The following is a 144,179-nucleotide window of genomic DNA, read 5'->3' on the forward strand; positions in this document are numbered from 1 at the left end:
TTATTAACGTTTTCTGTTATTAACGTGTAAGTAATGTGTTATTAATCATAAATGGAGCCATGTCTATGCCACACCCATGCCACAACTTGCACCCATTTGTTTGTGCTACGTTTTTTCCCCTACGGTTATTAAAGGTATTAACATGTTAATATTCATAAGAAGCACCCCAACTTGTCAACACTTCCTCAAACCAGTCCCAATCGTTTGTGCTGCAAACATTTTTGCTCCAACTATTATATTTTTTTAGTAATGTGTTTTAATCATAACAAGTCAGAATCTCCCAAAAACTTGTTCAATTTGTTTGTGCTGCAAACATTTTGGTCCAACTATTAAAGTTTGGAAGTTATTATCGTTGTGTGGGCGCAGAGAAGGGAGACGGTGAGAGGGTGAAGGAGTGTTTGGTTCACGCACTCACGCAGTCAAAGGTGTGGTTTCCACTCAGATCCAAAAGCGAGCAGCTTCCGCCTAACCACAGCAGACCGAAGTGTGCGCACCGAGAGCCCGGAGCCGAGAGCCGAGAGCCGAGAGGGGCACAGAGGGGGAACTAACTGGCTGCTGCTTTCCTGTTCGAACCCGGGTTGAGATGAGCATGTTCGGCTCCACTTCCAGGCTGGCCTCCATGGGCCAGAGGAGTAATTCCCGGCCGGACTTGTCTGCGAGCCTGCGGAACGACAGCGTGTTCGTGGGAGGCAATGGCTTCCCGGCGGGGGAATACCAGACCGGGGACGGCGGCTACGCCTACACCTCCACCTTCTCCCGCTCCTCCATGCACGGCGGCGGCGGCGGGCAGAAAATGCAAGTTAGCATGGGAGGAGGAGGAGGAGGAGGTGTCGTTAAGTAAGTCTTTTTACCTTTTAATTCCACAACCACCTGTTGCTCCAGACCGCCATTTTAAACGCTATATTGTTGTTGTCGGGCAATAATGATAGAAAGTACGTAAAAAATGTCAATCTAAGTGCTAATCCAATTACTCAACTTGACCATAACAGAGGAAATGTTTGTTAACCGCCCCTCCCTAGTCCCTTAGTACGCTCTTATCACTATCTCTCTCCCACAAACCTTACTTTATTTCACTTTTAACATTAGCTTGGATTGCGTCCTAATTACAGAATTTGTTATATTTATTTTCTGTAACCCCCCCCCAAAGTGAGACGAATGAAATGATGACCTTTATACCACTGCATGAGTTGCATACCCGATTATCAAAACTGTTTAATCGAATGAGCTGAGATAACGTTTATTAAGTCCAGTTTAAAAGTGCAAATGTATGTATTTTTATGGCCTTGACACAGTATTTAGTAAGTACTGGTGTACGCTAAAACATGCACCATACTGTGTTACAGGTGGTATTGTATATTTATAAATAAAAATACTTATTAAAAAAAAACATGTAAGTAGGATTGACTTGAAAGTTCTCACACAGCTCAGTGCACATTACAAAGAGCCTGCATCGCTGAAAAACTGTGTACACACCCTAAGGCATGGGTGTCCAAAGTGCAGCCCGGGGGCCATTTTCAGCCCGCAAATTTTTTTTTTTTATTGGCCCTCGACACGTTCTGAAAATTAAATGAAATCATTAACAATAAGGTATAGTATTTATAACACTAACAACTATTTACTTTTTATAAACTTAAATAACAATGTTTGTTTTTTGAAATATATGTGTTACTTTGTGTGTCCAAATGTTTTTTTAAGGTAATTTAAATGATCCAAGTGAGTAATAACCTGTGATGAATCATAATTATTCCAATTTCAAAAGTGTAATTAATCTTGTTCTTTGTATATATGTGTTTTATAAATAAAAGGAGAAAAGATCAGTAAAAATACAATTAATTTCAAATAAACGTGTGTATGTATATATATATATATATATATATATATATATATATATATATATATATATATATATATATATATATATATTAGGGCTGCAACTAACGATTAATTTGATAATCGATTAATCTGTCGATTGTTACTTCGATTAATCGATTAATAATCGGATAAAAGAGACAAACTACATTTCTATCCTTTCCAGTATTTTATTGAAAAACAGCATACTGGCACCATACTTATTTTGATTATTGTTTCTCAGCTGTTTGTACATGTTGCAGTTTATAAATAAAGGTTTATTTAAAAAAAAAAAAAAAATATATATATATATATATATATTTTTTTTTTTAAAAGCTTCTGCGCATGCGCATAGCATAGATCCAACGAATCGATGACTAAATTAATCGGCAACTATTTTTATAATCGATTTTAATCGATTTAATCGATTAGTTGTTGCAGCCCTAATATATATATATATATATATATATATATATATATATATATATATATATATATATATATATATATATATATATATATATATATATATATGTGTGTGTATATGTATATATATATATATATATATGTATGTATATATATACATACATATATATGTATGTATATATATAAATATATATGTATGTATATATGTACATACAAATATATATATATATATATATATATATATATATATATATATATATATATATATATATATATATATAATTATGTATATATATATATATATTATATATAGTATATACATATTATATATATATATAATTATATATATATTATGATATATATATATATGTATATATATATATATATATATATATATATATATATATATATATATATATATATATATATATATATATATATATATATATATATATATATATATATATATATATATATATACGTGTGTGTGTATATAGTGTTACTGTTCAAACATTGTGTCACATGACACTGGCCGAAAATATTAAAAATGCTTGTTAAATAAAACCTTTGCCTTGTTTTTAATGAATATTTAGGCGTAGTACGCTACTGTATTTTAATGTTGGCCATTAAGGTGGTACTTGGAAAGCCAAGTGTTTTCTAATGTGGCTTAGCACATACTGACGTACGTTGAATTGCTTTTAGCGTCTTTAAAATGTACAAAATGTATCAAATCCCCCCCCCCCTTGCATTGTTTCATCTTTTAGTATGTGCCCCTTTGTGATAAAAAAAAAAAAAGTTTGGACAGCACAAACACTTCTCTGTTATATCAATCCTGACTGAAAAACATGGCCAAATCACGCATTTGTCTTATCACTGCCCGATTTACTGATGCGCATCAGCAACATGCATGCACAGTTCCAGTTTTAGAGAACATAAAATATATGTAACATAATAATACAAATATGACAAAAATAACAACATTTAGCTATGGCAATGTAACCACCAATAAGATGAAAAGGGCAGCTTCAAATATGATTAACGAGCGATGCAGACATTTTTTAAGTGTGGTTGTTGATCATTTGAGGTTATCGGTAGACACTTTCGTTAACAAATAGTCTATATTACATACATGTATGTGAGGGGGCGCAGCAAATGTCATGTACTGTACTTTTGTTTCTCAAGATAATTTCTTATCTGCTGTAGCCTGTTTTCCATGACATTACATAGTACAGTCTGCCAGGCAAACACAACCTGTCTCCAATACAAAAAAAAGCTGGCTCTTGCCTCCGGGCTATTTTAATGAACTGACAAGATGGAAATATTTATTGCTTTCTCACATAGTGTGCAGACCATTCAGCACAAAGTCATGCAGCTGACAGCCCAATGTCAAGAGTACCTCCACAGAGCCAAGATGATCATGCAAAGTGTAAGTTCACGCTCATCCGCACTGACTACCCAGTGATAGAAACAAACACATCTTTGCTTGATAAAAATGACTTGTTGACATACCAATATGATGATGGCGGCGGTACAAGTGCAAAACAATCCAAAGAGTTAAGGCGCGTTCAATGCTGCTATGGTCTCAGGGCGGTCAACCTATGGAGGCAGAAAAGCTGATGATGATGGCGGCCGACCACATCGAGCAGTTGAAGATGTACGGCATGGAACTGCAGCAGATGCGCATAAATAACGACGTCTTCAAAAGGTTAGCCAAAGAGCCTAACAGGACACATCCTCCTGAAAACCAGCGTCCTCTTCAGTGGACATCTATTTATGGTCTTTTATCAGAGTTTCAGGAGAAAAAAAAGTACAAAAAACAAATGTCCACTGCAGAAGACACTGGTTCTCAGAAGGATATACAGTACAGGTGAAAAGTTTGGACACACCCTCTCTTTCAATGAGTTTTCTTTATTTTCATGACTACCTGTATTTACATTGTACATTGTTACTAAAGGCATCAAAACTATGAATGAACACATGTGGAGTTATGTACTTAACAAAAAAAGGGGAAATAACTGAAAACATGTTTTATGTTCTAGTTTCTTCAAAACAGCCACCCTTTGCTCTGATTACTGCTTTGCACACTCTTGGCATTCTCTTGATGAGCTTCAAGAGGTAGTCACCTAAAATGGTTTTCTCTTCACATGTGTGCTTGAAGCTCATCGAGAGAATGCCAAGAGTGTGCAAAGCAGTATTCTAGTTTTGAAGACACTAGAATATAAAAACCTTTTTTTGTTAAGTACATAACTCCAGATTTGTACATTCATAGTTTTGATGCCTTCAGTGACAATCTACAATGTAAATAGTCATGAAAATAAAGAAAACGCATTGAATGAGAAGGTATGTCCAAACTTTTGGCCTGTACTGTATTTATATAGTAATTAGACATAGCATTGCTCACGTTTAATCCCGATACAGCGTGGACCAGCTGCAGCACATGCATGCCGGCCTCCAGCAGCGACTTATGGGGACCATGACCATTAGACGGACGACCCAAGGCAGTCTGAGCTCCATGGAGGGAGGGAAATTCTTCCACGACGCCGTGGCCTGGATTGCCCAGCAGAAGGTGAGACACTTTCGGAGGCATTACCAGCTTAAATGCACCATCTAGAAATATATTATTTTCCAGTACTACTGGAAATGTTATAACATTTCAGCAAATATAATGTTGATACATTAGTATTCATTCATTTATTTCACATTTATGTCTCTAATATGAACATATTTTCATTATATCTCGAGTACCACTAGATAGAGGCAGTGTTTAAACCATGGGTTTACACAACAGTGAGTAGGACAAGAGTTATTTCGGATGTTTGTTTACATCACATTGAAGTTTCGGAACATGAAAACATTTGAAAACGATTAAACGATAAAGTCTAGTAAGTATGAATTGTTTTAGTTGTATTGTAACATGCAAATTAAATGAGGCAAAACGGAGTGCAACCATCAGAGGCGCTGTTGAGTCAGTCTCACCTAGTTTGCTGTCTAAAGAAGCACAACAACATTAGCTAAGGTTAGTTCAAGTGTTATTTTGCCATATTCATACTCAATGTGACACTGGCATTCAGAGGTTGCCTGATACTGTCAAAAATAGGATTATTTAAAGACAATAAGCCCATCTCTAGTAGGCATGCATGAGTTGTGCACTGTTGTAGCGCGTATATGAAACTTGCAACAACTCACGATTCGATTCCGATTCGATCCGGAATTGATTCTCGATTTAAATCGATTCTTGTGTTATATTACCATAATTTCCGGGCTATAAAGTGCACTGGTATTTAAGTCGACCATGAGCCGCATACCAGTACGAAATATTTTGTTAATGTTTATTTGTTAGTTGTTTCCAAATGGTTCCTGTCACAAAGCAGTAAAACAGCTGGATTCACTAAATGCTGAAGCTAGCTGTACAATCAGTTAAAAAGACTCAATAACACCACAATTAACTTCCTGTGCATTTACGAAATTGAAACATTACAAAAATAATGCCATTGTAAGTTGATAATACTAACACAGAAAAATATGCATAAAACACTCTTACAGACATTACACTTGGGACAGTTGAGTAAGTATGAATTGTGTTAGTTATATTGTAACACTTACAAACCTTGCTTGGAGTGATGAATGAAGAATCCTTTGGAGCAGAAACGCTATGGACGTATAGTAGACGAAAGGGGATATACTTCCGGTTCAAGGCGCGAAACAGGAAGCAGGAAGTTCATTTTCAATCAGCAGCACCTGCGGTGAGCAAACTTGTCCAAACGTTGGCGCTATAGAACACACAATAGCACACATTTTCAGTGTCTCTGTCTGTATTTTATGAAAACTATTTGTTGAACACAAAAGATTATAGCCGTTAGCGAAGAAAAGTCTATGAATTAGCCGCACCGCTTTATAAGCCGCAGGGTTTAAAGCATCGGGAAAAGTAGCGGCTTATAGTCTGGAAAATACGATATTTGCTGTTCAGCATTAAAAAAAAAAATTATTTCAAAAAAGTTTGCATGTTACAAAAGCTTGTCTTGATTTTTGACGTACGACTTATACACACAGCCAGTAAGCACGCTTAATAAACGTCTTTAAAAAAAATGTATTCTTCAAAAACAAAACAAAAAAAAAAGTATTTTTTGAAATTGATTTTTTGAAAATGATAAATTTATTTAGAATCGGAATTAAAAGAAATCGCAATTTGGGTGTAAATCTATTTTTTTCAGCAGCCTTAGCAGCTACGTTTACGATGTTGCTACTCTGTCCAAGTGAGGAAACCCAAACAGAAAATGATTTCAAGAAAAGACCTGAGAGGACCAAAGCTTCTTTACAAAATGACATCGCCATCTACTGGCCTGGCATGCATATTGCATCTTTTAATGCCTTATGAAGTAAAGTATGCAGTAAATCACCACAGAATAATCAGGGCGTGTGTTATTTTTGCATGGCGCTGTTGCAACATGTTGATAGCGGTGTTTAACTTGCTCACGCTGTGAGAATAATTGTGCGGGTGTAGGAGGCGGAGGTAGAGGTGGAGGAGGGTGCACCCTCACCCTATCACTTCTTCTGACCTTCTGTTAACTGAAACCATCTTGGCTCACTGCCAAAATTTGATACGCCAGTGAGAAAGGCCGGCAAATGAAACAATGACAACGAAAGGAGAAAAAAAAGTAGATCGGTTGAGAGGGCAGAGTGTTGAGAGGGAAGAGAGGGAGGCCAAAGAACAGTGAAGGAGTGTGAAATGTGACACTGCACCACTTAGTAAGAAGATGTGGGAAGGGGGGTTCTGACATGCTTATGGGAAAACGCCCTTTTGGCCTCTTCCTCCCTACACTCGGTCATCAAAACCCTCAGCGCTTACGTGCTGGAGTTGAAATTCTATTTACTAATGCTAACATGGCACCTGATCCATCAGAATGAGTGCATTTTGCCACCGCCGCACATCAGTGAGACTGGTGAAAGGCGCCGTCATGTGTGGCCTCAGCCGAATAAGCATGGAAGAAGGGTGTGGCGTGCGAACAAAAGCTCCAAAGAGAAGAGAGAGTGAAGAAAAAAATGGGAGTAAAGTGCAGGGACAGGCAGAGGTTGTTCTTATCAAAAGAGCATGGCTGAACAAAGAGCGGCATAGTTGGAATAGTTTCCTGCTTGGCTTTAGAGTTTAGACGATGATAGGGTGACACCTACAGGACATAGAGGGGAATAGCATATCTTAGTCTGTGTAGGTTTAGTTTGGAATATAGTCCTCTATTAATAACACTTTATAAAGTAAATCCTACGTATCAAAGTCAAGGCCCGTGGGCCAGATCCGGCCCGCGAATGAATGATCTATGGCCCCCGGGGTGATATTTGATTAGTATTAGAACCGGCCCGCAGGCCACAGCTGCCTGCTGCTGTTTTGCACGCACCAATACTCCATCAGTGTTGGCGCTAGGAATTTTCAAAATGGGGTCCCACTTTTTTGTAAGTGTTTTGAAAACCAATGATAAATGTATGCATAGTCCTGTTATATCTCACATTCTATATTGTGTTTTGGAAAAAGGTTGTCATAAACATTACTTAATTCATTAAAAAAAATAACACAAAAGAAAACACATTTTTATGCATATGTAAATTTATTCAGTTATAAAGATTTATTCACTTTCTTCTTTCCTTCATGGATCTAAACTTTACCGCTGCCAGTATTTTTTTCTATATTTTTATTGTAATATTTTCAGAATGTGTTTGTTCTATTTTTTAAGACAAAGAAAACAATCTGAAGTTGTCTTTATTTTTTAGTTTTAATGCCATGATTTTAATAGACAGAAGCCATCCGAGTCACTGCCGCTGTGTCCTTGGGCAAGACACTTTACCCACCTGCTCCCAGTGCCACCCACACTGGTTTAAAAAAATGTAACTTAGATATTGGGTTTCACAATGTAAAGCGCTTTGAGTCACTTGAGAAAAAGCGCTATATAAATATAATACACTTCACTAATAGTCCGGCACAGATTTTCTTCCACGCGGCCCGTGAGCTAAAATGAGTTTGACACCCCTGAAGTAAATAAAGCTCACTCACTGTTGGAAAAATATTATTATGATCATTATTATTATTATTAATGAATATTGTTAGTATTATTATATTATTTTTAGCCTTCTATTAATTTTCTGTAAAGTGCTTTGAATTGCCTTGTATACGAATTCTGCTGTATAAATAAACTTGCCTAATAGTAGTGGTAGTGGAGGTTACGATGTTAAAAACAAAACAAAATAAAAAATTATTAAGAAAAAATAATAACAATACAGAGATAGAAATACTTCACAATGAAAACACATACAAAATTATTATAATGCAATTGTAATAGTTACAATTTATATGTATATTGTTGTGGTTGTAGTTTGCAGAAAATAATACAAACGCACTCACTGTGGTGCAGCTGCGATAACATTACGGTATTGACCTGAATATAAGATGACCTCATGTGTTCAACACTACTTCAAAGACAAAAAATGTCTAAATATGTCCATGTCAGTGAAATAACTGGTACGTTGAAATAGTTAAAAATATATCATAGAGATAAGCGTGTTTCTGTGACCCGGCCGCATCTCTCCATGTCCACTGCTGTGTGTGACTGAGAGGAAGCAACCTGGGGGGAAATCGTTTAGCGCCACCTGTTAGTTTGCATGTATAAATCTCAGCCAGGGGGGCCACTGGACAAATTGGGACCCTAAGCAACATTTTATTTGATTTTTTTTCCCCACTTTTTTGTTTATGTGAAACAATTATGTTTTTTTTAATCAAACTTTAATTAAATTTAAGGTTTTGTACTAAAACTAATTTGTGGTGAATAAATGATTAAAATATTTTAGTTTTTAGTGCAAAACTAAATTAATTGAGATAATTACAACATAAATTTGCAAACATTTCTAACACTACTACAACCGGGGATCAAACCTGGTATGACTGCCTTTCAAGTTGGGCATCATATTCTTGTCAGTGACAGAGCAGCAAGGGGCTGGAAATTTGTTTAAAGTAAAATTTCATATGAAGCGGCCTGTCATGATCTCAACTATAAATCTTATTCAGACTTTTTTCTACGGGAAAAATAGGGGTCAGTATTGTCTTTTCTGATTAATTAAATCATGACTGTCTTTGTAAAGACATTTTTAATTTAATTATCATATATAGTACAGTCCAAAACTTTGGACTCACCTCCTCATTCAATGGGTTTTCTTTATTTTCATGACTATTTAGATTGTAGATTGTCACTGAAGGCATCAAAACTATGAATGAACTCATGTTGAGTTACAGTATGTACTTAACAAAAAAAGGTGAAATAACTGAAAACATGTTTTATCTTCTAATTTCTTCAAAATAGCCACCCCTTGGTCTGATTACTTTTTTGCACACTCTTGGCATTCTCTCGATAAGCTTCAAAAGGTAGTCACCTGAAAGGGTTTTCACTTCACAGGTGTCATAGTTTTGATGCCTTCAGCGACAATCTACAATGTAAATAGTCATAAAGATAAAGAAAACACATTGAAATGAGAAGGTGTGTCCAAACTTTTGGCCTGTACTGTATATACATTTGTTATCATCTAGTGAGTGTTTCTTATTTTTTGAGGAACTTCTTACTAACACAACGGTATTCCTGCACTTGTAGCGCATGATCGAGACGGCTCCATGGGGGGATGACTCGGCCACCATCGAAAAACAAATCCTGACCCACAACAAATTCCACAGCTCGATTCAAAGAAGCCAGGAAGTAGACCGTGCCAGGGACGACCTGGTACGTATCCTCTAGCCTCGTCTCTGTAACATTTTTTTGTGAATGTTTTGAGGTTCATTGAGGTATTGATTCGAAGGCATTTTAAAAACCAATACAATATATCCTTTTCATCAGGGCATGAGGGGCGATAAGTCCAGCATGCACATCTTGGACCAAGAATGGGACAGCCTGCAGGTAGGACCGATGCCATTTTTTAAACTAAAAAGATTTCCTTTTTTTGTAACAAATACTCACCTGCTGTGTGCCCTTCTCAGAAAATGTCCCACAACCGCGTGAGTCAGCTGCGTGATCTGCAGAGCATCATCGAGGAGATCTCCCGCGCTATCATGTGGGTGAACGAGAGAGAGGAGGAGGAGCTGGTCTTTGACTGGGGAGACAAAAACATCGATCAGTATATCCCCAAGAAGCAAGAGAGCTACTCTGTACGACGGAACTCTTTTCATCCTTCTCAGTTTCCCATTTCATTTGGGTGCTTTACCTTCTTTTTCTTTTTGCACAGAGGCTGATGAAAGACCTGGAGGAGAAGGAGAAAGAGCTGAACAAGCTCAAGGTGAAATCCGACGGTCTCCTGAGTAACAACCATGCAGCCTCGGATAAGATTGAAGTAGGTTTTCCTATCAGTGGGGAAATACATGCCTGTCGAATCCAGCAGGTGGTGCTGTTTTGAAAAAAGATCATTTGTTTATTGCAGGGCGTGGTAATTGTATTACTTTACTTTCCAATACAACTTGTTCACTATGATACAATACCGATATTGGAGCCTCGAGTATTGGCTGATCTCTATATTATTTTTTATACGATATCAACACAAATCATAGTACATACTTTAAATATTTTGTAGTGTGGAAAGTTAGAAAATATATGATCAAGTGATATTAGCCAGAGAACAATGGTTGGTATTAGTGTATCCGGAATGTATTCACATTGCTTCACTCTTACCAAATTTAGTTATGTTACAGCCTTATTCCAAAATGGAATACATTAATTTTTGTCCTCAAAAGTCTACACACAATACCCCATAATGACTATGTGAAAAGTTTTTTTTTCAAAACATTTACAAAAAACAAAAAAAACTAAAAACCACATGTACATAAGTATTCACAGCCTTTGCTCAATACTTTGTTGACGCACCTTTGGCAGAAATTACAGCCTCAAGTCTTTTTGAATACGATGCAACAAGTTTGGCACACCTATCTTGGGCGGTTTCGCCCATTCCTCTTTGCAGCACCCCTCAGGCTTCATCAGATTGGATGGGAAGTGTTGGTTTTCATCCAGGGTGTCTCTGTACATTGCTGCATTTATCTTTCCCTCTATCCTGACAGCTTTTCCTGTTCTGCCACTGAAAAACATCCCCATAGCATGATGCTGCCACCACCATGCTTCACTGTAGGGATGGTATTGGCCTGGTGATGAGCGGTGCCTGGTTTCCTCCAAACATGACACCTGGCATTCACGCCAAAGAGTTCAATGATTGTCTCATCAGACCAGATCATTTAGTTTCTCATGGTCTGAGAGTGTTTCAGGTGCATTTTGGCAAACTTTTTACTAAGAAATGGCTTCCATCTGGCCTCTGTACTATATTGGCCTGATCGGTGGTTTGCTGCAGAGATGGTTGTCCTTCTGGAAGGTTCTCCTCTCTCCACAGAGGAATGTTGTAGATCTTACAGAGTGACCATCGGACAGAAACATTCTGGATGAAAAACAACACTTCCCATCCAACTTGATGGAGTTTCATAGGTTCTGTATAGGGTAATGGGTAAAAATGCGCAAAGATAGGTGTGTCAAGCTTGTGGCATCATATTCAAAAAGACCTGAGGCTGTAATTGCTGCCAAAGATGCATCAACAAAGTATTGCGCAAAGTGAATACCTAGGTACATGTAATATTTTTATTTTTTAAGATTTTTTGAAAAAAAAAAAAAAAAAAAGGTCACATAATCCTTAAGGGGTATTGTGTGTAGAATGTTGAGGGGATACAATTATTTATTCCATTTTGGAGTAAGGCTGTATTTGAACAAAATGTGGCAAAAGTGAAGCGATGTGTGTACTTTCCGGATGCACTGTATGTTCTTGAAGTGGATTAGTAATTTGTTTTTGGCCACACCTACTGATCACAATAGTTCATTAAATTAACTTCACGACTCAGAAAGTTGAATGATCCAAATTAATATGCAACTAAAAGTAGATAATTGTTTATATTGGCAAATGTCATGTTTTAAACTGCAATATTGTTCAAATAGGGACACTTATTACATACAGTATGTCTACCTTGTTTGCTATTATGTACTTGGTTATTGTGTAGCTGTTAGCTCCTAATAGTCAACAGTAAAAGCTTATCATGTTCACCTTTTGTAAATCACTTCACTAAGATACAAGAAAAGACCAACCTGGTGTGTTTATTGGAGGACATTTAAATGTTAAATGGCTGTCCAGCTTTACATAAGTAAACACGCTGCACGACTGCTTGGATCGGAGCTTAAATCGGACATTTTAAATGAAAGCAGATATCATCTGATATCTGTTTTTGCTGACAGATATCAATATCAGATCGTAACACCCCAAAGTTATAAGTCTGCTTTTGGAGTCATTTCTTGTCTGTCGGTTCTCCCTGTCTTTTCTCTGTTCTGTGTGGCAGTGCAACAATGTTTTATAACCGGGCTTTTACTTTGGCACCAATTCTGTATAGCAACAGTAGCCACTCAAATAGTACACCTGCTTTTTTTTTTCCAAATACATTTTTAGATGTGTACTTAAGTCAATATTTAACCATTTACATTATTCAAGTCCTATTTCCACCTTTGGTCTGAATCAGTCTATTTTTGTCATTGGGCTTAATAGTTTGCTGTTTAAAAAGTTTTAAAAGACAATTTTATTTGTTAGATTTGAAAAATACAGTATACTAAGAATATAATATAATAATAATAACAAGAACTTATAGTTATAATGCACTTTTCATTTGACAACAAATATTAAAGTGCAACATATTAAAAGACATACAAAACAAATAAAAGTGACAAAAATGTGTTAAAAATATTACACGATTTATAGATTGAAGTGATCTGTAAGCTTTTCTAAAAGTTATTATGTTTATTGTTTTTATTGTAATAGATTGTATTTTATCTGTGTTTTATTTATATTTCACAAGGGTATCGTATATTTGTTGTCTGTTTGGTTTAGTAGTTTGTAATACTAATGTATTAAGTATTATTATAAATAAAAAGTTAATACTTTTTTAAATTAAAGACAAATTTACTGTGAGTTTTTTTTTCAAATATACAATAATATATGGTATAGTATAATAATAATAATAAAAATAATAATAATACATTAATGTAATTATATTTGTTTCTTTTAATTGTAATATATTGTATTATATTTGTGGTTTCGTTTCAAAATAGTGTTGTCATTTTCTAAGCATTTAGCGCACATAACCACTATCCTGCTGGGACAATCTGCTGCTATATTCATGTGTATGTCTATGTCCTCAGGCCTACATGGACACCTTACAGACGCAGTGGAGCTGGCTTCTCCAGATCACCAAGTGTATTCACGTTCATTTGAAGGAGAATGCGGCCTACAGCCAAGTAAATTTCCTCTCCTGCTTTTGGAAAAGCAACCCATATGGTTTATAGTTTCATCAAATCTTCAATTTTCTGTGCAGTTTTTTAAGGAGGCCAACGAGACCAATGAAAAGCTGAAAAAGGACCACGAGAGCATCCGGACCAAGTTCACCTGCAACAAGAACACCCCGCTGGAAAATCTGCAAGAGCTCCTGAAACTCCTGGAGGTATTGTTACGCTAATATGGAATTATCTCGCGGATTTAGGACAAATTTGATGCTTGAAAGATTTTGGATACAGTTCGCATGTCTGCTTGTCTGGTTCGACCAGTTTTGCAAGGTGTGGTGTTTTTGCATTCAGGGAAAAAAACGATTAATTTGACTGTATTTGTGTTTTAGAAAGAGAAAGAACGAATCATGGAGAATAAAAGACAAGTCCAAAGTCTGGTTAACAAGTCCAAGACTATTGTTAGACTGAAGCCCCGCAACCCGGAGGAACCCACTGCAGTGAACAATCCTATCATGGTGGAGGCCTTGTGTGACTTCAAGCAGGACCAGGTGGGTTCTGTTGAGTGCTTTTCCCCACACAAGCACTTTAGTGTATAATATTTCAAGTGACTGCCTTCTAAGGGCTTCATGCTGTGTTACAGAAAGGGATTTTGAAAGGCAACGAGGGCATACTGAAGGACAACACGCAGCGCAGCAAGTGGCTTGTGACCGGGCCAGGAGGACTGGACATGATGATTCCCTCAGTGTGTTTGCTGATACCCCCACCGAACCCCCTCAGCATCGAGCTTGCCAACAAGTAAGAAGAATGTTTCAGTTATTGTTGCCTTACCATTCTACATATTGTGTCCAATACCGTCATTTAAATTGAACGTCATGTATAACAACTAGGGGAGAGGTACTAAATTTGGTACTTTTATAGGTACTGACCAAAGTTCGTCGGTACTAGCGGGTACTGTTGCGCGTGACCTCTCAGGGAATAAAACACATTGGTCAATCCAAAATTATTTTGGATGACATATATGTTGAGTAAAAAGGACCCCGGAGACAAAATGGTACAATACCAAGTTTTACTGAAGCTTCAGGAGACCTGCCCTTACAATGCAACCATAGCATCAGCAAGAAAGGTCTAAATCCAAACAAAAAGAGTCAGTTTATGTAGAGCGAAAACAGCCCCTCTCGCCCAGAAAGGAGCGCAGCTGCTTCTTCAAAACAGATAAGGAACTGGCCAAAACAGCTCTGTGAGCCGACAAACAGGAGCCTTTAAGACAAAACAAAGAGTTTACTAGCGGACATAAGATAAAAGCAAGGAGGTCACGAGAAGACACACTACATAGGAAAATACTAGCTGCTTTAAACATGAGTATGGATTAAAAATATCTAATTCTCACAGTACCGATTCACGTAAAATCAAACAATGCCATATTTCAAAATCTTTGTTGCACGTGACATCTTGTGCGGTTGCAAACCGGCACCGGCTCAAGCACTTAACACAAACACTCAGAGCGGACTGAGATGGATTGCCTTTAGGTAATGTTACAATTGTCTATGCCATCAAACCACAAAAGTACAGTAAGGCTCCACTTTTCAAAATGCGCTGGCTCGATGCTAATTTACATTGGATTTACAATGGATATGCTAAAGGTTAGCATTAGCGATTTTACACATCCAAATTTGGTAATCAAAACTCCAACTAAGATGCTCGTTACAATCAAACAGCTGGTGTGTAATACGTAGTGATGGGCAAGCCACTTGAAAAATGTAGAAAACTAAGGTACGAGTTCCTCTCGATTAAATGTAGCTCAGCTAACGAGGAAGCTATCTCCCGAGAACTGTAGCAGGCTACACTTCAAGCTACACGGCAAAAGTAGCTTGCTACATCAACACTACAAATAGAATTGTCAGAATTAGAATCAGAATCCGCTCTATTGTACTCAAATTAATGTACATCTTTCCAGAATTAGAATCAGAATCCGCTCTATTGATCTCAAATTAATGTACATCTTTCCACGAAACAAATAGGGAGATAAAAAATGCTCAGTTTGATTGTTTATAATAATAAACACAAACTGGCTTTTTAACATTTTAACATTCCTTTTAACTTTCGCTACCATGTACAAAATAAGGGGGGGAAAAACACTTAAATTAAGTTATAGGCAGTGAAACAATATTACTTATATTAGATAAACACTAAATTACATACTCTATTGTAATCAAAACTTTTCAGCACAGGCTACATTACGGTTTCAACAGAAACCACAAAGGAATAGTGCAAAAGATTTGTGTCACAAAACTCAATAAAAGTGAACATATTTTTGTGCCAGGACTGGAACCCTACGAAACTTTTCTACCTATCTTTCCCAAAGCTGTGCACTGACAAGTTAGCCAGAACAAAACACAACGTTTATAACATTTTAAAAACAATGTCAATTACCGTAATTTCCGGACTATAAGCCGCACCTGACTATAAGCCGCACCAGCTAAATTTAGGGGAAAATACAGATTGCTACATATATAAGCCGCACCCGACTATAAGCCGCAGGGTTTTGATGTGTAATTACCGTAGTATATAGGGGTTCCTGCTACCACGGAGGGGATTGTCGGGACAGAGATGACTGTTTGGGAACGCAAAGTGTCCCATTTATTAATAATAAATCTTTCAATCATTCAATCAAACTTTCACATCTTTGACATGGCGAACAGCATTCGTGCAGAGTACAAATAATACAACGTGCAAAGTAATACAAAGTGCTCGCTCGCCTGTACGTTATCAAAATAACCAGCCTACCGGTATATGAAAAGTCAGTCTTTAATCATTGTGTCATCGTCTTCCTCCTGCGTACTAAAACCACCGAAATCCTCTTTGTCGGTGTCGGAGAAGAACAGGCCGTAAATAAGCCGCACCCTTGTATAAGCCGCAGGGACCAGAACGAGGGGAAAAAGTAGCGGCTTATAGTCCGGAAATTACTGTAAATAAAAGTACTGATAAATTGATGCACCCTGGAAGAAACATGGTTATTCAAACAAACAAACAAACAAACAATCAGCAAACAATGTATCAAAATATTATGTTTATGAAGTGCAAGGTTTTATTTTGGAACCCCTCCTAAAATGGAAGACATCCTTTTACATTCTGGTTGATTTTACTCGCCTGGATTTGCAGTCCATTTTCTCTCTTTGTAGCGTGTAGCTGTGATGAACGCTACTTTGATGGTAATAAGTACAACATTTACAGTTTTAAAAATGTTTAGAGCTTGACAAAAGAAAAGACTGGCACATTGGAAGGGGCCGCAGATGTGGGGACACCCCACCTGGGTGACCGGCTGCAATGGATGCCGAGTGGGTACAGATATTTAAATATTACCTTCATGATAATGAAGTCCTGTCTATCAGGAAGCCAATAGAGAGTCTTCTTGTATGTGAAGTCGTGAGACGTCACCAACTGATGCATAGAAGAGTAGTCCCCACCGGTAATGACTTGGCACAGTGAGGGCCTCGTCCAGCCTGGTACCTCCCCAGAGATTATCCGTGTCCACTTGATATCCTTTTCATGCAGGAGCAGGGGGGGCAGAACAGAAAAGAAGAGCAGCAGGTCAACTGGTCTAAAAAGGGGTTTAATTAAAGTCTAGGGTATATAAAAGGGTTTTAAGACAGGACTTACAGTATTTTCCGTACTATAGAGCGCACCCACCAAATTTTAGAAAAAAAATAAATATTTTTCCATATATTAGCCGCACCGTAAGCTGCAGATATAGAAGTTGTGAAATGATTTAATTACACAGAAAGATTTTGTAAATGTTTATTTATACAGTATAACCTAATTGTTTCCAATCGGTGTATGTAACACGGCAGTAAAACGGATGATCAAACAAAACAGAAGTCATCGTCATGGACCCATCAGCTGTGGAAGCTAGCTCTCTGATCAGCTAAACAGACTAAATTTCGTTTTGGTGAATGTACAAAACTGAAACGTTGCAAACACAATACCATTGTAAGTTAATAATACTAACACAGACACTCGTAAACGTGTTAGCATAATAGATAATGCTAATGACCCTATCTTCATTACATTACCATAGCAAGTATCCATGAAAACACTTCTACAAACATCACACGTTGTGTTCATATATATTCACTGTTAAATGTGTGCCATGCGAGGACAGGCATAATTGTGATGTGGCCCTCAATAAAAACGCGTTTGACACCCCTAAAGTAGATTATCATGTCTGTCATATCCATATCATATCCTTTTTGTGAGGGTGTTTTAAATTGGTGGACCAGGCTGGACACCCCTTGTGTTTTGTCAGCAAAACTGTCAATGTACAAGTGAATGAATTATTCTTTTCTTATGCTTCAAGCTTATGAAGTGTCTCATCTATAGCGACTTGTGTTACTCTACAGGAATGAGAAGTATTATGAAGCTGTCATGGCGATCTGGAACCAGCTCTACATCAACATCAAGAGTCTCATCTCATGGCAGTACTGCCTGAAAGACATGAACTACATCAACTCTCTCACCTTGTCTATGGTAACGTATGACTTTAAAATATGCAACAGCGAGCAACAGTTTGCAGTTCACTCACCTCGTGTGTCTTTAATGTCGGGCAGCTGTCTAAGATGCGTCCTGAGGAGTACCGCAGTATCATCAAAACACTGGAGACCCACTACCAAGAGTTCTTGCGCAACAGTCAAGGTTCTGACCTTTTCGGGGAAGAAGATTTGATCACCATCCAGAGTTACTTTGATAGAGCCCAGAACCATTATGATACCATGGTTATCCAGATGACTACTCCCCGTGAGTGTCCAATCAAAGAACCATAATTTACCTAGTGCTTATTTCAACCATTGAGTGATTTTCTTCTTGTTTCATTAATAAAGCTGAAACCAAACAGGAGCCAAGTAAACCTGCACCTCCCAAATTGCCCACCCTCAACATCTCACTGCTTAGCAGCCTGCAGGAGGTCAGACGGAGGCTGGAGCTCGCTGAGTCGGGACTCACGAGCCATCTTCATCTTTGCCCGGGTGAAAACAGTCTGCAAGAATGCTTAGTGTACATCCAAAATCTGCAAGTATGTCACCTAGCATTGTACAACTTAAATAAAAAAGTGCAGACAAATAAAATCTGAAGGTTTTGGATTAAATTTGCTGTATAATATCGATGTCTAGGATGTGCACCAAGATCTGGATTCCATTCATGACGAGTACTTGCGCCTAAGAGAAAGGATTCTAAAGCAACTGGAAGGCATCCCTCCAGACTCTGAGCAAGCCAGGTTCCTCCGCTCCGAGCTGGATATCATCAGCCAGAAACTGGGAGGTCTGCAGGGTCTCTACACAGCCTACATTGAACGGTACTTTTATTATTTTGGCTACAACAAAAAAGCATCATACAAACTCACATCAGTTTCATTCAAACCGACGCTCAACAGATTGTCAGCGCTGAAGGCCTTGCTTCAGAGTCTGCTCCAAGCGGAGGACATCGTGAAAGTCCACGAGGCCCGGCTGATGGAGAAGGAGACCACTTCACTGGATCCACGAGAAGTGGAGAAATATCAGAGCACACTGAAGGTTTTTACGCACTCCGTACCAAACCTATTTCCAGTAAAACTTTACATAAGTGTAAAGATACAGTAGTACCTCAAGTTAGGTGACCGAGCTCATAACTCAAAACTTTTGTATCTCAAAACAGCCCCACCCACTGAAATGAATTAGAGTAAATTTAACCGGTGCTGGCTGGAAAACAAAGGGCCTGATTTATCAAAGGGTTACTAAAACAGGTGCAAAGCTGATCTGTTAAGCGTGTGTATAGTGGATTGCGTCTTCTAAGTGAGCAGAATAAGGCGTGCAATCCATTTTGCGTCTCTGTCTTCATTAACATGCAAAATATATGCTGATCATCAAAACGCCCACAACACTCGGAGGAGAAGATGCAAATATAAGTATTTAGCACACGCAATGTGATTTCTCAACACTAATCACTGTTTGGCAAGCACTATTTTGGGGTTTTATTCAGCACCAGACGAAAAGTCTCTGTCATACGTGAGTGTATCAACATTTTGGACTGTCAAAAATAAAAAATATTAGACATATCGTCTAATCAGCAACATCATTTCATAATTTTATAGCTGCTAGAGGACTCAAGGGGCTCATTAAAACAAATTAAATTGTTGCGTTTTGGTGTCATGTTGTATTTTTTACATATAATTTATATTATTAAGATATTTCCTATATAAAAAAAACGTATTTAAGTATGCATTTTTGGCATTTTGAGCAGAGTAAGTCCGGCTTCTCTCCAATGAACGCAATTTCAGCTGTAAAAAAAAAAAAAAGTGGTTTCGTTTTAGGTGCACCGCAGGACTGCTTCATACCTGCTGATTGTTTGAAAACATAATAAAACGCAGCAGGTATACAAGCATAGTAACACAAATGCACCACTTTTCAGTGTTAGTAGATCACACGCAACACACTCAATAATAGTATATGCTATTTATAGATTATAGATTTATAGATCTTAGTGAATCAGGCCCTAAGTTATTTTGATATCAAGCCATAAACTAATACTAGCGAGTAAGACAGGGTGTTTTTGGGGGGGATCTTACAGGGTTTATTGTGGCTTTCATGACGCCATCTAGCGACAGAAAAGCACATAACTCCAATTTTATGCTGGCAACTTAACATCACAAAAAGACGAGCTCGTATCTCAAAAGAGTCGTAATTTGAGGTAACGTTGTACAATATAATGTCTGAAAAATACAAACTGAACTATTTGAACATATCCTGTTTTTATTTTCTCCACTAAAGCAATCGAAGATCGAACTGGACCAAAAAAGAGACCTGCTGACTACTATGGAGTCCGAGCTGGCCAAAGCAATTCAATGGAACGGTCAGATCTCTGAGTCCTTCCACAAGTGCGATGTGAACTTGTCCAAATACGCAGAGCTAGTGTCTCAGCTCTCAGACCGCTGGCGCCGCATACAAACCCAAATTGACAACAGGTTGGATAGTCCTGCTACTTTTTTTGTTTTGCTTCTACTAATATGACTAAAAAAAACCCTTCTTCCTTCCTTCTCCCACTCTTTCCTCTTCAGATTGTTCGATCTGGAGAAGCATGACAAGCACCTGCAACATTACCAGCATAACAGCACTTCCTTGGAACAGTGGATACACAATGCCCGGAAGCGGCAGGACGGCCTGCAGAGTGTTAAGCTCAGTGACATCCAGACTGTCATTGACCACCTTAACCAACAGAAGGCATGTTTACATCCATTGTCAACCCTTCCTTTTCAATCAATGTGAGGACAAAAATGTACATGAAAAGAAAAACTAATCGCATGTTATTTATGACATAGATGCTTTACGGTGAAATTAAAGGAAAGAAGGAGAAAGTTGAGGATGTCCACAAAGATGCGGACACCTGTGCTGCCTGCATAAAGGTTGGTCGGCTTTCATATGTGTGTGTTGGTTTTTTTTAAATAAATGAACAAAATGATTGACTTCCTCCTCCTGACTGTGTCTTCAGGACTATGAGCTGCAGCTGGCTTCATACAGTTCCGGCCTGGAAACGCTCCTGAATATTCCTATTAAGAGAACCATGCTGCAGTCCCCTGCTTCTGTTGTCAGACAGGAGGTAGGAAAAATGACTCACTGGACACACCTGCACAATCAAATGAGATGCAATACAAGAAATGTACCGTATTTTTCAGACCATAGGGCGTACAGGATTAAAAAGCGCACTGCCAATGAGCGGGTCTATTCAGGTCTTTTTTCATACAAAAGGCGCACCAGATTATGATTTTTTATTTTTATTTAAAACACTATCTTGTGGTCTACATAACATGTGATGGTGGTTCTTTGGTGAAAGTGTTGCATAGATTATGTTTTACAGATTATCTTCAAGTAGCTTTCTGAGCGTCTCTTCCGGATGCGCCATTTTGTGGGCGGTCTTATTTACGTGGCTCACCTTCGACAGCGTCTTCTCCCGTCATCTTTGTTGTAGCGGTGTAGCGTGCAAGGACGGGAGTGGAAGAAGTGTCAAAAGATGGAGCAAACTGTTTTAATGACGTTCAGACTTTACTTAAATCAATAACGGAGCAGCATCTTCTCATCCGTGGCTCACTAGTGCAACATCAACGCCAGAAATATGTCACGTGAAAAAACGTCCGACCGGAACCCTTTAATAACTATAGTTCCTTGGGTGAATTATGTAAACTCACTACAGTTTTTAGCACTTTGATAGCTAGTCTACTGACGGATATAAGTGAGAACTTTACGTTACTTTATATTAGAAATGGCAACAGCGGAAGATGAATGCTACATAAGAAGGTCGTGAAAAAGAAGAAGCTTATAACTACGGCGTCGTCACGAACTACAATGGCGGATGCGACACATTTTCAGAATTTATGCAGATCACAAATACACATCAGGTAAGAAAAGTTGGTTTTCGATAATATTGCGAAACAAAATGCAAGGTAATATGTCTGCTAATAGATGCCATTTTGCGGTCCTTATACACGCACCATAATAATACTCGTATGTTCAATGCGCCGACAATCCATCAAGCGGTGCGGCTTCATAGCTTACCGAACTCATACTAAAAACATTTTGTCAGATTTTTGAGTGCCGTGTGTAATGTTCTAGATTCTCAATGGAACATTTAAGTTTTGGTGTTGTTTACTGCCATCATATTGCAGTCTACACGTATCTCTTATGTATGACTGCCATCTACTGGTCACACTTATCATTTCACCATGTACCAAATAAAATTGCTTCGAGGTCGGTAAGCACAACAAGAATTATTCCGTACATTAGGCGCACCGGGTTATAAGGCACACTGTCGATTTTTGAGAAAATTAAAGGATTTTAAGTGCGCCTTATAGTCCGAAAAATACGGTACAATATGGCTTTAGAAAAGATATCAAAGGTCATAAAAGTAGTATTTTAACACTATGGTTACGATTGTGGTTGAAGCTCTCACTGAAAGCCATTCTGTTAATTGTCATGCTATATTGGATTTTAGATTGTGCCAGTGTATCAGGGGTAGGTGATACTGGGTATTTTGATCGCGAACCAACACCAAGAAAATACAGACCAGGGTATTTTTTAAATAAAATGTCATGATCAGTAAATAATTTTGTTTTAGTTAGTCGATTATGATTATAATAACAGTATACATATTTTGCTTTTTTTTAAATGTTTATAATTAAATGCAACAATATAAAACAATGTACAGTAATTTATTTAAACAATTCCCTTATTACATTCAACTACTCCACACAATACACACAAGATAAAAGTATTGTTTGCAAAATACCATAAATATCAACAATGTAAAGTCAATAAAAATTACTTCCATTGTCGGCAGAAATTTGTGAAAAATAAAGGCAGTAGAGTGGAGAAAGGGAGGGGCAAAGTGTGTCGAGTGAGCAGCAGAGAGAAAGAGTGAGAGAGGTGCGCTGTTTGCACAGACAAACTAAGAAAGATGCTGCGGTCGCATAAACTCTGAGATTTTAGTAATTTGCTGGATGTATAAACATGATTAATGATCATTTTGTGCCTGGTAACGCTATATCCTATGTTTTGGTTAGTTGTAGTATATTATAATACTACAAAAGCAGCACTAATTAAGTTTTTTTTCATCAGTCTTCTGACCTCCAGTCCCAGTACATTGAGCTACTGACACGCTCAGGTGATTACTACAAGTTTCTTGGAGAGTTGTTGAAGAACATGGAAGAACTGAAGGTAACGTTAATCTACAGTACTATTGCATATACAAGGCATAGGGTTAAATAGATCTAAAATAGTTGTCTCTCCACAGATTCGGAACACCAGAATTGAGATGTTGGAGGAAGAACTGAGGCGCCTCAAGGGTGACCTTCAGGATCGCAACCAGAAAAACGGTGCTCTGGAAGATGCCATGGCCCGTCTCAAACTGGAGCTCGGCCAGTCAAAAAACCAACTCATTTCTATGGAGGAAGTGAAGAGAACCACTGCCATTCAAGTAACGACGACCAGGGACAGCTTGGACAGTTCCCAGTTGCAGATTCAAGAGCTTACTGAGCAACTCAACCGCATTAAGTATCAATTGGAAGAAGAAAAGAGAAAAAAAAGACTGGCTGAAGAGCGCTACACAAGCCAACAAGAAGAGTATGAGGCGGCTGTTCGGCGTAGACAGAAAGAACTGGAAGAGCTTAATTGGGCAAAGATTGACTTAGAAAAGACGGTGAAGGACAAAGAACGTGAGCTTGAGAGGCTGAAGATACTGCTGGAGGAGGAGGCGGCACGTCGCCGAAATGCAGAGTCAGATATTTCAAAGGTAAGAACACAGTGCAGCCAGGAGGTCAATCAACTTAAGCAGACGCACGAGACCAACATCCAAGTCACCAAGACCACTATCCTGAAAGCCTCGCAACAGAAAGAACAGGACTCGACAGAGCTAAGGCGGCAGTATGACAAGCTTATCGGCGAGAAGAGAGAGCTCGAAGATGAACTGCGAAGACTGAAATTGTCTATTTCTCACACTGAAGAGCAGAAAAACAGAGCAGAGATGGAATCAAACCAGCAGAAGACGTCACTGACTCAAGAGACAAGGATGCGGAATGAGCTGGAGTTGAAAATTAGGATGTTCACCGAGCAGAGAGAAGAGGATGAGCTGAAACTAAAGGAAGCCAACAAAAATATTCAGGAAAAAGGGAGGCAAATCAGCATGCTTACACATGATCTTGATGAAGAAGGGAAGAAGAGAAGGGCTCTGGAATTGCAAATTAATAACCTGAAGCAATCTGAAGCAGAGCTAAAGGCAAAGAACGCCTCCTTTATGGAGACTATTAAGACCCTTAAAATGTCAGAAAAGGAGATCCGCATCACCCGGGTGGAGCTGGAGAAACAGACCAGTGAGAAAATGAAGGTTGAGCAGAGTTCTGTGCGGCTTCAGAGCCGTATCCGTGACCTCCAGTGCTCTCTGGATGCAATGGAAGCTGAGCTGGAGAAGCAGAAAAAGGTGAACCAAGAGGAGTTCACACGCAGAAAGAGACTGGAGTCCGAGCTAGAGAGGATAACGCAAACCTGCAGAGAACACACCACCACTATTACCAGCCTGAAATCCATTCAGGTGGAAGCTTCAAACTCTTCAAGGAAGTATGAGAAAGAATTCAGAGGCTTTCAGGAGGCTCTAGACAAGAGCCTGAGGGATCACAAACACACCAAAGATGAGTTGTCGTCTGTGACAGCTGAGCTGAAATCATTGAAACAGAAACTCCAGCAAGATCAAGTCCAGATTCTGGAGCTCAACCAGCGCAATGAAAGTCTGTACAAAACAATTGAGGATAAAAGTCACAAGCTTAACGAATGCACCATTGAAATAGAACGTCTGAAATCGCTGACACAGAACATGACAAAGGAAAGGCTGAGGCTAGAAGAGGAGTTGAGGGCCCTTAGGCAGGAAAGAGATGCCCTGCTGCTTAACATAGATGCAGTTGATGGAGAAAATGCCTCTCAAATCGCAGCCTTGCATGTCCAGCTTCAGAATAGCAACAAGAGGACAGCGGAGCTCCAGGCTCTCATCAACGACCTGACCAGGGAGAGAGAAAAACTAAATGTGGAAATAGACAAATTCCAAAAGCAGTCCTATGAGGTATTTTTGATTGAACAGAAGGATCGCCCTCTGCTTAATTCCACTCATTTTTTATACTACATTTGGTCTACTTTTGCATGAATCGTTAAAAGGTTTAAGACTGAACTTTGTTTTGAAGCAGCCTATTTATGTAAAAAAAACTCACATTTTGTTCAAAATTCACTTTCTTGTCAAGGCTACTACTCAGATCTGCATGTGTTCTGAACTACATCTGTCATTTCGCAATCTGTGTTACTAATTTAAATTGTATACAATTTACTGTAATTACAGCGGACCTATGGAACTTTAGTAGGTTGTACAATGTGAATTTGTTCAGATTTTAAATGATTTTGACAGAGAATAATGAATTAATCAATTCTAGGAGTCAAACTTCTGCCAACATTTAAATACTATACTTAAACGGTGCCTGATATTTTTGAATGACCTCCGTTTTGTTATATGGTCAAGTTCCATGGGCCCACTGTAGATAGTTTTGTAAAAAGGAACTTTCATTTGCATACAGTATTTACATACTTTGTGTGCTTTCTCTATTCTCCACAGACATCCGTTATGGTGCATGAGTCCCAAAGCAAATACAGCGAGCTGCTGCTGCAGAGGGATGATTTGCTATCCAAGCTTAAACTGCTGGACCAAGACAAACACCGCCTAAAGCGCCTTGAGGATGAGCTTGCCCGTACCAAACACTCTCTGGAGACGGAGCTACGCAACAAACAGCGCTTGGTTGATGAGAAAAACAGCGTTCTCAAAGATTTCACCCTCCTAAAGAGCCAATATGAGATAAAGGAGACCCACCTCAGGCAGTGGGAGACAGACAGGTCCAAGACTGATCATGATAGGATGAGTTTAAAGAAAGAAATTGACAGGTTGATGATAGAGCTTCGAAGTGTGGAGGAACGCTACAAGAGCAAGCTGTTGATCTCTGAGAGGGAGGCAACAGAGCTAGCTCTTAAGAGAGATGCGCTGCAGAGAGAGGTAGAGAGGTTGCAGAAAAGGCCCAGCACGTTGAGTAGACAGACACAGACGGATATGAAGGTGGCAACAATCGACCCCTCTAAGCTTGTTTTTGATGGGGTGCGCCGCAAAGTCACAGCCCACCAACTTTGCGACTGCGGTATTATCAGCAAGGCAACTCTAGAGCTGCTGTTGCAGGGGAAAAAGACAGTGGACGAGGTAGCTGTTGACATCCAGGTTAACCTAAAGGGCACAGGCATTATTGCGGGCATGATGACAGGCTCTCAAGGGAAAATGTCAATCACTGAAGCCAAAAACAAGAACCTTCTCACCCCAGAGAGTTCACTCATGCTCCTGGAGGCTCAGGCAGCAACAGGCTACATAACAGACCCAGCTTTTAATGACAAGATGCCCGTGGACACCGCTTGCTCCAGGGGACTCGTAGACACAGAAGACAGGGATGCCTTGGTAAAAGCTGAAGCAGCAAGCGTTGGTTTCAAAGATCCTTACACGGGTAAAGTGTTATCTGTGGGCCAGGCTTGTAAACAAGGTCGTATTGACAAGGAAACAGCGCTCCGCTTGCTGCAGGCCCAGGAGTCTGTTGGCGGTATATTGGACCCTGTTCTGAGTGTGTTCCTGCCAAAAGATCTAGCTTTGGATCGTAATCTTATTGATGAGGACCTCTACAGGTCTTTGAACCGGAAACCCACCTGCTACCTGGATCCAGAAACAGATGAGAAGATAAGTTATGGTAACCTTAGGAGGAAGTGTACGGTGGAGCCTGTCTCTGGTTTACTTCTGCTCCATGGCCCAGAGAAACCAATGACAGTAAAGGGTATTCGTGGGCAAGTTTCTGTGACAGAGCTTATCAAATCTGAATTGCTTGATGAAACTGATTTGCAAAAGCTTAAACAGGGACAGCTGAGTAGCAGTGAAATTGAGGAAAAGCTGAAGTCTTACCTGTACGGATCCACCTGTATTGCAGGCATTTACGATGAGACCAATGACAGAATATGGCCCTTTTATCAGGCAATGCAGGAAGGTCTGTTGATGAGGGGAACCACATTGGAGCTCCTTGAAGCCCAAGCTGCATCAGGATTCATTGTGGACCCGGTCAACAATCTGTTCTTGACAGTAGAGGAGGCCACGAGGAGAGGCCTAGTAGGAAAAGAGTTTAAGAATAAGTTGCTATCTGCAGAAAAGGCAGTGACTGGATACAAAGACCCAAACACAGGAAATATAATCTCGCTTTTCCAAGCCATTGAGAAAGATCTCATTGAGAGAGGCCATGGAATCCGTCTCCTTGAGGCCCAAATTGCCAGTGGTGGCATTATTGACCCCAAGGAAAGTCACCGTATTGATGTTGATGTTGCTTATAAAAGGGGATATTTTGATCAGGAGATGAATGAGATCCTTAGCTATGAAGGCGATGACACGAAAGGCTTCTTTGACCCTAACACTAAGGATAACTTGACATATATTCAGCTAAAGGAAAGGTGCATAACTGATCCCAAGACCAGCCTTATACTTTTGCCTCTTAAAGACAAGAGCAAACTTCAAAAATCAGAAACCCGAAGCAATGTCCTCCGCAAGAGGCGGGTCGTAATCGTTGACCCAGACACCAATCTTGAGATGTCCGTGAGGGAGGCTTATCATAAGGAGCTAATCGACTATGACACTTTTCTAGACTTGTCAGAACAGGAGTGCGAGTGGGAGGAAATCACCATCAAGGGGTCGGATGGCTCTACACGCTTGGTGATAGTCGACAGGAAGACAGGAATCCAGTATGACATTCAAAACTGCCTGGAACGTGGTGTCATTGACCAAAGTTCCCTGGATCAGTATCGGTCTGGAAAGCTAACCTTGACGCAGTTTGCTGACCATATTAGTAGCAAAAGCAGCGGCAGCGAGATGACAATCGCAGCCAGCAATGTTGACGACATGGTTATCTGCAGCAGTCCCACCCAGGCTGCGCCGTCCTCTCCAACCGTTCGTAGACGCTTCAACAGTATTTCTATCACAGTCTCTCCCCCGGAGGTGTTTGACGACCAGAGCCCAGTGGCAGCCATATTTGACACAGAGACTTTAGAGAAGATAACCATTCCAGAAGCGGTTAGAAGAGGAATAGTGGATAACCTCACAGCACAGAGGCTCCTGGAGGCCCAGGCATGCACTGGAGGAATCATCAACCCTTCAACTGGCCAGAGACTAACCCTAAAAGAGGCTGTCCATCATTGCATAATTGATGAAGCCATGGCTAACAAGCTGAAGGCTGCACAGAAAGCCTATTGTGGTTTTGAGGATGTGAAGACAAAGAGAAAGATGTCGGCAGCAGAGGCAGTGAAGGAGACGTGGCTGCCTTATGAGGCTGGACAGAGGTTTCTGGAGTTCCAGTACCTGACAGGAGGCCTGATAGACCCTCACACTGGAAAACGCCTTACCATAGAAGAGGCCATTCGCAAAAGTTGGCTGGATGGTCTTGGAGCCCAGAAGCTTCAGGATATACGCAACTACCAGAAGAATTTGACTTGCCCCAAGACCAAACTGAAAATCTCATACAAAGAAGCCATGGATAACAGCATGGTAGAAGAGAGCAACGGTATGAAGATGATGCAGGCCTCTTCGGTGTCCTCAAAGGGAATCAGCAGCCCTTACAATGTGTCTAACCCAGGATCTAAACCTGGATCCAGAGCTGGTTCCAGAAGTGGATCCAGAAGAGGCAGTGTGGATTATTCATCTACTTACAGCTACAGCTATTCATCCGACACCGCCAATTCTCAATCTTAGTGCACAAAGTGCTTGACTCTTCAGTCCTAGTTTTAGATTTGCTTTTACAACTTTAACATTTTGCTTTTTTAAAGGTTTATCTGGTATATACAAAATTTGGGATGTTCAAGAACTGAATGCGTTCTGTATTCTGATGAGTGTTTTGATCAGGTGTTTTTTTTATATATTAAACGTATGCTTACTATACTGTAATTCACCAACTTGCAGAAAAGAATATATTTCTAATAGCTCATTTTAATATATGGCTTTAAAAAAAAAAAAAGAGTACAGCATTATATTTGACAAGGTGTGTTCATGTACTTCTTGCTAATTTTGTGATCACAGTTTGTTGTAGTTTGACTCTTGATGTGTTTTATCCTTCAGCAAAAAAAAACATACATGATCGACCTAAAAGTGTTGATCAGTAAGACAACAAAGAAACGCCCCTGCTATTTAATACTACATAAAAGTGATGGAAAAATAAAGGCTTTGTTACCATTTTGATTCTTGGATTCATTTACTTGCAGTGTTGGGAAGGGGAAGCAAAAAAACTATAGAACAACATCAATTGTAACGTCTCGATGGCACTAACTTCCAGTTTTAGAACTGACACTGCAAAAAACGTTGCCAATAAATTACAGGCTGAAAACTGGTTGGAGTACGTTGTTGTCAAAAAGCTATTATCACTGTCATTAATTCATTGAATTCAAAATGAGCAAATATTAATATCAGTCTGCAGCTGACTGTGACCGAAGGAGTACAAGCGGTATTGAAAATGGATGATAGTGATGATTTGAATAACCATTAAAAATACAATAAAATTAACTTATTCAGCTAGTTATAACAGGTCAATAAAAATCATATATTTCTAACATATTTTTAGAAGTGTGCAATATATATTTTTTAACAAAATTAAATCACAACTAAAGCGCCATTCTCATTTATTGTGATTGAAAATTGATTATCATTAAATTCATAAATTAGGTATAAAAAATACACATTTACAGAACAACATACATTTTCACCTCTAGATGGTGCTAATTCTCAGTTTTAGAATTGCCAATGAATGCAAATTACAGACTGAAAACTGGTTATAGTTGTCGTTAAAAAGATAATATTGTCGTTAAAAAATGCAACCCAATATTTGCAAACATTACTATGATAGGTGACTCCTCCAGCTGACACTAATGACGACAAGCAGTATAGAAAATGGATGGCAAATAATGATTTAAATAATTTCGAATAAGAGAAAACATTGTTATATATATATATATATATATATATATATATATATATATATATATATATATATATATATATATATATATATATATATATATATATATATATATATATATATATATATATATATATATATTTTACAGGCCAAAAGTTTGGACACAACTGATGGTGTGGCGAAGTTGGTAGAATGGCTGTACCAGCAATCGGAGTGTTGCTGGTTACTGGGGTTCAATTCCCACCTTCTACCTTCCTAGTCACGTCCGTTGTGTCCTTGGGCAAGACACTTCACCCTTTGGGTTAAAACAATTTGGCCGGGGGCCGGGCTGTATATATATATATATTCATATAATATATATATATACATATATATATATATATATATATATATATATATATATATATATATATATATATATATATATATATATATATATATATATATATATATATATATATATATATATATATATAAATAAAATGTATATAATATATATATATATCTAATATATATATATATATATATATATATTAGTAGGGCTGGGAATCTTTGGGTGTCCCACGATTCGATTCAGAATCAATTCTTGGGGTCACGATTCGATTCAAAATCGATTTTTTTTCAATTCAACACGATTTTTATTTTTATTTTTATTTTTATTTTTTAAATGAAAACAATACACAACAATACCATAATAATGCAATACAATTTCAAAACCAAAACCAATTTTGGAGTTCTGAACTTGTGATTTCTTGCAGTGTTAAGTGGTAATATTTCACATTTGTCCCAATTGACTTTATACCCTGATAAACAGCCATATTCAGTGATGACATTATTGATATAGTGTAGAGAGGAGTTAACATGTGACAGGTAAAGAATTATGTCATCACAATACATCGATAGCTTATTATACTGAGAGCCAATTTTTATAACATGAATATTATTTTCACTTCTTATTTTTGCAGCTAAGGGTTCAATAACCAAATTAAATAATAATACAGATGCAGGACATCCCTGTTTTACTCCTCTTTTTGATGAAAAAGGTTCTGAAATATGATTATTGGTTTTGACTGATGCCATGGGCCTTGTATAAAGCATCTTAATCCATTGTATAAAATTATCTCCAAATCCAAATTTACGTAATGTGCAAAACATAAATGACCAGTTTATGCGGTCGAATGCCTTCTCCGCATCAACAGTACATACTGCTGTGGGATAAGGGAGACTTCTAGCATAGTAAATAACATTAAACAATTTCCTTGTATTGTCTGAAGATTGTCGACCTTCCATGAAGCCAGTTTGGTCAGTATGAATTAATTTTCCTATTACATTTGATAATCGTGTGGCTAAGATTTTTGCCAAGATTCAAAAGGATTCTCTATTCATTCAATACATAGATTTCAGCAGGATCTACCCCAGTGTGCTGACATGCAAGCAGAGTACCGGTAGTAGATTTTTGTAAAAAGCTTTTATAATTGTTAAGGACAATGTTTTATCAACTGATTGCAATAATGTACATTTGTTTTAACTATTAAATGAACCAAAAATATGACTTATTTTATCTTTGTGAAAATATTGGACACAGTGTGTTGTCAAGCTTATGAAATGCGATGCAAGTGTAAGCCACTGTGACACTATTGTTCTTTTTTAATTTTTTTTATAAATGTCTAATGATAATGTCAATGAGGGATTTTTAATCACTGCTATGTTGAAATTGTAACTAATATTGATACTGTTGTTGATAATATTCATTTTTGTTTGACTACTTTTGGTTTGTTCTGTGTCGTGTTTGTGTCTCCTCTCAATTGCTCTGTTTATTGCAGTTCTGAGTGTTGCTGGGTCGGGTTTGGTTTTGGAATTGGATTGCATTGTTATGGTATTGCTGTGTATTGTTTTGTTGGATTGATTAATTTAAAAAAAAAGAAAAGAAAATGTTATAAAAAAATAATTTAAAAAATCGATTTTTTAAAAATGAGAATCGATTCTGAATCGCACAACGTGAGAATCGCGATTCGAATTCGAATCGATTTTTTCCCACACCCCTATTAGATATATATATATATATATATATATATATATATATATATATATATATATATATATATATATATATATATATATATATATATATATATTAGATATATATATATATATGTATATTAGATATACATATGTGTGCATATATATATATATATATATATATATATATATATATATATATATATATATATAGATATATATATATATATATATATATATGTATATTAGATATACATATGTGTGCATATATATATATATATATATATATATATATATATATATATATATATATATATATATATATATATATATATATATATATATATATATATATATATATATATATATATATACACACAGTGTTGGGTTAGTTACTGAAAACCAGTAACTAGTTACAATTACTAGTTACTTAATTTCAAAAGTAACTCAGTTATTAACTCAGTTACTTACATCAAAAAGTAATGCGTTACTGTGAAAAGTAACTATTTAGTTACTTCTTTTTTTCTTCTTTTTTTTTAAAGCTCCCAATAATGCCCTTTTAGCATTCATTTCAGTACTGTTATTGCACTGGAGAATAATACAATCTGTTGATCAACTTGACATGCATTTTTATTTTCATTTTAACATAATTAATGAAAAACAGTGCAACATAAAAATGCATTTCTCCTTTCTTTAAACTTGGACCAATGACCATTAATAAAAAAACAAGTTAAAGTGCAACATAAGAAGGCACATCATCTTCCTTGAAACATAGATAGTGAAATAAAGCCTGACATCTGGAGTGATGCTGCTGTCTTCCACACTTGGAGCCATGGATTGTAGAATCCTTGTTTTCAGTGGCAGGATCATTGACACAGATGGTGAAGTTTCAGTGCTCTGTAGAGATGTAACACTTTTGAGGGGTTTAAGCACCTGGAGGACCTCCTCTGCCACTCTCACATCATCATCAGACAGGTTGATGATGTCTTTGACATTTGCCTTCAGGGTCTTGTGGGTCAATGCAGAGTATATAGCTGCCTGCTGCTGCAACATATCATAAGTGGAGTTCCACTTCGTTGGGACATCATGTATGAGCTTTATGAGTAGGCAGCTTTAGCATTTCTTGCTTTGTCTTAAGCACATGAGCAGCTGTTGTGTCAGGAAACCTCCTTCCTGATCCATCCTATTGACTGAGATTCCCTTCTGTGATGCCAAATTCACTACATGTGCAAAGCACCTACCTGTGGTCCCAGTCCTGCCTCATTCACTGCAATTATTTCATTTTTGGCATTATCACTTGTGACTGGGATATCTTTATCTTCCATTCCTCCACTGCTTGTGTCAGTACCTGCGCAATGTGACTCTCGTAGAGGGGGCGTGTCTTCTCATCTGCCAGTCTGCTGTGATAAAGTGAGCGCTTATCGTCACATAGTTTCCCTGGACGTGCACCAGTCTGTCATGAGCGCAACAGATGATGCTCGGGATAGTTCATCCACAACTTTTTTCTTCTCCTGCTCATAAAGATCTGGCACAATCTTATCGCTGAAGTGGGTGCGCGACGGGATGTCGTAACGTGGCTCAAGCACGTTCAGCATGTGTTTAAAACCCTCGTTTTGCACAACCGAGTCTGCACCTATAAACACACCGATTAAATGGCGCGGGGCGTTCAAGCTCCTCCGTTACTCCGCTCGCCATGACCACGCTGTGTGCGGACTAAACGTGCATGCGAACAACCTTTTTGTTTTGTTTTATATATCAAACCGCGGATCCCGTGTGTGCCTCCCCTTCCCACACCCAGACACACACACACACGCCTTTTTTCTTCTCTCTGGCTTGTGACAGAGGAAGATTTAGAAGAACGACACCGCAGCGCATCTGTTTCTAGCCGATACTACATAAAAAATAACGTAAAATAATGCAGTAACGCATCACGTAGTAACGGTAACTGAGTTACTGAATATAAAAAAATAACGCATTAGATTACTAGTTACCGCCGAAACTAACGGTGTTACAGTAACTTTGTAACGCGTTAGTCCCAACACTGCATATATATATATATGTATATATATATTAAATATATATAGCGCACTTTCCGCGTGCGCGATGATGTCACGTTATCGATGAGAAAATGCATTTTTAGACAATATGATTTGCCTGAGCGGCTAGGAGACACCGTGAGTAGCAAGAGGTACAAAGTGGATAAGAAAAGACAGAATTCTTTTTTTATTTTTTTTAATATATTTTTTATTTTTTTAAATACTTGGGACTTCCCGCAGGCCTGATTTTGGACGCTGGTGGGCTGGATGCGGCCCGCGGGCCGTAGTTTGGGGACCCCTGGCCTATACTGTATATACCTTGATATACATATATACCTATATATATACCTACACTGGCTTCCTGTGCACTTAAGATGTGACTTCAAGGTTTTACTACTTACGTATAAAATACTACACGGTCTAGCTCCATCCTATCTTGCCGATTGTATTGTACCATATGTCCCGGCAAGAAATCTGCGTTCAAAGAACTCCGGCTTATTAGTGATTCCCAGAGCCCCAAAAAAAGTCTGCGGGCTATAGAGCATTTTCTATTCAGGCTCCAGTACTATGGAATGTCCTCCCGGTAACAGTTAGAGATGCTACCTCAGTAAAAGCATTTAAGTCCCATCTTAAAACTCATTTGTATACTCTAGCCTTTAAATAGACCCCCCTTTTAGACCAGTTGATCTGCCGTTTCTTTTCTGCTCTGCCTCTCCTTCGTGGAGAGGGGGGGGGGGGGCACAGATTCGGTGACCACAGATGAGGTGCTAGCTGTCCAAAGTCGGGACTCAGGGAGGACCACTCATCTGTGCATCAGTTGGGGACGTCTCTGTGCTGGTGACCTGTCTGACCTGTCTCCACTCAAGATGATCTCCTGCTGGCCCCACTATGAACTGGACTCTCACGCTATTATGCTCGATCCACTATGGACTGGACTCTCACACTATTATGCTGTCCACTCGACGTCCATTGAGTGGATACCCCCCAAGGTTTCTCATTGTCATCCCATTGGGTTGAGTTTTTTCTTGCCCTGATCTGAGATCTGAGCCGAGGATGTCGTTGTGGCTTGTGCAGCCCTTTGAGACACTCTTGATTTAGGGCTATATAAGTAAACTTTGATTGATTGATTGATTGATTGATTGATTGATTGATTGATTGATTGATATGTATATGATTTATGATATTATTACATAATTGCATTTGATTAGTACTTATCACATAACACAAAACCCAAAACCAGTGAAGTTGGCACGTTGTGTAAACGGTAAATAAAAACAGAATACAATGATTTGCAAATCCTTTTCAACCTATATTCAATTGAATAGACTGCAAAGACAAGATACTTAATGTTCGAACTGGTAAACTTTGTTATTTTTTGCAAATATTAGCTCGTTTGAATTTGATGCCTGCAACATGTTTAAAAAAAGCTGGCACAAGTGGCAAAAAAGACTGAGAAAGTTGAGGAATGATCATCTAACACTTATTTGGAACATCCCACAGGTGAACAGGCTATTTGGGAACAGGTGGGTGCCATGATTGGGTAAAAAAAAAAGCAGCTTCCATGAAATGCTCAGTCATTCACAAACAAGGATTTGTCAACAAATGCGTTAGCAAATTGTCGAACAGTTTAAAAACAAAATTTCTCAACGAGCTATTGCAAGGAATTTAGGGATTTTACCATCTACGGTCTGTAATATCATCAAAAGGTTCAGAGAATCTGGAGAAATCACTAAACGTGAGCGGCAATGCCCGTGACCTTGGATCCCTCAGGCGATACTGCATTAAAAACCGACATCAGTGTGTAAAGGATATCACCACATGTGAGCTCAGGAACACTTCAGAAAACCACTGTCAATCACTACAGTTTGTCGGTACATCTCTAAGTGCAAGTTAAAACTATATTATGCAAAGCAAAAGCCATTTATCAACAACACCCAGAAACACCGCTGGTTTTGCTGGGCCCGAGCTCATATAAGATGGACTGATGCAAAGTGGAAAAGTGTTCTGTGGTCTGACGAGTCCACATTTCAAATTGTTTTTGGAAACTGTGGACGTCGTGTCCTCCGGACCAAAGAGGAAAATAACCATTTGGACTGTTATAGGCGCAAAGTTCAAAAGCCAGCACCTGTGATGGTATGGGGGTGTATTAGTGCCCAAGACATGGGTAACTTACACATCTGTGAAGGCACAATTAATGCTGAAAGGTACATACAGGTTTTGGAGCAACATATGTTGCCATGATGTTTTTTGCATGAACAGATATTTAATTTTAAAAGACATGTACACCACCTTCCGCCCGAATGCAGCTGAGATAGGTTCTAGCACCCCCCGCGACCCCAAAAGGGACAAGCGGTAGAAAATGGATGGATGGATGTTCAAATTAAAAGAACAAATACATTTAGTAGGGATTCGATGAAGCACTTTATCGACTACGGTATATACAGGTTTTCGTGAGTCACATGAAACGATGTGGCAGGCCAGACCTGTCCCCTGGGCCTTGAGTTTGACACTTGTGCTCTAAACCAGTAATTGTCAAACTTTGGTACTATAGTGGTACGTGGGCTACTCCTTGTAGTACGCCAAAGATTTGATTAATTATTTAAGTACAGTGTTTTATTTTCCTATATTCAAACACAGTGTTACTGTTCAGACTGTGTGTAATGTTACAGCGACCAAAAATTGTAAATAAACTTGTTAAGTAAAACCTCTGCCTTGTTTTAATAAATACTTGGGCCTACTACGCTACTGTAATGTTGGTCATTATTGTGGTAGTTGGAGAGCCAGGTTTTTCCTGAGGCGGTACCTGGTGATAAAAACTTTGAGATCATTAGTGTACAGTTTTTACTTGATCAAGTAATATATAAAAAAATGGATATTCGGGGGTCAGCAACCCGCAGCTTCAGAGCCACATGCGGCTCTTTAGCGCCCCCCGAGTGGCTCCTTGGAGCATTTTCAAAATGTCATGTTTGTGTGTTCCATACTTGCCAACCTTGAGACCTCCGATATCGGGAGGTGGGGGGGTGGGGTGCGTGGTTGGGGGCGTGGTTACGGGCGTGGTTAAGAGGAGAGTATATTTACAGCTAGAATTCACCAACTCAAGTATTATATATATATATATATATATATATATATATATATATATATATATATATATATATATATATATATATATATATATATATATATATATATATACATGTATATATATATATATATATATATATATATATATATATATATATATATATATATATATATATATATGTATATATATATATATATATATACATGTATATATATACATGTATATATATATATATATATATATATATATATATATATATATATATATATATATATATATATATATATATATATATATATATATATATATATATATATATATATTTATTTTATTATACATATAAATAAAATAAATACTTTAATTTCAGTGTTCCGGAAGCTATCCAGTAGATGGCAGCATTGTCCTGTTTAACTTCTCCGTTCATGAATGAGTATGTCATTTCGGCCACCGTGTTCAATGGAGAAGTCTGTTCTACAAAATGTACAGGCAACATAATTACATACCCCTTCCCCTTCGAACTGTCCTGGATGAACTGAAATTCTTGTTTCCATTCGTTTTGGAACTTGCAAGCGTATTTCTTCATCTTGCTCGTCGACGGCGTCGCCATGTCTGTAACTTCCTCGTTCTTCTGCTTCGTCTCCTTGTTGTGTGCGCAGTTGTGCACTCTACTCTCTAAAAGCTGTAGATGTTATGACGTCATTGGGCAGGCAAGCTGTTTATATTGTGGAAAAGCGGACGTGAGAACAGGCTGTCCCCACTCAGGTCCGCATTGAGCTGGAGGGGGCGTGGCCTCCAGCTCCGGCTGAATACCGGGAGTTTGTCGGGAGAAAATTTCTGCCGGGAGGTTATCGGGAGAGTCGCTGAATACCGGGAGTCTCCCGCTAAAAACGGGAGGGTTGGCAAGTTGAGAGGACACACTGTGTCCTCTCAATTACTCTGTTGATTGCTATTCTGAATGTTGCTGGGCTGTGTTTGGTTTTGGAATTGGAATTGTATTATCATTGTATTGTGTAGTATTTTGTTAGACTGATTAATAAAAATAAACAAATAAAATGAAATATAGATAAAAGTATTATATAAATATTGGTGTATGGAAAAGTACAATTGGAGCACTACAAGCATTTAAAAAATATTTAATATAAAAAATAATGATAATAATATGCATAATTTTTTAAATCATCATAGACAAAGTAAACTTGTATTTTTATGGCCGTATTAATAATTCAATATAGGCCGGGCTTCAGCAACCCGCGGCTCTAGAGCCGCATGTAGCTCTTTAGCGCCTCCCTAGTGGCTCCCTGGACCTCTTTCAGAGATGTGTGAAAATAGAAAAAGATGAAGAAAAAAATATTTTTGTTTTAATATATTTTCTGTAGGAGTACAAACATGACACAAACCTTCCTAATTGTTAGAAATCCCACTGTTTATATTAAACATGCTTCACCGATGAGAGTATTTGGTACGCACCGTTTCGTCCTACTACTTTCAGCAATCCTTGAACTCATCGTAGTTTGTTTACATGTACAACTTTCTCCGATGCTGCCACAGAAAGACGTGTTTTATGCCACTCCTTTATCTCATTTTGTCCATATGATGTGCATGAATGCACTTATGTGAGCTTTGTTGATGTTATTGACTTGTGTGGAGTGCTAATCAGGCATATTTGATCAATCCATGACCGCAAGCTAATCGATGCTAACATGCTATTTAGGCTAGCTGTATGTACATATTGCATCGTTATGCCTTGTTTGTAGGTATATTTGAGCTCATTTAATTTCCTTTACTTATGTCCTCTGTGTATTTAATTTATATTTACATGTCTCATGACACATTATCTGTATGTAACATTGGCTGCATTTCCGATAGTTGTTTGTTTGCCATGTTGTTCCAGACCACAGCAAGCGTTACCCAGCTTGCAAAGATTGTAATAAATCCATTAGAAGAAGACAGCCTGCCGTTTCCTTTAACTTGGACACATACATCTACACCTTTGGCCATTCTGAGACAGTCATTTTCAGGAATCATCTCATTCTGTGAGCAGCCTCCATTTAAACTAATAATTTTCAATGTTGCAAAAATGTGTAGAATAAAAATTAAAATACAACATGTCTGTCAACGAAGATTTGCGTCAGCCTTTGATAGTAGGCTAATATAGCTAATATAGACACTTAAATCATGTGTTGCCTTCATTATAACACTTATGTAAGACTTTTAAAGTCATTTTGATAGTAGGCTAATATAACTTATAGACACGTCATGTGTTGCCTTCATTATAACACTTACTGTATATAAGACTTTTAAAGTCATTTTGATAGTAGGCTAATATAACTAATAAAGACATGTCATGCGTTGCCTTCATTATAACACTTGTATAAGACTTTTAAAGTAAGTTTGATAGTAGGGCAATATAGCTAATATAGACACTTACATCATGTGTTGTCTTCATTATAACACTTATATAAGACTTTCAAAGTCATTTTGATAGTAGGCTAATTTTAACCAATATAGACACGTCATGTGTTGCCTTCATTTTAACACTTATATAAGACATTTAAAGTAATTTGATAGTAGGCTAATATAGCTAATATAGACACTTACTTCATGTGTTGCCGTCATTATAACAGTCATATAAGACTTTTAAAGTCATTTTGATAGTAGGCTAATATATTACGTCATGTGTTGCCTTCATCATAGCACTTATATAAGACTTTAAATTGTTTGCAGCTCCAGAGAGATTTTTGTTGTTGTATTTTTGGTCCAATATGGCTCTTTTGGGCTGCCGACTCCTGATATAGGCTAATAATAACAAATACGACTGAATGCAATGCTGCAGGACTGCGCTAGAGGGCGCACTGCTATGAATCCATGCACGTTTTGCCGTCTACGCGTGGGGCATGGAGGGGGGGGGGGGGGAGCTCGTCCTGTGGGGGGTGTCTGGAGGAAGTGTGCGTGTGAACAACCGGAGAGAGGAGGCTGGCTGCTGGGTGAAGGGGGGAGGACATACAGCCGGTGGGAGGACCATCCAAGCCCGGACTTGTGGCGGCTGAGCGCGCAGCTCCGACTGCTGAAAGAAGTGTGCTGCAGTGGCGCTTCTGTGCAAGAAAACTCAAGAGGTCTTCGGGGTCCATCTTGCTCGCGCAAAGAGGGGCTGGGATGAGCGAGTTGACTGACGAGCTGAGGGCTCTTTGACCTCCTGACTGACAAAGGACGGCCAAGCAAGTTGCTTCCATGCTGTCCGCCAAGGTAAGGCTGAACTTTCCTCCTTGTTTCCCCCCACACAGTCAATCATTACCCGCAGTAGGACTCCACGCTACAAGTGAGCACAGTGGAGTCTTTTCTTGGGTCCTTCCTCGGGTCTCAGTGTTTACCTTGGCAGTGTCTCACTAAGGTGTGTTCTTCCAGGACACAGCAGTCTTTCAACGTTTTTTATTCTGGTTATTGAACATTCTGGGACTCATTTCCTTGCTCATAATGTGAAACATATGCTGCCATTATTGTGGACAATTTTAAGTGGGAACAAGGGCTCTCTTTTTGGGGGGACTTTTGGTTTGATTTACTGGTGGTGGACTTTTTATGGAGCACACAGCTGCTGTGTTGCGTTCGAGGGTGGTCATCACTTCAATGACACGTAACGGTCTACTTTCGGTCAGTTTTTGAGCAAACTGCTCCCTTTAAACCAGGGGTGTCAAACTCTTAAGATCGGGGGCCACATGGAGAAAAATCTACTCCCAAGTGGGCGAGACTGGTAAAATCACGGCACGATAACTTAAAAATAAAGACAACTTCAGATTGTTTTCTTTGTTTAAAAAACGTGCACATTCTGAAAATGTACAAATCATAATGTTGTTGTTTTTTTACACTTACTGTACATTTTGCTGTTAATAGTATTCTACCTTTATTTGTCGTCATTTATATTTTCTGAATAAATTATGTGATAATCTCATCAGTCAACTCATTGGTGTTAAGTTGCAATCTATCAAGATAAAAAAAAACATCAAAATCAAATTACAGGATGTTATTTATGTAGTTCAGGGGTGTCAAACTAATTTTAGATCAGGGGCCACATGAAGAAAAATCTATTCCCAAGTGGGCCGGACTGGTAAAATCACGGCACGATAACTTAAAAATCAAGACAACTTCAGATTGTTTTCTTTGTTTAAAAAATGGAACGCGCACATTCTGAAAATGTGCAAATCATAATGTTGTTAGTTTTTTTTTACACTTACATGTACACTACCGTTCAAAAGTTTGGGGTCACATTGAAATGTCCTTATTTTTGAAGGAAAAGCACTGTACTTTTCAATGAAGATAACTTTAAACTAGTCTTAACTTTAAAGAAATACACTCTATACATTGCTAATGTGGTAAATGACTATTCTAGCTGCAAATGTCTGGTTTTTGGTGCAATATCTACATAGGTGTATAGAGGCCCATTTCCAGCAACTATCACTCCCGTGTTCTAATGGTACAATGTGTTTGCTCATTGGCTCCGAAGGCTAATTGATGATTAGAAAACCCTTGTGCAATCATGTTCACACATCTGAAAACAGTTTAGCTCGTTACAGAAGCTACAAAACTGACCTTCCTTTGAGCAGATTGAGTTTCTGGAGCATCACATTTGTGGGGTCAATTAAACGCTCAAAATGGCCAGAAAAAGAGAACTTTCATCTGAAACTCGACAGTCTATTCTTGTTCTTAGAAATGAAGGCTATTCCACAAAATTGTTTGGGTGACCCCAAACTTTTGAACGGTAGTGTACATGTTGCGGTTAATAGTAATCTACCTTTATTTGTTGTTATTTATACTTTCTGAATAAATTATGTGATAATGTTCATCAGTCAACGCCATCCATCCATCCAATTTCTACCGCTTGTCAACTCATTGGTGTTAATTTTCAATCTATCAAGATAGAAAAATAATATCGAAATCAAATTACAGTATGTTATATATGTAGTTTGTTAATTTTCCTCGACTGATGTACTAACATGTGGTTTTTTTTTTTTACATACTGTATGTAGCATCATCTAAAAAGATACAAATAATTGCTATTGTGACATCTAGTGGACACATTTAGAACAGCAGTTTCTTTCATTCAAAAAATTTGGCTCATTTTTATACTTACCAAACTCATCTCGCGGGCCGCATAAAACCTGTTCGCGGGCCTGATCCGGCCCTCGGGCCTTACGTTTGACACCCCTGCTTTAAACATTTTCCATAATTAAAGACCAAGCCGGACAGGAAACATATTTTTCAACTGTCAATTACTGGCTTTTGTTGCTTCTATTTTAGAAGTCAGAGGACTATGAACAATATTAAGTGCATCCGGAAAGTAACCACATTTTTTTATGTTACAGTCCTATTCCAAAATGGAATAAGTTCATTTTTGTTCTCAAAATTCTCCAGACAATACTCCCTCTAATGACAATGTAAACATGTTTTTGCTTTTTTTGCAAATGTATTAAAAATAAATAAATTCAAATTAACATTCTTTGGTCTATACCGGGGGTCAACAACCCGCGGCTCTTTAGTGCTGCCCTAGAGGCTTCCTGGAGCATTTTTAAAAAAGGATTGAAAATGGAAAAAGATGGGGGAAAAATATTTTTTTTGTTTTAGTATGTTTTTTGATTGAGGACAAACATGACACAAACCTTCCCAATTGTTAGAAAGCCCACTGTTTAATATGTTTGTGTGTATGCTTCACTGATGAGAGTATTTGGTGAACATCGTTTTGGCCTATTAATTTCGGCGGTTCTTGAACTCACCATAGTGTGGACTGTGACGCAACAGTTTGTTTACATGTAAAATCTTCCACTCCTTCTTTGTCTCATTTTGTCCACCAAACGTTTTATGCTGTGTGTGAATGCACAAAGGTGTTATTGACTTGTTGGAGTGCTAATCAGGCATATTTGGTCAGTGCATGACTGCAAGCTAATCAATGCTTACATGCTATTTAGGCTGGCTGAATGTACATATTGCATCATTATGCCACATTTGTAGCTACATTTGAGCTTATTTAATATCCTTGACTTTTATCCTCTTTGTATATAATTTTTTTTATTTTTTAGTAAATTTTATAGTTAGTAAATTTTTAGTTTGTATATAGTTTAGTTTTGCATGTCTCATGACACATTATCTGTATGTAACATTGGTTGCATTTCAGATAGTTGTTTGTGTGCCATGTTGTTCCAGACCACAGCAAACATTACCTAGCTGGCCAAAGATTGTAACAAATATATTAAAAGAAAGACAGCCTGCCGTGTCCTTTAACTTGGACACACACATCTATACCTTTGGCCATTAAAAAACAGTCATTCCCAATAGTTATATCACCTTCTGAGTAGCCTCTGATTTACTAATGGTTTCTAATGTTGTAAAAATGCGTAGAATAAATATTACAATTCAACATTTCTGTCAACGAAGATTTGCTTCAGCCTGCGACACATAGTCATTTTGATAGTAGGCTATTATACACAATGCACTATTACACACCGGAGCTCTTGTAAAAAGAGCTCAACAGCGCATGCACTTTTTGAGTCGGATGTAAAGAGCACAGCTCCCTTCCCCCGTTCTCACCACATTCTACATAGGACTATAGAGAGCGTACTGACCAACCGCATCTCTGTCTGGACTGGAGCCTGCAGTGCCTCAGACTGGAAGTCTCTGCAGAGAGTGGTGAGGACGGCGGAAAAGATCATCAGGACTCCTCTTCCTCCTATCCAGGAGATCGCAAAAAGCCGCTGCCTGACCAGGGCTCAGAAAATCTGCAGAGACTCCTCCCACCCCCACCAAAGACTGTTTTCACTGCTGGACTCTAGAAAGAGGTTCCGCAGCCTCCGTAGCAGAACCTCCAGGTTCTGTAACAGCTTCTTCCCTCAGGCTGTAAGCATCATAATAATCCCCTCAATTCCCCCCAAAATGGATTAACTCGCTGGAATATAAAGACAATACAACATACATCCATTAACGTGGATGCATATGCAAAAGTGCAATATATTTATCTGTACAGTAATCTATTTATTTATATCTGCACCTTATTGATTTTTTATCCTGCACTACCATGAGCTAATGCAACAAAATGTCGTTCTTATCTGTACTGTAAAGTTCAAATTTGAATGACAATAAAAAGGAAGTCTAAGTCTATAGCTAATATAGACACTTACGTCATGTGTTGTCTTCATTATAACACTTATATACGGCTTTTCATTTTTTGCGGCTCCAGACAGATTAGTTTTTTGTATTTTCGATCCAATATGGCTCTTTCAACATTTTGGGTTGCCGACCCCTTATCTATACTTTGTTTATGTACCTTTTGCAGCAATCACAGCCTCATGTCTTTTTGAATACAATGCCACAAGCTCAGCACACCTATCTTTGGGCAATTTTGCCCATTCTTCTTTGCAGCACCTCTCAAGCTCCATCAGGTTGGATGGGAAGTGTTGGTTTTCATCCAGGATGTTTCTGTACATTGCTGCATTTATCTTAGTCTAGTCAGGGAGGTGAACAAGAACCCAATGGTCACTCTGTCAGATCTACAGCATTCCTCTGTGGAGAGAGGATAACCTTCCAGAAGGACAGCCATTTCTGGAGCAATCCACCAATCTGGTCTGTATGGTAAAGTGGAGACGGAAGCCATTTCTTAGTAAAAAGTTTGCCAAAATGCACCTGAAAGACTCTCAGACCATGAGAAACTAAATTCATCAGACCAGAAAACTCTTTGGCGTGAATACCAGGTGTCATGTTTGGAGGAAACCAGTCTCATCACCAGGCCGATACCATCCCTACTGTGAAGCATGGTGGTGGCAGCATCATGGTGTGGGGATGTTTTTTCAGCGGCAAAAACTGGGAGACGAGTCAGGATAGAGGGAAAGATGAATGCAGCAATGTACAGAGACATCCCAGATAAAAAACAGCACTTTTCCTCCAGTCTGATGGTGCTGCAAAAAGGAATGGGCGAAACTGTCCAAAGATAGGTGTGCCAATCTTGTGGCATCACATTCTAAAATACTTGAAGCTGTAATTGCTGCAATAAGTATTGAGCAAAGGCTGTAAATATTAATTTAAAAAAAAATTATATATAAATTTGCAAATTAAAAACAAACAAAACTTTTCACATTGTCATTATGGTGTATTGTGCGTAGAATTTTGAGGGCAAATATGATTATATTCCAATTTGGAATAAGGCTGTAACATAACAAAATGGGAAGCGCTGTGAATACTTTCCGTATGTCCCCCTTGGGCCAAGAACTGTGTCTAACAATGTAACAACAGCACTCATGTACAATCCTGGCTGACATGTGTAAGCGATTAAAGTAACATGGATTGAGAGTTGGAATGTAATCCATTTTGAGACACATTCCACTATGACCTTAGGACGCAGAGGGGAAATAGCGGAGTACTTTAGGAGTTGCTGATTTATTTTTCATCCCCCCTTCATAAAAATTGTAAAAACTACATGTTAGCCTTCCAGCGTTAGCATATAAACTTTCTAAAAATACCAAGTCACCCAATTAGTGGCCTTTTCTGCTTTAGTTTTTATGGTTTTGTTGATGTCAGTTGCTCAGCTTGCAGGAAAAGGGCGTTACAGCCACGAGTATGAGAGCCATGAGGACACGACCGGAATAGGCCGGACCAAACTGTGGCCTTGTCCCTCTCTTGTTATGTCACTTTGCACGTGTTTCACTGCAGTCTGGAGGGCACATGTTGGACTATTAGGGAATTTAGTGCAGACTTCTTGTGTTTTTTAGGATTGGCTGTGTTGGTTGTAAGACCAACACTTTCTGTAAATGTTAGCATGCTAACAGGTAACATGATTCACATACCAAGTTAAATGACTGTTGGGTTTATGGCTGCGAAATTAGAGTAAATAGTGTAAAAAAATGCCAAAAAAGTTAGCACTTTAATGTAAGCGTGCTAGCATGCTAACATTAGCACGCTAACAGTTAACAAGTGTCACATACAGAGTTATATTACTCTAGGGCACATATGTCAGAGTCAAGGCCCGCGGGCCATATCCGGCCCGCGAGAAGGTTTTTTACGGCCCTTGGGATGATCTTGATTTATTATTAGAACCGGCCCGCAGACCGCAGATCTTTTACACGCACCAAGCGGATGCCGGTTCAAGGTTCCGAAAGGGGGCGAGCGGCCCGCCGGGACGCGCCTGCCGGCCGAAGGGCTGCAGCCCGGCCGTCAGTCGCGGAGCCCGCCGTGCCACGCGCGCCAAGGGGGCGGGCCGAAACCCGGCCCCGAGGCCCTGAGACTTCTGCTTTGTTTCCCCAAACCGCGCGTCACCGCCGGGCCCGCACCACCGTCGGGCTGCAGCCCGAGCGTCGGTGGCGGAACCCGTCATGTGCCGCGCGCGCCAAGCGGAGCGGGGGGGTCAAGCGGGCCGAAACCCGCAGGCCACCCCCTCACCACGAGGCCCTGAGACTTCTGCGTTTGACCCCTACGCGCGGCCCGTGCCACGCGCGCCAAGGGGCGGGCCGAAACCAGCGGGGGGTTTCGGGCACCCAACTCGCCTCCCTCCCACGGAGGGAGGAGGGGGGTTTAATGTGAACATTACTGTGCAATCACATATTTAGAGTTTTTACTCAATTCAAGTTTAAAAGTTAAAGTTTAATATTTGTTTTCACTGCATGTTACTTCTCCTTAAACAAAGTGTTGTTTTTGATTTATAGATTTTTGCACTTTATTTTATTGTATTTCAATTTAATTATATTTTAAAAATATTTCAGTTGAGTGGATGATAGAAAATTGCTATTATTGTTTTTTTCTTTGAAGTAAATTTAGCCCACTTTTGCTAAAATAGAAAATATAGGCTACTGATGGTGCCTTGAATACCGGTTTCTTTCATTTAATGTTCATGTTATGGGGATTTTTATATAAAGGAAATTTGTCTTTTGTGTCTGTTGAAAATTAAAGATTACTGACAGAGCCATAAGAAAATATTGCTTTATTTATCTGATCATATTGGAATATATTTGTTAGGTTTTCAGTAGGTTCAATTAGGTTCACTAGACTATATGCGTCATTTAAAATTTTTTCAATGAACATTCGAACAGTCCGGCCCTCGGCTTGTAGCTAAATTTTTTATTTGGCCCTCCGTCCATTTGACTTTGACACCCCTGCTCTAGGGGAAACGGTTGCAAAATTAGCTCAAAAAGCTAGCACATTAATGTTAGCATGCTAGCATGATAACGTAAACATGTTAACAGTTAGCATGTTTCACATACCAAGTTATATGACCATGAGGTGTATGGCTGTGGAAATATAGAAAAAGGTGTAAAATTTGCAAAAAAAGTTAGCACTTTAATGTTAGCGTGCTAGCATGCTAACAGTTAACAAATGTCACATACTAACTTAGACTGTAAGGTCATATAAGCTGTCCAATTATAGAAAAAAACGTAAATTCAACTAAAAAGTTAGCATGTTAATGTAAGTATGCTACCATGCTAACATTAGCAAAAATGTTAGCCTTCCAGCGTTAGCATATCAACAAAATACCAAGTCACCCAATTAGTGGGCTTTTCTGCTTTTTATGGTTTTGTTTATGTCAGTTGTTCAGCTTGCAGGAAACATGCTTCACTTACCCGGGTATTTGGCAAGTTCCGTTTTGTCTTACTAATTTTGGCGGTCCTTGTACTCACTGTAGTTTGTTTACATGTACAACTTTCTCAGACGCTGCCAGAGAAAGACGTGTTTTGTGCCACTCCTTCTTTGTCTCATTTTGTCCACCCAATTTTTTATGCTGTGCCTAAATGAACAAACGTGAGCTTTGTTGATGTTATTGACTTGTGTGGAGTGCTAATCAGGCATATTTGGTCACTGCATTGTTGCAAGTTAATCGATGCTAACATGCTATTTAGGCTCGCTGTAGGTAAATCTTACATCATTATGCCTCGTTTGTAGGTAAATTTGAGTTAATTGACTTTCCTTTACTTACATTATGTCCTCTGTATATTTAATTTATATTTGCATGTCTCATGACACATTATCTGTATGGAACAGTGGCTGCATTTCTGATAGTTGTTTGTGTGCCATGTTGTTCCAGACCATAGCAAACTGTACACAGCTTGCAAATATTTTAATAAGTCCATTAGAAGAAGACAGCCTGCCGTTTCCTTTATCTTGGACACACACATCGATACCTTTGGCCATTCTAAGACAGTAATTTAGAGGAGTGATCTCACCTACTGAGAAGCCTCTGATTTACTAATGTTTTCCAATGTTGTAAAAATGTGTAGAATAAATATTACATTTCAACATTTCTGTCAACGAAAATTAGCGTCAGCCTGCGACACATACAGTAGACATTTTGATAGTAGGCTATTAAAGCTAATATAGACACGTCATTACAACACTTCAATAAGGCTTTTTATTTTTTCGGTCCAATATGGATCTTTCAATATTTTGGGTTGCCGACCCCTGTGTTGGACTATTAGGGACGCGGGAAAGTGGCATCACAGTTGTAAAGGTGGCTATTAGTTTTGAACTCCTGTGCCAGCAGGATTCTAAAGCCAGAAGGTCAAGCACTGCTCGGAGAACAATGACATGACGCTGTCTGAATTTAGTGCAGACTTCCTGTGTTTTTTAGGATTGGCTGTTTTGGTTGTAAGACCAACACTTTCTGCAGTACACTAACGTTCATGTAAACACACTTTTCTAAATTCTCTAAATACTAAACTATTTGCCTGATTTATTGTGTTTTAGTTTGTTACGTATTTTAAAGGCCTACTGAAACCCACTACTACCGACCACGCAGTCTGATAGTTTATATATCAATGATGAAATCTTAACATTGCAACACATGCCAATGCGGCCGGGTTAACTTATAAAGTGCAATTTTAAATTTCCCGCTAGCCGACGCTAGCCGACGCTAGCCGACGCTAGCCGACCGCACGGAAGATCGGGTGAAGTCCTTCGTCCTTCCGTCGATCGCTGGAACACAGGTGAGCACGGGTGTTGATGAGCAGATGAGGGCTGGCTGGTGTAGGTGGAGCGCTAATGTTTTTATCATAGCTCTGTGAGGTCCCGTTGCTAAGTTAGCTTCAATGGCGTCGTTAGCAACAGCATTGTTAATCTTCGCCAAGCTGGAAAGCATTAACCGTGTATTTACATGTCCAGGGTTTAATAGTATTGTTGATTTTCTGTCTATCCTTCCAGTCAGGGGTTTATTTCTTTTGTTTATATCTGCATTTGAGCCCGATGCTATCACGTTAGCTCCGTAGCTAAAGTGTTTCGCCGATGTATTGTCGTGAAGATAAAAGTCACTGTGAATGTCCATTTCGCGTTCTCGACTCTCATTTTCAAGAGGATATAGTATCCGAGGTGGTTTAAAATACAAATCCGTGATCCACAATAGAAAAAGGAGAAAGTGTGGAATCCAATGAGCCCTTGTACCTAAGTTACGGTCAGAGCGAAAAAAGATACGTCCTGCACTGCACTATAGTCCTTCACTCTCACTTTCCTCATCCACGAATCTTTCATCCTCGCTCAAATTAATGGGGTAATCGTCGCTTTCTCGGTCCGAATCGCTCTCGCTGCTGGTGTAAACAATAGGGAAATGTGAGCAGCACTCCAGCTAGTGACGTCACGCTACTTCCGTTGGGGCAAGGCTTTTTTTATCAGCGACCAAAAGTTGCTAACTTTATCGTCGTTGTTCTCTACTAAATCCTTTCAGCAAAAATATGGCAATATCGCGAAATGATCAAGTATGACACATAGAATGGATCTGCTATCCCTGTTTAAATAGAAAAATTTCATTTCAGTAGGCCTTTAATACACCTCAAAGTTTCACCCCATAAGTTGGATTGACTTAAAATGTCTCACATCGCCCAATGGGCTTTGGAAACAAACACCAAAAAAACAATTTAAAAACTTCTTCCTTAAGAACTAATTGATCTCTGGATACAATTTTAATTGGTTTTACGCAGAAAATCTTTTATTCCGGTACAGCGTGGTCGATTGAAATCAATTTATTCCATGCTTGGCCCCCTAAAACACCACCATTTCAACATGTGACATGCTTTTAAAAAAACATTTTTTTTAGATAAGAAATTCAGTATGAAAAACAATATAATAGACAACTATAGTAATTCTGGTAAGTAATAATAATATACAGCATTTATCTCTTTTGAGCTGCTTCTCCGTCAAACACACCATCAGCAGCTTCTCCATATTTTCATGGAAAAAAATGTACACCATTTAGAAATTATTTTAACATCCTCGGCTTATTCTGCTTCAGTATGGTGCAGACTAGCAGCCTAGCAAAGATGATTGAGGAGACCCCAACTAGTGTGCTCACTGGCAAATTTCACCTCAAAATACACCTGTCTGAACTTAAGATAAAGATTTAGAAAATATTAATCGATGACATTTGGGCAAAATTTGCATCCGTGTCAAATGATTGGATCTTTTTAAAAAAGTTAATATAAATACTGCACACAAATTTACTATGGTAAATTTTTAAAAATGTAATTGTTTGGCAGCTGTAATACTAATTTATTTATTTGTCATTGTCATTTGAATATAGTTTAAATATACAGTACAGGCCAAAAGTTTGGACACACCTCATTCAATGCGTTTTCTTTATTTTCATGACTATTTACATTGTAGATTGTCACTGAAGGCATCAAAACTATGAATGAACACATGTGGAGTTATGTACTTAACAAAAAAAGGTGAAATAACTGAAAACATGTTTTATATTCTAGTTTCTCCAAAATAGCCACCCTTTGCTCTGATAACTGTTTTGCACACTCTTGGCAACCATTTCAGGTGACTACCTCTTGAAGCTCATCGAGAGAATGCCAAGAGTGTGCAAAGCAGTAATCAGAGCAAAGGGTGGCTATTTTGAAGATACTAGAATACAAAACATGTTTTCAGTTATTTCACCTTTTTTTGTTAAGTACATAACTCCACATTCATAGTTTTCATGCCTTCAATGACAATCTACAATGTAAATAGTCACGAAAATAAAGAAAATGCATTGAATGAGAAGGTGTGTCCAAACTTTTGGCCTGTACTGTACTTTGTGTTTTTTTTAGCATGTAGAACTATGATTATTCTCAAAAAAATGTGTTATATTTTTAGGTGTTTTTCATTATTCTTATGAGAAAAATGGATTCCGTTTCCGTCGATTCGATCTTCGTCTGACCTAAACCGATTACGAACAAAGAGGAAATTTGACAGAGGGGCCGGGCGAGCACACGATGCCTATCATATCTGTTGGAACTAAGAGTAGGCTTCTTTAACATGGGCTATTTTCATCATAATACATCTATTTTCAACAATATATCATCAAAGAAACATGCACACTAAAAAAATTCTGGGTTATTTTGGTAACCCAATTTATGGGTTGCTGGTGTTGAGTTAAATTTTGGAGTTATTTTTTATAAAGAGCAACACATTTTTGGGGTTATAAGGGTAATATTTTAACTCAATTTCTGGGTTTTCAAAACTACGCACCATTTTTGGGTTGTTTTTCAATGAGTAACTAATTTTTAGGTTGCTAGTGTTGAGTTAAATTTTGGAGTTATTTTTTTATAAAGAGCAACACATTTTTGCGGTTATAAGGGTATTATTAACTCAATTTCTGGATTTTCAAAATTACGCACCATTTTTGGGTTGTTTTTCAATGAGTAACTAATTTTTGGGTTGTTAGTGTTGAGTTAAATTTTGGAATTATTTTTATGAAGAGCAACACATTTTTTGGGTTATAAGGGTATTATTTTAACTCAGTTTCTGGGTTTTCAAAATTACGCACCATTTTTGGGTTGTTTTTCAATGAGTGACTCATTTTTGGGTGGCTAGTGTTGAGTTTAATTTCGGAGTTATTTTTTAAAGAGCAACACATTTTTGGGTATGAAGCTTTTTTCAGTGTGCAAATAGTATTAAAGGGTTAACATTTACATTCTCTTTTAGTGGGAGCAGTGTTGTTGATCACCCATTTTTGCCAGTGCGTCGAAGTTTAGTATCAGTTTTGTTGTGGCAATTCTCAAAACAGATCTTTGCTCAATTCTGTTTTAATATCTGCCGGGCCGGAGTAAAGCGACCAACGTTTAGTGTAGTTTGCCCACCCCGATCTAAGCCCAAAATTGCTTCTTTAATGGTCAAAACAAAGTCAATACCAGGCATACATTATGTAGAACAACAATTTCTTGCCTCCTTAAGTTTGTCTTTTCTGTTTCCGTGAGTCATTTTCACAAAAATGTACGATCAATCTGCACGATGATGATGATGACCACGCTGACATCGCCGATGGAAAACACAGCCTGACGTGTAGCAACCGGCAGACTCAGACACAAACAAACATACCCGCGGTTCAACCCATTATGCGGAGAGCCTTTCTTTGACAAGTATGCAAGGTTTCTGCCAACTCTTGTCACCACAATGGACTCCAAAAATAAAAACAGCCGCGGGACCATCGTCCACACGATCAGGCCTGGATTTGAACGTTATCTCCGAAGATGTGGAATTGGAACTTTTAGATCACTTGTGTCAAACTCAAGGCCCGGGGGCCAGATCTGGCTTGCGACATCATTGTATCTGGCCCGCAAATGGCTGTAAATGATCTGTGTCGATAAAGTGCTTAATATTTTCTCACTAAATGTAATTGATTTTTTTCATTTTGACAGAAACATACATGTACTGCTTGAAATTGCATACATTTTAAACTTTAAAAGTATCCAATATTGCAACAAATATTACAGTATATTATCATACTTTCCAAACATGTTTTTGTCTAAATAAAAATACTTACCTTTACAGCAAACTACCCATCAAACGTTGTTGTTCTTTACAGCATATTACTGTAAATTGAAAAGAACTACAATTTTTTTTTCAATAAAATTCTGTTGACTGATCTGCCAGTTTTTGACTGTAAAATCTACGGTTGTTGTTTTTAACGGTGTATTACTGTAAATGGAAAGACAGTACATTTGTTTTTACGGTAGAACAGCTGGCAGCTAAGATGCCAGAATGAAAAAAATAACTTGTACTGTTTTTCCATTCACAATATAATGTTGTAAAAAACAATGTACATTTGACACGAAAATTCTGGCAACTAAGCTGCCAGCTTTTTCCGTAACACCCCCCCAAAAAACAGTTTTTCCATTTACCGCAAAATATCGTAAAAAAAAACAAAAAAAACACTATATTTTACAGTAACATTTTGTAAATGTAAAGATTTTACTGTAAAATCGACAGTCTACTTAAAACAATTTATATAATTAATAATGAAATCCAGAGGAAAATTCATACATTACAAGCGGCCCTCTGATGGCAGCCATAACTGCCATGTGGCCCTCAATGAAAACGAGTTTGACATCTATGTTTTAGATCATGAAGCTGTTCGTATGGAATATTCCATAACGTTAGTGGCCAGGTGAAGGGAGTGGCTCCTCTTAGTAGAGGTATGTCTACACTAAAACCTTTTATATACGTCCCTTCCTGGAAGTTTTACCTATAAATATAACTTTTTGGGGGCCATGTCGTGCACCCATGCAGCCTAGTCAAACTCTTACCTGCAGGGGTATTTGGTGGGGGGGGTGCAGACACACCCTAATCCCCCAAACATCCTGGCCTTAATAAACCTGTCAGAGCTTGTTCTCGGCAGACCTGATCTCGAGTTGTCTTTGTTCTGCCTGTCCTCGACCCTCCGCCATCCTAACTCTCGCCACAAGTGCCATGGGTGGCCTCTGGATTTTCTAGCTGCTTGGCACAGGCCTTTGTGAGATAATGTTGTGCCTCATACCAAAACAAAAGCAGTCAAAGCAAATTAAAGGGCAATTATCTTCTAGTGCGTGCTGGGGCAAGTTGTTCATGTCTAATCTAATGATGGATGGGAGTAGGGGGTCTCGGATAAGGCTGGGGTTTAAATCAGTGTTAGGCCACCAGTTGAAACATGCAAATGTATGGCTTAGTTTTTGATATCAGTAATTGGCAGATTAGTCATTTCTGTTGGAAATGTATTTTTAACTTGTCTGTGATAAACTAAGGAGGCTTTGGAATGTTGTGTACATAGTTTCGCCATTTTTTGATTGGCAGTACACTCCTTGTTGATTCAGTTTCCGGTATTTGAAATACCACAGCCAGACATTTGCTTCGGGACGTTGAGCTATGCACAACTCTTTCACGGACCACAGGAGTTTAGAATATTCCAAAAGTGATTCTCCTATTGCATTAACACATTAGAAATTAACCGATGCGTCTTTCCAACTCAACTTACAAGCTTAATTGGTTCAGTGACAAAGCTCTTAATTCAAAATACATATATCTCAAATCAATGCCACCCATTGAAATGTATTGAATATAATTTATCTTAGCCCCTCCAAGACAGAATAATTTTAACATGTGACATGCCTTTTAAAAAGAAAAACTAACTTTAAATAAGACACATTCTACAAACACAATATAATAGAATGTACTACAAATAATACAAATAACCTTTACAAAGTAATATAATACTTCTGCGATATTTCCTGTGAGCTGCTGCTCCATCACACACACCATCAGCAGCTTCTCATTATTTTCATGGATAAATGTCTGCCATTTAGATATCATTTTAACATTTTGGTTGACGTTAGACTTCTTCTGCTTCAGTATGGTGCAGACGAACAGCCAATATCAATATATATCATCTACTTGTTCACAGCACTGTCCTTTACACTCACTTTCTTCCTTACCACGGTTGGAAAAACAAAGTTCCATTGATCTGTAGCGAGAAGCTAATGCTGACATGTAAGACTGAATGTTTTAGTCAGATCTTACAGGGTTCATTGTGACGTTTGCTACGCCAACTATGCGGCGATGCTTGTAACCAAACATTTCTGCTTGCAATTTAACAACAATTGACCGAGAGACAGCTCTTATCTAAAAAACACTCTTAAGTTGAGGTACTACTTAAGGAATGAATGTCTATCCCTGGAATGCAGGATTACACAAAAACTACTTTGTGCAGCACTGGTACATGAAAAAAAACCAAATTTAATTATGTGGACAGATCAAGGTAAATGCTTTTTTTTCCCCACCCCGACATTTCTCAGTACACAATACGTGCAAAAGTTTACAATTTGGATGGTGTACTTGTCACCTTTCTACTCAAGCTAAGTCATGATTTACTCCTACGTGAAGCATTTTTTCTCCTTTCTGATTGGAACATCAAATAAACTAAGACTTTCACAACACTAGGTCACATAGAGGTTAAGTGTTGCTTAGATTTCCATCTAATCTTTGGTTAGCAAAGCACTTTGACACATTCGAAACAGTACAAAGCCCCCGTTTCTCATCCCTGCCCTGGAGATACGCAGACCCCAAGTACTGGCCAACCTGTTCATTAATTTCCCATTAGTCAACAGTTTTTTCTTGGGAGTCTCAAGGGAAATAAGCTAACCCCACCATTAGTTTCAACAATCCCTAAGGACCTCTTGGCCAGGCTTCCACACTCACACACACACACTTACTAAACACCCAGCTCTGTTTTCCCCGAGTGACGACCTCTTCAGACACATGGCCTCTTTCATTCCGCTGGGAGGCTCGGTTTAAGCCTCGGCTGCAACGTTCCCGCTTTATGGCTCTCCCGCCTCCTCTTCAAAGTGCTGGGCTGCAGCCTGCAGTCATTTCAGAATCGACTGTCAGAAACATTCTTGACTCTCAATAGTTCAATCACAGCAAAAAAATTAGGAGCATTTGTGAAGGATGATGATATCTTTTGGCCTTCATTCGGGAAAACTGTTTGTGCACTTTTTGTTTCGACACCATCCCTACCATGTGTCAAAAAATCTTCCTGGCGCCAAATAATTCATGATTTATTGTTAGTCGTAACGTTTTACTACGATGCCGACAGCCGCTCTATTTCTTGGCACAATTGGAGGTACAATATTTGAAGGGTTGAGCAAGATTTTTCAGGTGGATTGTCTCACACCAATTTTCTGCATTTCTGCATTAATAATGTGGATATTTTGAATAATCACATCTTGAAACAACTGAGCACAACTGGCCGCAACCAGCAGAGGTGCTGTTGGTTCAGTATCAAGTTGTTTGCAGTCTGAAGAAGAACAATATCAACCAGAATGTTAGGGGTGTAACGAGTAATTGATATATCGATGTATACAGTATATATTCCTCAAATTCCGTAAATAATCATAAGTAATCGTAAATCTGTGCTCGGCAAGTTTGCCTTCCAGAAGATAGGTATCGATCCAAGATTGATTTAAAAGGAAATCGATCAATTTGATTTATTTCAGAAAAAGGAAAACGTTGGATTTAAGAACTACAGAGATGAAGTTTGGCACTTTTACCAAAAAGGACGTTCATCGTTGTTCAAGTCTGTCTGCCGTCTGTGGTGTCATCAAAACAAAAATGGCGGATAGCTTCGGCGGTCGAGGAAGTTCATAACAAACGCCACAAGACAATATCATAAATTACAACACAAAAACTTTCAGCTACAGCCCGAGTGCAAAAGCCACAACACAGACAAACGACACGGCGCAAAATTATAATGCCACAACACAATTTCAAGCCACAATGGACGCAGCTGACACTATGGAAGTGACAGCAGAGCAAGGTACTGACAACCGAAACAATACATGAGGCGACAACAAGTGGAAGTCAAGGAAAAGTCATTTCATGAGAAAGAAGGAAATACAAGCTATGGATCGAGGAGGCTTTGGAAATTAGGAAGCAAGGGATCAACACCATCAACAGGGATGAGGGGGCATACATACGTACTTCCACACACTTGGGCAGTGTCCTTCAGCGGCGACGCCAGGACAGAGAACAGATGGCCTGGTTGGGGAACTTTAATTAGCAGGTAAATCTACTGTTAAAATGTTGGTTAGTGTATGTTTACTGAAAATTGCTTAAATGTTCAAAATGTGAGCAGAAAAGGTTTCCTCTAGTTAATTTAGCCTAAAGTGTTGGTTGCACTTTAATCAAATAAGATGGTCTATAATAATATAATTCAAATAATAATGTCTTAAACTGGATTAGAAGCTACTAACCAACAGGAAGCAATATGTGAAGCGAGGTGAAAATATATCAACAGAGCTAGAGATATCTTGCGGTGAACCCCAGGGATCAATACTGGGACCAAAATTGTTCAATCTTTCTATGAACAGAAACAGAAGTTAGTATTATTAACCTGTGTGAGCGGTGGTGGGAGCAAAGTGGGTTAAGTGTCTTGTCCAAGGACACAACTGCAGTGACTAGCTAGCTTCATCCCAGGAAACCCTCAAGTTTCTGGATGGCCGCCCGGCCATCTGAGCCATCACACCAGTGATTGTTTGTCTTTCAGATATTTTACACAGTACTGTTTTGTCAAAATAGACTCATTGTATGCAACGGCAAACTGTCCATCTTTGTCTGTTCGCAGATTTTCTTGATGGATGGTTTTGTTCTATAAATCCTTTCTTGGACTGGTTCCCACCTATTTATATTATATTATGTGTAGAGACTCCAGGCGCTACAGTTTGTGGTCACAGGACTCTTTGGCGTGTTGATTCCTAGAGCCAACACGAGTCTTGGTAAAAAAAAAAAGCCTTCAGATTTGCTGCTTCATGGTCATGGAATGAATTATAAAATGACCTGAGGCTACCTGAGCTGATCAGTTTGGTGAAATTTCAGTCCATTTTAAAGGATAGGGAAACTAGTCCTATTGGGCACTGTACTTGTTTTTATCGAAACATTTTAATTTTTTTACCTATTGCGTGTTGTTATGTTCATGTAAGTAATTTGTACTTTTAACTATAATGTGTTTTATATATACAGTATACACACACATATATATATATATATATATATATATATATATATATATATATATATATATATATATATATATATATATATACAGTACAGGCGAAAAGTTTGGACACACCTTCTCATTTTAATGCGTTTTCTTTATATTCATGACTATTTACGTTGTAGATGGTCACTGAAGGCATGAAAACTATGACACCTGTGAAGTGAAAACCCTTTCAGGTGACTACCTCCTGAAGCTCATCAAGAGAATGCCAACAGTGTGCAAAACAGTAATCAGAGCAAAGGCTGGCTATTTTGAAGAAAATAGAATATAAAACATGTTTTCAGTTATTTCAACTTTTTTTGTTAAGTTCATAACTCCACATATGTTCATTCATAGTTTTGATGCCTTCAGTGACAATCTACAATGTAAATAGTCATGAAAATAAAGAACACGCATTGAATGAGAAGGTATGTTCAAACTTTTGACCTGTACTGTACACACACACACATATATATATATATATATATATATATATATATATATATATATATATATATATATATAATTATTTCATAATTATCATCTCTTAAGACTGACAGAGTTCAATATTTATCAAAATGCTTGTTTAACCTATCAAGTCATTTACAGGCTGAATCTTAGGCTCTGTAGCTTCGTTCCTATCTACCATCCCCAGCATGCCCACAACACTTGTAACTTAGATCTGATATCAGGTAAACATCGTCTACTGGCTTGTACCGATCGAAGTGTTGTATGCAGGGGACCTAAGATTTGGAACCGGCTTAATGAGAGCCTCAAGATGTGGTATCCATTCTCCAACTTCAAAAAGAAACTGAAAACATACTTATTAACCACCTATCTCTAATGCCTCAGGTGGGTTGACTACTGTTGGGTTTTGCATGGTCGAATGAATGTATGTGTGTATGTGTATGCGTGCTTTAGTACTATTATCTTGTGTTTATCATATAGCGTTGTTGTTTTGTTTTTTTGTTGTCGTTGTGCTTGCTACCATTTTTCATCATTCCATGTATGACTACTATTGTAATTGTTCTATGGTATTGTGAATAAACTTGAAACTTAAACTTGAAACTATATATATATATATATATATATATATATATATATATATATATATATATATATATATATATATATATATATATATATATATATATATATATATAATGTGCTCCTGTTTTTGTTGTTGTTCTATGTATTTATAAAACCTGTTTTTGTTACCTGGTTAAACAAAGCATAATGAATGAATGAAATATCTAGAGTTAGTATCTTTGTTGGAACATGGAGTTTGCATGTGTGCTTGGGTTTTCTCTGGGTATTCTATTTTCTAACCATATGGTTTTTATCAACTGGAACTCCTTTATTCTACATTGTTGCTAACTTGTGCCGCTAATTCAGTGTGTGTTTTTCCAGCAGAGATAGGGGTTATAATCTCTCCAAACAAACATGTTGATACATTGCTTATTCGTTTTTCTAAACGGTCAACCGTTACTATGCAAACACCATAGCCACTACGACACAATCTGGAATTGAGGTCATTCTTCCAAAGATATCGGCGGGAAACTTGGGACACAATGACAAGGGAGCAGGACTTTGACCGTCAAATATTTACTCGAGCCAAGTCACCTGTCGCAAGTGGCGATGGTGTGAAGTGAAAAGTTTGTGACTCACGAGTATATTTCCTCTTTTTCCACAGGAGGGACCCAGATTCAACATGGAGGAGGGATACGAGCTGGACCTGACTTATATTACAGAGCGCATCATTGCCGTGTCCTTCCCCCGGGGATGCCTGGAAGAGATCTACTCTCACAACCTGAAGGATGTTACTCGAATGCTCAAGTCCAAGCATGCAGACAATTACCTGGTGAGGGATGTTGACGTTTTTGTGCTGTAGCCTGGCGTCGAAGTGCAGACACTATTGATGTCATTGTTGCATGGATGTTGACAGTATTGATTTTTGGCATGGCTGACCTTACCTGTAACTTTAGCTAGTTATCCAGAATCAATGCCAAATTGACTTCTTGTTTTCCTCAGATTATCAACCTGTCAGAGAAAAGACACGACCTGTCAAAAATGAATCCGAAGGTATGTTTTTGTTTCTTCACAAAGGTTATAGTATTCCACAGAGTTACACCCTTTGCAATGTAGCAATTCACTATTGTGTAACCTGCATGGTTCAGTCCCTGCTTTTTCTGTTCCACGTTACACTCACCCTCCTAAATCTCTGTCTCATCCGGGTCACGGCACCACTCTAACCTGCGTGGCCGGCGACCCAGATTGGGGTTACTGTGGTGTCGTGACCCGGATGTGACTGAGGTTTAGGGGGGTGAGTGTAACAGTGGCAAGCCGGTGTAGCTGGGCCATGTGTACGTTGGTAAACCTCACTTCCTGGAAACCTCAATAGTGCTGGTTATCGGGTTGATAGCTCGCGGGTTACAGCAGTACATCTCTTCCAAGGACAATACCACAAAGAGTACATTTGGATACATTTAAGAGTAATCGCTGCACAGCTTGTATAGCAATAAAGATTAATAATGACGGTTTGTTAGTAATTAGTAGATAGTAGCAAGATAATTGTCTTGCCTACAGTCAAGCTTGGTGTTGGTGGTGTATGAGCGCAGCCAACACTAGGGAGCTGCGGTTCACAGAGGGAAACATAAATTGTAAAATGCATTGTGATATTCTGAAGCATGTTACCCCTCTGTTTCCTTTCTCTAGTCCAGGATTGTCAAACATTTGTCAAAAACATTTCAGCTCAGGGACCACATGGAGGAAAATCTATTCCCAAGTGGGCCTGACTGGTAAAATCATGGCATGATAACTTAAAAATAAAGAGAACTTCAGATTTTTTGCTTTGTTTAAAAATAGACCAAGCACATTCTGAAAAGGTGAAAAAAAATCATGTTTTTTTACACCTGCATGTTGATATTAATAGTATTCTATCTTCATTTGTCGTTATTTATACTTTCTGAATAAATTATGTGATATTGTTCATAGGTGGAATTGAGTTTTAAAATGCTCCCGGTGGTATTCATTTTTAATCTATCAAAAGATTAAATGAATAATAATATCCAAATCAAATGACAGGATGTTATTAATGTAATTTACTAATTTATCTCAACTGATGTGCTAACATCATGTGGTTTATTCTGTACATATGTAGCATCATCTACAACCAAACTTGTGAATTGGGACTCATTTCATTAATCACACATGAAGTTAGAAGGGGATACAAATTATTTCAGCATATTTATATGTGTCCAGAACATGTGTTCCCATGCAGTCATAAGTACAACACGAAATGTACAGATTATCAAAAGCATTTTTTTTAATATAAATGTCACAGGTTGCATTAACAACATCTTTGACAATCAAGGCATGAACGTAACAGTCCAAATTTTCAATCAATCAAAGCAATCAAAGTTTATTTATATAGCCCTAAATCACAAGTGTCTCAAAGGGCTGCACAAGCCACAATGACATCCTCAGCTCAGATCCCACATTAGGGCAAGAAAAAACTCAACCCAATGGAATTTTGTAACATTACTATCACTAATAAGCAGCGTATAAATCAGTGGTTCTTAACCTGGGTTCGATCGAACCCCAGCGGTTCGGTGAGTCGGGCTCAGGGGTTCGGCGGAGGTCAAAACACACCCGACTCATCGTGTAAATACAAACTTCTCCCTATCGGCGTATTACGGATACGGCAACAGCAGAAGTCACACTGATTTGCAGTCGTGTAATTTGTTGTGACTTTATGCACTGTGTTGGAATTGTTGTTTGAACATTAAAACATTAACGAGATTGTTGCGTTAAAATGTCTATTAAGTACATCAATAGTAAAAATGTTTCGTTCAAGTGTTTATCAAGTAAAACACAAACGAGAGTGTTGCGTTCAAATGTCTACTAAGTACATCAATTGTAAGAATGTTGTGTTCAAGTGTTTACCATGTAAAATAATAGTGGGAGTGTTGCGTTCAAATGTCTAGTAGGTACATCAATAGTAAGGATGGGGTGTTCAAGTGTTTACCAAGTAAAATAATAGTGTTGCATTCAAATGTCTACTAAGTACATTAAAAGTAACAATGTTGTGTTCAAGTGTTTACCAAGTAAAACATTAACGAGATTGTTGCGTTCAAATGTCTATTAAGTACATCAATAGTAAAAATGTTGCATTCAAGTGTTTACCAAGTAAACATAAACGAGAGATGTGATGTTCATGCACGGTTAATTTTATGCACCAGTAAAAAAACATGGTAACACTTTAGTATGGGGAACATATTCACCATTAATTAGTTGCTTATTAACATGCAAATTAGTAACATGTTGGCTCTTAACCAGTCATTATTAAGTACTTATTAATGCCTTATTCTGCATGGCCTTATTATAACCCTAACCCTCTAACCCTGACCCTAACAAATAACTCTAAATTAAGTCTTTATTACTTACAATATGTTCCCCTAGTGTCCAAATAACTCTAAATTAAGTCTTTGTTACTTAGAATATGTTCCCCATATTAAAGTGTTACCAAAAACATATAACTTTGTCTTGAATTTGAAAAAAAATAACATTTTATTTTTCACTAAAGAAGGGTTCGGTGAATGCGCATATGAAACTGGTGGGGTTTGGTACCTCCAACAAGGTTAAGAACCACTGGTATAAGTACATAGTGTCCAAACACGGAGGTCTTGTCTCTGTCTTAACACGGCACATAGCTTATGAATTTGTTATCAATGTTTTCAGTGTTCCTTGTGACCTTAACCTCAAAAAGCAGCCAATTTCAACAAAAATGTAATAACAAATACTATATTGATGTTTTACTCGTTAAATGGCAGTAAAAGCACACAATCAGAGCTCTTTGTCAAATTGCCTTACTGTTTTAATTTATTATAACTACTGTAATTATAATAATAATAATAATTCATTATAATTACAGAAAAAAACATCACTAAAGGTTTCCTTATCGTCTGCCGTCTGCTCTGTTGTCCACAAGTTGCAGACATTCTCCGTGTATGTTTTATGCTTTAAAAGTGTTTGTTGATGTTAAACATTAATTCATGTTTCAACACATTTACCCCCGCACGTCAAGATTATTTCTGAACTGTTGAGAGCGATCTATAATGCTAATTATTGCTGGTAAATAATAGACGTCAATATCTCTGTCATGCAAATGTTGCCTCTGCTAGGTCAGCATTGAAAGTTGAGCTCATAGGACTAGATAGTACAATCCCTCAGATTAATCAGCAGTTAGTGTTGAGTGGGGGGTGGGGGGTTAGGGGCAAAAGCTTCACTGGGGTCTTCAGGTGGGCACCCTCCTTCACTGGTGTTTCGTTGATAGGCCCACGACACCTCCGGAGGGCTCAACGGCGACATCTGGCGTCCCAGGTGTGCCCCCCTCTGCCTTTACCCCTAGATGTCATTTAGCAGCCCAGTTTGGGTCCTTTCTCTTGAACCATATCCATCTGCTACTTTGTTCAGCAGCATCCGACAGCGATTTGACAGCCCGCCGGAAGGCCTGACCTCTCAATCCCATTCCTTTGAGGAGCTTGGTTGTGGACGTAGCAACGAAGCCTCTGCACCCGACTTCAACTGGAAGCACTCGGGCACGCCAGCCGCGCTGCTCTGCCTCGGCTGCTATGTCCGCATACCTCAGTTGTTTGCGCTCATATGCTTCACCAACTGCTGCTTCCCCTGGTACAGTTAGTTCAACAATGAACAAAGTCTTCTGGGAGGTTGACCACAAGACCAGGTCCGGCCTGAAGCTGGTTGTAATGATTTCAGGCGGGAAGATGAGTTTGTGGTCCAAGTCAACCTGCATTTTCCAGTCCCGGGCAGAGTCCAGAAGGGTTGCCTCCACTCTTGCAGATGGTTTTGGTGGGAGTTGTCCTGCTCTTACAAACTGAGTGGTGATTGAGTGACTAGGGATTGGGGGAGGGAGGGCCTTGTTGTTATTTCTCCTTTCCTCCAGGGTGATCGCCAGCTGTCTTAAGACCTGGTTGTGCCTCCAGGTGTAGCGGCCTTGAGACAAACTGATTTTGCAGCCGGTGAGGATGTGACGGAGTGTTGCAGGAGTTTGACAGAGTGCACAAGAAGGATCTTCTCCAAACCATTGGTTTAAGTTCTTGGGTGTGGGAAGAACATTGTAGGTGGCTCTGATGATGAAGCTGATTTGGCTCCCTTCCATTTCCCAAAGATCCTTCCATGTGAGCTTACGATGCTCCAGGTTTTCCCAGCTAGTCCACTGTCCCTGTTTGGACTGTGCCACTGCTGTTGCACATCTGTCTGCCTCCTCTTGTTGTCGAACCTGATCAACCACCAGCTTTCTCCTCTGGGCTGATGTTGCCTTGTGCCATGTGGGTCGACTAGCCCCAAGTCCAAACCCACCTCTTCCGTGCTGCACTTGTCCCACTATGTCTCCATGCCTGAGAGCAGATTTGGCTTGTTGTACGGCCTCAGATGGGATCCATTTTCTCCCGGTTGTCAGTCTGGGAGCAACCGCTCGGATCACCTCATCTTGAGACTCAGTCAGTGTCATGCTCAGCCTCACCTTGGTGCATTTAAACTCCTCCGTGAGGCTAGAGATGGGCAGTTCCAGGGCACCATGACCATATAGGCCGATGTTACTGAGGCACCGTGGAAGGCCAAGCCACTTCTTGATGTATGCACTGACTGTTCTCTCCAGCTTCTCGACTTTGACATGGGGATCTCATAGACCGTTAGTGGCCACATCAAACGGGGGAGCAATCCAAACTGTAGGCACCACAGTTTCAACTTGCCAGGAAGTAAGGTCTTGTCAATGCGGGCAAGGCCTTTGATGGTTTCTTCCCTCAGCTGATTGCTCTGGTCCGAGTCTTTGAGACTTGCGTTGTACAATCACCCTAGACTCTTGACTGGCAGCTCTGACACCAACGGAATGGGAGTATCCTCGATGTAGAACCTCTGGTCCGTGAGTTTCCCCTTGACAATAGATATGCTCCTGGACTTGTTGGGTTTAAACTTCATCCGTGCCCATGTAATGTTGGCATGAAGCTTTCCCAGCAGATGTTTAGTGCATGCAATGGTTGAGGTCAAGGTGGTCATGTCGTCCATGTAGGCACGGATGGGAGGTAGACGCTGTCCCCCTTTCAGACGTTCTCCACCCACAACCCATTTGGAAGCTCGAATTATCACTTCCATTGCCATGGTGAAGGCTAAAGGGGAGATGGTACATCCAGCCATTATTCCCACTTCCAGAGATTGCCATTAAGTTGTGTATTCTGTTGTTTTGACACAGAATTGCAGATAACGGAAGTAGTTTTTCACGAGGTTTGTGATGGTATTTGGGATGTGGAAGAGGTTGAAGGCTGTCCAGATGAGAGAATGAGGGACGGATCCAAAAGCATTGGCTAGGTCTAGGAATAAGACGTGCAGGTCTCTTCCTTCCCTCTTGGCAGATTGGATTTGGTGCCATATCATGCTTGTATGCTCCAAGCAGCCTGAGAAACCAGGTATTCCAGCTTTCTGCACAGATGTATCAATCAAGCTGTTTTGCTTCAGGTACGTTATCATCCTTTTAGCAACAATGCTAAAGAAGACCTTCCCTTCAACGTTTACCAGGTTGATCTGCCGGAATTGATCGATGTTTGAGGCATCTTTTTCCTTTGGGATTAACACTCCCCCAGCTCTGCGCCACACTTTTGGGATGGTTTGCTTCGTCCACATCACCTTCATCTGCCTCCACAGAAAGCGTAAGACATTTGGGGAATTTTTGTACAGCTGATATGGTACTCCATTTGGTCCTGGAGCTGAAGCTGCCCTTGATATATACCCCCCCCCCCCACATATGCGGTCCTCTCCAAGGTTTCTCATAGTCATTCACCGACGTCCCACTGGGGTGAGTTTTTCCTTGCCCGTATGTGGGCTCTGTACCAAGGATGTCGTTGTGGCTTGTACAGCCCTTTGAGACACTTGTGATTTAGGGCTATATAAATAAACATTGATTGATTGATTGATTGATTGATTGATTTCCTCACTGCTTCCTCAACCTCGCTCCACCTTGGGGGACTGTCGTCCAGCTGGTGTTCTGGTTGAGGTATTGGTGGCATGTCTGATGGTATCCCTCTCTGTTCGAATCTTTGACTGTCTGTGTGAGTGGTTTTCAGGTGGTCTTCCAGTTCCCTCTTTGACACGTTAAGTGATCCACTCTTTTCCTTTGTGAAGAGGCCTTTCACAAATCTGAAAGGGTCCTTGTAGAAGGATGTTCTCGCCCTTTCCTTCCTCTTGCGTCGAGTCCTAAGGTTTTCAGCTCTCCGCAATCTTCCTAGGTGTCCCTTCAGGTCTGTTTGCAGGAGGTCAATGCCCACTCTTTCCTCCAGTGAGGCTCTCTTCCATTCCTTCCTCAAAACCCTTCTCTCTTTGACCAGTCTTTCGATTTCCTTTTGCCTTCTGGACTTTGGAGGGGTTGTTGATGGCATGTCCTTTTTCCCTGTCACGTGTGTTCCGAATCTTTCTGCTCCATAGGAGTAGATCAGATCTCCCATCTTCTCTAGTTTCTTCTCCACCGTTCCTTTGATTCCGTCCAGGATCTTGATCAGGTCTGCATCGACTATTCCCCGCTCTTTCTTGCTGCTGGACTTTGGCCACTTCACATGAGGTCTGTGGCCTTGCATGTTCTTCTCCAAAGCAGGTTGCAAGTGGCTTGGTTCCACAACTCTGATGTAGTGCTTGAATTACTTTCAGCCTCTGGGGTATTGATGCTCGGTGGACTGTGGGTTAAATCCTGCCGCTGAGCTTCACTCGCCTGACTTGACCTTTCTCTCAAAAAATAGAGATCAATGCGAGGTCCAGGCTTCGTTTTCTTCAAGCACTTCATCCGCCCTTGATGTATTTTAAGGCCTCTGATGGATGTTATTTTGGACCAGCCACAGCTGCATACTTGGCGCTCTTGTCCTTCAGCTGATGTTACTTGTTCTGTGCTGATTATCCGTTTCGTCGTCGTGTTCAATCCAGGGTCATTTGCCGGGTGTTCAGCCGATGAGTCTTCTTCCGCCCCCGCTCTCGCAGACTCTAGGGGTATTTTTCTCTTTGGGCGTGTCGTAGCAATGAGGGGTGGCCTTTGTCTACTTATTAAGCGACAGAGCCTGCCATCATGGATAGCTAGTCCATGACAGCCCCGTCGGGGTCTTTCCCTCCTGTCAGCTGTCTTTCCAAGCTGTCACAAGGTCTTTCCCTAGTTGTCAGCTGCCCTTTCACAGCAGTCACTGGATTTCTCCAGTTTATCAGTTGAGCTCATAGGACTAGATAGTACAATCCCTCAGATTAATCAGCAGTTAGTGTTGAGTGGGGGGTGGGGGGTTAGGGGCAAAAGCTTCACTGGGGTCTTCAGGTGAAAATTAAAATTGGTTCTTAATAGCCTTAACTTGGATAAATAAAGATTAAATACACATATAGATACATATACCGTTTTTTTCTGGGCTATAAGCCGCCACTTTTTTCCCAAGCTTTATACAAGAGTGCGGCTAATCTATGAATTGTCCATTACTAACTGCTAAATTATGGAATGGATTAAGCAAATAAATAAAACAATGTAATACAATTATCCACTTTAAGAAGAATCCTGATAAACATCTTGAACCTTATTAAATAAAGATTAAAGATTAAAGTACCAAGGATTGTCACACACACACTAGATGTGGTGAAATTTGTCCTCTGCATTTGACCCATCCCCTCGGGGAGCAGTGGGCAGCAGCGGCGCCGCGCCCGGGAATCATTTTGGTGATTTAACCCCCAACTCCAACCCTTGATGCTGAGTAAAAGGAGAACATCTTATCCATCTCATAAAGGATAAAAATAAAAACATCAATGACTTTTCTGTTTTGTTTGATCAGCTGTTTTACTGCCGTGTTACAGGCACTGTTTGTTAACAATTAAGATATGCAAATAAACATTTACAAAATCGTTCTATTTAAAAAATCTCATTCACAACGTACCGGTATATATCTGCAGCTTTTTTTCTACAATTTAGTGGGTTCGGCTTCGAAACCGGTGCGTCTTATAGTCCGGAAAATACGGTAAACTAGGAAGTGGTGATGTTGGTGTGTTGCTAAATGTTTATATAATACATCACCCAGAAGGTTGTAGACGGGAACAAGAAGTGGGTCTGGAGGGAGGATGACTAATGTGCTGTTTGAGCGATGAAAAGTTGATATTTCGTTACATGTTGCTGTTCCTGCTTTGTCTACACCAGGCTTGTCAAACTAATTTTAGCTCAGTGGCCGCATGGAGAAAAAAATCTACTCCCACATGGGCCGGACGGGTAAAATCATGGCATAACTTAAAAACACAACTACGACAACTTCAGAGTGTTGTCTTTGTTTTATTTCCAGCCAAATTAGAAAAAGCCCATTCTGAAAATGTAGAATTCACAAATAATCCTCTTTGACAAAACACTGCAAAGCGAAAGCCATTTATCAACAACACCCAAAAACGCCGCAGGCTTCGCTGGGCCCGAGCTCCTCTAAGATGGACTAATGCAAAGTGAAAAAGTGTTCTGTGGTCTGACGAGTCCACATTTCAAAATGTTTTTGGAAACTTTGGACGTCGTGTCCTCCGGAACAAAGAGGAAAAGAACCAATTCGGATTGTTATAGGCGCAAAGTTCAAAAGCCAGCATCTGTGATGGTATGGGGGTGTATTAGTGCCCAAGGCATGGGTAATTTACACATCTGTGAAGGCATCATTAATGCTGAAAGGTACATACACGTTTTGGAGCAACATATGTTGCCATCCAAGTAACGTTATCATGGACGCCCCTGCTTATTTCAGCAAGACAATGCCAAGCCACGTGTTACAACAGCGTGGCTTCATAGTAAAAGAGTGCGGGTACTAGACTGGCCTGCCTGTAGTCCAGACCTGTCTCCCATTGAAAATGTGTGGCGCATTATGAAGCCTAAAATACCACAATGGAGACCCCCGGACTGTTGAACAACTTAAGCTGTACATCAAGCAAGAATGGAAATAATTCCACCTCAAAAGCTTAAAAAATTGGTCTCCTCAGTTCCCAAACGTTTACTGAGTGTTGTTAAAAGGAAATACCATGTAACACAGTGGTAAAAATGCCCCTGTGCCAGCTTTTTTGCAATGTGTTGCAGCCATTAAATTCTAAGTTAATGATTATTTGCAACAAAAAAAAATAGTTTCTCAGTTCGGACATTAAATATCTTGTCTTTGCAGTCTATTGAATTGAAAATAAGTTGAAAAGGATTTGCAAATCATTGTATTCTGTTTTTATTTATGAATTACACAATGTGCCAACTTCACTGGTTTTGGGTTTTGTACAAAGCAATTCAACTTTAAGTCACAGCCCATCTTGGATTGAACAAAAAACAAAATAAAGCATAAACAAAAACTGTTCTATGCATCAACTACCTCATTTGTCATTTCCACTGTTCACTTTCTTTAAATTTGCATAGAAGACAATAATTTCCACAGAACTATATCAATGTGCAGTGTCTCATGCAGCGTTTTAAGTGAGTTACCAATTGTTTATTTTACTCCTGTTTGTTTTACGTTGGGTCGAGGGGGAATGAGTCACAGCCCCTCTTGCTTTGTATAGTTCAGGGGTCGGCAACCTTGCAACCTTTACCACTCAAAGAGCCATTTTGACCCGTTTCACAAATTAAAGAAAACAATGGGAGCCACAAAACACTTTTGAAATTTAAAATGAAATAACACTGCTTACAAAGTTTTTTTTTGCTTTGTGCTATGTATAAACCAGGGGTCTCAGACACGCGGCCCGCACCTTAATATGAAAATGTAATGTTAGTGCGGCCCGCAAGTTTTATATGAATGGCGCTTGACAGCGCCATACTTGCCAACTCTCCCGATTTTTCCGGGAGACTCCTGAATTTCAGGGCAACTATTCTCTCGAATGTCTGCTGATTTTCACCCAAACAACAATAATAAGGGCGTGCTGTGATGGCACTGCCTTTAGCGCCCTCTACAACCTGTACATACAGCGTGCCAGCACAGTTACATGTTATATGAGGCTTCTGCAGACACACGTAAGTGACTGCAAGGCATACTTGGTCAACAGCCATACAGGTCACACTGAGGGTAGCCGTATAAACAACTTTAACACTCTTACTAATATGCGCCACACTGTAAACCCACACCAAACAAGAATGACAAACACATTTCGGGAGAACATCTGCACCGTAACACAACATAAACACAACAGAACAAATACCCAGAATCCCATGCATCCCTAACTCTTCCGGGCTACATTATACACCCCCGCTACCACCAAACCCCGCCCCCCCCCCCCCCACATCAACCCCCCTCCCCCCTCCCCTCCGTGTGTCGGTTGAGGTGGGCGGGGTTTGGGGGGGGCGGAGTTTGGTGGTAGCGGGGGTGTATAATGTAGCCCGGAAGAGTTAGGGATGCATGGGATTCTGGGTATTTGATGAAGCAGGGCTTTTATTGTGAAGACAAGAACTGTGCAGTTGGTCTTTAGAGTTTTGACAGCAGGTACGGCGCAAGAGTCTGTTTAAATAAAAAGTGTTTCTCGCCTTCCTGTCGGTCATTTTTTCTTTATAATGATCTGGCAGCAGCCAGCGTCATCTCACAAGACCCTCAGATGCCGTGAATGTCAATCAAGTGATGAAAGTGACGTCTTGGTGAAGATTGATGATGGCTAATTTTAGGTCTATTTTTTTAATGCCTAGCTGGCGATCGACTGACACACCGTCCGCCATCGACCAGTAGCTCGCAATTGACGTAATGGGCACCCTTAGTTTAGAGTATTCAGTCTTATTTTCTTACTTCTGTTGCATGCACTAAAAATGGGTTCACACTCTGTTGTTTTTCAGACTTTGGATACAGGCTGGCCCGATCTGCACGCCCCACCTCTGGATAAGATCTGCACCATTTGCAAAGCCATGGAGAGCTGGCTCAATGATGACCCGCTTCATGTGGTCGTTATACACTGCAGGGTGAGAACTTGTAAACGAGTTAAAACAATGCTGGTACGGATGAGGTAAGGTTTGAACCCCGTCAGTTGAACCTCCAAACTAAAACCATTCTGCGACACTGGTGAATGTCCAAATTGCTCTTCGTAAACCAAAGGGTATGTGCCGTTTTATCGTTTTAAGTACTGCTGCTTTGGGACACATGCTTATTTACATTTGCCTGGTAAATTATAATGTATGTAAATTGAATGGGTACCTTTCACGTATTAATCCATACGGTACCAATATCCGGTACCTGGAAAGTGATACCGGTACTCAACGGTACCAATTTTCTGTACTTCTGTTTTTGTTCACAGGTTAATAAATTTTCATTTGTTTAAAGATAAAATACATATTTTTAATTTAACATACTTCAGTGAGTTGTCCAGTTGTTATTTCTTGTTTTCTTACACTTCTGAGTCTCATTTGCAAGCATTATATTGTAGACTTTGCACGTAGTTGCTAGTGTATGGGCTATGATGTGTCAAGGGTATTCTTTGCCATTAAGCAAATTATGGTCTTTTGATGCACCCTAAAAAGTGTTTATAGTGTAAGTATTGTTCTTATTACACACCAGCTGGTTGATTGTAACACACAGCTTATTTTGTAGTTTTAATGAACAAATTTAGAGCTGTTAAAAACGCCATGTAAAATCGCTGTCTGTGGCAAATCTCATGTAAATTAGCATTGTGCTAGCGTTTTTTAAAAAGTGAAGCCTTACTGTATGTCCAAGCGCTTTCTATCAGGCATACTTGCTTTGTTGGCATGGAAAATTACAACATTACCCAGTGGCATTCCGGCCGAATCCGTTGTGAGCGCTGCTTCAGTGCATGTCTGCCAGCCAAGTGTTTGAGTCTGCAACCGTCACGTGCAACAAAGGTATCGAAATTTGGCATCATTTCATTTGGAAGTGAATCGATACCTGGTAACCGACAAAATTTGGTAAAAATAAAGTACAGAATTTGGTACCCATCCCTAATTGTATGTACTTTACATTTAATTAATTGTATTGCTCACTTGTACTGAGCAGCCAGACCCATCACAATGTCACAGAAAGTGTAATTTCCTGTTTTATGGTTATCATCACTAATACATTTATTTGGTGACATCAAAGAAAAAAAACACTAAAAAAAAGCAAGCCACTTATAGGGTTTATCGTTTAGAGCAGACTTGGGAAAATTAAGGCCTGTTAAGCTTTTCAATCTGGCCCACCGGACATTCCCAAATAATTTTTTTAGATCTTTAAAATGGAAACTGAAGCTGTCTTAAAGATGTGCAGTGATGTTTTCAAATGACCGTAAATCTTGAAGTATACAAAGTATTTCGATGATTGGAATCTGCGCTTTTGCATAATATACTAGTTACTATGGTAATCTAATTAGTTACTCTGGTAATCTAAGTCACAGCAGCTCTGATGAGGCACCAAGGGAGCGTTTCCAAAGAGTGTTTCCAGAGCGGCCAGCCTAAAATGTGGGTGTCAGGGACAGACACGGAAGGAGATTTTTACAACAAAGTTCTAAAGCTTAGTGATACAGTATATCACATATATCAGATTGTAGGTGGGGTTTTTTTTTTACCCTTCGCGTTCATATTTCGCTGTGTTTGTTGCATTTTTGTTGTGTTTTGCTTCATTGTAAAATATGTCGATCAAAAGGGGATGTGACGTTCATATGTTGTCAATATTCAGTGTTTTATCGTTCATAGTTATTCATTGTAAATCCCACATTCTTTATTTTCATGTACATTCTGGGTGTCTCATTCAGTAAAAAAATTTAAAATTCCATTCCGTTTTTTAAAGCGGTCTGTCATAACGTTTTTAGCATTCAATCAGACATTATTGTGAGGTTTTGTATTAGTGTTCCTAAAAATAGATATACCGGCCCCCAGACACATTTTTTTCTCTAAATTTGGCCTCCCGAGTCAAAATAATTGCCCAGGCATGGTTTAGAGACTTATTGACCTCCCCTATGGGAATAATTGCTCGGAAATCGGAACAAATTGTACCTCAACCAGCATTGCCGAGTAGAAACAAGTTTCTTTTAAAGTATCTTATTATGTATGATTAATTATCTCCTGACATCCTGTTTCCTAGGGCGGCAAGGGTCGAATCGGCGTTGTCATTTCATCCTTTGTCCATTTCACCTACGTATCCGCCAGGTAAGCGCTCGTCTATCCGCAAACGTCTGCTGCATGTTCTGGTCAGCATTTGTCATGGTTTGCCCACTCCCTGTCTGCGGCGAACAAACCACAACAAAGTGACGTGATTCATCGGTAGGACCGCAAAATAAGTCAACTCTCCACCTTGTCTCGTGTATTTACCTCTGGTAATTTGAGGTCAGGGTGTTTCAAAGCCTGACAAATAGGGGGAAAAGGCCAACCACACAATTTAAGCGATGAATCACCGCGGGTAAAGTTTCATGAATCAGCTCGAGAGTAGTAGTGACTGTAATAGCTGCAAGCCACAGTGTCACTTTCCTGAAATCTTTTCTTCTTGTTCACTCACGTGTATTCCATGGAGGCTTTTTTGGCTCCGTGGATCCCATCAGCACACGCAAGCCTTCATGTGTTTGCATCCCACTGAGGAAAGGTGAACAACAAGAGAACTAAAAAAAAAAAGAGAAGAAGAGATAGGAACACAATAGATTTACAATGGAATAGATTTGCAGGGGGGACAATGAGGGCCCGGGTGAAAAGACCCCCACGCTTGTTGGTTTTAGGGGTGCCTGAATGGCCGAGTTGTGCACACACTACGGCCTCTCTGTGGCCTTCTCCCCGCCTCCCTGTTTACTTAAAGCCGCCATTCTCTTCCTCTCTGCGGGAATCTCTTGTCTCTCTGCTTACTTTCAGTCTTCTCCATTATGCATGCGTATGCATGTGTGTCCGTGTTGGCCTTGTACAAGTCAGGGTTAACGCACTTTGATTACCATGGCAGTTTAATTTACCTCCCGTGAGTCATCATTGCTGGAAATGTTTGATATCTTTCCCCCCCTTTTTCCTTTAAAGTGCTGATCAGGCATTGGACCGCTTCGCTATGAGGAAATACTATGACGATAAGGTGTCTGCTCTGATGACACCTTCACAGAAACGGTAAAAAAAAAAAGAAAACATGCACACTCTAGTGTATACCACTCCATTATATACAGTCTAGATCAGACCTGAGCAAAATACGGCCCACGGGCCACATGCGGCGCATTAAGATTTTCACTCCGGCCCGCCGGATGTTATACATAATTTTTTTAGACCTTTAACATCAAAACTGTTGCCGCCATTATGATGTGCAGTGCTGTTTTTAAATTACTGTAAGTCTTGAACTATAGAAAGTATTTCAATGGTTGAAATCTGCACTTTTCTGTGTTATACGAGTTGTTACGGTAATCTAGGTCACAGGACCTCAGACCAGGAACAAAGCAGAGTGGGCGGGGTTTGTTTTCAGAGCAGCCAGCCCGAAATGCGTGTGTCAGAAACAGATGTGGATGCAGATTTGTACATGATTATATCATATTTTAGGTGTTTATTACACTTTGCATTCATATTTTGCGGTTTTCTACATTTTTGTTGTGTTTTGCCTGGTCTGAGAAGTAAAAGAGGAGTGACGTTCATATGTTGTTAATATTCAATGTTATATTGTAGCTGAGATAGGCTCCAGCGCCCCCCGCGACCCAAAAGGGAATAAGCGGTAGGAAATGGATGGATGGATGGATATTGTTCATAGTTAATGTAAATCCCACTTTCTTTATTTTAATGTCCATTTTGGGTATCCCATTCAGTAAAAAACTGTAAAATTCCATTACGTTTTTTTGAGGTGGTCTGTCATAACGTTTTTAGAACTCTATCAGACATTGTGACTTTTGGTATTGGTGTTCCAGAAAAAAAGGGACCCAAACACACATACTGTACAGCAGATTTTTAAAGCTAAATATGTACATATAATTTATACACACATACACCATGGCCCCCCGAGACACATTTTTTTCTCTCAATGTGGCCCCCGAGTCAAAATATGTGTCCAGCTCTGGTCTAGATGCACAAAATATATAGATGCATTCCGTATATATTAAAATGTTAATATAGAGGTCAGTTTCTAAATTTAAAACCTGTGCGAGTTAACCAAGTTAATAAAGTAAACAAATAAACTCCCAAATTAACTAACATATTTTAATCTATTTTGAAGGTAACAAAGCTACTTAGTTGTTACTTGATGGCAATATAGTTAAAATAGGATGTTAATAGACTAATACAACTAACATCAGCACATGTAGCTCATGGTGGTACCAGCAAAATGATCATATAAAACAAAACAACTCCTAATAACTAACACATTATATTTCACTATGAGGCTTAAAACTTAGCTACTTACAGTTATGGTACTTGATGGTCATATAGTTAATAAAGGATGCTAATAGGCTAACACAACTGTAAAAGGGTCATACTAAGCTAGCAGCAAAACTAGCAAATAAAACAAACAAATACGGAAACACATCTAATAAATGTACCTCAAGGTAGAGCTGTGAAAAAACATTAACAACTATAAAGTGAAGGTGACATAAGTATAACTAACGCAACAATTTAAGGACGCTAAAAATATAGTTATAATACTTGAGGCTAACATAGCACAACATACAATGTAAAAAAAAATAAAAATAAAAAATCACATATTTTACTTTTCTTTATTAGTTTTTCCTGTGTTGTGTAATTGTATTCTTTTATTTTGCATCGTGTAAATGTTGCTACGTAAGCACAAGCTGCTTTTTTGCATCTCTATTTCCGTAAAAGTTTGCATATTGACTCTGACATTGCTATCAACGGAAGCTGATAAACAAGCTGACAATATTGTAAAATCAACTTAAATATAAAGTATCAATCACATAAAGCCCACATAACTAATAGCATTTTAACGACTATCTTGTAAAGTTATTCATGTCATTTACAGAACAGCTAAGCTAACAGAAGCTAATATTTTGCTAACACAATTAACACATCTGCCCAAATGGTCAATATTGACGCCAACATAACCATCAAAGAACACTAGTAATGATGCTAACACACCTACTTTACCAAAATGATTTTTAAACTTTACATTTCTATTAAGATGAATTCCTGTTTTTGTTATTATCAGTTTATTGCCAAGTCATTTTGGGAACTATTAGGAACAAAGCCCTTATAATTGGAATGAATCTTTGCAAACTTACTTTGTTTTATCGGTATTTTTAGGTATGTTTGGATCCTCAACAGCCTTCTAAGTGGATCCATGAAGATCAACGCCTCGCCTTTGTTCCTGCACTGCATCATTCTCCACGGAATCCCCAACTTTGACTCGTCTGGAGGTTCAAAGTCATTATTGTTTACACTACCTCCACACACAGCTGCAGCTACTCTAGTCTTGACGCAACCACATCACAGCACTTAAGAAGCGTTATCTGCACACTCTTAGGGCCTTTAAAGCAAGAGCATTTCATCCTGGTACACCTGCATGAAAGACTCCTAGTACAAAACCCAAAACCAGTGAAGTTGGCACGTTGTGTAAAGCGTAAATAAAAACAGAATACAATGATTTGCAAATCCTTTTCAACTTATATTCAATTGAATAGACTTCGAACTGGTAAACTTACTTATTTTTTGCAAATAGTAGCTCATTTGGAATTTGATGCTTGCAAAAATGTTTTAAAAAAGCTGGCACAAGTGGCAAAAAAGGCTGACGAAGTTGAGGAATGCTCATAAAACACTTATTTGGAACATCCCACAGGTAAACAGGCTAATTGGGAACAAGTGGGTGCCATGATTGGGTATAAAAGCAGTTTCCATGAAATGCTCAGTCATTCACAAACAAGGATGGGGCGAGGGTCACCACTTTGTGAACAAATTGTTGAACAGTTTAAAAACAACATTTCTCAACGAGCTATTGCAAGGAATTTAGGGATTTCACCATCTACGCTCCATGATATCATCAAAAGGTTCAGAGAATCTGGAGAAATCACTGCACGTAAGCATTGACATTACAGACCTTTAATCCCTCAGGCGGTACTGCATCAAAAAGCGACATCAGTGTGTAAAGGATATCACCACATGGGCTCAGGAACATTTCAGAAAACCACTGTCAGTAACTACAGTTTGTCGCTACATCTGTAAGTGCAAGTTAAAACTCTACAAAGCGAAAGCCATTTATCAACAGCACCCAGAAACGCCGCCGGCTTCGCCGGGGCCGAGTTCATCTAAGATGGACTGATGCAAAGTGGAAAAGTGTTCTGTAGTCTGACGAGTCCACATTTCAAATTGGTTTTGGAAACTGTCGACGTTGTGTCCTCCGTATCAAAGAGGAAAAGAACCACCCGGACTCCTATAGGTGCAAAGTTGAAAAGCCAGCATCTGTGATGGTATGGGGGTGTATTAGTGCCCAAGGCATGGGTAATTTACACATCTGTGAAGGCACCATTAATGCTGAAAGGTACATACAGGTTTTGGAGCAACATATGTTGCCATCCAAGCAACGTTATCATGGACGCCCCTGCTTATTTCAGCAAGACAATGCCAAGCCACGTGTTACAACAGCGTGGCTTCATAGTAAAAGAGTGCAGGTACTAGACTGGCCTGCCTGTAGTCCAGACTTGTCTCCCTAAAATACGACAACGGAAACCCCGAACTGTTGAACAACTTAAGCTGTACATCAAGCAAGAATGGGAAATAATTCCACCTGAAAAGCTTCAAAAATTGGTATCCTCAGTTCCCAAACGTTTACTGAGTGTTGCTTAAAGGAAAGGCCATGTAACACAGTAGTAAAAATGCCCCTGTGACAACTTTTTTACAATGTGTTGCTGCCATTACATTCTAAGTTAATGATTATTTGCAAAAGAAAATTAAGTTTCTCAGTTCCAACATTAAATATCTTGTCTTTGCAGTCTATTCAATTGAATATAAGTTGAAAAGGATTTGCAAATCATTGTATTCTGTTTTTATTTACCATTTACACAACGTGCCAACTTCACTGGTTTTGGGTTTTGTAAATGCATTCATTTATTGAAAAAATTACAAATATTACAATGTTTTTTTTCCAGTATGCCGACCATACGTTAAGGTCTACCAGGCAATGCACATGGTGTATTCATCCGGAATTTAGTAAGTAGCACCATCACTTTCTGTTTATGTTTATTCAGAGTTTTTAATTAGAATGAAAACTCACTTTATAAACTTCTGCATGACAGTCACATCGGTCCAGGCCACAGGGGGCGGATCTGTGTCACTCTGGAGCTGGCCCAGCTTCTCAAAGGGGACATTATGGTAGGGAAAATAAACAGAATGACATCAGTATTGACTTTCAGCTTCACTCTGTTTTTGTTTCATTCTCGTTTTAGATTAAATGTTACCACAAGAGTGAGGTTTCTTCCGAGCGTGAGGTTATTTTCCAGCTGCAGTTCCACACAGGAGCAGTGCGAGGCTACAACTTGATGTTCGATAAAGAGGACATGGAGGCCGCCAACAAAGGTAGAAAAAACAGGAGAGTACAGGTCCTAACTCGTTTGCATCAAGACGTCTGCTCTTCTTGCTGCTTACGCCAGAAGAACTTAATTTAGGCTTTGCGGCACTTTGAAAGCAAAGATCTCGTTTTCCATAACAGAACATTCTGTATCCTTTAGCATGCTCATGTTGCTCTTGTACTGTATTTCAGATCACAGATTTCCAGATTATGGCAAAGTAGAGCTGGTTTTCTCTGAGGGACCAGAGAAAATTCCAGGTACAAACCGACAACAGGCAGCATTTTAGGAAGTCTTGAGGTCTTTACAGCAAAATCTATGCAAAAAAAAAAACATTGTTACATGTTATATAGACCAAAATAAAGTGTTAAAAAATATTTATGACTCCTTTAACTATCCTAGTGGAAGTTAACTGTTAACAGTAAAACTAATATAAATTAAAACTACAGGAAGGTGTTTGCAGAGCAATGCAGTCACCAATGTATGTTTTAAATGTATTGCTGGATTTTTCTAATAAAAAAAAATATATATATATTAAAAAAAACACACAAACAAAACAATAAATAACAATAATTAATAAATGCATGTTTTAACATATTTAGACAGTCAGAAAGCAACATCCTTTTATAATTTCATAGCTGCTGGATGACTTAAGGGGCAGGTTAAAACAATTCCAATAGGTTTTGGTGTCATTTAATATTTTTTTTATGACTTTTGTTTTTTCACACATAATATATATTACTAACCTCTATTATACATAATAAAACCTCACAGAAGTATACATTTTTTTTGCGTCTTGAGGACAGTAGTTCAGCCTCCCTCTAATGCAGTGCTTCTCAATTATTTTCTGTCACGCCCCCCCTAGGAAGAATAAAATATTTTGTGCCCCCCCACACTCGCCACTGTGACTATAAATAGCATAATTTGTCTATAAAATTGTTATAACTATACCTCTGCATAACATTGTAAGCTTATTACCATTAAAGGAAACCACACACCGGCCTTTCCTCGTCCCCCACCGTGGTTAAAGTGAAGCGCTTCATCACATTCTGGTAGGGCATGCGCCCCCCCTGGCACCCCCCCGGGGGGGGGGGCTCGCCCCACTGTTTGAGAAGCACTGCTCTAATGCACCTTCAGTGATTTAAAAAAAAAAAAAGTGGCTTTCGTTGTGGATGCACTTTGGGCTATGTTTAAAATTCCCGTAAGTGGTAGATGTCTCCTTTTTATTTGATTACAAAATGCCTAAGTAGGTAGGAGCGTGATAACATGAATGTGCAGTAAATGAAAGTGTCCCCGGCACGATGCCCCATATAGTAGATGCAAAATCCTCATTTAAATAGGGCGCTGCGCAGCAGTTTTCAATTGCACACGCATTGTCAATAGATTGCACACAACACGTCCACTACACGCTATTTGATAGATTGCACACGCTGTTTAGTGCGACAAATTTGGATCGTAGTAAATCAGGCCTAGAGAGTTATAAAATTAACAAGGTACGTATGTAATTCATATTTGATTCGTTATATTGCTCATATTGAACCAAGTAGCCAAAGATTCCGCAATTATAACCACTTCTAGGTATATCCTTGTCATCTTTAATGGAATCCTAAAAAGTGAAAAAAAGAATATATTTCCACATCGATTAGCTTCAACTCCTCATTGTACTTATGAGTATCGTGGGGAAAGCAGGCACTTTTTTCCACCCCACATTTTGCCCCTCGTGCCATATTGTTGTCCCACCTTTCGCCTCCCGTGGGAAAGACAGGATGTGGGATGATACGGGAGGCAAATGTGGGAAGTGTGTGCTGACAAAGGTAAAAAAGCTCAGCATGTGCTTTCCCAGGGCCTTGATAGCAGGAAACTGTATTTGTGCGCTTGTGTTGTGTTGTTTACATTCTGGCCACAATATTAGGCACACCTGCACAATTCAATCAGAGCCATAACAGGAGTTGTATTAAGGTTTAGGATATGTTGTATCAGCTATTACATTTGTCATAAAGGTTTTGATTTGTGCTTGTGTATTAGTAAGACTAAAAATGCTGGCATATAGGTCTACTTTTTTAGATTGTATTTTCAATTATATATTATTATTGATTGAAATAATTGTTAAACGATTACAATATTTAATCAGATTAAAAAACAGGAATTCTGTGGATTTTAATTTAATTTAAAAATAATCACATTTAGATACACTGTACCTAATCTATATTATTATATATTAATCAAGTTTAATTTTGTGTGAGCAAAGAAAGAAAGAAATTGTAGAGGTCGTTCCCTACCCGTTCCCCTTATATTACGCCAGGAGTCAGTTGTGCCGTTTCACCAAGCCTTTAATCACCACGTTTCAATTTATCTTTTCAGTACAATCTTTTCAGATGTGTGTCTCTCTCTCCTCTCTCCTCCTCCGCTGGCCGCTCACTGTTAAAGACAACAGATGATCAGATTAACACGTACCACCTGCGAAATCTAATCACCTGCCAGCTGCGTCTCGCCGTCCCGCACATGCCCCGCCCCTAGTCGATGGCGCTCCGCCCTCAACACCATCGACTGAGGCGGTGACCTTTTGCTCCTGCAGTGCGCTAATCACAACCTCCCCCCACATACCTCCACCGCCAGACTTAGGCCGGGACATCATCCGGCCGCGCCAACTCCCCCCCCACCCCTGCCTGAGAGCGGGAGAAGAAGTCTGCCACGGCCATCTGCGCCCCCGGCCTATGGATCACTCTGAAATTGTAGGGTTGTAAAGCGAGATACCACCGGGTGATCCGCGCGTTGGCATCCTTCATGCGGTGGAGCCACTGGAGGGGCTTGTGGTCCGAGCAGAGGCTGAACGGGCGTCCCAGCAGATGGTACCGGAGAGCACCGACCGCCCACCGGATGGCGAGGCACTCCCTTTCCACCGTGCTGTATCTGGCCTCCCTTTCTGACAACTTTCTGCTGATGTACAGGACCAGGTGGTCGGTGCCCCCCCGCTGCTGGGATAAAACGGCTCCCAGTCCTCTGCCCGACGCGTCCGCCTGCAAACAAAATGGGATAGAAAAATCAGGCATGCGCAGTACCGGCTCCTCGCAAAGTGCTTTCCTCACCTTCTCGAATGCCTGCTGGCACTGCCCCGTCCACTGGACCAGATCTGGAGCACCTTTTCGGGTGAGGTCAGTTAGTGGGCTGGTCAGGTCCGCAAACCGGGGAATGAACCTCCGGTAGTAGCCCACCAACCCTAAAAACTGCCTCACCTCCTTTTTCGTCTTCGGGGTCGGGCAGGCCGCAACTGCTGCGGTTTTTTCTACTTGAGGCCGCACCTGACCTTCCCCCAAGTGGTACCCCAGATACTGTACCTCCCTCCTGCCAACCGCGCACTTCGCCGGGTTGGCGGTGAGCCCCGCCCGCCTCAGGGACTCGAGCACCGCCCCCACCCTCTGCACATGCTCCGCCCAGCTGTTCCCCTGGATGATGACATCATCCAGATAGGCGGCAGCATATGCAGCGTGGGGCCGCAGCACCCGGTCCATGAGTCTCTGAAATGTGGCGGGCGCACCGAACAAGCCGAACGGAAGGGTCACAAATTGGTATAAACCTTCCGGAGTGCAGAATGCTGTTTTTTCCTTAGACTCTGGAGACAAGGGAATCTGCCAGTAGCCCTTAGTCAAATCCAGTGTCGTAAAAAACCGAGCAGTGCCCAACCGGTCCAGGAGCTCGTCGACCCGGGGCATTGGATAGGCATCAAAACGTGACACATCATTTACCTTGCGGTAGTCCACACAGAACCGCACAGACCCATCTTTCTTCCCCACCAGAACTATGGGGCCACACCACGCACTGTGTGACTCTTCTATCACTCCCAATTCCAGCATGGCTTTTAATTCTTCCCGAACTACTTTGCGCTTGTGTTCGGGCAGCCTATAGGGCCGAGACCTCACCGTCACGCCTGGGCTGGTCTCTATGTGATGCTGGGTGAGAGTCGTGCGGCCTGGCAGGGGGGAGAACACGTCAGCAAAATGCTGCTGCAATTTGGCCACGTCTGCTTTCTGTGACGGCGTCAGATTATTATCACAGCGGAGAGGAAAGGGCCGGGGAGAGGGGGGAACCTCCGGCCCCAGCTCCTCGCCCTCCGCTATCGCCGTCACCATGGAGACAGGCTCCGCTTCCCTCCAACCTTTTAGTAGGTTGAGGTGGTATATTTGTGTTGCCCCACCCCGGTCAGACCGCCTGACCTCGTAATCCACGTCACCTACTCGTCGTGTAACCACAAAGGGTCCCTGCCACCCGGCGAGTAATTTGGAGCTGGATGTTGGGAGTAATACAAGTAATTTCTCTCCCGGTGAAAATTGTCTGAGTTTTGTCCCCTTGTTATACAGACGCTGCTGACGTTCTTGGGCTTGAAGCAAATTCTCACGTGACAAGTGCCCCAAAGTGTGGAGTTTTGCTCTCAAGTCCATGACGTACTGAATTTCATTTTTACTGGGGCTTGGACCTTCCTCCCAGCTTTCTTTAACTAGGTCCAGTACCCCGCGCGGCTTCCTGCCAAACAACAGTTCAAATGGAGAAAATCCTGTTGAGGCCTGAGGAACCTCCCGCACTGCAAATAACAGGGGATCCAACCATTTATGCCAATTTGGTTTGTCCTCGTGTACGAACTTCCGGATCATGGATTTGAAGGTCCTATTCAACCGCTCCACCAGCCCATCCGTCTGCGGGTGGTAAACGCTGGTCCGAATAGATTTGATCCCCAATAATCCGTACAGCTCCTTTAACGTGCGTGACATAAAGGACGTGCCCTGGTCAGTTAGAATCTCTTTCGGGATTCCAACTCGGGAGATAACTTGAAATAGTCCCTGCGCGACACTTTTTGCAGAGATGGAGCGCAGCGGCACTGCTTCGGGATAGCGCGTTGCATAATCCACCAGGACTAGTGCAAAGCGATATCCCTGGGTGCTCGGGTGAAATGGTCCGACGAGGTCCATGCCAATTCGCTCAAACGGGACCTCTATGAGTGGTAATGGCCGCAAAGGTGCTCTAGGGGTGGCCGCGGGGTTGACTAGTTGACAGTCCGGGCAGGCCGCGCACCAGCGGCGCACGTCTGCCCGAATGCCTGGCCAATAGAACCGGACCATTATCCGATTGAGTGTTTTATCATAACCCATGTGACCGGCCATCGGGTTAAAATGCGCCGCCTGGAAAATCATTTCCCGACGGCTTTTTGGCACCAACAATTGGGTGATTTCCTCCCCTGTCTGAGTGTCACGACTCACTCTGTATAATCTGTCCCTAATCAATGCAAAGTGAGGGAAATCCCGTGCTATCCCCGGGCGAACCCGCTGCCCATCAATTGAAATCACTTGGTCCTAAGTCGCGCGCAGAGTGTCATCTCGAGACTGCTCGAGTGGAAAATCATCCATGGGGCGCCATTGGGGAACCGGGGAAACCTCCTGCGAAGCCCCCACCGGCTCCCCTTCCCCCTCCCCCCGGCAGCGTCGGATAATCTTGCGTCGCCGATGAGAACAGCGCGGACATTCCCTTTTCCTACCGGTCGTGAACGCACCCCTGCGCACTGCTTTATTAACCCGTTAAATCCCGCCCAATTTGTTCCCAAGATTAAGGGGTGCGCCAGGCGCGAATTTACAGCCACCTTAACACTATGTTTTTCCTCTTAAAAAAAAATGTCCACCGGCACGATAGGGTACTCGTGAATATCCCCATGCACACATTTAACCCGCACCCGTGTAGCCTTTCTCAACGCCCCGGGTCGAACCAGGTTTTGGTGAATCATGGACTGCTCTCAGCCCGAATCCACCATCGCCCGGTGTATACTCCCTTGTATCCTTACCGGTACATAGTATGTCTCTCCTGGCCCGGGGGAGGGTGCTGGAGGGTCGCCAACCCGGATCACCTGCCCCACTGGACACTCCCGCTGCAGGTGTCCTAGCCGCCCACACCTCCAGCACACCTGCCCCGGCATTCGAGGCGCCGTTTGCGGGGGAAACGCAGTGTCCGCAGCGGCCTGGCCCTGAGGAGGAGAAAGCAGACTTGGGTTGTGTCGTGGCCGTGCCCACGGCTGGGCTCCTTCTGCTGGCAGCGCCCGCATCCTGCGCGGCGCCGGGACTGGCCGCTCCGCTCCTCCTGCAGCCTTCTCCTCCTTCCCCTTCTCCCAGGGTACGGCCAGGTGGTCCTCCGCCAAGGCTACCGCCGCTGCTACGCCTTGTGGCCGATGGTAGCGGACCCACGCTGACGTCCGCGCCGGGATTGCCTCCAGGAATTGTTCCAGGATGATCTGCTCGATCACCTCCTCTATTCCTCCGGGTTGTAGCCATCTGGTCGCCGCGTCTCTCAATTGTTGGCCCAGGGCGAAAGGCCGCTCCTCCTGTCCGAGTCTCATGGTCCGGAACCGGCGTCTGTGGTCCTCTTTGGACCCTCCTGTCCGGTCCAACACCGCCCTCCTCATGTCCCGGTAGCTCACGCGGGACGCTGGTGGCAGGCTGAGCGCGGCTCGCTGCGCCTCTCCCACCAGTAACGGTAGCAGCCGCACCGCCCACTCTTCCTCCGGCCATGCGCATGCCTTCGCTGTCGCTTCAAACATGTCCATGAAACTTTGAGCGTCTTCTGTCTCTGCCATCCTGTGCATCCCCACCGTCGTCAATGTCGGCCTCGCTGCTGGGGTTGTCCCCGCTCCGGACCTTTCCGTGAGCGCTCGCAGGATCTGGCTCTGTTGTGCAATTTGGGCCTGCATCGCCTCATTCTGTCGGTGGTTCGCCGTCGACACCTCCGCCAGGAGCTGTCCCAGCGCCTCTATGGGGCTTGGTGACGACATCGCAGCCTTTCTTCTTTCACGTTGGGTGCCAGATGTAGAGGTCGTTCCCTACATATTACGCCAGGAGTCAGTTGTGCCGTTTCACCAAGCCTTTAATCACCACGTTTCAATTTATCTTTTCAGTACAATCTTTTCAGATGTGTGTCTCTCTCTCCTCCTCCGCTGGCCGCTCGCTGTTAGACAACAGATGATCAGATTAACACGTACCACCTGCGAAATCTAATCACCTGCCAGCTGCGTCTCGCCGTCCCGCACATGCCCCGCCCCTAGTCGACGGCGCTCCGCCCTCAACACCATCGACTGAGGCGGTGACCTTTTGCTCCTGCAGTGCGCTAATCACAACCTCCCCCCACAGAAATATATAGTATATGCATGCACTTTACACGTTTATCAGACATCTTTAACTTTATGTAATTGATATGCCAATTAATTTTTATATGTTAAAAAATAATGTAATTTATTAATGTGTAGTTTTATTTTTACTTTTAACATTTTAATATTAAATTATTATTGGTTAAAATATAATATATACAATTTTGCGGCTTCAACAGATTGCAGATTTTTAGGGGATTTTTTAAAAACTCATATTCTACAATTTTTTTGGTCCTAAATTAAGCATTTTCAAGCATAAAATGGCTAAATGCACTAAAAACATCAACAATAAAGTAGTATTGGCCATTAGAGAAGGCCAAACCAATTAGAGCGTGCTGTTCAGTATTGTGGCCATTGATTGGCCCGGCCTCAGGCAGCATCACTATATTAGACTACATCGTGTAAAGGTGACTAAAGAGTGTAATTTCATGTCCAGAAGGGTCTCCAAATGTTGAAAAAATATTGTATTTTTGTATTATTTATTTGAATTTAATTGATTTTCAATGAGGTCATGTCTGGAACCCATCAACAGCGAAAAACCCAATTTACCATATTATTAATGTCATTAATGAATACTGGCGATTGTGAAAAGACGACTCGACAAATAGAACTGATTGATGCAAATTAGGTTTTGTTGGAGATCTGCACACTTATCGAGTGCCATTGTAATCTGACCTTTGTGTTAGTTTTATATCTTTATCATACGAGAGACTTGCTCATCTTTATTACCGTATTTTCCGGACCGTATGGCGCACCGGATTATAAGGCGCACTGCTGATGAGCGGGTCTATTCAGGTCTATTTTCATACATATGGCGCACCGGATTATAAGGCGCGTTAAAGGGGTCATATTATGATTTTTTTCTAAATGTAAAACACTTCCTTGTGGTCTACATAACATGTAATTGTGGTTCTTTGGTCAAAATGTTGCATAGATTATGTTTTACAGATCATCTTCAAGTCGCTTTCTGACAGTCTCTTCATGATGCGCTATTTTGGGGTCTGTCTTATTTACGTGGCTCACCTTCGACAGCGTCTTCTCCCCGTCATCTTTGTTGTAGCGGTGTAGCGTGCAAGAATGAGAGTGGAAGAAGTGTCAAAAGATGGCGCTAACTGTTTTAATGACATTCAGACTTTACTTCAATCAATAATGGAGCAGCATCTCCTCATCCGTGGCTCACTAGTGCGACAACAACGCCGGAAATGTTTCCCGTGAAAAACCGTCCGACTGGAACTCTCTAATAACTAAAGTTCCTTGGTTGAATAATGTAAACTCACTCGCTTTCATAGCGAGTCTACTGACAGATATAAGTTAAATTTACACTACTTCGTATTAGAAATGCCACATAACAAGAAGATAGAGAAAAAGAAAAAGCTTATCGACTACATTGTCGTCACGGACTACAATGGCGGACGTGTACACATTTTTTACACAGATCCCAAAAACAGATCAGCAGGTACCAGAAGGTAAGAAAAGTTGGTTTTGCATACTTTTGCATAGTAAAAAGCCAGATAATGTGTCTGCTAATGGGTGCCATTTTGCGGTCCTTAGATTTAGACTTAGACAAATTTTAATGATCCACAAGGGAAATGTTCCACACATATTATACACACACCATAGTAATACTTGTATCTCTGACTACGGTAGCCGTAATGATCTGACAATCCATCAAGCGGTGCGGCTTCAAAGTCGTACTAAAACATTTTGAAAGATTTTTGAGTGCCGTGTGTAGTATTGTTCTATATTCTCAATGGAACATTTAAAGTTTTGGTGTTTTTTACTGGCATCATATTGCAGTCTACACGTATCTTTTATGTGTGACTGCCATATAGTGGTCAAACTATCATTACACCATGTACCAAATAAAATTGTTTCGAGGTCGGTAAGCACAACCAGAATTATTCCGTACATTAGGCGCACCGGGTTATAAGGCGCACTGTCTGTTTTGTGAGTAAATGAAATAATTTTAAGTGCACCTTATAGTCTGAAAAATACGGTATGTATTTAAATACGCAGAACAAATATTAATAATTACGTTATTTTGAATTGTATCTAATTAGATGGTGCAGGCGTGCCTAATGTTGTGCTCTGTCAGGCTATACCGTGTATTTCGAAGCATATTGACAAGCGACACTGTTCTACATTCAATTCTTGCTGCCTAATTCTTAGCTGAGACTGAATTCAAACTAATAGCACAAGGTTTTAGAACATAGCACGAGTCCCTTTCCTTCTACACAGTGCGTTAGATGACGAGATTTATGCGTGTGCATGTCAGCAGGGTAAATATAGGCTGCCGTTACATGTCTGAGGAACCAGGTTGTCTGGCTCCAAGCAAATGGGAAATGCACATTTCTCATATAGATGTCTGAGATATATCCCTAAGACATGAGAGCTGGATGTATGGATATTAAATATGAACTCAGTTGGATATGATGACTTTTACATTCATACATTGAGACATTTCGGAAGTTATTACTGTACAGTATTTTGTTGCCTTCCTCCGAGTTCTACTAAAAAGCGCTCAATGTTAAAGTTGATGTTTCTTTTGGGCTCAGGTGCTGACAGATGGCAGAATGGCGTGGATGTTACTGTGGACTACAACACCGCCGACCCGCTCACCCGCTGGGACTCTTACCAGAACATGTGTGACGTTGAAGGTACTGTTCTATATAAACTGCATTAAGTGTGTTACGAAAACAATTTCCCCATATTAAATAATGGAAATGTCATTCATCCACTCCAGGGTCAATGTTTCGCAATCATGAAACATATGTTAACTGTTTAGGCCAGGGGTGTCCAACTCATTTTAGATCGGGGGCCACATGGAGAAAAATGTACCGCCATAACCACAACACCAGGGGGAGCTCCACTAACCACGTTAAACCCAGATTCCGAACTAACAAAGGTCTTAACTCATTCTCTTTCTATGCCACATCAATGTGGAATGCGCTCCCAACAGGTATAAAAGAAAGGGCATCTCTATCCTCCTTCAAAACCGCACTAAAAGTTCACCTCCAGGCAGCTACAACCCTAAACTAACACCCTCCCCGGATTGCTAATCATCAAATGTAAACAATGAAATGCAGATACTTTTTCTTATGTCTTCTGATCTCTCTCTCTCTCTCTCTCTCGCTCTCTTTCTCTCTCTCTCTCTCTCTCTATATGTCCACTACTTGCTGTCCATATCCTACCCCCCATCCCCTCCACACCCCTGATTGTAAATAATGTAAATAATTCAATGTGATTATCTTGTGTGATGACTGTATTATGATGATAGTATATATGATAGTATATATCTGTATCATGAATCAATTTAAGTGGACCCCGACTTAAACACGTTGAAAAACTTATTCGGGTGTTACCATTTAGTGGTCAATTGTACGGAATATGTACTTCACTGTGCAACCTACTAATAAAAGTCTCAATCAATCAATCAATCAAACTCCCAAGTGGGCCGGACTGGTAAAGTCACTGCACGATAACTTAAAAATAAAGACAACTTCAGATTGTTTCCTTTGTTTAAAAACGAACAAGCACATTCTGAAAATGTACAAATCATAATGTTTTTTTTTTACACTTACATGTTGCGGTTAATCGTATTCTACCTTTATTTGTCGTTATTTATACTTTAGTTAATTTTCAATCTATCAAGATAAAAAAATATCAAAATCATATTACAGGATGTTATGTAGTTTGCTCATTTTCCTCAACTGATTTACTAACATGTGTTTTTTTTTGTTTTTTACATATGTAGCATCTACATAGATACAAAGAATTGCTATTACGACATCTAGTAAACACATTTAGAACAGCAGTTTCTTTCATTCAAAAATTTCGGCTAATTTTTATACTTAGCAAACTCATCCCGCGGGCCGGATAAAACCTGTTCGCGGGCCTGATCCGGCCTTCGTGCCTTACGTTTGACACCCCTGGTTTAGTCAGCGTTTACAAGCAACATTTTTAGCATTTGTCATGTATATGCACGTGTAAAAAACCATACAAGTAATGTGTATTCTGCTGCAGCAAAGCCAACTACTGTATACAAACAACAACATCTTTGTGTTAAACATATCTAATACAAGTTTTGTCGCAGACGGAACCTTTTTTTTTTTTAACATTAACTGTCACAAAAGTTTAAAAAAAAAGGTTAAACACATACAAATGTTACAAATATAAAAAAAAATATAAACAACACAAATATTTACTTGTACAGCAGTAAAAAAAAAAACACCTGCATAGAATTTGATGAGTCACTAGCTAACTAGAGGATAGTATCTAGCGTTAGCAGCAAACCACACTGCCTCGACATATTCATCATATTTTCAGCTTACTATGTTTACTATTTTCAATACTTACAGTAGCATATTTTTTCAGAGGATTTTGAATTGCAGATTCTTACCTTACAGTTCCGGTTAAAATTGTGACATCAATAACAGGTAACCACCTGGCATTGTGATGCAATTACATAAATAACAATGGGCTAATATAATCCCAGCACCCTTAACAATAACACTTATTTATCATTTATCTCTAACATTGTCACATTAGAACTCAATAAATCTTTTGGTTATTTTCATATTTTTTATGTCTAAATTGGACAGTTAGTATCAATATAGTGCATGAATTGCTGAGTCCCCGAATGCATTGTAATAGTACATTGTCTTGTAGCTTTTCAGCCCTCTGCCAATATAATCATTCTTCATCACTCATGCAGGTCCTTCAAATCAAATTAAATATGTAGTTTTAGTACACAAATCAGTTACAATATTAAAATGTTTATTTGTTCCTCTAAGCTTCAAAGCTAATAGTGACTAGCGAACTAATCACTATGAGCTTATTCGGCTCCTCCCTCGTTTAGCAGCCTCTGAGGGTCAACATGTTGGGAGAAGTCTTCATCGTAAAAGGTAAAACTGTAATGTTAAGTTATTTATACCTTATAAAGGTTTTCCGCAACATAAAACATGTAATATACTGTATTTATCCACTACTATCTAACTAATTAGGTTTTCAAATGCCATTGTTGTTTCAATATACATATGCAAATTGCAAATTACAAAACCCAAAATCAGAGAAGTTAGCACTGTGTAATTCTTAAATAAAAACAGAATACAATGATTTGCAAATCCTTTTCAACTTATATTCAATTGAATAGACTGCAAAAAAAGATATTTAATGTTTGAACAGAGAAACTAAATTTTTTTGCAAATAATCATTAACCTAGAATTTAACGGCAACAACACATTGCAAAAAAGTTGTCACAGGGGCATTTTTACCACTGTGTTACATGGCCTTTCCTTTTAACAACACTCAGTAAATGTTTGGGAACTGAGGAGACCAATTTTTGAAGCTTTTCAGGTGGAATTATTTCCCATTCTTGCTTGATGTACAGCTTAAGTTGTTCGAGGGTCTCTGTTGTGGTATTTTACGCTTCATATTGCCCCACACATCTTCAATGGGAGACAGGTCTGGACTACAGGCAGGCCAGTCTAGTACCCGCATTCTTTTACTATGAAGCCATGCTGTTGTAGCACGTGGCTTGGCATTGTCTTGCTGAAATAAGCAGGGGCGTCCATGATAACGTTGCTTGGATGGCTCCAAAACTTGTATGTACCTTTCAGCATTAATGGTGCCTTCACAGATGTGTAAGTTACCCATGTTTTGGGCACTAATACACCCCCATATCATCACAGATGCTGGCTTTTGAACTTTGCGCCTATAACAATTCGGATGGTTCTTTTCCTCTTTGTTCCGGAGGACACGACGTCCACAGTTTCCAAAAACAATTTGAAATGTGGACTCGTCAGACCACAGAACACTTTTACAATTTGCATCAGTCCATCTTAGATAAGCTTGGGCCCAGCGAAGCCGGCGGCGTTTCTGGGTGTTGTTGATAAATGGCTTTCGCTTTGCATAGTAGAGTTTTAACTTGCACTTACAGATGTAGCGACGAACTGTAGTTACTGACAGTGGTTTTCTGAAGTGTTCCTGAGCCCATGTGGTGATATCCTTTACACACTGATGTAGACTTTTGATGCAGTACCGCCTGAGGGTTTTCAGCCTTGCTGCTTACGTGCAGTGATTTCTCCAGATTCTCTGAACCTTTTGATGATATTACGGACCGTAGATGGTGAAATCTCTAAATTCCTTGCCATAGCTCATTGAGAAATGTTGTTCTTAAACTGTTGGACAATTTGCTCACGCATTTGCTCACAAAGTGGTGACCCTCGTCCCATCCTTGTTTGTGAATGACTGAGCATTTCATGGAAGCTGCTTTTATACCCAATCATGGCACCCACCTGTTCCCAATTAGCCTGTTCACTGTGGGATGTTCCAAATAAGTATTTCATGAGCATTCCTCAACTTTCTCAGTCTTTTTTGCCAATTGTGACAGCTTTTTAAAACATTTTGCAGGCATCAAATTCCAAATGAGCTAATATTTGCAAAAAATAACGTTTTCCAGTTGGAACGTTAAATATCTTGTCTTTGCAGTCTATTCAATTGAATATAGGTTGAAAAGGATTTGCACATCATTGTATTCGGTTTTTATTTATGCTTTACACAACGTGCCAACTTCACTGGTTTTGGGTTTTGTACCTATGCGAATTGCAAAGTACTTTAATAATTGCTTGACTTTTACTATGGTGGGAAAATAAAAATGAGCTCAAATGATCCTCCTTGGTTTGCACTGTTATAGACTAGTGTTTGGTTCTCAGGGAATTTCTTATTGCAGCAAATGAATAGGCGCGCTTGAACCATCGTGCCCCCCTAGTGAGCGCCATCGGCGGCGGCGTGCTGTCCTCGCTGTGGTCACGGCTCTCCGCGCAACCGTGCAATTCACAACGGCCTCCCAGAATAGAGCCGCTCACATATCTCCGCCCTTTCCCATGATTCCTCAGGATGTTTTTTATGAAAGTGATCTATTCTGCTTTGACATAGCTTTCACTTAAACATTTAAAATAAATAAAAAAGGGAACTCCTTAATGCAAAGATGCGATTTTTCTCCGTCTGCTTGATTCCGAAGCATTCATGTGGGATATTTACAACCCTGCGTTCTCATGTAAACACTACATCCGAGTGGAGCTTTGTGGGAATTCTGCATCTTCTTCCCACAGCCCGGTAGACGCAGCGAAACCCTTCTTCCCCATAAGCCGGTCGACCTGAGGAAGCCTAAAAAACGTTTACCACAAAAGTGCTAAGATGCTGTGTGTAGGGAGGGGGGAAAAAACTAATTTACTTCAATGAATTCCACCCGACCAATCAGTGGCAGTGTGTGTTTATCCCTATGTGTGAAATAAGAGTAGGATTTAAAGGCAGACCAAAAAAAGGGTGTAAACAGACAAACCACCACCTTTGTAGAGAACAGCTGGAAACGTTTGGAAGTTGGTTTATAAAGGAGAAATACTTTTTTCTCTCCCTTATTAGTCACTGGATAACCATACAGATTTGTCATATAACATAGTTTCTGCAGGTAGCAGCAAATCTAATTGAACGCTTTTTCATGCAACTTAAAACAAATGTAATGCCCATTGTTACAAAGTCAAAAACATACAACACCTCTTCCTGAGGGTGTTTCAGTGTTATAACTTCACCTTTATCGTTAGTTTTTAAGCCATATTGCGTCCGTTCTCCCTTTTCTGTCTACACACTGTGTCTGCTTGTAAGTACTGCGTGACTTTGCGCTGCCGAACATGCTCCTCTGCTTGTAAAACCAGCAATGTTATGACATGACGACGACGAGGGTGCGGGGGGGGGACCGGTACTTTTTAGAGGCGGTATAGTACCATGTATTGATTTACGTGGACCCCGACTTAAACAAGTTGAAAAACTTATTCGGGTGTTACCATTTAGTGGTCAATTGTACGGAATATGTTCTGTACTGTGCAATCTACTAATAAAAGTATCAATCAATCAATCAAAAACCCTGTCTATACCCTAGTGTGTATGGACAAACTTGTAAGCATGTGACAATAATAATGGTGATTACCCGTAGTTAACGTGTTTATATTAACTATGGCCAATTTAAGCACTTATGTAATCATGACATACTGTATAACAGTGGCGGGCTGTGCGTTTCTCACCTAGGCCTTCCGTGATGTCCTACTTAGTCCGACTTCACCTCTCAAAATACCGTAATTTATGTCACCACATGGACACGGCTGGAGATACTTTACAGAAACACTCTTGCACACTACTGGGCATTGTATCCCCTCAAAAGTGTACAAAACTGTCTATTTTTCGGTGCATTTAACATTCAATAAACCCGCTTTAGCTATTAAAACATATCTTACGTGTTACAACTTGTAGCACCCATCCGACGCCATATAAGCCCGTGGTACTGCTTGTAATAGCATTTAGTCATCTTAAGGTGGAAGTGGTGTCATTTTTCCTTAGCTTGTGTAATAAATGTGCGTTACGCTAAAAAAAAGAAGAAAATAATTGTTTCCTCTATGCTAAAAAAAAGGCAACATTCATACTTACCGTATACAAACCATAAACAGACTTCTAATACGTATTTACATTTGTTGTGAATATTGTACAGTATTTGTTAGATATAATTAATCCTATCCCCACTATTTAAATTTGCTCTTTTTGGCTGTGGCTACATATCACTGTTGTTGCTCTCAGTCAAATTCAAGAAGTGGGCAAACTCGCTGGCATCCATATACCGTAACATAATGTGCGAAGTATGAATGTAATTAGTAATCGCAATTAACGCGATAATTTGACGCCCCTATGTAAAGTACTCACTCAATCATTTATTTTCGATATTGCTTGTCCTCATTAAGGCTGAGTGGACTTGACCCTATCCCAGCTGCTCTATTAATAACTATATATGCACCATGTATAATATTAACTGGATATATTATAACCACATAGGAGTTGAGATGATCAAATACTTGTTTCCAATGATAAGTACTGTATTTTCATGACTATAAGGCGCACTTAAAATATTTTTTTCCCTCAAAACTCGACAGTGCGCCTTATAACCCGGTGCGCCTAATGTACGGAATAATTCTGGTTTTGCTTACAGATGACCTCGAATCAATTTTATTTGGTACATAGTATGTGATAAGTGTGACCAGTGTAGTCAAACATAAGAGATGCGTGTAGACTGCACTATGATGGCAATATGACTCAAGTAAACAACACCAAAATGTTATGTTCCATTGAAAATATAAAACATTACACACGGCGCTCATAAATCTATCAAAATGTTTTAGTACGACTTTGGTAAGCTATGACGCCGCACCGCTTGATGGATTGTCGGCGCATTAAACATGAGTATTATTACGGTGTGTGTATAAGGTAAGACATTATCTGGTGTTTGGTTTTGAATTAATATGCAAAAGCAACTTTTCTTACCTTCTGGTACCTGCTGATCTGTATTTGGGATTTGCGTAAGTCCTGAAAATTTGCGCGCGTCCGCCTTTGTAGTCCGTGAAGACACCGTAGTCGATAAGCTTCTTCTTTTTCTCTACCTTCTTGTTATGGGACATTCATCCTCCGCTGTTGCCATTTCTAATATAAAGTAGTGTAAAGTTCTTACTTATATCTGTCAGTAAACTCGCCATAAATGCGCTAAAACATACCGGTGTAGTGAGTTTACATAACTCACCCAAGGAACTTTAGTTATTAGAGTTCCGGTCGGACGTTTTTTCACGGGACACATTTCCGGCGTTGTTGTTGTTTCCAGATGAGGAGATGCTGCTCTGTTATTGATTGAAGTAAATTCTGAATGACATTAAAACAGTTAGCTCCATCTTTTGACACTTCTCCCACTCCCGTCCTTGCACGCTACACCGCTACAACAAAGATGACTGTGAGAAGACGCTGCCAAAGGTGAGCCACGTAAATAAGACCGCCCACAAAACGGCGCATCCTGAAGCGACTGTCAGAAAACGACTTGAAGATGATCTGTAAAACATAATCTATGCAACATTTTGACCATAGAACCAACATTACATGTTATGTAGACCACAAGGAAGTGTTTTACATTTGGAAAAATAATTATAATAATATGACTCCTTTAATGCGCCTTATAATCCGGTGCGCATGATATATGAAAAAATATCGAAAACAGACCATTCGTCGGCAGTGCGCCTTATAATCCGGTGCATCCTATGGTCTGGAAAATACGGTATATTAACATATTTTTGCGTAATGTTAGAAAACATTAAGCTCCCCCATCTATTATATTTCAACGAGAATAGAAATGTGAGAGGTCCATAAGCATATTTAATAAAGCAAAAAGAACAAAAACATTAGGAACATTTTTTTAAACAATCCACATTTACCCAGGGCTGCAAAAAATGCTCAAAGAGATTATGCAAACATGTGTGTGCCACCGCTTACATTTCAGACATTTTTCCCTACCAAATGTTGGTTGGATATAAATGTTACTACTTTAAGAGTGAGTTAGGTTCCACTGTTTTGTGAGCATATTTTGTAAGTGGGCGGCAGTAACAGCACCATTACATTTCCGAGCGACGATTTTAGCACACGGGATGTGGGCATTTTAGGAATTTACAACTAAAGGATGTTTTTTTTTTGTAATTGCATAGTGGTACATGACCAGATCGCCTCCAATTTGAGGGCTGGGTTGCTATAAAATATCCCTAGTAGATTATTCATAGACCGACATCATGACGGCAATCAACAAAGAGTTTGGACTACTTGCTGTAATGCTTTCATGGGTTTGCTTGAAGCCAGTCTTTAAGGTAAAACATGATTATGGAACCCCGTAATTGAGCTTGGTCACATCTGTTTCTATGGCAGGAATGTGATTAAATGACACTTGGGAGGAAAGAGAAAACAACTACGCTGCTGTTGTAGAAAGATCGTTTTTGACTAAAAAGTGAACAGTTTGGAGGTGCAAGGAATGTTGTTTTCATTCTCTGTTCCTTTACTGGGCAACATTTTTTCTTTCTTTCTTTTCTTCGTCTTCAACCTGGTGGGGTAGTCCCCCATTGCAGGGCAAGAGGTCAGGTTACTGCCTTTCCCCAGCCCGCCTCCGTCCTCTAAACTCCGCCTCACATGTTTACATTCCTCTGCCCTTATTTGGCGATCGTAAGCCCCCCCCCAATTGCACTCCTTGTGTGGAGTGCAAACACTCTCACCTTCTCAACAGAGAGAGAACTCACTCGATCTCCAGTGATTTGACCCTGAACGTTATCCGGCGGGTAAAAGCCATGTCCGCCTCCGTACCTTTGCATGGCCTGTGCTCCTCCTGGCTTCCCTGGAGATGTGGATTCTCTTGTGTGTTTACCTGGATGTGGCGATAAAGGTAGGAGTTTATGGGAGGAAGAGGGCGCAATGACAGGGGAGAGATGGGGCAGCAGGGAGGGGAAACATCTGTCTATAAAGCAGCTTTCACCTAGCTCGCCGAGAAGAATGTTACGAGGGGGATTTTACTGGAACGCTCCGAGTGGAAGGCCTGAGCCGAGTCAGCTCGGCAAGGCCGGATGCACGTTCCACCGGTGGCTTGGTGCAAATGGGGGGTAAGTCATACATACAGGAGCTTTTTGAGCAGCAGCAGGAGGAGGAGACGAAGGAGGAGGAGGGATAACATTATCATGCGTGCCTGGTATTTAGATCCTCTGGTCAGGGTGTGAATGTAAAGGCTTGAACTTAATGCGGGAGATTTAGAGAAAAGCACGAGAAACGCCTCTGGGGAACCAGAAAGAAACCTGGAACATAGTTCTTCTGGTTTTAAGCCAAGGTTATCGTCTCCGCCGTGATGAATGTGACTCGGGCTGGCCTCAAACGACTGACCTCTGGTTCTTTTCCCGTGCGGGTCCAGGATTAAAGCGGTTGTTTGGACATATGCCGGGGTCAAGGGGCAGTCTGCAGGGAGAAGGATGGCTTGATCACAGCAGGGTGAGGAATGTAGGGGTCAAAACTCTAAAGACCGGAGTCGTCTGACCCTCGGCTACACATAAGGAGAAGACACTGGAGGTCTGTTACATAACCTGAGCATGAAGATTACGCATACTCTGTTAGATGCCTAATGGGAGGCAAGGAGTTGTCGTGGCAACAGCATGCAATAGGAAATAACTTGTACTGGTAATTACAAAAAGACAGAATTTGGTTGACAATTAGCAGCTTAGAATACGAAAAAATATCACCATTCAACCTTGTCTTAGAATGTGCTTGGATTTGGGTTATGGTACATTTGAGTAACTATGAAATCAATCGGTACTGCCAGTATGTGCAGTATTTCATCTTCTATAAAGTATCCTGCTCAGCAACAAACAGATGGACCAAGATATACGAGAGTATTTATATTGTCATTATATCTTTGCAAAAACAACAAATCTGATGATGTGTAAGATTTGTGTTTTTTTTGTTTTGTTTACAGCACCTCGCTCTCAAAACCTAAGTCAGGACAAACCGTCTAACAAGAGTAACCCCAACAGAGGAGAGGCAACGCTGGGTCGAGGGGCCTGCACTACCTCAGCTACATCCAGTCCTGACCACAGCGACCACGCCCTTTCGGTCAGCAGCGATTCTGGCCTGTCAAGCACCTCCCTTTTGGTGGACAGACCCACACCTTCGTCCATTACTGTCACCTCTGCAACCATCCGCTCCAACAAGGGTCCCAGCCAGCAGGAGAAAGTCCAGCTCAAACGGCTGTTAAGCGGATTTGGAGTTGAAGACCCCTCGCTGGAGGAGATGGAGGATCCAGCCCCACCAGTGGCCATCCATCAGATAGTCCCAGCGCAAGTGCACATTAACGGTGATCCCAGTTCCCAAGAGAGGGAGACTGACATCCTGGATGATGAAGTCATTACAGGGCATGACCTGCATAGTGTGGACAGCTTTGGAACATTGTCATCATCCTGCCACAAGAGCAGCCAGAACTCCCTCCTTTCTGATGGCTTTGGTAGTCCTGGAGGAGAGGAGCAGCAAAGCCAAAGCCAGAACCATGTTCACCACCCTGTACCTTCTGCCATAGAGGACTATGAGAGACATTATGGTGAAGCCAGAAGGGTCCATCTTGGGTCTAGGAGCAACTCAGGGATCACTTCCAACCCAAGTAGCACTTCCGTGCCAAAGCAGCACGTCTACAGACAGGGAAGCTACTCCACACATTCATGGGTCCGCCAACAGCAGATGGTTGCTGCGCAACAGCTCATCTACATGCCTGAGGATGGAAATGAGACGGAAAGGTACCCAGGTAACAAAAAAGGGAGTAGTTCACCTAAAGACGGCTTGTCCATGGAGCGGCAGGACTCAACTTCTCTGAGATGTACAACTCCTCATAAAGAACAGGCATCGATCAACAATAACAACAATAACAAAAGGGATGAGGAGTTCAAATCTCTGACAATTGACATTGACAACTCCATAGACCAACTCAACCAGCTCATCATGGACCTGGATCCCGCGTTCATGCCTCGCTGCGGCCAAAGCGGGTCCATGAAGAGGAACGGTGGCAACCACGTAAACGACTCAGCTTCCAAATGCTCAAACGGCATCGATGTCAGATTCAGTGACAAAAACACACAACAGACAGGTAAGACATGTCAAGAAAAGTGTTGCTGTGGTAGAAGTAGCAGTTCCTTGAACTTTACAACAACCCAACATTAGCGTATTTTTCTCAACTGCAAAGTAAAGTGATCAGCCTTCTCTCTTACCTGTCTCTCCACCTGGTGTGTTTAAGTGGAAGAAATAGCAGGGTTGTTGCCAGCTTTTCAGATGTTTTCAGTATGTTTCGCAGGTTGCCACGCTGTTGAGGCTTGTTCGTATATAGTAGCTATCTGAAAGAGGATCAGCACATCACATGAGGAGAGGGGGGCAGACCTGTTTGAACAAAGGGTTTATAAACACATTCTACACATTAAAGAGTAATAATATTAAGCCACACCAATACAGGTAGTTGAAAAGAAAATGTTCAATGTACTTTAGCTTTTTCTCTGCCATTTTTTGAAAGACTTTCTTCAAAATTCTCTCCGGTTTAAATGGCCTAATACAAATCAAACTTCCAACTCCCAAGATGTGTATTCAACATCAATTTGATCCTTGTTCATCAATCTCCTGCTGTCTGTTGTCAGGCCTTATGGTTGTGAAGTTTGATTTATATTGAATCGCAAAACCACCATAATCTGCATAACACACTACATACATAACTGTCTGTCCGACTTCGCTAGAAACTCTCAGCCAGACGAAATGTCGTTACCCGCAATGTTGACAATGCCAGTAAGATCACAGATGACATCTTCTTCAAATTACGGCCATTAAGACCTAGAAAAACATCAGGGTTATTGGGTTTCAGTCTCTTAACATCGCAAATACTCATTGACAGCAGCAAAGCACTCAGTCTGTGTTTTTAGCTGAACACTAATGAGGCAGAGAGAAAGGCAGTCATCCATCTGGTCATGTATGAATCACACTCCACTATGTATTTGCGGTTGGCAAGGACGGGGGGGGAGGGTGGAATGATGGTTGGCCTGAGGAATTTCCAAGGCAGGAACTTTGGGCCTGAAGGCAAATATTTTTTCATTTGATTCCAAGTCATACCTGTCTGTGCATATCAGCTACACCAAAGCCTCTCTTTAAGGAGAAAAAGGCTTAAGGCCAAAGCTTATTTTGAAAATAACCTCTAGGAAGTTTTGTTGTTGTCTTTTATCATGTATGTATATGGCTGTTGGTGTATAGTAATCAAACCTTCATTGGACATCTAACGACTTTTCCCACACATGTTTTTGTGTTGCCCTAATAGTGCAGATACTGACATGATAACTTCATGGCCTGAGTGCTAACTTGGGTAAAGTCACTATAATCACTTCAAGGAATGGTAGAATATATGTCTGGATGTTATGAACTCCTGTTTCCATGCCCTCATAGTGAGCAAATTAATTAGCTGAGATCTTTGTAGAAATAGTCCCTCGCTAGTTTGTTCATTAATGTGCACTGTCCTGAATAAATCTACAAAAAATCTGCTGCTGAGGGGGGGGTGCTAAAAAAAATACAATCGTGCGTGCTTACGGACTGTATCCCTGCAGACTGTATTGATCTATATTGATATATAAAGTAGGAACCAGAAATATTAATAACAGAAAGAAACAACCCTTTTGTGCGAATGAGTGTGAATGACTGTAAATGGGGAAGGGAGGTTTTTTGGGTTGGTGCACTAATTGTAAGTGTATCTTGTGTTTTTTATGTTGATTTAATTTAAATTTAAAAAAAAAAAATATATATATATATATATATATACGGTATATATATATATATATTTTTTTTTTTTCCTTGTGCGGCCTGGTACCAATCGAGCCGCGGCCCGGTGGTTGGGGACCACTGATGTAGGGCACACAATTCAAAACACAACTTTATACTATCCATCGATCCATTTTTCTGCCATTTAGCCTCACTAGAATCGTGGGTAAGCTTGAGCCTATCCCAGCTGACTTCGGGCGAGAGTATGTGCTAGGCTGGTCAACTTTATACCATTACACTGTATTACAATTAAGAGGGAAACAAAGAATAACAAAGAAAAAAAAACCTCTAAGCAGCTACGAAAGGACCAAGTGACCACCATCTGGTACAAATGACAGCAAACAGCGTGATTAATGATCCCTAGTATTAGCGCTACAGCATCATTAGCATTCTACAGGGTTGAGAAGGTCCGTAGCCCACTGGGAGGGCTCAAATTAACACCCTGGTGCTGAGTGGTGGCACTCTTCAGGGTAGTTACACTGACACTTAGCGTGCCCCCTCCCCCCACACACAAAAACTCTGCACTCCCTGGACCACCAGGTAGATCCCCAGCATTCCTCAGCTGTCCTCTCAGAACATGACAACGATCTTTGAGAAACCAACCTGCAAATCATCAATCTCAAGGCCCGTTTACTCGTTTGCGAAGAGTATCTGATTTTCTGTCACTGTACTGCTCAACCATATTTGATGAAGGATTAAGGTTTCATTATACAGTTGGTCCTCGCCGCTTATTTCCACCTGTTTATGCCTAGCTGTCCAGTCCATTGAAGGTCATGGGGAGGTCACACGGTCTCTCAGCCGTCAAGGAAGTGATGTCACGGATCTCCCAAGCTTCTGTAGCTCAGGTTGGGTGGCACCAGAGTACAGTAGCCAGAGGGTGTACTCCCCCTGTGTGCCACAGTCTCAGGTAAACTGAACACCATATCTTTGCATCTCACCCTGTTGTTTGCTGTTCCAAACAATGTGTCTCGTTTTTTTTTTTGCAGCTTACAATGTTGTGCAGGAGCGACAGTATTGACTACAAGGGACAGGGCCCAGACACGGACAGCGGGGTTGAAGCCGGGTGTGACGTCACTCCACCAACACCAGCCTTCCCTATATCTCCACCTACACCCTATGGTGAGCCGCGATTGACTGTTCTTGTGTGTAAAAGACAGTCAAAAAGATTGCTTTGCTAATCCAAGAATGGTGCAGATTGGAGGTAGGGACATACCCACATTCTTCTGACAAACCAACCAGTGGAACTTCTCTCCCTGTTGGTTTGGTTTGTTAAGAATGATTAGGAGTTAAAGCCCAGATATGAGAGTCAATTTAGTCCATCCATCCACTTAGGGGGGCCAGAATTCCAGTGTAGAGCCTTTGTCAACTGGACTTGCCAGAAACACCTTACCAGGAAGTCTATCATAACAGATGTACTTGGTTCCTCTTGATCCACATTTGTATCAGAACCAAAATCGAAATGATTAATTGATGTGTAAATATTAGAAGTGCGCATCTCTACCTTAAATGGCGATTTTATATGAATCTCAATACATGGGTTACGATGTGATTCACTAACAATACTTTTCAAAACATTTAATCCATAAACTTAAAGAAAATAAAATGTAAATAAAACACTTTTGGAAAAGCCACCAGGTATATATTGTTGTTTGCTCAAGTAGCAACAATTAAATACAGAAAAATGCAAGCAAGCAAGTAGATGTAACACAAGTGCAAGATACAATTAGGTGCCACCATGTAAACCAGGGGTGTCAAATGTAGGCCCGTATGCCGCATCAGGCCCGCGAACAGGTATTATCCGTCCCGGGGGATGAATTTGATAAGAATAATAATGAGCCGAAATTCTTGAATGAAAGAAACTGCTGTTCTAAATGTGTCCACTAGATGTTGAAATAGCAATTCTTTGTATCTTTGTACATGATGCTACATATGTAAAAAAACAATAAACCACATGATGTTAGTGCACTAGTGGAGGAAAATGAGCAAACTACATAAATAACATCCTGCAATTTGATTTTGATATTATTTTTTTATCTTGATAGATTGAAAATTAACACCACTGAGTTGACTGATGAACATTATCGCATATATTATTCAGAAAGTATAAATAACGACAAATAAAGATACAATACTATTGCATGTAAGTGTAAAAAACAACATTCATTTTTAAACAAAGAAAATCTGAAGTTGTCTTTATTTTTAAGTTATCGTGCCGTAATTTTACCAGTCCGGGCCACTTGGGAGTAGATTTTTTTCCATGTGGCCCCCGATCTAAAATGAGTTTGACACCCCTGATGTAAACTAAACAGCAGCTTCAGTGTAGAAGCTCAAACACTTTATTTACTATTTCGAATGCATTTAAAAACATACATCCGTCGTCATGTCTTTCATAATGAATGCGAACGATGGGCAAAATTCCAAAAAAAAGTGCAGTTCCCCTTGAATTGGCGTTCACTTGAAACTCTTGTTAGCGTGCGTGACTTTGAAGGACTTTTAAGGATGAATTGTTGTGTTACAAACTTGTGTGTTACGTTGCTTCTTATTTGTAATTAATCCAAGCTGATTTGTTTTGTGTATGCAGCGACAGCCGAACCTAATGTGATCGCGTGTCATAATTATGACCGGTCAAAAAATATATATATATAGTATAGTAGGGTTGTAAATATAGTATCATTCACCCAGAATCTTCACGGTCCAGGAGGACCGACCCAATTAGAAACCGGTACTAATAGTACTAACCTCGCAGAGTTGTGTCTAAGTTAGGGCTAAAAGTCTTTCAAATAAGTGCATTTGTCTTGCCAGACGGTAGCTCTACTAGCATTAGCATCACTAGCTCCCTCATCGTCGGCTTGAGTGTCACCATGCCATCACAACAGGTGGGTGTCACAATAAGTCGAGCTGCCGCTACTTAATCGCTGCCATTTTCCAAAAGTTACATATGGCCATACTTTATTCCAACTGACCATTCTTTTTTTTCCATACGTTAACCACACTTCAGTTTTGATATTCGGGGGTGCATTGTTTTTAAACTCTTTCGGTGCTGCCCTCTTTTGGGGAGGTATAGCTCGGTTGGTAGAGCGGCTTTGCCAGCAACTTGAGGGTTGCAGGTTCGATCCCCGCTTCCGCCATCCTAGTCACTGCCGTTGTGTCCTTGGGCAAGACACTTTACCCACCTGCTCCCAGTGCCACCCACACTGGTTTAAATGTAACTTAGATATTGGCTTTCACAATGTAAAGTGCTTTGAGTCACTTGAGAAAAAGCGCTATATAAGTGTACCGTATTTTCCGCACCATAAGGCGCCCCGTGTTATTAGCCGCACGTTTAATGAACGGAATATTTCAAAACTTTGTTTACCTATTAGCCGCCCCGTGCCATTAGCCGCACCTACGCTACGCTAAAGGGAATGTCAACAAAACAGTCAGATAGGTCAGTCAAACTTTAATAATATATTACAAACCAGCGTTCTAACAACTCTGTTCACTCCCAAAATGTAATGTGCAAATGTGCAATCACAAAAATAGTAACACTCAAAATAGTGCAGAGCAATAGCAACATCAATAACTCAATGTTGCTCATACGTTAGTGTCACGCAACACACAAAATAAACATTTAAAGCTCACTTTCTGAAGTTATTACTCATCTACAAATCCCTCGAATTCTTCTTCTTCGGTGTGCTTCACTTGTTTTTTGACACCATCTGTGATGTGGATGCGCATGCAGTCGTAGATCAACAGGAACGGCGCTGCGTGAAAAAAGTCACCCGGTGTCTTCGCGTAAACGTCTATCAACCACTCGCTCATCTTTTCTTCAGCCATCCATCCCTTCGAGTTAGCTTTTATGATGACGCCGGCTGGAAAGTTCTCTTTTGGCAAGGTCTTCCTTTTGAATATCACCGTGGGTGGAAGTTTCTGGCCGTTAGCATGGCAAGCTACAACCACAGTAGGACGACTTCTCATTCCCTGTGGTGCGAATATTCACCGTACGTGTTCCCGTTGTATCCACAGTGCGGTTCACATGAATATCAAAAGCCAATGGAACCTTGTACGCGTGTCTCTTAGTAGGAGACATTTTGTTGTCTTTACAGAAAAACAAATGAAATTAAATATCCGCGCGCTTCTTCTTCTACGGGGGCGGGTGCTCACCTTGGCGGTTGCTTACAGTAGAAGAAGAAGCGCTTCCTCTTCTATGGGGGCGGTTGCTTACCGTAGAAGAAGAAGCACTTCCTCTTTTACGGGGAAAAAAGATGGCGGCTGTTTACCGTAGTTGCGAGACCTAAACTTTATGAAAATAAATATGAATATTAATCCATATATAAGGCGCACCGGGTTATTAGCCGCACTGTCTGCTTTTGAGAAAAATTGTGGTTTTTAGGTGCGGCTTATGGTGCGGAAAATACGGTAATTCAGTTCACACTTCACTGTCTGACATGTTGCTCTGTCGTCAGGTCGCAAATGAGAATGATGTTCTCGTATTATGTCATCACAGAAATCTCGCAAGATTAGAGCAGCCATATTTTATCTACAACCAACTCATTCATGACTTTCCAACTGGAAAACGACTGACCCATACTACTAATAGATCGATCCAGAGGCTCGCAAAACGATGCATTCATATCTCTAAAGTAAAAATCGGTTATCGGTTTGTACCCATTAACTAAATATGTTCTGTAGTTTTCGCTGCATGTATAGTTAGGTAATGTGCTTTGTTTTGTTTGTTTTTTAGTGAAAAATATGTCGGAATTCACTCATGCCTTCCAGCAAACACCATGTCTTCGCATGCAGTCTTTTGGAGCGGACAGAAGAGACCATGGTAAGTTCGACTGTTGTACTCCTGATTACTGCATGATTTTATCTGTTATGTCTGCTCTGTGATGATACGTTGTGCTCCACCATTTCCTCAGATGAGTTTTTACAAAGAGGTCATTTACAATTATGGTTTTAAGAGAGTGAGAATGACTGAAAACAAAACAAAAATGTAAACTTGCAAGATCTATAGACCGATCTTTGCGTCCTACGTTTGGGGTTTAGTGAACGTCGGCTTAATTTGAAAACCGCTTCAGACTATACCAGTGTGATTATTTAAATATATCCTTTTGGTTTTTGTGGTGCAAGACACGCTGCTTTACCAGATTATTCTCAGAGATAAGAAGAGACACACGCATATGTGGACTTCAAAGATAATCCCTTGATCGTGTTTTAGAGACTGTCTGCCAGTGCACTCGTCGCAGCAACATCATAAATCTACAAGTAGCCACACACAGACAGATGATATTGCCATGAATCCAACTTGTTTTTCAATTTGACTCAACTTCCCCGCATGGTTGACTCGTTGCCATTTGCGGCCTTAGCTTCATAAGGCCTGGGAACCGATTGTACCCCCGCTGTGCCTCTTAAAACCAGGCATCCAGGCTAGAATCTCGGCTACATTCAGTCCTGACTCATCACCATGGTTACTGTGGGCCAGGAAGCATGACACAAAGAACAACGTTTTTGCCCCCCTCTTGAAAGTGTCTGTGTACACAGTGGGAAATAGGAACAAGAAGAAACCAGCGTCTCAACAAGAAAATCAAATGCTTTAGATGCTTAGAACACTTTAGCTCCTATCTAATGATGTCAGGCAGCTGAATCTGATTTGTGACCGGAGTAATTGCTAGCTGCTTTGATAAAGATTAATGACCTGTGGTTTCATTTAAACCACAGTTCTCTCAGTGCAGTATTTTCAAATTATATGGTTATTTTGTTGTATTTTTCTATAATTTTCTTGTTCCTTTCACAGAATTGCGGGGCTATCCAGAGATGATAAATCACTCTGGAGTTAATGTGTCAAATTCCACTATCAACTGCCACAGGACACTAAATGCTGCACACTCTGCCTCCGTTGTTGTCTCCCATCAGAGGACAGACAGGTAGAATTCCATCCAGTCCAGTTTGTAAAGATATGTATGTGGGTAATCAGAGGGATTGACCGCCTCTTGTCTATTTGAAGTCCATTAGTTAACCAGGCCTGGCAGGGTGACCATCAGACCCCGCTGAGCAACGTCTCTTCCGCCAAACAATCCCCGCAGCGCTCTGCGTCACTGGAATATGGCCACCATCACGTCCACCCAGCGCCTAATGCCCACAGCTCGCCTCGTAGCAGCCAGCGAAGTCGTATGGATCGCTATGCCCTGAGCCGCAGTCCAGCCCAAAGTTTTGAAGAGCAAGACGACTCTGGTCAAGGTTATGGTTCGGATTGTCTGGCTGCCACCTTGTCTCTGCTAGGAAACGGTGGTATGGAAAGGGATATACTCAACTCTTTGGATGGGAATCACTCGCAGCTCCTCCAGTCGCAAACCCCACTTCTGCCTGAAAAGAAGAGAGCTTCTGACGGGGAGCATTCGCTGCGAACAGCCTCTCCGGCGCTGAGTGGGTTCTCAAGTCCGCACAGTGGGAGTTCGCTGAGTATCCCCTTCCCTAACGTCTTGCCAGATTTGTCTGCTCATTTGCAAGGAACAGGCTCACTTCTGCCAGGTGAGATTTTGAACTCATTGCCTTAAGGAGGCACCATGGCTTGACCAGTCCTCTAAATTCACAATTGGCTCGTTTGTCTTGCAGATGTACTTACCAGCAAGCAGGTTACTGTTAAATTTGTCCAGGACACATCCAAATTTTGGTACAAGCCTGACATATCAAGAGACCAAGGTAAGCTCATTATTAGTCTGAGTCAGGTTCGTTCGTCCAAGCAAACTCAAAATCATCATGTTTCTTTCCCACAGCCATTTCAGTGCTAAAGGACAAGGAGCCAGGCTGCTTCATTGTGCGGGACAGCCATTCCTTCAGGGGGGCCTACGGGCTGGCAATGAAGGTGGCCACACCTCCACCTTCAGTTCTCCAGCAGACCAAGAAAGGTATGGAATGCAGCAGGAAAGCCCTATTGTTCAGGTTCTTCGGGATTTCCAGCACATATATACTCTGTGTTTTGTGTCTGGGTGAGGTTGTTCGCTTAGCCAAGCTTGCTTGGAGCCTGGAAATTCTGGACTGGGGGTTGGCTCAGTTTGGGATGGTCAGCTACAGATTGTAAAGTAAATTCCGGACTATAAACCGCTACTTTTTTGCTGCGCTTTTCACCCTGTGACTTATTAAATGGAGCTTCCATGCCATTCCAAGAGAGCACAATCCCCCTGATAGACTGGACTCTCTCTGATCCTTCTAGCAGACTGAGGTAGTAAATCAGCTTTGGAGGGTCCGTTTTGGAGCCGGTCAGTTGTTAAAGGGTTTCTCACAGTTTCTAGTCTTAAACTTGAACTAGGTTAAGCTCCCACATTTGACACCCTGCCCCTAAAAAATGTCAATTTCTCTAAACAAGCAAACAAGTGGTGTGCCTTGTAAACTCCCAATTAAGTTACCTCTGCTCAGTCTCCTGGTCGCAGGGCAATCCTGGGAATCACTCCCCTTGCTTCATCTAGCGTTACAGTCCACTTTACTCAGCTGCACACTGCAACCTGAGAGTCTGGCTTTCTCACACTGTATGTCTTTTCTTGTCATTGCAAGGAAGTCAAACAGACCACTTTTGCCCGAAAGTCTAAGAAGAACAGCTCATGTTTAAACCCTTAAACAAAGGATGTGCTCAGTCCGAGGTCCGCTCCCATGCCAAGGCCTTTTCCTGGGAAGCTCCCTGTCCCACATAGAAAGGGATTATAGAAGGCTGATTGTTATTGTTGAGAAGGGTTATTTTTGGAAAGAAAGACATTGAGTCAAAGATTCTCTGGAAATGTTCTAGTGCTAAACAAAGGACTGGGTGCTTTATATGTTTGTACCTTTGTGGGGTCACCAGGAATGCACATGACCTTTTTGCAAGCTTCATTCCTAACAGCACATACAAGTGCAAAATGAACCGACATACTTTTTGGCAACCGCCCATTTGAACCACACCACACCTGTCCCTTTGTTGCCTCCATCCTTTGGCGGTCCAAAGGCACCTGTGGTGACATCATGACACGGTCTCCCCCCTCCGCACTTTCAGCTTAGCCCATTGTGGTTCCTTAATAGTGTGAAACCCAACCCATCTTAAGGAGCGGGTCTTTCTCTAAGCCTTTGTGTCGAGACATTCCTCATCTCCTCCCTCCCCTCTCCAAGGCGCCTCAGTGGAATCATAATCTCATTCATCTCACGAGCGGGAATAACTTTCAGTGTCTCTCAAGGCCGGGAAATTTACGCGGGCGGTCTGCTCAGAGCATCTGTTTTTACTGCAAATGGCTACGTTGAATGGGCCAGTTGTTCTAAAACAGACCGCTGACTATTGTTGATGAATTAATTATCTTTGTTTTTGTGTTTGTGTGACAGGCGGAGATCTTTCTAATGAGCTAGTACGGCACTTCCTGATTGAGTGCACACAGAAGGGGGTTCGCTTGAAGGGTTGCCCCAATGAGCCCTATTTTGGTGAGTGGCTTAACCAGTGACGTCATTTGGGATTCAAACTAAGGACTTCATGTGCAATACTGCCCTCTTTTGGTCTTGAGTAACTCTTACAACCACTCAAACCTTTCTCAAAACCCAAATGGGAAATATTTGTTCTCTTGTACTGCAACATCAATGACAAACAGCAGGCATTTAGACATTGTAAAAGAGTTAACAGAAGCGTGCATACACAATTAGCCCGATTACATAAGAAATACAAAAATTAGTATTAGTATTAGTATTCTGACCGACTTTGTAGAGGAGTGGTTCAACGGCCAATGAAGAACCAAATACAGTTTGAAGAGAATATGCATAGAAGTACGGTACAGGAGTTTATTTCCATAGTGGCACACCTGTCTGTCATCCACCATTAACCAGTAAGTAGCCTGCCAACTACCAAACAAACATAAATACTGTACATTACAATTGTCTTTTTTTTTACTGCCTCAGCGGAGGTCTACGTACTTCTCAGTGACATTCTAGTTTCATGTTTTTTAAGTACTGTTAAAATAACATAGCCTAAGACTGCAACAAATTATAAACAAACATTAATTAAAAAGATATTTGCAGAGAAAGCATGAATTTAACATTACCCAGATCCTCAATTTGGGCTAATCATATTTATTGCACAGGAAGTGTTTTTTTTCATTGGCTTTCAGCTATCGATCGAGCTAATCTGTGTTTTCTTAAGGCCAAATTATACTACCGTATTATACTACCGACTATAAGGCGCACTTAAAATCCTTTCATTTTCTCAAAAATCGACAGTGCGCCTTATAACCCAGTGCGCCTAATGTACGGAATAATTCTGGTTGTGCTTACCGACCTCAAAGCAATTTTATTTGGTACATGGTGTAATGATAAGTCTGACCAGTAGATGGTAGTCACACATAAGAGTTACGTGTAGACTGCAATATGATGCCAAAACACCAAAACTTTAAATGTTCAATTGAAAATAAATAACATTACACACGGCACCCAAAAACCTGTCAAAATGTTTTAGTATGACATTGAAGCTGCACCGCTTGATGGCTGTTGCCATTTCTAATATAAAGTAGCGTAAAGTTCTAACTTATATCTCTCGCTATGAAAGTGCTAAAACATACCGGTGCAGTGAGTTTACATTAGTCAGAGTTCCGTTCGGACGGTTTTTCACAGGACACATTCCCGGCATTATTGCATTAGTGAGCCACGCATGAGAAAATACTGCTCCGTTATTGATTGAAGTAAAGTCTAAATGTCATTAAAACAGTTAGCTCCATCTTTTGACACTTCTTCCACTCCCGTCCTTGCACGCTACACCGCTACAACAAAGATAACAGGGAGAAGACGCTGTCGAAGGTGAGCCACGTAAATAAGACCGCCCACAAAATGGCGCATCCTGAAGCGACTGTCAGAAAGCGACTTGAAGATAATCTGTAAAACATAATCTATGCAACATTTTGACCAAAGAACCACCATTACATGTTATGTAGACCACAAAGAAATGTTTTCAATTTAGAAAAAAATCATAATATGACCCCTTTAATGCGCCTTATAATCCGGTGCGCCTTTTGTATGAAAAAAAACCTGAATAGACCCGCTCATCGGCAGTGCGCCTTTTAGTCCGGTGCGTCCTATGGTCCAGAAAATACGGTAATTGATACAATACATGACTAAAAGAGATTATTGTAGCTTGAGTTCTAAATATAAAAAAACACAATGTATTTTCTAAGCAAAATGTTGTTGTTTTTTAACAGGAAGTTTAACTGCGCTAGTTTGCCAACATTCAATTACTCCCTTGGCTCTACCTTGTAAACTCATCATTCCAGACAGAGGTAACAACTTTTAAATTTTAAATTGTTGTAGGTTTTTTTTGTTGCTTCAACTGTTGATTATTCCTGTCTGACTTGTTTGAAATGGCTGCTTTAGACCCTCTAGAGGACGTTGTAGAGAACACGCCGCAATCAGTCACCAACTCTGCTGCAGAGCTGCTCAAACAAGGAGCAGGTAACGGACGTTCTAAGAACACTTGGATTCAGTGACTGCATGTGAAGGAGATTTAAACAACTATTGTGTCTGTGCGCGCAGCTTGTAACGTGTGGTACCTGGGCTCGGTGGACATGGAGTCCCTGACGGGGGTCCAGGCGGTGCAGAAGGCCACCGGTATGACCTTGGGCTCCAACCCCCCTCCAACTTCCACGGTGGTCCATTTCAAGGTGTCCTCACAGGGAATCACCCTCACTGACAACCAGAGGAAGTAGGTGTCATGCACACACAAAACAATCCTTTTTACAGCACCTAACATCTTTTATCTGCTTTCTAGACTTTTCTTCAGGAGGCATTACAACGTCAACACTGTCATATTTTGCGCTTTGGACCCTCAAGATAGAAAGTAAGCACAAAGTCAAACAAATCACTGCACAATACAATGAGAGTCAATACAATAATGTTGTAAGGACCAGGCTTTTTGTGGAAGATTGTTGGTGGCCCCTTTTTGGTCTTTCTTATTACTTGTGTAACACGCTAGAACTAGCGAGTTTTATAATACAATCATCACACGCCACTTCGCGCTTTGAAGTCTGTGGCTTGTAAAGGTGACTATGTGGGTGTTACTTCATGTCTAGACGGCTCTAGTAATGTTGAAAACCGTATTTAGAAAGTCATTATGCTCCAACTATACAAATATTACATTTATAATTAATCATTCAAACTTCACGGACAGCCCTGTAAGAAATTAACAGCGATAATCGAGGGTTTGTTGTATTACTCTTGGTGACAAGAAGCACATCTGGCTAGGGGAGCCTCAATGTGTGCACAAAGGACACAACCAACAAAAATGCAGTTCAGGCCATTTATAACTAGATATTAAGAAATAATATATTATTTACAAGGCACAATATTTTATGGTGGAAAACAGCGGTTAGTGCTTGTGCCTCATAATAAGTAGGTACTAGGTTCGATTCCCGGGCTCGGGGTCTTTCTGTGTGGAGTTTGCATTGTGACTGCGTGGAGTTTGCATTGTTACTGCGTGGGTCCTCACCCGCTTCCTCCCACTTTCAAAGAATAGTGTGTGTGAATGTGGGTGTGGCCCTGCGATGACAGGGTTTCCCGCAGCGCTTTGTTGTTAAGGCGGCCGCCTTAACAACAAAGAGCCACCGCCTAAACTAAAGTCTTAACAAGCTGCTCCGCTTAGTTCTGCCTGTCAGTACGTCTCTGCAGCACCCAGCATTGTCCCACCCACCGAACCATCTGATTGGTTACACGCAGAGCGGTAACAGCCAATCAGCAGTGCGTATTCAGCGCGCATGCAACAGCCAATCCCGGTACCAAAATATTGGTATCGGGAAAACCCTACACCACACTATTGATTGGGATTGCGTGAGGAAATCTGTAAGACGCTCTCCAAGGTAACTTGTAGCGCATTTCCAGTTGTCAAGTATTTTCCAGCTGGGTAAAACTGCAAGTGATGGTTACTTTATTGAAGTATGAGGAAAATATTAGAAACACATCTCCCTATGATGCATAACGCTTTTCCCATTAATGTAAGATTGGATTCATTACTTAGCGCAGGTGTGCTTCATGATTAAAAATATCTGTCCTTTTTTCCTTTGATAGGTGGAAAAAAGATGGCTGTCCATCAGCAAAGTAAGTAAAATGATAAAAAACGTAAATGTCAAAGCTGCTACTTACACGTTTCTGTGCTTAAACACAGAATTTTTGGGTTCGTGGCCAGGAAAAGCGGCACTTCCATGGACAACGTGTGTCACCTCTTTGCAGAGCACGACCCGGAGCAGCCAGCCAGCGCCATCGTTAATTTTGTGTCCAAGGTGATGATTGGCTCCCAAAAGAGTAAGTAAGGGGCCCCTCCCTCACCTGCAGAGACAAAGAACTGGAAATAGCAGGAATATTCTGCTGACAGTGAACTTGTATGACTTAATTTACACTGCAAAGGCATTCACGTTGTTGATTCATCTGAACACTTCCCCTCTTGCTAAGTGTGTATAATTTGCTTCCATGGGATACTCGCCGTGCATATTTGATCTAGGAAACATAAAATTATATTTTTTTAAGCCTGTGTGAGCATATAAGTCTTCCTTTTATTAAGTTGTATGTGAATGTGATCACTTTTAAAGAAAGTGTGCGAGAGACATAAAAAAAAGGGCAAAAAAAACTGAAAATAATTATTTTAAGTAAACCCCTTAATATATACTATTATATTTGTCTATTTCTTCACTGACATGAGCTGGTTGCAAAATAACTTCAAATACATTTGTGTGAGCAACATTAAAAAAACATTAAATCTTATTTAATATTTAATGGCAAATTCTGAACTATCCCTTTTAAATCACTTCATAACAAATAATTGTCAATGTTTTCCCCTTTAGCTGTTTAGTCCTATATGGCGTTCTCTAGTTGAGGCGTGTCTCACACTTGCAATTGCACAAATAAAGAACCATTCCTCCCATATTCGTTTGTATATTATGCATTAAAACTTGCTCTTGAAGCTATATTATCCATTTTTTGTGTGGATGTTGTATAACATTTATTTGCCATGTTCTTTTACCACAATGCTAACAAAAATGGCCATGCGTATCTGTACCTCATGTATACTGGACCTGTGTTCACGCATGTCATCTTTTATTATTTGTATAATGAACGTTTTTTTTTTTTAATGTGTTCTGTAAATAAACAATAAGAAACACTTATACCCCATATTGGTTATTTTTGTACATTCTTATGACTGTGTTTACTGCAGTTCAGGTTGTTGCCGCTAGAGGCTGACATAAACAAGGTGCACTTAACTGCTCAGCACAAGCCTGGGCAGGTTCAGCTGTTAATGATCCTAGCAGAGAATAATAGGGAGGGGAAGTGGAATGAGCTCCTCCACCTCTTCTCTAGTGTCCTTCTGCAGGTGGTGAAAGTGAAGAATTCCCGGGGAGGGCAGGAAGGAAGGAAGTGAAGACCTGCAGGTGTGGCGACTTGTAGCGCGCTCCTTCCTCTGTTATTCCAAATAAAACAGTCAGGAGAAAGACGGAGGACATTGTTAGATTACAGAAGAACATGTCAGCCTTGACTATACATCACATGGTTTGTGTATTTACCAGCAGATTAATGACTCTGGAGCAGTAATGGCTAGACAAATAGACAAGGGATTTATTTTACAAGTCTTAAATACCGTGTTGACATTCCTGGCTAGACTGCAAAGGAAGTACAGTAAGTCTGTGACTGAACAAATAAATAGCAGAATTCCAGTTTGCAGATAATAGGAGGCAAACTTATTCCTGCACTTTTAATTAGAGGGGGCATCTATTTCCTCCCAGGCAGAACTAATGTTAGAGTCCACCCAAGGGGGATAGGACAATAAGATAAAAACAAATGCCTTCTGGGATAGCGGCGCAACTCGTGGGAGGAATTGTGGGTCGGTCTGCAGTTTGGGTCAGGTCGAGACAGCGAATAGTTGCTAATGAGCAATTTAATTTTGCGTGAATAAAACAGTGCAGAAAAACACTTATTTTCATGAAAATGTGCTCATACTAACAAACATACATGTATACACATACTGTACATATATACACACACACACAAATATATATACACATACATATACACTACCGCTCAAAAGTTTGGGGTCACATTGAAATGTCCTTATTTTTGAAGGAAAAGCACTGTACTTTTCAATTAAGATAACTTTAAACTAGTCTTAACTTTAAAGAAATACACTCTATACATTGCTAATGTGGTAAATGACTATTCTAGCTGCAAATGTCTGTTTTTTGGTGCAATATCTACATAGGTGTATAGAGGCCCATTTCCAGCAACTATCACTCCAGTGTTCTAATGGTACAATGTGTTTGCTCATTGGCTCCGAAGGCTAATTGATGATTAGAAAACCCTTGTGCAATCATGTTCATACATCTGAAAACAGTTTAGCTCGTTACAGAAGCTACAAAACTGACCTTCCTTTGAGCAGATTGAGTTTCTAGAGCATCACATTTGTGGGGTCAATTAAACGCTCAAAATGGCCAGAAAAAGAGAACTTTCATCTGAAACTTGACAGTCTATTCTTGTTCTTAGAAATGAAGGCTATTCCACAAAATTGTTTGGGTGACCCCAAACTTTTGAACAGTAGTGTATATATACATACATACATACACATCTACATACACATATACATTCATATATATATATATATATATATATATATATATATATATATATATATATATATATATATATACACACATACACACACTTACATATACATTCATATATATAAATAAAGATATACACATACATACATATAGTATATACACATATACACGTACACATTTATATACATATATACATACATACACATATACAGTCATATATATAAATATAGATGTATGCACATAAATTTATACAAATACATACATATATACACAAGCCTCCTAGTAATGGATGTAGCAAGTACTAAGTCTGTCACAGTGACCGACAAAAACATGTTTTTTGGTCTTAACTTCACCCCATTGAGTGCAGGTTGACAAATGAATAACATAAATAAAACGGTCTCCTCAAAACCTTTAATCTGAGGGGTGACTTGATGTGGGTTTTGACAAATATTTTTTTAACCGTTTTATTAGTGAATTCTGACATATCGCTTTCGGTATCAAACCCCACCAAACACTAACCTAGCTCGGGCTGCAGCTGATTATTTCAGTAATCAAGTAATCTAAACATACCGTATTTCCTTGAATAGCCGCCGGGGCGCCAATTAATTTAAAACCTCTTCTCACTCCTGCGCTTACCAAAAGCATGCGGGATGGGCAAGCATGCGCTAATTATTTTAAAACCTCTTCTCACTCGGGCGCTTACCTTATCATGAAAAGCACATTTAATTAAAAAAAACGTTATTATGGTCTTACCTTTACTTATAAATGATGTCCATGTGCAGCTGCTTCTGATCAAAGGCAGTCTTCCTTATCCTTCTTCAGTTTTAAAAGTCTCTGGAGATATTCCTTTACTTATTACCTCCTGCTTCGATTGAAAGTCCAGTTTAGAAAACTGTTTTATTTTAGATATGTAATCCTCCATGGTAAAAGTGCAAGCAAACAATTGCTACTCACGCTTGCTGCTTGTTGTCTTCTTCTGCAGTACTGGTAGTCGCAAGAAGGATCACTAGCGCCCTCTACCACCAGGAGGCGGGAGTCATTTAATGACTCATATTTGACCCGGCGGAAGTGCCAAGCATGCGCTAATTATTTTGGGAAACGAGTTTGACCCGGCTGTAATTCTAGGCAGGCGAATACTATATTCCCGGCGGCAATTCAAGGAAATACGGTAAATTTGGTCAGTTAATCCGGATAAAACACACAATATAGCCTAAATGTGAATTTTAGGGAACATTTTTAAAATCTGCTTGCCATAACCTTTTTTTTTATATAGTAAATGCACATTGAAATTGTGTATAACGTATGCATAAAAAAATATATATATATATACCGAGTCATACCAAAGACTATAAAAATGGGACCCATTACCTCCCTGCTTGGTACTCAGCATCAAGGGTTGGAATTGGGGGTTAAATCACCAAAATGATTCCCGGGCGCGGCGCCGCTGCTGACCACTGCTCCCCAAGGGGATGGGTCAAATGCAGAGGACAAATTTCACCACACCTAGTGTGTGTGTGACAATCATTGGTACTTTAACTTTATATATATATATATATATATACTGTATATGACCTCTGATAAGCGGAAGAAGATGGATGGATGGATGGATATATATATATATTTTTTTTTTTTTCTGCTCTTGAAGCTATATTATCCATTTTTTGTGTGGATGTTGTGTAACATTTATTTGCCATGTTCTTTTACCACAATGCTATATTTGAGCTCATTTAGTTTCCTTTACTTATGTCCTCTGTATATTTATTTTATATTTGCATGTCTCATGACACATTATCTGTATGTAATATTGGCTGCATTTCTCAGTTTTTTGTGTGCCATGTTGTTCCAGACCACAGCAAACATTACCCAGCTTGCAAAGATTGTAATAAATCCATTAGAAGAAGACAGCCTGCCGTTTCATTTAACTTAACTTGGAAACATACATCTATACCTTTGGCCATTCTGAGCCAGTAATTTCCCAAACTGATCTCATCCTGTGAGAAACCTCAATTTTACTAATGTTTTCCAATGTTGCAAACATGTGTAGAATAAAAATTAAAATACCAAATTTCTGTCAACGAAGATTTGCGTCAGCCTTTGATAGTAGGCTATTGTAGTTAATATACACTTGCATCCTGTGTTGCCTTCTTTATAAGACTTATATACAGTCGTGGTCAAAAGTTTACATACACTTGTAAAGAACATAATGTCATGGCTGTCTTGAGTTTCCAATAATTTCTACAACTCTTATTTTTTTGTGATAGCGTGATTGGAGCACACACTTGTTGGTCACAAAAAACCTTCATGAAGTTTGGTTCTTTTATGAATTTATTATGGGTCTACTGAAAATGTGACCAAATCTGCTGGGTCAAAAGTATACATACAGCAATGTTAGTATTTGGTTATATGTCCCTTGGCAAGTTTCACTGCAATAAGGTGCTTTTGGTAGCCATCCACAAGCTTCCGGTTGAATTTTTGACCACTCCTCTTGACAAAATTGGTGCAGTTCAGCTAAATATGTTGGTTTTCTTACATGGACTTGTTTCTTCAGCATTGTCCACACATTTAAGTCAGGACATTGGGAAGGCCATTCTAAAACGTTAATTCTAGCCTGATTTAGCCATTCCTTTACCACTTTTGACATGTGTTTGGGGTCATTGTCCTGTTGGAACACCCAACTGCGCACAAGACCCAACATCCTGCCTGATGATTTTAGGTTGTCCTGAAGAATTTGGAGGTAATCCTCCTTTTTCATTGTCCCATTTACTCTCTGTAAAGCACCAGTTCCATTGGCAGCAAAACAGGCCCAGAGCATAATACTACCACCAACCATGTCAGCCATGACATTATGTTCTTTACAAGTGTATGTAAACTTTTGACCACGACTGTAAGGCTTTTAATTTTTTGCAGCTCCAGACAGATTTTGTTTTTGTATTTTTTGTCCAATATGGCTATTTCAGCAATTTGGGTTGCCGACCTCTGAACTATGGGGTAGTAACTGCTAATATATTATATTGTGGTGTATTATATTACATAAAATAAAATTCTGTCCAGGATATCCCACCCCCTTATGTCTACTGCAGCCACAGATATGTAGAAAAGGTTTATACTGACTGCTATTGACGTTGAGCAGTGATAACCTCACCCGCACACAAGCACATTAAACAACCACAGACCACCAGCGCTTGTAAAACAAATACAGCGTTATAATAAGGTCTCATTTAGTCTTTGTGCACCACGACTAATGACGTGTCTGTCACCATGCCGGACACGCACTCGCTTACTGTACATTTCCAAGCGTAGCGTTGCTGCAGACGTACTGTACTAATAAATGCAGCACTGAAAGGGCTACTTTGTGTGCGTTTCGCCGCACAAGCGACTGGCGGAGTACGTCCATACATGTGTGAAAACGTGTTAGAAAAGAGCTCCAGACGGAGAAATACACACAGGAAGTGATGTTGGTGGGGGTGGTATAAGGCCCGGTGCAAGCGGCGCCACTTGCAGCCCACTCAGCAATCCGTCATTGGCGAACGCAACCAGTTCGTCTCTCTCAGTCTACTACTTTGCTGAGCCCTAATTTCTGCATTTGGACCACCTAGACGGGAGGCGTGAGGGGGATATTTGCCAGAAATGGCGCAGAACCCCCAACCCACCCAGGAAAATATTGAACTGACCTCTGAAAGGCGGCCATTGCCCCTTTTTGTTGTATAACAATCACCATATATAGTTGGAACTGTGACAACATGATTAAACGGGTATGATGATTCACGTATTATTGGAGTCGTTAGCATGCAGTCAATCACGCTCGAATGTATTACTTACATAAAGGGTGGGAGTGGGGGGGGGGGGGGGGGGGGGGGAGTGAATTTACCAGATGTGCCAGGTAAATTCACACACTCCAGCACACTTACATCTAGCTCATAGACTAAAATACTGCATTCAAGCGTCAATTTGAGGCAGAAATAACAACTCATACGGTAAATATAATCAGTGATGTTGGTAAAACTAATATATCGTATTTTCTGGACCATAGGGCGCACCGGATTAAAAGGCGCACTGCTCATCGGCAGTGCGCCTTTTAATCTCTACAACGTCCTCTAGAGGGTCTAAAGCAGTGGTCCCCAACCACCGGTCCGGTACCGGTCCGCAGACCGATTGGTAGCGGGCCGCACAAGAAATTTAAAAAATAAATAAATAAATAAATAATTTTTTTAAAAATTAAATCAACATAAAAAACACAATATATACATTATATATCAATATAGATCAATACAGTCTGCAGGGATACAGTCCGTAAGCACACATGATTGTATTTCTTTATGAAAAAAAATAATAATAATAATAATAATTGCAACGCCCCCCCGATCCCTGGGATACATTTTCAAGCGTTGACCGGTGCCCAGCTACAACAAGGTTGGGGACCACTGGTCTAAAGCAGCCATTTCAAACAAGTCAGACAGGAATAATCAACAGTTGAAGCTAAAAAAAAAAAAAACTACAACAATTTAAAATTTAAAAGTTCTTACCTCTGTCTGGAATGATGAGTTTACAAGGTAGAGCCAAGGGAGTAATTGAATGTTGGCAAACTAGCGCAGTTAAACTTCCTGTTAAAAAACAACAACATTTTGCTTAGAAAATACATTGTGTTTTTTTATATTTAGAACTCAAGCTACAATAATCTCTTTTAGTCATATATTGTATCAATTACCGTATTTTCTGGACCATAGGACGCACCGGATTAAAAGGTGCACTGCCGATGAGCGGGTCTATTCAGGTCTATTTTCATACAAAAGGCGCACCGGATTATAGGGTGCATTAAAGGGGTCATATTTTTTTCTAAACTTAAAACACTATCTTGTGGTCTACATAACACGTAATGGTTGTTCTTTGGTCAAAATGTTGCATAGATTATGTTTTACAGATCATCTTCAAGCCGCTTTCTGACAGTCACTTCAGGATGCGCCGTTTTGTGGGCGGTCTTATTTACGTGGCTCACCTTCGACAGCGTCTTCTCCCCGTCATCTTTGTTGTAGCGGTGTAGCGTGCAAGGACGGGAGTGGAAGAAGTGTCAAAAGATGGCATAACTGTTTAAATGACATTCAGACTTTACTTCAATCAATAACAGAGCAGCCTCTCCTCATCCGTGACTCACTAGTGCAACAACAACGCTGGAAATGTGTCCCGTGAAAAACCGTCCAACCGGAACTCTCTAATAACTAAAGTTCCGTGGGTGAAATATGTAAACTCACTACAGTTTTTAGTGCTTTGATAGCTAGTCTACTGAACTGAACTTTACGCAACTTTATATTAGAAATGGCAACAGCGGAAGATGAATGTCCCAAAACAAGAAGATAGAGAAAAAGAAGAGGCTTATGACTACAACTGCAGACACGCGCACATTTTCAGGACTTATGCAGATCCCAAATACAGATCAGCAGGTACCAGAAGGTAAGAAAAGCTGGTTTTGCATAATATTGCGAAACAAAACGCCAGATAATGTCTGTTAATAGGTGCCATTTTGCGGTCCTTATATACACACCATAATAATACTTATATGTTTAATGCGCCGACAATCCATCAAGCGGTGCGGCTTCATAGCTTACCAAAGTCGTACTAAAAACATTTTGACAGATTTTTGAGCGCCGTGTGTAATGTTCTATATTCTCAATGGAACATTTAAAGTTTTGGTATTGTTTACTGGTGTCATATTTCAGTCTACACGTATCTCTATGTATGACTGCCATCTACTGGTCACACTTATTACACCATGTACCAAAAAAATTGCTTCTAGGACACCCTTTGCTTTGATTACTGCTTTGCACACTCTTGGCATTCTCTGGATGAGCTTCAAGCACCTGTGAAGTAAAACCACGTCAGGTGACTACCTCTTGAAGTGTGCAAAGCAGTAATCAGAGCAAAGGGTGGCTATTTTGAAGAAACCAGAATATAAAACATGTTTTCAGTTATTTCACCTTTTTTTGTTAAGTACATAACTCCACATGTTTTCATTCATAGTTTTGATGCCTTCAGTGACAATCTACATTGTAAATAGTCATGAAAATAAAGAAAACACATTGAATGAGGAGAAGGTGTGTCTAAACTTTTGGGCTGTACTGAATCAGAATCAGAATCGTTTTAATTGCTATTGTCTGAGAACATGTTCACAAACTAGGAACTTTTCTTGGTGCAATCGTGCAACATAAAACACAACACAGAATAGGTAATAACATGAGCTGTAACTGAGCTATCAGATCTTGTTATTGTTCATTTGCCTGATGGCCGAGGGGAAACAACTGTTCAGGTGGCGGGAGGTGTGGGTCTGGATGGACCGTAGTCTCCTGCCTGAGGGGAGAGAGGAGAATAGTTTGTGTCCAGGGTGAGAAGAGTCAGCTTTGATCCAACCCACAGAACAGGTCCTGGAGGGATGAGAGTTTGCAGCCAATAACCAACTCAGCAGCATGTACGATGGCTGCAGTCGATGCTTGTCCCAGACTGTGGCGCCGGGGAACCACACGGTGATGGAGGAGGTGAGGATGGACTCGATGATTGCTGAGTAGAACTGCACCAGCATCTCGGTCGGCACCTTAAGTTTCTTCAGCTGCCGCAAGAAGTACATCCTCTACTGGGCCTTCTTGATGAGGGAGCTGATGGTCGGCTCCCACTTGAGGTCCTGGGTGATGGTGGTGCCCAAGAAACGGATGGAGTCCACCGGGGGTGGGAGAGTCAATCAGGGTGAGGAGGGACGGTGGGGCTTTGACTTTCCTAAAGTCCAAGATCACCTCCACTGTTTTCTGGGCGTTCAGCTGCAGGTTGTTGAGGCTGCACCAGGACGCCAGCGAGTCCACCTCTCTCCTGTAGGCGGATTTGTCGCCATCCGAAATGAGCCCGATGTGGGTAGTGTCGTCCGTAAACTTGAGCAGCTTTACGGACTGGTGACTGGAGGTGCAGCAGTTTGTATACAGGGAGAAGAGCCAGGGGGAAAGTACACAGCCCTGAGGAGTACCAGTGTTCGTGGTTCAACTGTCCGAGACAATCTTCCCCAGCTGCACGTGCTGTCTTCGGTCCGTCAGGAAGTCATTGATCCAACTGTAGAGGGAGTCGGGTACGCTGAGCTGGTAGAGCTTGTCTCTTTGCAGTCCAGGGAGGATGGTGTTGAAGGCAGAGCTGAAGTCCACAAATAGGATCTTGGCGTAGGTTCCTGGGGAGTCCAGATGCTCCAGGATGAAGTGGAGGGCCAGGTTCACTGCATCATCCACAGACCTGTTGGCTCTGTAGGTGAACTGCAGTGGGTCCAGGAGGGGGCCGGTGATGTCCTTGAGGTGGGGCAGGACCAAATGCTCAAAGGACTTCATGACCACAGACGTCAGCGTCACCGGCCTGTAGTCATTAAGTCCTGTGATCTGTGCTTTCTTGGGGACAGGGACGATGGTGGAGGTCTTGAAGCAGGACGGCACGCGGCATAGCTCCAGAGAGGTGTTAAAAATGTCAGTGAAGACAGGAGCCAGCTGATCCGCGCAGTGTCTCAAAGTGGAGGGGGACACACCATCCGGCCCAGGGGCCTTCCGCGTGTTCAGCTTCAAGAACTGTCTGCGTACATCCTCCTCTCGGATGGAGAGGGCCATTGATGAAGTCCTGTGATGTTCTTGGAGTCTTTTGATGTCCTTGGAGTCCTTTAATGAAGTCCTGGAGTTGGTGGAGGGGTGATATTGGGGGGAGTAGAGCTTTGATGAGCTGAAGGCCGTTCGTGACGACAGTAATGTGTTGAGGCCCTGAGCAAGATTCAGGTCATTCAGGGCCTGGGGGGCTTTGGGCTTAGAGTTCTTAAGGGCCCTTAGTCCTCTCCACATGGCTGCAGAGTCATTGGAGCTGAACTGTTACAGTCAGAGTACACAGATTTAGCTTTCTCCACTTCCCTGTTGAAGTGGTACTTCGCTTCTCTGTAGGTACTCCGGTCCCCGCTCCTCCACGCAGTGTCCTTCTTGCGGAGCTGTCGGAGCTTGGGTGTGAACCAGGGCTTGTCGTTATAACAAGCCCTGGTGCGCGTTGGAATGATGCGCGCCTCATTGAACTGTATGTAAGAGGTCACGGTGTCCGTATACTCGTCCAGATTGTCCGTGGCCACTTCAATTGCCTCCCAGTCTGTCGTCTCCAAACATGCGCACAGCTCCCCCACAGCCTCAGCGGTGTACTTCTTAATGGTCTTCATAACAGGTTTAGCCAGTTTCAGTCTATGTCTGTATGAAGGGATTAAGTGCACCATCACGTGATCTGATAGTCCGAGAGCAGCGTGGGGACTGCATGGTATGCCTTGCTTATTGTAGTGTAACAGTGATCCAAAGTGTTCTCCTCTCTGGTCGGGCATTTAAAAAACTGCCTAATTCTTGGGTAATTCCTGGCTCAAATTTCCCTTGTTAAAGTCACCAAGCACGATAACAAGAGAGTCCGGAAAAGACCGTTCCACATGTAAGATCTGGCCTGCAAGAGTGCGTTGAGCGTCATGCACGTCCGCGCTGGGCGGTATGTAGGCAACCACCAGTATGAATGAAATGATTTCACTCAGTGAGTAAAAGGGCTTACAGTGAATGAAAATGTATTCCAGAGTAGGAGTGCAGCCTTCCCGGTAAGGTAAGGTCTATTCGGGTGTGCTGGAGAGGAGGCTACGCCGGATAGTCGAACCTCGGATTCAGGAGGAACAGTGTGGTTTTCGTCCTGGTCGTGGAACTGTGGACCAGCTCTATACTCTCGGCAGGGTCCTTGAGGGTGCATGGGAGTTTGCCCAACCAGTCTACATGTGTTTTGTGGACTTGGAGAAGGCATTCGACCGTGTCCCTCGGGAAGTCCTGTGGGGAGTGCTCAGAGAGTATGGGGTATCGGACTGTCTGATTGTGGCGGTCCGCTCTCTGTATGATCAGTGTCAGAGCTTGGTCCGCATTGCCGGCAGTAAGTCGGACACGTTTCAAATGACGGTTGGACTCCGCCAAGGCTGCCCTTTGTCACCGATTCTGTTCATAACTTTTATGGACAGAATTTCTAGGCACAGTCAGGGCGTTGATGGGATCTGGTTTGGTAATGATAAATAAATGGGTTATACTTGTATAGCGCTTTTCTACCTTCAAGGTACTCAAAGCGCTTTGAGAGTATTTCCACATTCACCCATTCACACACTGACGGAGGGAGCTGCCATGCAAGGCGCTACCAGCACCCATCAGGAGCAAGGGTGAAGTGTCTTGCCCAAGGACACAACGGACGTGACTAGGATGGTAGAAGGTGGGGATTGAACCCCAGTAACCAGCAACCCTCCGATTGCTGGCACGGCCACTCTACCAACTTCGCCACGCCGTCCGTTTGGTGGCTGCAGGATTAGGTCTCTGCTTTTTGCAGATGATGTGGTCCTGATGGCTTCATCTGGTCAGGATCTTCAGCTCTCGCTGGATTGGTTCGCAGCTGAGTGTGAAGCGACTGGGATGAGAATCAGCACCTCCAAGTCCGAGTCCATGGTTCTCGCCCGGAAAAGGGTGGAGTGCCATCTCCAGGTTGCGGAGGAGACCCTGCCCCAAGTGGAGGAGTTCAAGTACCTCGGAGTCTTGTTCACGAGTGAGGGAAGAGTGGATCGTGAGATCGACAGGAAGATCGGTGCGGCGTCTTCAGTAATGCGGACGCTGTATCGATCCGTTGTGGTGAAGAAGGAGCTGAGGCGGAAGGCAAAGCTCTCAATTTACCAGTCGATCTACGTTCCCATCCTCACCTATGGTCATGAGCTTTGGGTTATGACCGAAAGGACAAGATCACGGGTACAAGCGGCCGAAATGAGTTTCCTCCGCCGGGTGGCGGGGCTCTCCCTTAGAGATAGGGTGAGAAGCTCTGCCATCCGGGGGGAGCTCAAAGTAAAGCCGCTGCTCCTCCACATCGAGAGGAGCCAGTTGAGGTGGTTCGGGCATCTGGTCAGGATGCCACCCGAACGCCTCCCTAGGGAGGTGTTTAGGGCACATCCGACCGGTAGGAGGCCACGGGGAAGACCCAGGACACGTTGGGAAGACTATGTCTCCCGGCTGGCCTGGGAACGCCTCGGGATCCCCCGGGAAGAGCTGGACGAAGTGGCTGGGGAGAGGGAAGTCTGGGTTTCCCTGTTTAGGCTGCTGCCCCCGCGACCCAACTTCGGACAAGCGGAAGAAGATGGATGGATGGATGGATGGAGTGCAGTGTTGGGTTATCACCGTCACGTCTGTACGCCAGTTGCTGTTGATGAAGAAGCAGACTCCACCGCCTCTTGTTTTGCTGGAGAGCCCCGGGTCTCGGTCCGCGTGGAGAAGATGAAAGCCCCTCCATTAGAACCGCCTGTCTGGGACACTCGCGCTCAGCCATGTTTCCGTGAAGCACAAAACACAAGATGAGGAAAAGTCCTTGTTTCTTTTCATCAGCAACGCTAGCTCGTCCATCTTGTTGGGAAGTGAGCGGACGTCGGAGAGAAAGATGCCAGGTAAGGGCGTGCGTAATCCTCGTCTGCGGAGACGGACGAGGGCTCGCCGAAGTTGGGTCAGTGACTCAGTACCTATAAAAATACCCATTTCGTACCTGTCCTTTATCGGCACAGGCGAATAAATGCAAAATTTACTTTACAACTATCACTGTATACATTAAAACTGTTGCTATAACAACAAGGAATGATGTGCAACATTGAAAGAAAATCACATTAACTGTTAATATTATTATTATCATTATTAACTAATTTTCCCTCCTGCCTTTGCTGACCTCCATTGTTATTAGGCTTGCAGTTCTTAATAATACAGAGGTGTATTCTCTCTTGCACAATCCAGCTGTATCATTAGCACGTCATTAGGGTGAAACAATACTTAAATGCTGGATGTAAAAAGTTTGTATAAAAAGGCGTTATTACCCAGGGCCCTATGTGGTTTATTGAGACTGGCACATATCCAATAGCGAGGTTGTATTTAGCTCTACTTGTCTGGCCAAAAAGTGCGGAAAACACACATAAAAAAAATGTCTCCAGATTAAAAAGTGCCAACTGCTCTGACAGCGAGGTTATGTTAAACACACGTACAGTCATTTTCTGTGCGCCAAAACATCTCCACACACTCTCTTTATTGAGTGGCTGCTCAGCAGGACGACATTCCTGCAAGAAGTGGCCCGATGCTAACTGGCTACAGCTGCTATGCTGAAAATGTGCAGGTGGCTCAAAGACCCCCCTCTGAGGGAAATCTCTTCCTGAATATGAAACAAATATCTGGCATTCCAACCGTGCTGCAGAACCTCCTGGTTAGGAGGCTTCGTTTAACATAAGCTGTTAAGAAGCGACGAGGTGCTGTCGTGACTTTTATTTTCCCCGACTGTAATCACTCATAGACGTCATTAAGTGGGAATGTTTCTGGTATGTCATGTTAGGTATGCGCAGCCCCAAATATATATCACATATATATATATACACACACTGCTTATGGAGTCAGTTCAAGAATTCACTGTTGGGTATGTGCATTCTTGACTCTCTTATAAGTGTAAAAAGAAGTTACCAACCGTAAACATAGAGCAAAAAAGGCCCAATAGGAGTTGAAGTGTTGCCAATCTAACATCCAAATTCACATAAAAGGCCAACAAGTATATCTTACTAAATAAATGACATTGAAGACAAATACCAAACCCAAAACCAGTAAAGTTGGCACGTTGTGTAAATGGTAAATAAAAACAGAATACAATGATTTGCAAATCCTTTTCAACCTATATTCAATTGAATAGACTGCAAAGACAAGATACTTAACGTTTGAACTGGTAAACTTGGTTATTTTTTTGCAAAGATTAGCTCATTTGGAATTTGATGCCCGCAACTTGTTTCAAAAAAGATGGCACAAGTGGCAAAAAAAGACTGAGAATGTTGAGGAATGCTCATCAAACACTTATTTGGAACATCCCACAGGTGAACCGGCTAATTGGGAACAGGTGGGTGCCCTGATTGGGTATAAAAGCAGCTTCCATGAAATGCTCAGTCATTCACAAACAAGGATGGGGCGAGGGTCACCACTTTGTGAACAAATGCGTGAGCAAATTGTCCAACAGTTTAAGAACATTTCTCAACGAGCTATTGCAATGAATTTAGGGATTTCGTCATCTACAGTCTGTAATATCATCGAAAGGTTCAGAGAATCTGGCAAAATCACGGCAAGGCCGAAAACGAACATTGAATACCCGTGATCTTCGATCCCTCAGGCGGTACTGCATCAAAAACCGACATCAGAGTGTAAGGGATATCACCACATGGGCTCAGGAACACTTCAGAAAACCACTGTCAGTAACTACAGTTTGTCGCTACATCTGTAAGTGCAAGTTAAAACTCTACTATGCAAAGCCAAAGCCATTTATCAACAACACTCAGAAACGTTGCCGGTTTCGCTGGGCCCAAACTCATCTAAGATGGACTGATGCAAAGTGGAAAAGTGTTCTTTGGTCTGACGAGTCCACATTTCAAATTGTTTTTGGAAACTGTGGACGTTGTGTCCTCCGGAACAAAGAGGAAAAGAACCATCTGGATTGTTATAGGCGCAAAGTTGAAAAGCCAGCATCTGTGATGGTATGGGGGTGTATTAGTGCCCAAGGCATGGGTAACTTACACATCTTTGAAGGCGCCATTAATGCTGAAAGGTACATACAGATTTTGGAGCAACATATGTTGCCATCCAAGCAACGTCTTTTTTTTCAGCAAGACAATGCCAAGCAACATTATGCACATGTTACAACAGCGTGGCTTCATAGTAAAAGAGTGCGGGTACTAGACTGGCCTGCCTGTAGTCCAGACCTGTCTCCCATTGAAAATGTGTGACGTATTATGAAGCCTAAAATACCACAACAGAGACCCCGGACTGTTGAACAACTTAAGCTGTACATCAAGCAAGAATGGGAAAGAATTCCACCTAAAAAGCTTCAAAAAATTAGTCTCCTCGGTTCCCAATAGTTTACGGACTGTTGTTAAAAGGAAAGGCCATGTAACACAGTGGTAAAAATGCCCCTGTGCCAACTTTTTTGCAATGTGTTGCTGCCATTAAATTCTAAGTTAATGATTATTTGCAAAAAATATGTTTCTCAGTTCAAACATTAAATATATTGTCTTTGCAGTCCATTCAATTAAATATAAGTTGAAAAGGATTTGCAAATCATTGTATTCTGTTTTTACTTACCATTTACACAACGTGCCAACTTCACTGGTTTTGGATTTTGTAGGTTTATTATATGACAATCATCATCCTATGATTGAACGATGACTCTACATTTGTGAGATTTATGACGTGTCATTCAAAGGCCTATCCTTAAAGGCGACAAATATTGGAAAACCAACTTTTCTTATTGGTACCTGTTTTTGAGAATTTGGGAGCTGCATAAGTCCCAAAAATAGAGATATTTATAAAAAATATTTGCATTCCTTCATACTTCCTCCCAAGCAGCCATTTGGAATGTTCCCCATTTGTGACATATTTCCATATATGGTAAAGATTTACCCTAAGAGGTTTGCGCGAGTTTGCCATTGTAGTCGATAAGCTTCATATTTGTCGTACATGCACATGCATGATAATACCCTCTGCTATTGCCATTTCTAATACAAAGTAGCGTATAGTAACTTCTAATAACACATTTTACTTATAAGGTGCCCTTCTTGGCACTCAAGGACACCGTACAAAAACAAAACAATAAAATCAATTGGATAAAAACAACATTAAAAACAAAGACAGATACAATTTACAGTGAATAAGCAGTCAGGAATAGGTGGATTGATTTAAAGAGGGAAATTAAGTCTATATTGCAAAGGTCTGGTGGTAATGAGTTTCAAAGATAAGGGTTTGTGGATAGCTTTGAAAGTGAGGAGAATTATTTTAAACTGGATACGATTTTTGATGGGCAGCCAATGGAGTTGTTGCAGAACAGGGGTGATGTGCCGGATTGAAGGGGTTCTGGTGATTATCTAACTTCTAACGTATATCTGTCAGTAGACTCCATATGGAAGCGCTGAAAACTACAAAATGGCTGACAGGGCGAAGGTGAGCCACGTAAATAAGACCGCCCACAAAACGCTGCATCCTGAAGCGACTGTCAGAAAGCGGCTTGAAGATGATCTGTAAAACATAATCCATGCAACATTTTGACCAAAGAACCACCATTACATGTTAAGAAGTGTTTTAAATGTAGAAACAAATGTCATAAGAATATGACCCCTTTAAATCAATATACCTATGGAAATATTGGCGATTAAAGTTAGATTGAATAAATATATTGATGGGCTCATTAATAATAATATTGAAAGTAAAATAATGTATGCAGACTATACAAGCTTTTTTATCAGCCCCAACCCTCATTGTTTGCGGAACCTTCTTAATCTTTTGGACATATTTTCACAGCAATCTGGCGTTAAGCTTAATTATGATAAATGTAAAATGTTAAGGATCGGAAATCTAAAGGGAACGTCCTTTCGAATGGAATGCAAAGTGCCTGTTTTGTGGACAGATGGTCCAGTTAACATACTTGGTGTTGTTTTCCCAGAGAATCAGGAAGACCTAGGCTCAATAAATTATGATAATCGACTAAGAAAGCTGGACAAAATTATGTAATTATGGAAAGGGAAATCCTTAACCTTGTATGGTAAAATATCTATTGTCAACTCGTTAATTATTCCTCAATTTATTTATTTGTTTTTGTCATTACCAGCTCCATCACAAAACTTTTTTAAGATTTATGAGCGGAGGGTCTTCGATTTTGTCTGGGACGGCAAACCAGAAAGGATTAAAAGAAAGGTTTTGTACAATGAATATGAATATGGGGTCCTGAAACTTCTCAACCTGGAAGCTATGTGTCTGTCTTTAAAAGCATCAATTGTTCCAAAGATGTATTTAAACACTGAGTGGTACACAAGTGTCCTGTTGGACAAAAAACATGTACTGTATCAAAAGAAATGGTATCCTTTTTTAAAAGTGATCCCCTCCCTTTTTTCTTATGTAGAGAGTCTGCTGGGAAACATGGCGGGGTTCATAAAGGAAACAATCCACTCATAGTGGTGTTTTCAATTTTATGTGCCAGAAAAAAGAGACGATATTTTGCAGCAGATAATATGGATGAACTCTAATATTGTAATAGATGGAAAGCCTCTCTTTTGGATAAATATGTTTGAAAGAGGAATCATTTTTGTCAATGATATTATCAATGAGAATGGTAAGATTATGAAGTATGATGAATTTAGAACTATGTATGGTGATGCTTGTTCAAGTTTTTTATTTAATCAACTAACTGGAGTAATTGGGAAAAGATGAAAACAAATAATTAATTATGGAACTACTAAATTATCAGTTTGTAAACATCTAATAAGAAATGTGAGTTGGCAAAAAGGAACTAAAATAAATAGAAAATTATATAAGTTTTATTTAATAAAGAAATCTTTGAAGGCTGTCCCATATAACACATATGGAAAATGGGAGGACTTTTTTGACTGCCCGTTGCCGTGGGATGCCATATTCAAACTAATCTATAAAACTACTATTGATGTGCAAAATCGTTATTTTCAAATTAAAATTATTATTCTTACCCACAGGGAAAATGTTAAAATTATGGAATATGACAGAGTCAGGTGACTGCCGATTTTGTTGTCAGGAGTCTGAATCCACCCTGCATTTGTTTTGGTATTGTCATATTGTGTCTTCGTTTTGGGTGGAAGTTGAAAAAATGTGTTTAAGGATTGGTTTGTTTATGAAGCTTAATGTGGTTTCTGTTATTTTGGGAGAGTTCATTGACAATCATGATTTAATCAATTTAATTATAGTACTCGGTAAAAGATTTATTTTTAAGACCAAAAACAGATATTCACTTAGTATTACTTTCTTTAAAACATTTATTCAGTATTTTTTAACTTTAGAAAGTTACATGGTTGAAAACGATAATGATGCCAAAAAACATTAAAAAAGATGGAAAGTCCTCAAAGGCTTATGTTGGAAGTGTAATTATGTTTATAGATTATATGCTGTCTGTTGTTGTGTTCCCTAATTTTGAGTGACCCGAACATAATCTGGACTGTACAAAAATCTTTTTTTTTTTTTTGGAAAATTTAATTTTGTTTATATGTTATATGCAATCTGTTTTGTTCCCAAATTTTTTTTATTTTTTTTTCAGTGTACATGAATGAAGGTGTGTGTTGCTGAACCCGACTTGGACATTATCTGGACTGGACCTGGTTTTAAAAACCCTTTAAACAAATCTAATTTCATTTACAACCGAGTCTGGTGAAGATAAGGTCCTTTTTTTTTTTTTTTAGATAAGATAAATAAATATTTTCTTGGATAAAAAAGAAAGTAAAACAATATAAAAATAATTACATTAAAAAAAAAAAGTAATTAAATGAAAATGTTAGTGGACCAGCAGCACATACAATCAAGTGTGCTTCAGGGACTGTGTCCCTTGCAGAAGTGTTGTCCATGTTGTGGGAACCAGAAATATTGGTAGTAGAAAGAAAAAAAACCTTTTTGTGTGAGTGGGTGTGTATGAGTGTGAATGGGGGAGGGAGGTCTTTTGGGGGGGGTTGATGCACTAGTTGAAAGTGTATCGTGTGTTTTTTCTATGCTGATTTAATAAATTTAAAAAAATAAAAAATAAAAAAACAAACAGAGGCTCCTAATTAGTCTGCTGACATATGCAGTAACATATTGTGTCATTTCTCATTCTATTATTTTGTCAAAATTATAAAGGACAAGCTGTAAAAATGGATTAATAATCCACTTGCTCATTTACTGTTAATATCTGCTTACTTTCTCTTTTAACATGTTCTGTCTACATTTCTGTTAAAATGTAATAATCACTTATGCTTCTGTTGTTTGATACTTTACATTAGTTTTGGATGATACCACAAATGTAGGTATCAATCCGATACCAAGTAGTTACAGGATCATACATTGGTCATATTTAAAGTCCTTGTGTGTCCAGGGACATATTTCCTGAGTTGATAAACACAATATGAATTTTAAAAAAGGAAAAAAGATTCTGTGACGATAAAAAATATTGACGTATTCATAGTAGTATCAACTAGATACGCTCTTGTACTTGGTATCATTACAGTGGATGTCAGGTGTAGATCCACCCATGGCATTTGTTTACATTGTGACGCCGGTGAGCTATTGTATCCTCCTACGGTGTGTAGTGAAGCATGTTTAGCTATTCCTCGTCCTGCAGGGATGATGCTTGTAAGAAACGTACTTTATTTGTTGCCATGGAGGCGAGGATTAGTGATTTAGAAGTAGCTAAAACACTGCCGACTGCGGATGGATGTTCACTGCTAGCTAGCTAGCCATGTCTTAAAGCACCTCTTCCTGAGGGCGTTTCAGTGTTATAACTTCACCTTTATCTTTAGTTTTTAAGCCAAAATGCGTCCGTTCTCCCTTTTCTGTCTACACACTGTGTCTGCTTGTAAGTACTCTGTGATTGTGCGCTGCCGAACATGCTCCTCTGCTCGTAAAACCAGCAATGTCACGACGTGACCATGCGCCGTCATGCCCGGGAACCGGTACTTTTCAAACAGAGTATAGTGCCGATTTTGATTCATTAGTACCGCGATATTATACTAGTACCGGTATACCGTACAACCCTAGTACATCATTTAAATTAATCCTACAGGAACGTTTTCCAAAAGGTTTCACCTGAATGCACTATTTCTTCAAAACTTGCTAACAGTTTTACCTCAAGTGCCGTCAGGGTTTATTTTGGAGGGAAATTTGCAAGTGACCACAACAGTTTGAGTCTCCAACCCTCATGGTAAATGGCTTACACTTGTATAGCGCTTTTCTACCTTCAAAGTACTCAAAGCACGTTGACACACTGATGGCGGGAAGCTGCCATGCGAGGCCCTAACCACGACCCGTCAGGAGCAAGGGTGAAGTGTCTTGCTCAAGGACACAACGGACATGACTACGATGGCAGAAGCGGGGATCAAACCCGGAACCCCTCGGGTTGGCGACACGGCTGCTCTACCAACCGAGCCATTGACCTGATAACTGATCATATAACAACCTGCCGCGGCCTATATTCGTTATTAAAGCCACATTTTTTTGTGATCAATCACACGAGTCCAAGTGATAACTTTGACAGCTGCAATAATATAATATTGATTGACAATTTCAAATTAAAGTAGGGCTGTCGAATCAGATTAATAACACTTTTGAATTGGGTTTAATCGTGATTAATAAGAGGTAACTACTCACTTGCATAACTCAAATGAACTTAAAAAAGAGCACATTATTTGGATACAAATGCAATTTTATTGTCAGAATGTCATTTTTTTTAATGTTACTACATCGTTTATTTGCTTAAAGTAGGGTTGTGCGGTATACCTTTACTAGTCTAGTACCGCGATACCAATGAATCATATTCGGTACTATACCGTCTCTAAAAAGTACCGGTTCTTCCTATATACATGATTAAGGTAATATTTTTTGTGATTAATGGATGGTCCAGGGTGTACCCCGCCTTCTGCCCGAATGCAGCTGAGATAGGCTCCAGCACACCCCGCCACCCCAAAAGGGACAAGCGGTAGAAAATGGATGGATGGATGAAGTCACTGCAGAAACAACAAAGAGTCATTGAACTCATCACTCCTGCTCAATACAGTAATACACGTGGCGCCCCCTATGGGTTCAACTTCGCTATAGCCTGTGTATGTGTTCGACTCATATGCACATAACATGTTTTAAACCACAGGTGTCAACCTCAAGGCCCGGGGGCCAGATGTGGCCCTCCACTTCATTTTATTTGGCCCTCGAAAGCCTGGAAATAATATGTATCAATAAAGGACTGTAACTTTTCTTACTAAATGTATTATTTCTTTCTATTATGGGAGAAAACAAATATATGTACTGCATGTATCGGAAATTATGTTAACTTAATTTTTGTCTAATTATGCAAAAATATATTAAACATTCAAACCATTTTTTCAATAAAAATAAATACTAATAATAATGATTTCAAAGCAAGTTATCCATCAAATTGTACAATGTAAAAGTAGCAATAGATTTCATGGTAAAATTGTGAAATTGTTACGTGTGGGTCGCATCTTTATGCGCGGTCGTTCTCCCGGGATGCAGACGGACGACTACGGACAAAAGCATGAGGTAGGAGATTATTTATTTATCATAAATCATAGAAAAACAGGAAACAAGCAAAAGGAAAAACGTGCCGATCGCACGGGAAGCTAAGGTAACCACTTAACTCAGGAAGCATAAACTAGGAGACAAGAAATACTAATGTAACATGTTGCATATAGCAAACAATGAAGCCAAACCGAGTGTGGCGAGCAACGTGAATAAATAGCTCTCTGATTAGTGGTCGACCGCAGGTGAGCGTGCCGACCACTAACCAGAGGCAGGTGAACCCAATTAATCCCCATGGAAACCAAAACAAACCCAGAGGTGCACAAAACAGGAACTAAGGGAGTCCAAAACTAACAGAACATAACTAAACAAAACATGATCCGGGCCACGGATTATGACATAAATTGACTATGGTTTTTACAACATTTTTCTCTAAATGAAAAAAAAAACAGTACTTTTTTTTACTGTAATAAACTGTGGTGCTGTTTGGCATTTACAGTAATACACTGAAAAATCTACAGTTGTTGATTTGCGGTAAAAAACAACAAAAAAAACAACTGGCAGCTCAGGTGCTAAAACTGCACCACAGTTTATTACAGTAAAAAAAAAAAAGTTCTGTTTTTTTCATTTATAGAAAAATGCGGTAAAACCCACGGTAAATTTCACAAGTTTACAATGAAATCTATTGCTACTTTTACATTGCACAATTTGATGGATAACGTGCTTTGAAATCATTATTACTAGTATCAATTTATATTCAAAAAATGGTTTGAATGTTTGATAATATATTTTTGCATAATTAGACAACATTTAAGTTAACATCATTTGTGATGACATGGAGTACATATATTTATTTTCTCCCAAAATAGAAAGAAAGAATACATTTAGTAAGAAAAGTTACAGTACTTAATTTATACAAATTTCCAGGCTTTCCAGGGCCAAATAAAATGAAATGGAGGGCCACATCTGGCCCCCGGGCCTTGAGTTTGACACCTGTGGTTTAAAACATGTGTTATGTGTACATACAGTTGTGGTCAAAAGTGTACATACATTTGTAAATAACAATGTCAAGGCTGTCTTGAGTTTCCAATAATTATCAATTCGATGGCAAATATTTTTGTTTCATCTGACTTCACATGGACAAAGATCAGACCTTCTGGAGGAAAGTTCTGTGGTCAGATGAAACAAAAATTGAGCTGTTGGGTCACAATACCCAGCAATATGTTTGGAGGAGAAAAGGTGAGGCCTTTAATCCCAGGAACACCAATCCTACCGTCAAGCATGGTGGTGGTAGTATTATGCTTTGGGCCTGTTTTGCTGCCAATGAAACTGGTGCTTTACAGAGAGTAAATGGGACAATGAAAAAGGAGGATTACCTCCAAATTCTTCAGGACATCCTAAAATCATCAGCCTGGCGGTTGGGTCTTGGGCGCAGTTGGTTGTTCCAACAGGACAATGACCCCAAACACGTCAAAAGTGGTAAAGGAATGGCTAAACCAGGCTAGAATTAAGGTTTTAGAATGGCCTTCCCAAAGTCCTGACTTAAACATGTGGACAATGCTGAAGAAACAAGTCCATGTCAGAAAACCAACAAATTTAGCTGAACTGCACCAATTTTGTCAAGAAGAGTGGTCAAAATTTCAACCAGAAGCTTGTGGATGGCTACCAAAAGCACTTTATTGCAGTGAAACTTGCCAAGGAACATGTAACCAAATATTAACATTGCTGTATGTATACTTCTGACCCAGCAGATTTGGTCACATTTTCAGTAGACCCATAATCAATTCATAAAAGAACCAAACTTCATGAATGCTTTTGTGACCAACAAGTATGTGCTCCAATCACGCTATCACAAATAAATAAGAGTTGTAGAAATTATTGGAAACTCAAGACAGCCATGACATTATGTTCTTTACAAGTGTATGTAAACTTTTGACCACGACTGTACACTAAATTTCGAAGTGAAATGATTGCAACTTACCATATTTTTTTACATTTTAGTTTAATAGTATCCACTGTTAGATACGGCCCTCTGGGGCCAACATAACTGCGATGTGGTCCTCTGTGAAAACAACTTTGACACCTCTGTTTTTAAACTATTTGTGTTGTGTTTTTTCAGGGAAATTATCTTGATGATGTGATCTTTAACACTTAGTGCTGCAAAAATAACTAATTTCATGATAGGTTGAGTCCAAGTAGATTGAAATCATTGGAAATAATCAAATACAAGTTTAATGTAGGGTTGTACGGTATACCAGTATTAGTATAGTACCGCGATACTAATGAATCATTTTCGGTAATATACTGCCTTTGAAACGTATCGGTCCTGCACTCCCCCAAAACCGCGTCGTCGTCACGTCGTGACATTGCTGGTTTTACGAGCAGAGGAGCATGTTTGGCAGCGCACAATCACAGAGTACTTACAAGCAGACACAGTGTGTAGACAGAAAAGGGAGAATGGACGCATTTTGGCTTAAAAACTAAAGATATAGGTGAAGTTATAACACTGAAACGCCCTCAGGAAGAGGTGCTTTAAAACATGGCTAGCTAGCTAGCGGCTAACATCCATCCGCAGTCGGCAGTGTTTTAGCTACTTCTAAATCACTAATCCTTGCCTCCATAGCAACAAATAAAGTAAGTTTCTTACAAGTATCATCCCTGCAGGACTTGGAATAGCTAAACATGCTTCACTACACACCGTAGGAGGATACAATAGCTCACCGGCATCACAATGTAAACAAATGCCATGGGTGGATCTACACATGACAGCCACTGTAATGATACCAAGTACAGGCACGAATCAAGTCGGTACTACTATGATTATGTCGATATTTTTTGGCATCACAACATCTTTCGTTTAAAAAATATGCATATTATGTTTATAAACTCAGGAAATATGTCCCGGGACACATGAGGACTTTGAATATGACCAATGTATGATCCTGTAACCACTTGGTATCGGATTGATAGGTAGGTATGTAGGTAGGTATTTATCAGTGACGTGCGGTGAGGTTCATGTCAGGTGAGGCACTGACTTCATCACAGTCAGATTTACAAACATATGAACCCTAAAGAGTATCTTATTCACCATTTGATTGGCAGCAGTTAACGGGTTATGTTTAAAAGCTCATACCAGCATTCTTCCCTGCTTGGCACTCAGCATCAAGGGTTGGAATTGGGGGTTAAATCACCAAAAATTATTCCCAGGCACGGCGCCGCTGCTGCCCACTGCTCCCCTCACCTCCCAGGGGTTGAACAAGGGATGGGTCAAATGCAGAGGACAAATTTCACCACACGTGTGTGTGACAATCATTGGTATACTTAACTTTAACTTTACACTTACAAACTGTAGCACACAAAAAAGCACATTTAATAAAAAAAAACGTTATTATGGTCTTACCTTTACTTATAAGTGCGGGAGCAGTGGTGTTCATGTTGGAAGAGTTGTGAATGAATGAAATATGAAATCCGCGCTGCAGACTGCAGGTGTACCTAATGTTGTGTCCCTGTTCACGGCTCCTCCAGCGTGCCGCACGAGCATTGTTGTTTTTGCACTTTTTGGCTTCTTGTTAAGTGACTTTTTTTGGGTGGATGCGGTCTTGCACGTGGAGGGTTTGGGTGTGGGCTTTAGTTGGTGTGGCGCTCCCGTTGGGCGGTTCATTCTGCGGCGGAGGTGCTTGGCACCAGGAGGCGGGGTTATGAGACGAGCCTCCAGTTTTATGATCGCTCAGCACAAGAAATACGTTACACACATACAGTTGTTGACAAAATACACTGTACATTATATACCTCAGCTAACTAAACTATGGAAATGTATAATATAATTCCTATAGCAATACCGTCTCACTGCACAGCAGGCCAGCAGTTAGCCGAGTCATTGCGCACAATCCAAGTTGAGGCACAACGCAGTGACGTGCCTCAACTGGCTGCTGATCACCGCACCGTCTCTTCTGAGTATTTGAACGGCAAATGTGAAAATAAAAATAAAAATAATCTGGTGAAGTTAAATGGAAAATAACTTTAGTATAATCACTGGATACATAATTTACTTTTTTTCTTTCTTTCCATGATGGCAGGTGAGGCCGTGCCTCCCCTGCCTCTAGTGACTGCACGCCACTGGTATTTATTGTCATTGCACAAGTACAACGAAACTTTGTTTTCAGCACAAACCCGTTCAAGATTAGACAAACAGTGTACAGGGTTACAGAACAGGAACGCTGATGGGTCGCCATAAAAGATGGGAAAAAGGTAAACGCTGGGGAAGGATGAGTAAAAACATACAATCTAGACTGGGCTCCTAAGGGGGCACAGTCTGGAGTAGGAAAAAACCTCCATAGCAAAGCATACATACATATTACAACATACATCTTGCAACAGAGGGAATCAAGCAGGAAATACCTAAATGTGTGGTATCATCCGAAACTAATGTAAAGTATCAAACAACAGAAGAATACTTGATTATTACATTTTAACAGAAGTGTAGATAGCAGGGGCGTCACTAGCTTTTAAGGACAGGGGGGGCTTAGCCCCCAGGAGATGCACAGGACGCAAGCGAACGTAGCGCATGAGCACAAAACTTCACAAACGGCTAACAAAGACTTAGAAATTATTCATTGTTATTTAAAAAAATGCACGGGACAAAATGAAATGCTCCCCGGGACGATGGCTTTTAACCATTTTTTAAAATTATTTTTTTAATGTATTTATTCATTTTACATTTTATATTAAATGTCTTGGTTTTTCCACCCTCTGAAAATCCTATGAAATGTTTAACAAGCCATCCTAAAATAATACAACAGCTATTAATGTAACAATACAATAAAACAAATATATTTAATTATGTTTTTTTCATTTTTTTAACAATAGGCTAATGTATATTACTTTATATAGATTCTACAAGAGTGATGTGGGCATTTTCTATATGAACAAGTCCAAGGACCGCAAGCAAGGTCGCAGAGAAAATGCGGACTGGATTTTGAGTGATGTGGGCATTTTCTATATGAACAAGTGGAATGGATTGGATACCGACGCACTAAAGGGGCTCTTTACCTTACGCTATGAAGTGAGGGGAAACTGAGTGAATAATGACAGGTTATATGATTATTTATTTAAACTCATATTCAGGCCACTTTATAATGAATATGTCGGCTTGTATTTGTAAAAAAAAATTTTTTTAAAAAAATAATAAATATAACACCAAATTGCTTTGCTTGAGCCCACCTAAAATAGGCCTAACAACGCCAATGGTAGATAGAACATGTTGAAACAGAAAGTAAGCAGATATTAACAGTAAATGAACAAGTAGATTAATAATGAATTTTTTACCAATTGTCGTTAATAATGTTGACAAAATAATAGAATGAGAAATGACACAATAGGTTACTGCATACGTCAGCAGACTAATTAGGAGCCTTTGTTTGTTTACTTACTACTAAAAGACAAGTTGTCGAGTTAAAGTACCAATGATTGTCACACACACACTAGGTGCGGCGAAATTATTCTCTGCATTTGACCCACCGAAGGCTTGGAATAACCTACAATCGAATATTCAACTTTAAACCCTTGTTACATTGAATGAGTTAAAGCTTCTGTGAAAGGACTGCAGTCTACCTTGTCTGTATGCACATGTGTTATGTGAGCAAGTTTTAATGTCGTAAATTGGATGTTTTATGTGTTGTTTACTGTTTTTAAAGGCCTACTGAAACCCACTACTACCGACCACGCAGTCTGATCGTTTATATATCAATGATGAAATCTTAACATTGCAACACATGCCAATACGACCGGGTTAATTTATAAAGTGCAATTTTAAATTTCCCGCTAAACTTCCGGTTGAAAACGTCTATGTATGATGACGTATGCGCGTGACGTCCAGTGACGTGCAGTCAGTAGAGGCAGGGCCTCACCTGCCATCTGGGAAAGAAAAAAAATGTAAAAAGAAAAAAAAAAAATTAAATTGTTATATGTATCCAGTGATTATACTAAAGTTATTTTCCATTTAACTTCACCAGTTTTAGATTATTTTTATTTTCACATTTGCCGTTCAAATACTGAGAAAAGACGGTGCGGTGATCAGCAGCCAGTTGAGGCACGTCACTCAGTTGTGCCTCAACATGGATTGTGCGCAATGACTTGGCTATTTGCTGGCCTGCTGTGCAGTGAGACCGTATTGCTATAGGAATTATATCAGCTAACTAAACTATGGCATAGTTTAGTTAGCTGAGGTACATAATGTACAGTGTATTTTGTCAACAACTGTATGTGTGTAACGTATTTTTTGTGCTGAGCATTCATAAAACTGCTGCAAAAGACGTACTGGCTGAGGCTCGCAGTAATCCGGCCTCCTGGTGGTAGAGGGCGGTAGTGATCCCAGAGATCATTCCTCGGCCGCAGAAGAAAAAAAAAGAAAGAAAAAAAAAAGTTAGCAAGTCAAGTGCAGCGATTGTTTATTTCCTCTCGCCTGAACTTTTATTAAAAACATGGAGGATTACATATATAAAATAAAACCGTTTTCTAAACTGGACTTTCAATGGAAGCAGGAGGTAATAATTAAAGGTAGACCAACGCCGGAGCTAAAAGGTTTGCTTTTGACTTCGGGACAGAAGACCCGTTCTTTTCAAACGGCGTGGTACACACGCAAAGGCTGGCTGTGTGGATGTCCAGCAAGAAAGGTAAGACCATAATAATGTTTTTTTAATTAAATGTGCTTTTTTGTGTGCTACAGTTAGTTTGTATGTGTAAAGAATGCTGGTATGAGCTTTTAAACATAACCCATTAACTGCTGCCAATCAAATGGTGAATAAGATACTCTTTAGGGTTCATATGTTTGTAAATATGACTGTGATGAAGTCAGTGCCTCACCAGCCATTATCCTCACCGCACGTCACTGGTGACATCAGTAGTTAAACGGAAGTATTCGGACACCATTGAATCCAATACAAAAAAGCTCTGTTTTCATCTCAAAATTCCACAGTATTCTGGACATCTGTGTTGGTGAATCTTTTGCAATTTGTTTAATGAACAATGAAGACTGCAAAGAAGAAAGTTGTAGGTGGGATCGGTGTATTAGCGGCTGGCTGTAGCAACACAACCAGGAGGACTTTGACTTGGATAGCAGACGCGCTATCCGACGCTAGCCGCCGACCGCACGGATGATCGGGTGAATCCTTCGTCCTTCCGTCGATCGCTGGAACGCAGGTGAGCACGGGTGTTGATGAGCAGATGAGGGCTGGCTGGCGTAGGTGGAGCGCTAATGTTTTTATCATAGCTCTGTGAGGTCCCGTTGCTAAGTTAGCTTCAATGGCGTCGTTAGCAACAGCATTGTTAAGCTTAGCCAAGCTGGAAAGCATTAACTGTGTGGTTACAGGTCCATGATTTAATAGTATTGTTGATTTTCTGTCTATCCTTCCAGTCAGGGGTTTATTTATTTTGTTTCTATCTGCATTTAAGCACAATGCTATCATGTTAGCTCCGTAGCTAAAGAGCTTCGCCGATGTATTGTCGTGGAGATAAAAGTCACTGTGAATGTCCATTTCGCGTTCTCGACTCTCGTTTTCAAGAGGATATAGTATCCGAGGTGGTTTAAAATACAAATCCGTGATCCACAATAGAAAAAGGAGAAAGTGTGGAATCCAATGAACCCTTGTACCTAAGTTACAGTCAGAGCGAAAAAAGATACGTCCTGCACTGCACTGTAGTCCTTCACTCTTACGTTCCTCATCCACGAATCTTTCATCCTCGCTCAAATTAATGGGGTAATCGTCGCTTTCTCGGTCCGAATCTCTCTCGCTGCATTGTAAACAATGGGGAAATGTGAGGAGCCTTTCAACCTGCGACGTCACGCTACTTCCGGTACAGGCAAGGCTTTTTTTATCAGTGACCAAAAGTTGCGAACTTTATCGTCAATGTTCTCTACTAAATCCTTTCAGCAAAAATATGGCAATATCGCGAAATGATCAAGCATGACACATAGAATGGATCTGCTATCCCCTTTTAAATAAAAAAACTCATTTCAGTAGGCCTTTAATAATGAATTTTCTACCACTTGTCCTTAATAATGTTGACAAAATAATAGAATGAGAAATGACACAATATGTTACTGCATATGTCAGCAGACTAATTAGGAGCCTTTGTTTGTTTACTTACTACTAAAAGACAAGTTGTCTAGTTAAAGTACCAATGATTGTCACACACACACTAGGTGCGGCGAAGTTATTCTCTGCATTTGACCCTGGGAGGTGAGGGCAGCAATGAGCAGCAGCGGTGGCCACGCCCGGGGATAGTATGTTCACTATTTTATTTAAGGACTAAAATGCAATAAGAAACCTGAAGATTTTTGGTTAAAATAAAGCCAATAATGCCATTTTTTTGTGGTCCCCCTTATTTAGAAAAGTACCGGAAAGTATCGATACCGGTACCAAAATATTGGTATGGGGACAACACTAGTTGAATGTGGTGATAAAGTGTAGTGTGGCGTGGTGTGAGAGTGGAGGTCATTCATCAGTGGAGCACAAGTAGTGCGAGGGGAGTGACTAAGTCACAGGGTCTATATATTCACATGTTTTGTCCGGTGGCTTTACGTCAATGAGAGAAGAAGAAGAAGAAGAAGAAGAAGAAGAAGAAGAAGAAGAAGTCCCCACAGCGCAGGATTATTACACGCCGTCATGGATTCGATCTTCCGCGCACTTTGCATGACTTTTGTCCTGGCGTCGTTCGGCCGCGGGTCAGGTGCGCTGGGTCCGGTGATCAGGTGCGAGCCCTGCGACGAAGGTGCGCGGCTATCCTGCAAGCCTTTGCCCAAGGACTGCGCCGAGAAGGTCCGCGAGCCGGGCTGCGGCTGCTGCCTGACGTGCGCGCTCAGCTTCGGCCAGCCGTGCGGCGTATACACCGGCAGATGCGGCTCCCGGCTCTCCTGCCAGCATCAGCCCGGCGAGACGAGACCGCTGCAGGCTCTGCTGGAGGGACGCGGGATTTGCGCGAACGCCACGACGACGACGACGACGAGCAAAAGACTCGCGGAGAGACAATCGCCCCCTGTCAATGACCTTCCAGGTATGCAATAGGTGATGTGTGCACCTGGAATTTGCATGCGTGATCCACACAGTAGACTGCATTGAGGGCTGTGGAACTGCACACAAATGAGCACAGAGTTGTCTTTATGGCTCATAGTGGACCTTTATAAGCTTCTAATTGAGTGTTGGAGGTAGGAGGGTCTTCACAAATATCTTCTAAATATAGTTCATTAGAGGTGCGCGGACCACTGAATATGATCGAAATAAACACAAACCAGTAAATATGGTGTTGATGTGCACCGGCCATTACGTATGATCGAAATATAGTGCAGCACTGACCATTAAAGGTGAGCTAAATACAGCACAGTACATTCCATGTGCACAGACCAATCAATAAACATGATCTAAATGTAGTCCATTAGAGGCGCAGGGGAGAATCAATATGATCTAAATGTAGTCCATTAATGGTGCAAGGAAGAATACATATGATCTAAATCGGGTACATTATACAGACCATTCAATATGGTCTAGAACAGGGGTGTCAAACATAAGGCCCTT

General features: G+C 40.5%; 3 protein-coding genes and 1 long non-coding RNA gene across 5 annotated transcripts in view; 3 read left to right on the forward strand and 1 right to left on the reverse strand.

Annotated features, from left to right (window-relative positions):
- Positions 1-446: 446 nt before the first annotated feature.
- On the forward strand, positions 447-29,430 carry LOC133630866 (desmoplakin-B-like). The gene is made up of 24 exons (XM_062022685.1): positions 447-837; positions 3,616-3,700; positions 3,861-3,979; positions 4,693-4,840; positions 9,900-10,025; positions 10,140-10,199; positions 10,280-10,447; positions 10,525-10,629; positions 13,512-13,607; positions 13,685-13,810; positions 13,982-14,140; positions 14,233-14,387; positions 17,990-18,116; positions 18,197-18,383; positions 18,467-18,657; positions 18,755-18,936; positions 19,015-19,153; positions 20,387-20,580; positions 20,674-20,836; positions 20,935-21,018; positions 21,105-21,212; positions 23,225-23,323; positions 23,400-25,214; positions 25,755-29,430. Exons 1-24 carry the CDS (start codon positions 584-586, stop codon positions 28,950-28,952), a joined length of 8,088 nt encoding a protein of 2,695 aa, XP_061878669.1. The 5' UTR covers positions 447-583; the 3' UTR covers positions 28,953-29,430.
- Positions 29,431-40,269: 10,839 nt separating this feature from the next.
- On the forward strand, positions 40,270-114,060 carry LOC133630872 (tensin-3-like). The gene is made up of 27 exons (XM_062022689.1): positions 40,270-40,551; positions 59,781-59,948; positions 60,119-60,169; positions 70,932-71,054; positions 73,162-73,226; positions 74,073-74,156; positions 76,281-76,393; positions 78,119-78,179; positions 78,266-78,341; positions 78,416-78,545; positions 78,730-78,795; positions 88,268-88,369; positions 98,071-99,228; positions 101,681-101,835; positions 101,915-102,047; positions 105,652-105,738; positions 106,705-106,834; positions 106,915-107,438; positions 107,523-107,609; positions 107,684-107,815; positions 109,251-109,346; positions 111,104-111,181; positions 111,276-111,353; positions 111,435-111,603; positions 111,670-111,738; positions 112,962-112,991; positions 113,059-114,060. Exons 1-27 carry the CDS (start codon positions 40,537-40,539, stop codon positions 113,201-113,203), a joined length of 4,125 nt encoding a protein of 1,374 aa, XP_061878673.1. The 5' UTR covers positions 40,270-40,536; the 3' UTR covers positions 113,204-114,060.
- LOC133630873 (uncharacterized) lies at positions 55,114-81,619 on the reverse strand. 2 transcript variants are annotated; one of them, XR_009821357.1, is made up of 9 exons: positions 80,815-81,619; positions 78,428-78,851; positions 78,244-78,320; positions 73,573-73,672; positions 60,061-60,127; positions 59,946-59,979; positions 59,756-59,873; positions 57,034-57,055; positions 55,114-55,913 (listed from the first exon to the last, which is right to left on the reverse strand). It is a non-coding gene; the product is annotated as an uncharacterized LOC133630873 (long non-coding RNA). The 2 variants fall into 2 exon arrangements; XR_009821358.1 differs by lacking the exon at positions 55,114-55,913 and having other exon boundaries at positions 57,046-57,090.
- A 29,049-nt stretch (positions 114,061-143,109) lies between the features above and the next one.
- The window catches only part of LOC133631339 (insulin-like growth factor-binding protein 3), a 19,887-nt gene continuing 18,817 nt past the window's right edge, over positions 143,110-144,179 (forward strand). The window contains exon 1 of the mRNA XM_062023522.1: positions 143,110-143,661. Coding sequence (XP_061879506.1) covers positions 143,274-143,661 — 388 coding nt within the window. The 5' untranslated portion in view covers positions 143,110-143,273. The remainder of the gene's footprint in view (positions 143,662-144,179) is intronic.

This window comes from Entelurus aequoreus, linkage group LG16 (assembly GCF_033978785.1).
Source record: "Entelurus aequoreus isolate RoL-2023_Sb linkage group LG16, RoL_Eaeq_v1.1, whole genome shotgun sequence".
Taxonomy (NCBI): Eukaryota; Metazoa; Chordata; class Actinopteri; order Syngnathiformes; family Syngnathidae; genus Entelurus; species Entelurus aequoreus.

Coding starts and splice junctions, on each gene's coding strand:
- LOC133630872 (XM_062022689.1), top strand. Junction 71,055..73,161: donor TGGTCGTTATACACTGCAGG/GTGAGAACTTGT, acceptor CCTGTTTCCTAG/GGCGGCAAGGGTCGAATCGG. Junction 101,836..101,914: donor CCTGTGTGCCACAGTCTCAG/GTAAACTGAACA, acceptor TTTTTTTTGCAG/CTTACAATGTTGTGCAGGAG.
- LOC133630866 (XM_062022685.1), top strand. CDS start 584: ATGAGCATGTTCGGCTCCACTTCCAGGCTGGCCTCCATGGGCCAGAGG. Junction 10,200..10,279: donor AAGAATGGGACAGCCTGCAG/GTAGGACCGATG, acceptor TGCCCTTCTCAG/AAAATGTCCCACAACCGCGT. Junction 19,154..20,386: donor AATATCAGAGCACACTGAAG/GTTTTTACGCAC, acceptor TCTCCACTAAAG/CAATCGAAGATCGAACTGGA.